The sequence below is a fragment of the Coregonus clupeaformis genome, unplaced genomic scaffold, assembly GCF_020615455.1.
Source record: "Coregonus clupeaformis isolate EN_2021a unplaced genomic scaffold, ASM2061545v1 scaf1774, whole genome shotgun sequence".
In the NCBI taxonomy this organism is placed as follows: Eukaryota; Metazoa; Chordata; class Actinopteri; order Salmoniformes; family Salmonidae; genus Coregonus; species Coregonus clupeaformis.
In genome coordinates, this window is record NW_025535228.1 from 1 (window position 1) to 111,178 (window position 111,178).

At 43.3% G+C, this 111,178-nt stretch overlaps 5 protein-coding genes and 2 long non-coding RNA genes across 7 annotated transcripts; 5 read left to right on the forward strand and 2 right to left on the reverse strand.

The window, feature by feature from the left end:
- Positions 1–1,702: 1,702 nt before the first annotated feature.
- LOC121535888 (broad substrate specificity ATP-binding cassette transporter ABCG2-like) lies at positions 1,703–28,592 on the reverse strand (the record flags this gene model as incomplete). Its single annotated transcript, XM_045218748.1, is given in 13 exon segments — positions 1,703–1,857; positions 2,168–2,292; positions 2,780–2,869; positions 4,531–4,613; positions 6,149–6,399; positions 6,996–7,094; positions 7,263–7,414; positions 7,842–7,999; positions 22,804–22,956; positions 23,212–23,326; positions 23,437–23,496; positions 26,078–26,325; positions 28,515–28,592. Coding segments are annotated over 12 exon segments (1,674 nt in total), but the record flags the coding sequence as incomplete, so codon positions are not given.
- Positions 28,593–33,260: 4,668 nt separating this feature from the next.
- On the reverse strand, positions 33,261–41,516 carry LOC121535977 (protein phosphatase 1K, mitochondrial). The gene is given in 9 exon segments (XM_041843225.2): positions 33,261–35,903; positions 36,340–36,474; positions 37,264–37,408; positions 37,635–37,794; positions 39,345–39,445; positions 39,680–39,971; positions 39,974–40,101; positions 40,103–40,241; positions 41,384–41,516. Coding segments are annotated over 8 exon segments (1,125 nt in total). The 5' UTR covers positions 40,135–40,241; positions 41,384–41,516; the 3' UTR covers positions 33,261–35,771.
- A 642-nt stretch (positions 41,517–42,158) lies between these two features.
- LOC121563992 (probable E3 ubiquitin-protein ligase HERC6) lies at positions 42,159–54,797 on the forward strand. The gene is made up of 23 exons (XM_045218747.1): positions 42,159–42,402; positions 43,253–43,409; positions 43,560–43,642; positions 44,028–44,255; positions 44,439–44,530; positions 45,355–45,482; positions 45,603–45,760; positions 45,931–45,980; positions 46,102–46,193; positions 46,349–46,408; positions 48,120–48,222; positions 48,355–48,538; positions 50,332–50,483; positions 50,657–50,773; positions 50,956–51,054; positions 51,384–51,563; positions 51,678–51,818; positions 52,256–52,422; positions 52,525–52,594; positions 52,688–52,758; positions 53,114–53,297; positions 53,605–53,707; positions 54,097–54,797. Exons 1-23 carry the CDS (start codon positions 42,183–42,185, stop codon positions 54,306–54,308), a joined length of 3,051 nt encoding a protein of 1,016 aa, XP_045074682.1. The 5' UTR covers positions 42,159–42,182; the 3' UTR covers positions 54,309–54,797.
- A 5,171-nt stretch (positions 54,798–59,968) lies between these two features.
- LOC121563993 lies at positions 59,969–60,690 on the forward strand. The gene is made up of 4 exons (XR_006000036.2): positions 59,969–60,026; positions 60,132–60,237; positions 60,371–60,563; positions 60,667–60,690. It is a non-coding gene; the product is annotated as an uncharacterized LOC121563993 (long non-coding RNA).
- Positions 60,691–80,962: 20,272 nt separating this feature from the next.
- Positions 80,963–91,789, forward strand: LOC121535979 (probable E3 ubiquitin-protein ligase HERC6). Its single transcript, XM_045218750.1, has 23 exons — positions 80,963–81,203; positions 81,787–81,943; positions 82,095–82,177; positions 82,626–82,853; positions 83,036–83,127; positions 83,902–84,029; positions 84,151–84,308; positions 84,479–84,528; positions 84,651–84,742; positions 84,931–84,990; positions 85,096–85,264; positions 85,331–85,514; positions 87,310–87,461; positions 87,635–87,757; positions 87,937–88,035; positions 88,364–88,543; positions 88,660–88,800; positions 89,263–89,429; positions 89,532–89,601; positions 89,695–89,765; positions 90,120–90,303; positions 90,609–90,711; positions 91,083–91,789. The coding sequence occupies exons 1-23, from the start codon at positions 80,984–80,986 to the stop codon at positions 91,292–91,294; spliced, it is 3,123 nt and encodes a 1,040-aa protein (XP_045074685.1). The 5' UTR covers positions 80,963–80,983; the 3' UTR covers positions 91,295–91,789.
- Positions 91,790–95,248: 3,459 nt separating this feature from the next.
- LOC121535980 (probable E3 ubiquitin-protein ligase HERC3) lies at positions 95,249–105,623 on the forward strand. The gene is made up of 16 exons (XM_045218751.1): positions 95,249–95,608; positions 95,947–96,061; positions 96,194–96,264; positions 96,662–96,883; positions 97,132–97,223; positions 97,415–97,545; positions 97,741–97,868; positions 98,007–98,083; positions 98,169–98,287; positions 101,954–102,013; positions 102,119–102,224; positions 102,376–102,568; positions 104,330–104,463; positions 105,307–105,381; positions 105,502–105,546; positions 105,585–105,623. Exons 1-16 carry the CDS (start codon positions 95,380–95,382, stop codon positions 105,621–105,623), a joined length of 1,836 nt encoding a protein of 611 aa, XP_045074686.1. The 5' UTR covers positions 95,249–95,379.
- A 21-nt stretch (positions 105,624–105,644) lies between these two features.
- On the forward strand, positions 105,645–106,969 carry LOC123487543. Its single transcript, XR_006659818.1, has 4 exons — positions 105,645–105,732; positions 105,856–105,972; positions 106,192–106,335; positions 106,530–106,969. It is a non-coding gene; the product is annotated as an uncharacterized LOC123487543 (long non-coding RNA).
- Positions 106,970–111,178: the final 4,209 nt, after the last annotated feature.

The following is a 111,178-nucleotide window of genomic DNA, read 5'->3' on the forward strand; positions in this document are numbered from 1 at the left end:
GTGTAGCTCAGTTGGTAGAGCATGGCGTTTGCAATGTAACTCCAAGTCAATCACACTTCTGTGAAATCAAACTGTCCACTTAGGAAGCAACACTGATTGACAATACATTACACATGCTGTCGTGCAAATGGAATAGACAACAGGTGGAAATTATAGGCAATTAGCAAGACACTACCAATAAAGGACTGCTTTTGCAGGTGGTGACCACAGACCACTTCTCAGTTCCTATGCTTCCTGGCTGATGTTTTGGTCACTTTTGAATGCTGGCGGTGCTTTCACTCTAGTGGTAGCATGAGACGGAGTCTACAACCCACACAAGTGGCTCAGGTAGTGCAGCTCATCCAGGATGGCACATCAATGCGAGCTGTGGCAAGAAGGTTTGCTGTGTCTGTCAGCGTAGTGTCCAGAGCATGGAGGCGCTACCAGGAGACAGGCCAGTACATCAGGAGACGTGGAGGAGGCCGTAGGAGGGCAACAACCCAGCAGCAGGACTGCTACCTCCGCCTTTGTGCAAGGAGGAGCAGGAGGAGCACTGCCAGAGCCCTGCAAAATGACCTCCAGCAGGCCACAAATGTGCATGTGTCTGCTCAAACGGTCAGAAACAGACTCCATGAGGGTGGTATGAGGGCCCGACGTCCACAGGTGGGGGTTGTGCTTACAGCCCAACACTGTGCAGGACGTTTGGCATTTGCCAGAGAACACCAAGATTGGCAAATTCGCCACTGACGCCCTGTGCTCTTCACAGATGAAAGCAGGTTCACACTGAGCACATGTGACAGAGTCTGGAGACGCCGTGGAGAACGTTCTGCTGCCTGCAACATCCTCCAGCATGACCGGTTTGGCGGTGGGTCAGTCATGGTGTGGGGTGGCATTTATTTGGGGGGCCGCACAGCCCTCCATGTGCTCGCCAGAGGTAGCCTGACTGCCATTAGGTACTGAGATGAGATCCTCAGACCCCTTGTGAGACCATATGCTGGTGCGGTTGGCCCTGGGTTCCTCCTAATGCAAGACAATGCTAGACCTCATGTGGCTGGAGTGTGTCAGCAGTTCCTGCAAGAGGAAGGCATTGATGCTATGAACTGGCCCGCCCGTTCCCCAGACCTGAATCCAATTGAGCACACCTGGGACATCATGTCTCGCTCCATCCACCAACGCCACGTTGCACCACAGACTGTCCAGGAGTTGGCGGATGCTTTAGTCCAGGTCTGGGAGGAGAACCCTCAGGAGACCATCCGCCACCTCATCAGGAGCATGCCCAGGCGTTGTAGGGAGGTCATACAGGCACGTGGAGGCCACACACACTACTGAGCCTCATTTTGACTTGTTTTAAGGACATTACATCAAAGTTGGATCAGCCTGTAGTGTGGTTTTCCACTTTAATTTTTAGGGTGACTCCAAATCCAGACCTCCATAGGTTGATAAATTTGATTTCCATTGATAATTTTTGTGTGATTTTGTTGTCAGCACATTCAACTATGTAAAGAAAAAAGTATTTAATAAGATTATTTCATTCATTCAGATCTAGGATGTGTTATTTTAGTGTTCCCTTAATTTTTTTGAGCAGTGTACTTATGTCTATACATAACTAGCAAATAATACTAATGAGACAGTGCTGAACTTGAACCATAACTGGCATTGCAATACAACTCACGTGCACCGCGCGCATGTGGCCACTGCATTACCCCCTCGTCCCTACACTCACCATCATGAAGACGAAGCTGATGGTCATGAAGATGTTGGCCAGTGCCACCACGCTCTGGTCGGCAGAGATGGCCATGGTCATGGCAGTGGCTGTGTAGGCCACCAGAGTCACAGTGAACATGAAGATGAAGAAGGCTGCCGGAGTGGCTTTGAAACCTGCAGGACAGACACACACTTCAATGTTAGGATCATTTCAGAGTCTGGTTTTGAGTGGTAGAGCCATCTTGACCTTTCTTGACCTTTTACGGTCTGTGCCATTACCGTCTCAAATTAAATCTAATGTTGTTCGTCACGTACACAGTTTACAGCAGGTATAAAAGGTGCAGCGATATGCTTGTGTGCTAGCTCCCTCAACATCTATGTCCCTCTCTACTTTTCTTCCATCTTAACAATTAAAATGTAATCTGATCTATTCACTTTTTCATAAATGCAAATGTCTCATTTCCATGTTGTGCATCCAACCCACCTATCATGAAGTAGACCACGCAGCTGAAGATGATGGCGGGGATGGTGCGCAGGGTGATGATGTCAGACAGGATCTTGGACAGGAAGTAGACTGAGACTCTGTAATACCCGCTGATGTACTCATGGCTGTTGGGGACAATGAAGACAAGACGTCTACATTATCTCATACTGAGTCTTTTCTTGTCGAACTTCCTTGGCTAGGGGCATTTGGAACTAATGCTTGCTTGCTGGGGTATTTCATACTGATAATGCTCATTTACAGAATAATTAGAAGTACAAAGGTCAAACAGTGAACTAAATGTAGCTGTAAACTAATGCTTGTTGGTCCATTTAATACTGATAAGTATTTAGGCAGAGACAGTGTCTTCATAGTTTATATATATATATATATATATGAGAGAGAGAGAGAGAGAGATTTGTTGTTGTTGTTTTATAATATATTTTCCCTTCATTTTTCCCCACTCCAGATACAAAATTATACGAACAACTTCCAGACACACACACAAACAATGACTACATCGCATCTGGCCAGACCCGCATGCTCACACCCCCATATTCTATACTTCAAAGAGACCAGGTTATAGTGGTGCCACTGGTCTACTACAATACGTACACAAACAGCTTCCTCTCTGTGATGAAGAGCTCGGCAGCGGACAGCGTGCTGAAACACTGGTTGGTGGTGATAAAGAACAGAGCACCGATCCTAAAAGAGGGGAAACATCACGTCACCTTCAGAATGCTAAACCAAAGACCCCAAAAGCTGACTGAAAAGACAAGGGTTGCGTATGAAATGGCTCCCTATTCCCTATCTAGTGCAGGGCCATAGTGCACTAGATGGAATAGGGTGCCATTTCAGAGACAAAAAAGGCCGCCTCATCCAACCCTTCATTTGATCCTTAACCCAATAACAGCCAAAGAGAGAGAAAGTCAGAGAAATACCTTGCCTACTTTTGGCCACCGGGACTATTTACATTGCCTGCCCCCCCCCTGTTTGTTTTTACACTGTATATAGCCTTGTTATTGTTATGTAATTTTATTGTGTTCATTTTTATTTTTTACTTTAGTTTATTTAGTAAATATTTTCTTAACGCTATTTCTTGAACTGCATTGTTGGTTAAGGGCTTGTAAGTAAGCATTTCACGGTAAGATCTACACCTGTTGTATTCGGCGCATGTGACAAATAACATTTGATTTGATTTGACCTAATACCTGACATAAACCATAATATATAGCTACACATATTGATCTCAACTATACCCCCAATACACTAACATTACATATAATGACATTAAATCCATATGTTCTGTCCAGTCATGGATGGAATGAAAGGGGGTCAAAGGGAAAGGGGATACCTAGTCAGTTGTACAACTGAATGCATTCAACTGAAATGTGTCTTCCGCATTTAACCCAAACCCTCTGAATCAGAAAACCCTATTGAAATGAATGCTAAATGTGTGTGTGCTCCATCGGGTTTCAGACTAAGGGGACCAAGGTAGTGGAGTTGTACTGTAGGTCTAATTGGACCCAGACCTGGGTTCAAATACTATTTTAAATATCTCAATTTACTTTCACATACATTCAAAGTAAGTATTCAGATATATTTTATTTGAAAAGACAAGTAGTTGAATATTTTAATGTATTTGGAAATACACTTGGAAAGTATTTGTCAGTATTTTCAAATACTTATTTCAAATACTATTTTCAAATACCTGGGCTAAATGCATGGGAGTGTATTTGAGTCAGTGTATTTGAGTATTTGAAATAGAATTTGGCAGACTATTTGGTTTTTACAAATAACGATTCAAATACTCAAATACTTGTGCTGTGTATTTGAAAATACTCAAAAAAAGTATTTTAAATTACAGATACTCAAATACACATGTATTTGAACCCAGGTCTGATTGGACCAATAAAATAATGGGCAAAATCCTGATTATTGTAAGCAGATTAATGTGGCTACATTATCCTGTTATAACATCTCTCTCCCAAAGCAGAGTCATTTACTAACCTAATCTTTACAGGCAGATGCTGCTGTTGTTCTGCCTCATGGGTTCTCATCAGTTTCAGTCTACAGATTAATCGAAATCAGATCACCTCGACAAGTTAAGTCCCTTATTCTTAATTTACTGTATAGTACCAGTGGGTGGATGGATGTATTGTGGCATTTACAGGAAATTTAGCCTGCAGGCGTAACCTTTTATGACATCAGAGATCCGGCTGAGTTGACACGAGCATCAATTGGTTGATGCCAAACTTTTTGCAAAAACGTCCCAGGATGAAGTTGAGGCTGATAATGGGCTGGAGATCCATTACATCCCATTCTGAGATGGATTTGAGGAGTTGTGATAATAATGCTTTCCCCACCTGTTCTGTATTCCACTCTGATCGTCCTTCACCCTGAAGAAAATGGCGCCCACAATAAGAGCCAGGAAAATGGTGACTCCCAGCTGCCCAACAGAAGAGAAACATGGTAAGTTTAGTAGCCAGGTCAAAGGTCAGCAAATCAGCCAATCATAACGGCATATTTTACATCATGACCCGCAATGCGCCGTGGCATTGGGGAGTAAACGATCTTAAATGTCTGACAATATGCCTTACACAACTGAGACTTCAGTCGCATGAGGGAGCCCATTTTGATCAAAGGTCCAGGCCCGTTTTAATCTAAACTAATCTCTGTTGGTCTATAGCAAAATGGGTTTTGCTCTCTTTCAGAGTATATATATATATTTTTTCTTAAAATACAGTGAGGTAAGATGCTATGACGAATACAAAGGCCAGGAGAAGTATCACTACTTCTCCTGGCCTTGCAGAGGCAAATGGTCTAACCCTGATAGAACCTGATTAGTCCATTAAGAATGTCGACATTCTTAAACCTAGGAATATTCCCACACAAACTACACCGAATCAGCGCTCTCCACACTCTCCCTCATCCATTCTCATCTACAGACCGGTAGTCCATGTTGGATAAGAAAGAGAGAAAGGGTCAAATCTCCAGAGCGACATTTATTTTAATCCTGACGATTTACATCTTATGACAGGGCTAACCGGCCCCATCGCAGTTCCCAGGGTGAGAGGATAAGCTAATAAGGTTGAACCTTTTTCACCTCATTCCCCAAGCCCCTCATGTGGAAGCCCAGCGCGGGTAATGGCGCAATCATGTGACAGCCGGCTGGGCCCTGGCCACCGGGACCCGAGACCGAGGGGGGGGGGATATGATATCACTTCAGTTCTAGGCAACACCAGGGTCACAACAGTCAGCAAAGCTGATTAGCTAGGAACTCCAGCCCTCTAGCCTTTAAAATCCAGACCCCAGCTTGGGATTATTGTCGATTTACTATGGGGCCAATTAGCTGTTAATAATTCTTAAAGTGAGATACTTCTGATGGGATGTTGTTGCCATGGATGACTAATGAGGGCATTAAGTCGTCAGAAGCTCCTCCCACCCTTTCAGCGCAAAAGAGCTTGTTGTGAAGTGGAGAAAAGTACAGGGGCCGCAATTAAAAATCACATTATTCTCAAGTCACTTGCTCGGAGGGTAAATCCGGTCATAAGGTCGTTAGTGATAGGAGCATAGCTAAATGTATTCTGAGAATCCTCTCCCTACTGGGGTGTGTTTGAAATGAGTTTAGGGGACATTGGTACAGCACCTCTTAAGCTTTTAACCCACAAATGGTCATCCACTCCTAAACATTGGGACCTTTGATGGATTTTCTCAACATCTTTGAGAGTCTTTGATTCGATTTATGACAACGGACAAAATACTTCTATGTCAGGAGTCTCAAACTGGTGGCCCGCGGGCAATGTGCGGTCCTTGAGCCGATTCAATGTGGTTTCATTAGACACCATGGAGGGAGGTACGTGTATGTTTGTGAGTCTGTATCGGTGTGTGTGTGTCTGTATCTGTATCGGTGTGTGTGTGTGAGTGTGAGTGTGAGTCTGTATCGGTGTGTGTGAGTCTGTATCGGTGTGTGTGTGTGCTAACCTGTGCCACAGAGGTCTGGGGGTTCAGCGCCAGGTTCCGGAAGGTTCTCCCTAGGACCCAGTGGAGCTGGGTGAAGAAGGAGCTGTTGTAGGTGATGGTACGGGACGTGGGCTTGGTGGTGTACTGCTTTCCCTGGGCGATCCTCTCCAGTTCGGCCTGTGTGTCTCTGAAGTAGGAGCAGTTCCTGTACTCCTCCACTAGACGCTCCTCGATGGTCTGCTTGGAGCCACTAAGCTCCTCAAAGTCAATGTCTAGGACGGGAAGGAAAGAGAGAACCCAAGAGTCAATACACTCTGTTAAAGGTTGGAGACCATCACCCCTTAATTCACCCATGACAACAACCAATTTATTAATCCAAAAGACCCAGATACAAATTCATTGAAGTCCAGTCCGAGAGCCGGTTGACTACTCCCATTGTACCAAAACGGTTCCTTCCACAATCCACACCAATAGTGTATGACTGTCGCTATTAGCATTAGCTGTAGCCTCTAAAAGGCCAACAAATCCTACTGTACCAGTACAGATCAGAGGGTTTTTCTCATTGAGCTGATACAATGAGGGCTGTGACCTCCAACCGCCTGGCCTCCAGCCTCAGGCCGTGGCTGCAGCACCAGCCACCGGCTCCCTCCAACCCCTGTCCCTGTCTGGGCAACGGCAAGCCTCCTGCACCCCTAATCTCACTGACCCAGGGTCAGATGTTGTTTGTGTTAGAGCGCTGGGTCCCTTGTTCTTTTACTATGGCGCCAGGACTCTAAGGCACCTTTCAGGTGCTTGCGAGACTTGGACTTATATACTGCACACTGTTTGTTAGTGTGTGTGTGTGTGTGTGTGTGTGTGAGAAAATGACCTTCTCCCTGAATCTTGTTCATAGCAGTGGCAGTAGAGTCTCCGTTGATGACGTCTAGGAAGAAGTCGGCTGGGTTGTTGTGGGCCTCGCAGGCGTAACCTAGGATACAACAACACATGTGAACATTAGTCTCCTCTATATCAATCTCTATTCTGCTCTGTCCCGTTCAGGACTTATTTTACATCAATCTAACTTCCTTTATCTCTAAAACAAGACAACAATGGTAGCTCCTTATACTTTGCGTGTAGTATTGATATTGAAGGTTACCTATGTTGGCGAAATAGTCCAGTGCATTCTGGGCCGGCCCATGGTACACCTGTTTGCCGCTGACTAGCAGGGTCAGGGAGTCGAACAGCCGGTAGATGGAGTAACGCGGTTGGTGGATGGACATGATGATGGTGCGTCCGTGATTGGCCATCCTAAAAGGAGATAAGACAATGAAAAAAGGGCTTGAGGTCTACATTTAACAGGGTAGCCAATAAGAAAGGCAGAACATTTAGAGGACAAATTTAGGAAACAGGAAACAGGAAGGGGAATAAGAAAAGCATCAAATATGAAACATAGGTTACCTCCCACTTAACCCACCCATTATGAATCAATCGAAATGTAGCTCAGTTGGTAGAGCATGGCGCTTGCAACGCCAGGGTTGTGGGTTCGTTTCCCACGGGGGGCCAGTATGAAAATGTATGCACTCACTAACTGTAAGTCGCTCTGGATAAGAGCGTCTGCTAAATGACTCAAATGTAAAATGTACTTCTTGGAATAGTAGTGCTATACCTTTTGAGGACAGAGTTAGCGGTGCTAGCGTCCAGGCCCGTTACAGTAACAGTTTAGAGCTATAGCTACCTTTTGAGCAGCAGTAGGACAGAGTTAGCGGTGCTAGCGTCCAGGCCCGTGGTGGGTTCATCCAAGAAGAGAACAGAGGGGTCGATGATGAGCTCCATGCCGATGTTGGTCCTCTTCCGCTCCCCTCCAGAGATCCCCCGGATCATCTGGGTACCAACCTGGGAAGAAACACAGTCACATCACATGATAGCCTTTGGACATCTTATGCTGTATAGCAGTGGTTCCCAACCTGGGGCCAGAGTTCACAGGGGGGGCCGTGAACTCATTTGCTTTGAGGTCAAACATGCATAAAATGTTCCACTATAATTTAATTGTAAAATTAATACATTTTAAAATATCATTAAAGATTATATGCTTGCAATGCCAAGGCCAATCTAAAAAAATAAGAATAATGGCAGAGAAATGTAAAAGCGGTAATTCCCCGGAAAAAAGTGTGCACCTTGTCGTAGTAAATATATTATGTTATAGCTTGGTCTGACTAAAATCTTGTGCATGACCCATCTTGTGTTGGGCCTTTGGATTTAATACAATGCACAAAGACTTCTATCTTGTCGGCCTTATCAGCAGGTGGCTATGGACAACACCCACGCCATAGGTCTCTCAGTTCTCCCAACTCACGAGTTATTGCTCTGAGGACATACACACACACACCCCCACACACACACACACACACACACACACACACACATCATCATTGTTAAACATACACACATACACACACACACACATACACACACATACACACACACACACACACACGCACACACACACACACACACACATCATCATTGTTAAGCACACACACACAAAAACCCCCTTCTCTTAGGCTGAACATCTGAAGACAGAGAACCCGACTCAGAGCCAATGCAATGGAAGTGACCTCGACCAACTCATCAGGACCAATCAGAAGATCAGAACTACTAGAATCAACCTACTTTATTTTATTGTATAAAATGTCAGCACACAATGTTTAGGGGCTCGCTCTCTCAGATATCTCCCTACGAGGTTGACGAACGGGTCCGTGCACGCTATTTACAGATATCTTTACCTCTGAATAAACTGCCTCATATTATACAATTATCCACCTTGTCCGAAAGTCTCTACTTGGTCTCCGTTCTCCAGTAAACTTGTGATCATCAACAAACTTGGTAGCAGAGGGTGGTTTTCTAACTCTGAATTCGGTCCATAAAAGTTGATAGAGACAGGAGACAAGTAAGAGACGGATCTGAAAGGACGGGTGACCTGTCCGCAGGAGCAGCCGGGAATCCAGCTCGCCTCAGGAAACTGATCTAGACGGCCGTCAATACAAAGGTAAGCAGAACCTGTTAAAACAAAATCTGCATATTGTATTGTAGGATAAACCCAAATTATGATCAGTAGTACTGGGCGTGAGTATGGATTACTGATAAATTTATAACATATCTATTATGACTCAAAAAGGCACATATGTAAAGATATCTGAATTCTTTAGGTTTTTACTGTTGAAATGTGACTCTCTAGGGGAGGAGTCTAGTTACAGAGGTTGTGGTTCACGAGAGACGGACCCTTTTATTTTTTGCTGTTGATATCTGAAATCTTAGGTTTTTACTGTTGAAATGTGACTCTAAGAGAAGAAGTCTAGTTACAGTGGTTTTATTTCCTGTTGAATTGCGGCTTTCTAGTGAGAAGCCTATTACAGTTTTTGGTTCACAAGCGATGGACCCTTTTATTTGATCCACAAGAGAAGGATCTGGTGACTTGATAAAAAGATTCAGATAGTCGGGTTGAGTTAATTCCGTGAGAATCCAAGTCCAGAAAAGGTTCTCCCGACTAGACGCCAGTTGAATGGTTTAAACGACTGGGAGTCTCCTTGAGGAGAATAAAAAAAATAATAAAAAAATACAAGTTCAGATAGTCGGGCAATTGGTTGACGTGGCACTCAACTATATGTACTGTGAGGAACTTAAACTGAATTTGTGTGTTGATGCTGATATGTAATGAAAATGTAATTGTTGAAATGATAACCTGAATGTTGTGTAAGATTGGCCGTTTCATGAGACTAACTAGTGGATAACTTTTAAGAGGACCACTGAGTCCTATTTTGCCTGTTATGTAGCCGCTGCGCTAAAAGCTGACTTGAACTTTTTCCCTCTTGTGGTGTTGGTATTTTCATAATTCCTAAAATTAGATTGATAATTATTTTGGGAGCGCTCGAGTTTGCTAATATATTGTTCCAAAAGGGCGATTCTGATACCTTTTGGGAAAATATATAATAACTCGAATACCTGAAAAACAATAATAACTTTTGCAAAATAATTCCCAAAATTAAATTGATAATTATTTTAGGAGCGCTCGAGTTTGCTAATATATTCTTCCAAAAGGGCGATTCTGATACCTTTTGGGAAAATATATAATAACTCGAATACCTGAAAAAACAATAATAACTTTTGCAAAATAATTCCCAAAATTAAATTGGTAATTATTTTAGGAGCGCTCGAGTTTGCTAATATATTCTTCCAAAAGGGCGATTCTGATACCTTTTGGGAAAATATATAATAACTCGAATACCTGAAAAAACAATAATAACTTTTGCAAAATAATTCCCAAAATTAAATTGATAATTATTTTAGGAGCGCTCGAGTTTGCTAATATATTCTTCCAAAAGGGCGATTCTGATACCTTTTGGGAAAATATATAATAACTCGAATACCTGAAAAACAATAATAACTTTTGCAAAATAATTCCCAAAATTAAATTGGCAATTATTTTAGGAGCGCTCGAGTTTGCTAATATATTCTTCCAAAAGGGCGATTCTGATACCTTTTGGGAAAATATATAATAACTCGAATACCTGAAAAACAATAATAACTTTTGCTAAATAAATCCCTAGAATTAGATTGATGATTGTTTTGGGAGCGCTCGGGTTTGTTAATATATTGTTCCAAAAGGGCGGTTCTGATACCTTTTGGGAAAATATATAATAATTCGAATAATTGAAAAACAATAATACCTTTTGCAAAATAATTCCTAATAATAAAGCATTGAACATTTTTTGTGTACGAGGGTGGGACATCAGAGATAAATCTCAGTCAGCGCCAAGAATACATTGCTGGATTCGGCCAGTGACGGGCTAAGAGCACCAAGATAGTCTAATAAACTGTATAACCATGGCAACCACTACCGTCCCAAAACTCAAATTTAATGAATATCTAGATCAAAAAATACAGGATAGAGCGGGAGGGAAAGAACAGTATAAGACAGTGAAGAAAGTGTGGGAGGGAGTGAAACTCAAATGGACACAGGCAGGTTACTTTAGCGGGGGTGCCCCGTCTAAAGGGCAACTCACCTCTATGGAGAAAGAGCTAGGGGAGGCAGTGAGGGAAGGAACAGAAAGTGAAGTGGAAAGGAATAAGTCTCACTTATTCAAGAAGGAAGGGACTAAACACAGAGAGAGAGCAGAGGCTGAGCTAAGGATAGGTACGTGGGCAATTGAGGAAACACGACGAGCACACCCATACAAGAAACCAGACATGATGGGTGTGGTGATTGAACCCACAACTGAGACAACACCAATAGAGGGGACACAGTCCATGAGTGACATACCAGCGCCCTCAGCACCACTGTATCCGACCCTGCCACAGGAAGCGAAGAGCACACCACCCGCATACACACCCACTCCTCCAACTAACCCTTATAACCCATTCCTAAGTCCTGCAGTGGTACAAGCGCCTGTGTTCGTGGTGCAAGGAGGACACCTAGAGGGGAACATGGCACTAAGACCATACCATTGCTCTTCCAATGGGGCCCTTCCAATTTGAAGCATCAATTCCTATATTGTCCCAACTGTCCAATCAACCTATTAGGAAGGGACCTATTGTGCAAACTGAAATGTTCAATCTACCTTACCGAAAAGGGTGTGGAGGTTTCCATTGATCCCATTACCTCCACACCAGTTCATCCAGTTAGGGTGCTGATGCTACCCATCATCCCAACCCCAGTCCTCTCCCTGACCCAAGAAATATACTGGTTGAAGTGCATCGAATCCGGCCAAGGAACCCCTGAGGTTCAATTCAAGTTCAACCAGCTGAGACAACTCATTTACACATTTCACCCATACAAGACTCCTCAAGCTGAAATCCACTGTACACTTAATGTGACTGATAATGATGTCAACCCATATACCGATGACTGGGATGAAAACATGATGCACCTGACACCAACAATCAGATGTTGTACCATAGTGTGTGGACAGGAAGGAGTGGCTGCTCCGGTTATCCTACCTTCCCATTTGAAATCCTGGTACCTACTGGGCGAAGAATCTGCTCCCCATGTTACACTGGCAGTTGGAAACGGTTTTGAAGCAAGGAGCCTTGGGCCTATGATCAGAAGAGCATCCAAACTCCAGTGGGAACCCACCCAAACTCCAGGAATAACCAAAGCCACCACTGAGAACATGTGGAGGTTTATGACAGTTGACACAGAGGAACATTGCCTTCCTGAACGTTTGACTCTCCCAAGACACCATGGTAAACCTTACACAGACCACCCCTCATCACAAGCACTGCTTTCCACCATTGATGAAGGCATATGGACACACACCCCATTTGATGTTGGACAACTACAGGTGGCACCAGTCACCATCACCTTACTCAACCCTGATCAAATTCCTATCTACCGAACACAGTACCGTCTGAAACCGGAACAGACCATGGGGATCAAACCAACCATAGATGGGTTGTTGGGAGCTCGTGTCATATATCGCACTGTGTCTCCATGGAACACACCAATCTTACCAGTCTTGAAAACAGGAGGTGAAACATACCGGATGGTACAAGACTTCCGAGCAGTGAACGACGTCACTGCACCCATTGACCTACCTGTCCCTGACCCTCACATTACACTGAGTAATCTCTCACCAGAACACCAATACTTCACCGTTGTGGATCTGGCTAATGCCTTCTTCAGCATTCCACTGGATGAGGCTTCACAGCCTCTCTTTGCCTTCACATATGAACATCAACAGTATACGTATTCGGTTCTTCCACAGGGTTACAGGTGTTCTCCCGGAATCTTCAATCATATCCTAAAGACACACCTGGCTGAATTGAAAATCCCTGAAGGAGTGATACTCATCCAATATGTAGATGACCTTTTGCTGGGGGCTCCCACATCTGATCTCTGTCTACAAATGACAAAAACCCTACTTGACTTCTTGGCTGTCAAAGGCTACAAGGTCAAAATGAGCAAAGTCCAGTCCTGTCGCAGAACTGTCCTTTTCCTTGGCAGAGAAATCTCAGGAGAAGGTGCTGGTCTCTCGAAATCCCACCGAGATTCCATACTCCATCATCCACGTCCCATCACAGTGTCAGGCATGTTGTCCTTCCTGGGGTTGACAGGGTACAGCCGTACCCACATCCCTGACTACACATCCAGGACTGAACCACTGAGAGAAATAGTGAGAGAAGCAGGACCAAGAAACTTACACTCCTCACTTACCTGGACACCTGAAGCATCAACAGCATTTGCTCTCCTAAAAACCGATCTCTCGGTGGCAGCAGCTCTGACAGCACCCGACTACAAAAACAAATTTCATCTTGATGTTTCTGAAAAGGAGGGGTTCACTTCTTCCATCCTTTTTCAGAAACAAGAGGGGGAGAGAAGAGTACTGATGTATCATTCCTCTAAGTTGGACCATATTGAAGCAGGTCAGACAACATGTTCCAGGTACGTGGCTGCAGTGGCAAAAGCTATTGAAAAAAACCGCCCACCTGGTAATGTGCCACAAATTGGAAATCCATACGCACCATGGGGTTGCAGCATATCTGATGAGTAAGGAATTCACGTTCAGCGCTGAAAGAAAGAACAAAATCCAGAATAAATGCACCCAATCACACATTACTTTTGTCAACACCGACAAAAACATGGCAGACGCACTCAATGCAGAAGAAGGGTTGGCACACTCCTGCGAAGAGAGAGCGGCACAGGAACTGAAACTGCGACCAGACTTGGGAAACGAACCCCTTACCAATCCTGATCTATGGTTGTACACCGATGGATGCTGCTATAGAGGAGAAGAAGGGAACATAGCAGCATATGCAGTGGTACAGCAGCTTCCAGACCGGGTCACACGTGACCCTGGAATCAGACATCATCCCACAACCTGCCTCAGCCCAACTAGCCGAGATCATTGGTTTGACTCAAGCCCTGGAAAAGGCTGAAGGAAAGACTGTGAACATCTACACTGACTCAGCATATGCTCATGGAGCAGTCCATACAGATGGACCACAATGGGTCAGACGTAACTTCACCACAACAGGAAACCTTCCGATCAAACACAAGGCACAAATGGAGAGACTGATAAAAGCAGTCTCACTACCTGAGCAGGTGGCCATCATGAAGTGCAAAGGACATCAGCAACTCAAGAACAAAGTCAGCGAGGAAATGACGCAGCTGACAAAGCAGCCAAGAAAGCTGGGGGCTACACTCCAAGACAGATGGTGCTGCAGACTCAACCAGCTAGAACAGAACTCACAGACCAACACATAAAGGAACTACAATTCACAGCGGGCCCGTATGAGCACTCGGTATGGGGACAGATGGGAGCCACCAAAGGACCTGATGAACTTTGGAGATGCCATGACGGCAGGTTGGTGGCCCCAGCTAATCTCTGTCCCGAGCTGATACGTGAGGCTCATGGGCCCACCCATGAAGGGAAACTCAAAACTTTACAGAAGGTTTCCCATATTTGGTGGCACCCACACATTAAGGACATGACAGACTTGTTTTGTGATGAGTGCAGCATTTGTGGCAGCCACAACCCAAAGAAACCTTTCCAAACACCCATGGGTTCATACCCAGTACCTAATGCATGTTTTCAGGACATTAGCATAGATTACACTGACATGGGGGGCTGATAATGTAACTAATGGGAAAAGGTACTTATTGGTAATGGTAGATCGATTCTCCAAATGGGTTGAGGCAATACCAACAGCACGTGAGGATGCTAGGTCAGTTATTAAGTGGCTGCAGACTGAACTCATACCAAGGTATGGGGTTCCAAGACAAATTCGATCCGACAACGGGTCCCATTTCAGTAACCAACACCTGAGACAGGTGGAGGAGAGGTTCGGCATTGTGCACAAGTTTGGGTCTGTGTACCGGCCGCAATCTCAGGGCCTCGTGGAACACGCCAATCAAACTTTGAAGGCTAAGATAGCCAAGGTATGTGCAGGTTCAAAGTTGACGTGGGTTGAAGCTCTGCCCCTGGCGTTGATGGCCATGAGAGCCTCTCCAGGAGCAGGCACCCATCTCTCTCCACATGAGATTATGACTGGTAGAGTCATGCCTGGTCCACCAAGGGAGGGAGGTCATATGCCCGCCCTTGATGTACAACAAATTGTAATGTCTGAATATGTGAGAAAACTAACGGAACTCTCTGCAGCTCTCTCCAGACAGATTCACAAGGTCCAAGAGGGGGAGCTGACGGGAGATCCGGCGCCGCTGAAGGTAAAGGTTGGCGACTGGGTAAGGATCAAGGTTCACAAAAGAAAGTGGCAAGATCCCAGGTGGACTGGACCGTGCGAAGTGAAGGAGGTTACTTCACACTCAGTCCAGGTCAAAGGTAAATCAGGCGCACCTTGGCACCACTTGACACATTGTACACCAGCACCAACTCCTTCCAGAACCCTGACTGAAGTCAGAAGTGATTTAATCACATTAAATTCGGATCAAATTCTTGACACCAACACTATCTGAATATGTGGAGGAGACTCCCATCTTCAGATACTGGAGGGGGAAAAACAAAGGAGGGACAGACCACCATGGGAGAGACTGGGGTGCTCTGCTCCACTCCTTGTTTTGCTGATTGTAACTATTGGGGTTACTCTAGGAATCATACTCTGGTCAGTACAGCACATGACACAGACACCCATTACACCCACTAGTAAACCTAACGACACATTCAATGCCACAACCATACGTCCGACCAACCTGCACTCCGACACATTGAGCCCAGATCAGAATGTAAGCCACAGCCACCACGTAAATAAACGACAAGTTGTCTCTAACACCCTTTCCTGTGGGCCCAGACAATTGTATAGAAGCACCACATTATGTATACCCTTTAATGTTACCACTACTGCGACAGTGCCGTGGGTAGACTTCAGAGACCTTACCTACTACCGTGACTGGGACTGGTATATGACAGTGGGGGTCACCCATAGCGATTGGACTTGGACAAACTTGGTATGTGAGACTAATTATGACTGGTCCAGTTGCACCTCTACTACATTAGGAAAACAATGGAGGAAACTCTTGACTTTGACAAAAAACTCTAAAGGACTCAAATTTACTATCTATCCTGGTATTGCATTAGGCTGCCAGGACTTTAGACTTGCTCCTTATGTAAGCTGTACCACTGCACCAGTCCATTGGAATGTTCGAATTTGTCATATTAATAACACAAAAGCACAGGCTATTAATGAAAATGGTAATAAGAATAATTCTATTATTTTACTTACCACTCCACCTACTTTGGATGATGCAATCCTGACCGCTACAGGTGTCTCCGGCCTTTCTAACAACTGGCTCTTGTTGACTGAGGAAGCGGCAAAGGTGACTCATCAGAGTTGTGTGGTTTGTATGGGGGGCACGGCCATTGCTTCGCATTATCCCTGCCGCCATTACGCCAGAATGCTTCCTGTCTGTCATGAAACATGACAACCCTTCCGCCAATTGTACACTATGGGACGTAGTTCATCCCTTGGTTACTAAAGCAACTAAGAAACCAATTTTTTCCTATCAGGTGGCTAGAGCTAACTTTACCTGTGTTAATCTCACGAAAGGTCTACCATTGTTGGGTATGGTACCTGTTGGATGGTGTCGGTTTATCTATACGCCTAATGCTGAGTTTAAACCTGTTTCCAGGGCTGATGTCTGGTGGTGGTGTGGAGGCGTTCATCTGTTTGATGGACTGCCTGGAAATGCCACAGGCACCTGTGCACTAGTCTCTCTTTTGCTACCAATTTCTGTGTATCCAACAGGTGTTCAGGAGCTGGTGACCCATGTGTCTGACTTAATTCCTACCAGGACCAGGCGCGCTGTGGGCCCTACTCATGGGGACCCAACCTACATTGATGCAATTGGGGTCCCTAGGGGGGTACCAGATGAGTATAAATTGATTGACCAAGTAGCCGCAGGTTTTGAATCTTCATTTTGCTGGTGGTGCACAATTAATAAAAATGTTGACAGAATCAATTATGTCCATTTTAATGTTCAAAAATTAGGCAATTGGACACAACAAGGTTTTGAGGCGGTGCATGGCCAGTTGGCTGCGACCTCTCTCATGGCTTTCCAAAATCGTATTGCTGTCGACATGCTCCTGGCTGAAAAAGGAGGAGTATGTGCTATGTTTGGTGAACAATGTTGTACCTTTATTCCCAACAATACAGCCACAGATGGCAGCTTGACTGTCGCCCTGGAAGGGTTACTGAACTCTTAATGGCAAAATGAAGAGCCACTCAGGGGTGGATACTTCAATGTGGGACTCTTGGATGGATGCGTTTGGTAAATATAAAACGCTTGTTTCTTCTATACTTGTATCCATCTCTGTTTTTGCTGCAATTCTAGTGCTTTGTGGATGCTGTTGCATTCCATGCATACGGACGCTGACAACCAGGATTATAACCACCGCTATTGATCCACATCCTGCAGATAACGGTCAGATGTTTCCTTTGCTTGCTATTGACGATGCTGACCAAGGATATCTGGATGATGAATAGCATTTAAGCTTTTGTCACGTCTCTTGTGAGACGTGAAGAGGGGGAATGTAAAACTTTATCCTCTGATAAAGTTTTCCCTATTTTGCCAATTGCAGCATTTAAGCTTTTTGTCACGTCTCTTGTGAGACGTGAAGAGGGGGAATTAAAACTTTATCTTCTGATAAAGTTTTCCCTATTTTGCCAAATTGCAGCATTTAAGCTTTATGTCACGTCTCTTGTGAGACGTGAAGAGGGGGAATGTAAAACTTTATCTTCTGATAAAGTTTTCCCTATTTTGCCAATTACACTGTTAGCTTGTGTCACGTCTTAAGTTTTCCTTCTTTACTGTTACTTGGTCACGTCTCTGGGGAGACGTGAAGAGAGGGATTTGTCGTAGTAAATATATTATGTTATAGCTTGGTCTGACTAAAATCTTGTGCATGACCCATCTTGTGTTGGGCCTTTGGATTTAATACAATGCACAAAGACTTCTATCTTGTCGGCCTTATCAGCAGGTGGCTATGGACAACACCCACGCCATAGGTCTCTCAGTTCTCCCAACTCACGAGTTATTGCTCTGAGGACATACACACACACACCCCCACACACACACACACATACACACACACACACACACACACATCATCATTGTTAAACATACACACATACACACACACACACATACACACACACACACACACATACACACACACACACACATACACACACACACACACACGCACACATCATCATTGTTAAGCACACACACACAAAAACCCCCTTCTCTTAGGCTGAACATCTGAAGACAGAGAACCCGACTCAGAGCCAATGCAATGGAAGTGACCTCGACCAACTCATCAGGACCAATCAGAAGATCAGAACTACTAGAATCAACCTACTTTATTTTATTGTATAAAATGTCAGCACACAATGTTTAGGGGCTCGCTCTCTCAGATATCTCCCTACGAGGTTGACGAACGGGTCCGTGCACGCTATTTACAGATATCTTTACCTCTGAATAAACTGCCTCATATTATACAATTATCCACCTTGTCCGAAAGTCTCTACTTGGTCTCCGTTCTCCAGTAAACTTGTGATCATCAACAACCTCAATGACCTGCGCTCAATCAGTTTCAGCTAGCAGCTCGTTTTTCCTGCAGTCAGAGCATCACTATTTTATGAATTAAACAACATGTCTAAGAAACGTAAAAGTGCTGATGACTCATCATCAAAAAAAAAAGTATGGCTATATCTCGAGAGTTATCTTAACTTCGGTTTTATTTAAGGACAGGACTCGGCCAGAATGTGTCATTTGTGGCGAGAAGCTAGCTAATGACAGCATGAAGCCAAGCAAAATGCAACGACACCAGGAAACAAAACACCAGGAGACTATTGGTGAAAGTCAGGATTTTTTTGAGAGGAAGAAGCAGTTGGCACTATCAAAAAGATCCACAGACATCAGAAAAGCATTTGAAAGAGCAGGCAGTGATTTACACAGACCCACGGAGGCGTCATTTGAGTGTTCGCTATTAATTGGCTGGAGATTGTCAAAACCAGCTGCACGAGAAGCTTAGGAATGTTCCCTTTGCCATTCAGTTGGATGAAACAACAACAGTGTCAGACAAATCCGTGCTCATCGTTTATGTGCAATATATTGACGGTGATGACTTGAAACAAGACATTCTTATGTCTACCAATCTAGCCACAACAACAAGAGGCCAATATATTTTTATAGCTATGGACTCATATCTCTCGTCCAACAATCTGCCCTAAGAGAATATTGTTGCATGCTGCACTGATGGGGCTGCAGCGTTGATGGGCAAAAACAAGGGATTTAATTGCGGATTGAAGGAAAAAGCCCCGGGATGCGCAATTTTCCACTGCATGCTACATCGCCAAGCATTGGGCAGTAAAACACTTTCGGAATACATTAGTAACACCCTGGCAACGGTTGTTAAAGTTGTAAACTTTATTCAGGCTCGCCCTACTAACAAGAGACTGTTTGCCCAGCTGTGTGAGGATGAAGCGCATCAAACACTGCTGTTATACACAGAGGTACGCTGGTTGTCACGTGGACAAGTGCTTGTGCGTTTTATAGAACTGCAGGAAAAAATTAAGGAATTCTTGCAAGATCACAATCGACCGCTGTGCGAACAGCTGACTGATGCGTTTTGGAACAAAATGGCATACCTAGCGGATACATTCACTCTCTACAATGAGACAAACAAGCGGATGCAGGGTCCTGAATCAAACGTCATGCAGTGCAAAGACTCTCTCGACGCTTTTGTGCGGAAACTGGAGTACAGAGTTGGAAAAATGTCAAAAGGGGCGCTACAACAATTTCCACTGCTGATGAAACAGTCTGGTGGTACTGTGCCTGCGTCTTTACGCACTGAGTTTACCAGGCACATGAACATGCTTCGGGAGGAAATTAAATCCAGTTTAGCCGATGTTGACGAATACTTATCAAAGGAATCGTGGGTGATGGACCCTTATATTTGCAGTCTCGAGGATGTGGAATACCTCGGCTGTGAAGATGAGCTTGCTGACCTTCAAGCCGATTCTATGTCAAATAAATATTTCCACGAGAACGGATACAAAACGTTTTGGATTGTCAAAGGACACGCTGTTGCACCCAGACTGGCCAAACACGCAGCTACAAGGGTTATTCTACCATTCAGCACTACGTACCTGTCTGAGACGGCCTTCAGCGCGCTTGGAACAATAAAAACAAAAGCCCGTAACAGGCTCGATGTCCACCAGGACTTTATGCTGGCTGTCACTAGCATCACACCTGACATCCCATCCCTGGTCAGAGGTATGCAGGCCCAAGGTGGCCATTCGTTTTTTAAGGAAGGAACAAGTTATTGATTGTAACGTACAGTTGATTATACACAAAGATAACCAGGGCAAACCAAAAAGAAAAGGAAATAAACTATAATTGATGTACATTTTTGCCAATAAAGATTTGGAATGAATCACTTTATTATTATTATTTTTTATTATTTTTTTGGGGGGGGCTCAGATTTTCCTAGATACAAGTAGGGGTGGCTCCAAGGGAAAAAGGTTGGTAACCACTGCTGTATGGTACCACAGCCTTGTACCACATGATAGCCCTCATATGGCCTGACACCTTCAAAATGTAATTTCAAAACATTGGTGAGAAGGAAGCAATTTTAGAGCACATCTACACTGGGTATACAAAACATTAAGAACACCTGCTCTTTCCATGACAAAGACTGACCAGGTGAATCCAGGTGAAAGCTATGATCCCTTATTGATGTCACTTGTTAAATCCACTTCAATCAGTGTAAATGAAGGGGAAGAGACAGGTTAAAGAAGAATGTATAGGCCTTGAGACAATTTGTCACACCCTGATCTGTTTCACCTGTCTTGTGATGGTCTCCAACCCCCACCAGGTGTCTCCCATTACCTCATGTGTATTTATACCTGCGTTTTCTGTTGCCAGTTTGTCTTGTACCGTCAAGTCCTACCAGCGTGTTCCTGTGCTCTAATTTTTGCTTTTTCTAGGCTTCCCAGTTCTGACCTTTCTGCCTGCCGTCCTGTACCTGCCTGACTGATTTGGATTATGACTCTTTGCCTGCCTTGACCTACCGATTGTCTGCCCCTTGTACTGTAATAAACTCTGAGACTCGTACTATCCACCTCCTGTGTCTGCATCTGGGTCTTAGCCTGAGCCGTGATAGTACCAACTGGCCATGACTGAACCAGCAGACTCGGACCAGCTCCGCAACACCGTCTCCTCCCAAGGAGCCACCATTGGAAGACACGAGGGGTTACTACAAAGCCTTATGGAGGGACTCCATACCCTGGCAGAACGCCATGACCATGCGTTCAATGCATTGCTGGAGCAATTCCGCGGATTCCCAACTAGGCAGCAAGCCACAACAGTAACCCCCCAGACTCTCAGCAACCCCGCCATCAGCAGCGCTCCTTCCCAGCCTACCCCGGTGTCCCGAGAACCTTGCTTACCTCCTCTGGAGCGCTACGCCGTTTGCCTCAGTCTGGAGGAGTTTGTGGCGGAGGTACGAAAAGTGTTTTGATTCTCCGTTGTCCGGGAGAGAGGCTGCTAGTAAGTTGCTCCAACTACGTCAAGACTCCCGTAGTGTGGCAGACTACGCGGTGGATATTCGCACGTTAGCGGCTGAGAGTGCCTGGAACCCGGAAGCCCTGTTCAACACGTTCCTTCACGGATTATCGGATGTGATTAAAGACGAGCTCGCAGCCCGGGAGCTGCCCATGGACCTCGACTCCCTCATAACCTTGACCATCCGGATCGATGGGCGGCTCCGGACCGTAGGAGGGAGAGGGGGTCTGTTCCCTCGCTCGTCCTCAAATTCAACCTCGCCTCCGAGGAATCCCGGAAATCCCGGAAATCATTTCAGAGAGAGTCCGGTGTCACCCGAGTTCTCCCGGAGATCACAGAGGGCTGCCGACTCGCCTCCTCCGGAGCCCATGCAACTGGGCAGGGCTAGATTGTCTCCTGCTGAGCGCTTCCACAGACGGAACACTAAGAGCTGTCTGTATTGGGGAGCTACGGGACATTTCTTATCAACCTGCCCAGTAAAAGACCAGGCTCATCAGTAGGTATGAGTACACTGGTGAGCTGTAAGGGGAGTTTCCAATCTCTCTCTACTTGTAACCCCCTCTATGCTACCCTGTTGTGGGGAGAACAGTCCAAATCCATCCGGGTGCTCATTGACTCTGGGGCCGACGAGAGAGGGTGAATGGGCAAGACAAAAGATTGAAGTGCCTTTGAACGGGGTACGGTAGTAGGTGCCAGGCGCACCAGTTTGAGTTTGTCAAGAACTGCAACGCTGCTGGGTTTTTCACGCTCAACAGATTCCCGTGTGTATCAAGAATTGTCCACAACCCTAAGGACATCCAGCCAACTTGACACAACTGTGGGAAGCATTGCAGTCAACATGGGCCAGCATCCCTGTGGAAGGCTTTCGACACCTTGTAGTCCATGCCCTGACGAATTTAGGTTGTTCTGAGGGCAAAAGGGAGGGGGGTGGTGCAACTCAATATTAGGAAGGTGTTCCTGATGTTTGGTATACTCAGTGTATATAGTGGAGGGAGAATACTGTGGATGGTTTGACCATAGAGATCATATTAAACTGCATTTAATCTCATAATACTATTATGAATGCAGTCCTGAACAGTTGTCTCAACATTTCCATTCTATCTATGTTCCAACATACCTTAGCGTCGGCCACCTTGGTGAGGCCTAGCTCAGTGATGAGGTTGTTGACCCTGGCCTCCTTCTCTTTCTGGGGCACGGAGCGGGGCAGACGCAGCGCTGCAGAGAATCGCAGGTTCTCCCTCACCGTCAGAGTCCCCATCACCACGTCGTCCTGGTGAGGTCACAGAGACAAGGGTCAAAGGTCACTGACTGGGGTGAAAAAAGACTGTAGCTAGACTGTTATTCTTCTGCTGTTTGACCCTAGAGTTTTGTTGTACATATCTCCTCCGAATATGCTCTTCTTACTGTGCCATGGTCTCGTTATGGACACAATACATCATCTATTTAGGTAAAGAAATGAGGAGAAACAGGGTATGATCACAATATGTCGTGATAGGGCAGTCCAACAGGTAGCCAATAGACTTACCTGGACAACATAGCCGGAGAGGCACTTGAAGTTGGGTGGTTGTGGTGCCCCGTCGATCAGCACCTCCCCTGAGAGACCAGAGGGGTCCTTCCTGGCTGCTAGAACGTCCAGGAACCTAACCATAACGTTAGATCAATGATCACTATGGCAACCTGTGGGACCTTTTTTTGTAACAAGCAACATAATGCCTTCAAGATAAACTGGTCTCATCAACAAAATACTCACGAGGACTTTCCACTTCCAGTGGGTCCTAGAATAGCATTTAGGCCTGGTCTCATGATGCCACTGCAAGACAACAAAACACATCAGATATTTTAAGATGCACTGAAGCCTTCCACATATTTAGCATAATAAGCTCACATTGTGTAACATCATTTTTTATACAAATGAGAAGTGTAGCACTGTATTCTAATGTATAGGGAAAAAATTATGAAAGAGTTACAAAAATCAAGAACAGTATAGGCCTTCAGTTCAGAGTTGCAAATCAGTAAAATGGATTTGGAAATTTGTACACACACAACTGAGTCATTCATATGCATTTCAAACTGTTGGACTAAGTTAATCAAACAAAGCTAGATGAACATAACATTAAATCAATAACAATAAAAAGGTCTGCACTCATGGAATTGTGGCTTTGAAAAGGAAATAAGTTGATTTCATCTTAACTTTGAAGTGTTTTGCTCCATAAATCACTTTCAGACTTGTGAAAAGCTGATTAAGGACCAATAATTATAGGATAGAATTTACAACATCAAACATAATGCTGGATTTATAGCACCTTATGACATGCTTATGAGAGGTTTATAGCACCCATTCAAGTAATTTTGTCATCTACTTTCTATACTCACAATGTTACACAAATGTCTTATCAAACCATTACATACGGTAAAAGTTATCAAGCCAGTCCAGCGCGTTTATCAAGTGTCAAGGGCTTGTGATTTTGATGTGTAAATATTGTCTCACATAGCTTAGTCATACATACGGATGAATCACAAGAGTGACAGTGTGAAAAGGAGGAGGTTTGGTTCTCTAATGAATAAAAGACTCACAAATATAACCGATTCAAACAGCACAATGAATACGGCGACCCCAAAGACCTCCAACAATCGGAGAAAATAATCTATAGCATTGTATAACGGTCCAAAACAAGAATCCAGGATCAAATCTTCTGATTCCACAAAGAACAGTTGCACAATTGGTATAAAAAAGCATCTGTAATATAAAAACTGAATTAAAACACTGAATTATAAAGGCTTGCAGGGTAGAATCACGTGACAGCATTTAATTTGGTTCCCTGGCAGCCTGCTCCACAGTGCATCAAAGAGATTATACGCAAGAAACCATGGTTAATATCATATAATTAACACTAGGGGAAACGGCCCAAAACTTGTGTGAAATTATGCATTCCTCCCTGGGAAATGTCAAGTACATTTAATGCCGTCAGAAAAAAATGACAGAATTTTCCGCTGAGCTATTGTTCATTGTGGTCTGAGCATGCTAACCCTAATCTCAAATGGAGAGGCCTGTATGTTTTGTCAATTTGTGTTAATGATCTCTCTCCCTCTTTTTGTCTCACTTCACTTTCACGCTTTCTCTGACACACACACACACACACACATCTAAAACCTCTTCATGAGCATTAGAGAGACAGCAAACTGAATTCCTATAATTGAGTTAGATCCATCAATAACACTCCCTTAATTCACTAGTAAAGGGGTGGGGTGGTGGGCAGGAATACACTGAGGCTGTACCAAGAAAGACATAAAAAAACAAGCTCAACACAGAGCGAGAATGAGGTGTATCTGCCAATAAATCCACATCGAATTAGCTAACTTCATAATCACCAAATGTAATTGGGTGGTCAAAGTGTATATTGACTTCAGGTCCACTAGCATTTTGGCGTGTGTGTGTTATTGTAGCTAGTTATTGAGTATGTTTACATGCACAGTAATAATTTGATATTAAACTGATTATGGCAGTAGGCAGATTATGAAATAGTCATGTAAACACCTTACTCTGCTTATCTTAAATCGGCGTAAGGTCAAAATCAAAGTAAGCATATGGCAATTAAAACACCTGGTTTTCTGAGCAATCTTTTGAATTATTAGGACATGTAAACACCTTCATCGGCGTTCCAGCGGTGTATTGGATCTGCGCATGTGCTAGCACCAGCCGAGCGAGCCTCCCTCTTTAGCGCCAGTGAAGTGAGTTTGGAACAACTGAATGTATAAGTCTTAGAAGTAGTTTTCACATACAAACTTTATATAACTCACAATAAAATATTATTCCAAAAAATAACATGGTCGCTGTGGTAGAACGTTTATTTTGATTGCCGATTTTCTGCATTTATCAGAGTGCCATCAGGTAGCCTGATTTCAGATGTGTCCATTTAACGAGGATTATTAGGGAAATCGTTCTTCTTGCAAAGCATTTTAATCAAACTATTATATTAGTCTGACTATCCACAATAATCACATTAATGTGTGCATGTAACCGTACTCAATGTATGCCATTTAGCAGACGCTTTTATCCAAAGGGACTTACACTTGTGCGTGTATACATTTTTCATATGGGTGGCCCCAGCGGGAATCAAACCCTTATCCTTGGCATTGCAAGCACCATGCTCTACCAACTGAGCCACACAGGACTGTGTGTGTAATGGTGCATGTGTGCATGGATGTGATCAAACTCACTTTAATCATCCACTAGTCAATTAGTATCACTAGAACTTGTGTGTTTGGGCATGTTTCAAGGTGGAAGCCTGTGTGTAGAATACATGCGAGTGTGTGTGCATCTTTGAAAGTGTGTGTCTGTCTGCTGTTGTCTGTGTGTACATGAGACCAAAGGATCCACCAACTCCACTCACTTGAGGTCCACCAGAATCTCCCTGCCAGTGTTCTTCCTCTTGCAGAGCGGTCCAGTCTTCAGCTTCACCTTGTACTGGATGCTGTGGAAGCTGACCGTGGAGCCCCGGGGCTGCAGCTTGTTCAGCTCCACCGTGGTGCTGCTGGTCATGACCTTGGTCCTAGGCGTCCCATTGGTGGACGTGAGGTCCTCAGTCATGGCAACGCTGATGTGATTGGCTCGATCGGTCATCATCTGCAGGGGTGAGACCTGTGGGGATTGGACAAGGGATAGGTCTGAAATTGATACACTATTTCCCTCATGTAGTGCACTACTCAAATCACATTTTATTGGTTGCGTACACATACTTTGCAGATGTTATCACAGGTGCAGTGAAATGCTATTTCTAGCTCCGACAGTAAAGTAATACCTAACAATGCACACAAATCCCCCAAAAAATGTAAAGAAAGGAATTAAGAAATATCGGCCAGTAACAGTGACTGAAGTTCAGGGCGGGGTACTGGGTGGAGGCCGGCTAGTGGTGACTATTTAATAGTCTGTTGGCATGGAGATAGAAGCTTTTTCAGTCTCTCGTCCCAGCTTTGATGCACCTGTACTGTCTCCGTCTTCTAGATGGTAGCGGTTGAACAGGTCGTGGCTCGGGTGTCTGAGGTCCTTGATGATCTTCTTGGCCTTCCTGTGACACCGGGTGCTGTAGATGTCCTGGAGGGCAGGCCGTCTGGAGAGCCCTGCGGTTGCGGATGGTGCAATTGCTGTACCAGGAGGTGATACAACCAGGAGGGGCCAAGCTGTTGGGTCTTAGGGGCCAAGCTGTTGGGTCTTAGGAGTCTTAAGGGCTGTTGCGCCTTCTTCACCACACTGTCTGTGTGGATGGACCATTTCAGGTTGTTAGTGATGTGCACGCCGAGGAACTTGAAGCTTTTCACCCTCTCCCCTGCGGCCCCGTCGATGTGGATGGGGGCGTGCTCTCTCTGCTGTCTCCTGAAGTCAACGATCAGCTCCTTGGTTTTGTTGACGTTGAGGGAGGGGCTATTTTCCTGGCACTACTCCGCCAGGGCCCTCACCTCCTCCCTACAGGCTGTCTCATCGTTGTTGGTAAATCAGGCCTACCACTGTTGTGGCGTCTGCAAACTTGATGATTGAGAACACTTCTGATCAAAGTGGTTCTGGTCTAAAGTAGTGCACTACTGTATGGGGAATAAATAGGGTGTCATTTGATTTGAGATTTAGAGTGGATAAATAGCAGGACTTTGAATGTGTTTTATTGATGCTTTTAGGACATACTTTGGTGTATGTATCTGAGACGCTTCAAGTAAGGGAGGGATATACTGTAGAGACAAACTTCAGACAAAGTTACCGAAGCACTTTTAGGAAGAGAGTGAGGATAAACATTATCATTACGCCATACATTTAGATGTGGAGAAGTGGAAACATTGGGCACATTGTCTGCATATCTGAGCACATTTAATTAGGATCAGTCCAAATGAGTGTCATGAGAACTTTGTGGTGGTCTGGTACATAGAGAGAGAGAGAAGCGAGAGACAGAGAGAGAAGCAATAGAGAGAAGCTAGAGAGAGAGGAGACACCCCATCGCTTTCAAATGCAGTTATAAATACATTAAACCACTCTAAATACCTCTGCTCTGGGATATGCTTGTTGAAGTCAAATTAAACCAATAATTGAATCTATTTAATCCAATAGGAATGTATAGGCACTGGAAAACAGTTCCTCCTCCAATGAGCAGACTTGCGTTGACAGTTAGTTAGTTGGACCACTTTCCATAGGTACATTCATTGTGGTTACTTTTTTACCACCCTCTCTTAGCATAATTGCTACAAATGTATATCATAGCCTAGGCTACTTGAATATTATATATTTCTGTTTTACCATGAATGAAGATACCCATGCACATTTATAAGCTTTTCTTACTGACTTTTCTAACAAGTGCTGTTATAACAAGAGTAAGCAAGACTTGACAGATTATATACGAGAAATACAGACACATTTTTCCTATGATGAGGAATACTCGTAGGCCTTCTTGGTAATGTGATTTCTGAATGGTTTGAATGGGTGACCATAATTGTTCAACTGGGAATGCAATGCATGGATGACTATGTAGGTTGTTTCTGCGTGAATTTTTTTTGTAGCCTTCATTTCCTAGACGTAAAGTAAACAACAATATTGAATTGTACAAAACTGGTCAAAGAAGTCAATGTTTTCTTTTACCAAACACGCATGCATTGCACTGGAGTGAGGTCATTTACAAAAACTTGAATCGGCGCCAGCTATATTTTTTATATAGAAGCAGGATGTTACAAAAGGATGCACGAGGAGGATCCCGTCAACGTTATGCATGGCATTTAGCCTACACATTTAGCAAATGTAGCCTAAAATGAAATATATCCAATCTGAAAATATCATGCAAAACGAATACATACCCTCCTGTAAACTTTGAAATTGCTACGGTCCTCTCCTGTCTTATACTCTGCAAGAACGGAGACAAGCCACGCGTGTAACCAAAGATCCGCTTTGGCCAATGAATTTATACTACCGGTGTTTTATAAAAAGAGTGGTTATGGACAAATCTCAATATATACTTTTCGCGTCCTCTCTCCTCAGCCTCCTTCTCAAAACCCATTGGAGGAGAAGGTCAGAGAGGCGGGATCTCTGGCTTTGTCATCCAATGGATTTTGAGAAGGAGGCGAGGAGAGAGGACGCGAAGATTATATAATTCAGATCTTCCCTATGACAGTATGCGCGCCTCCTTAACCGATTTCTCAAAGCCATGTGGTTAAATTGTGCAAAGTGTGTGCATGAATGGTTCAACAATGACATTGGCAAATAAGCATTGGCAAATAAACATTTCTTAAACATTTCTTAATTATTGCCACATTTTTCAATAGAACCCCCATCTCTTTCAATTGCCCTCACTCCTATCTAGAGCACAACCCCAATGACTGAGATCATATCTAAACTGATATTTCAGGACTGTGAATAACATTTAATTTAAGTGGATTTCAATAGAAAATAAAACAAATCGAAACGACTGTATACAAATTACTATATTTTATACTGTTTGTCACACTGTGTATTCATATAGACCTATTGTATTATTTCCATAGCTCATTCTAATATATCTACGCCTAATACTTTACATTGATTACATTTTGTTACACTGTTTATTATTTATACACTGGATTCTCGACATAGCTCACTGTAATAGATCTACTGCTGTCAGAGGTGGCACCACAGGTCCCAGAGTGGTGTGGCGAAAAAATCTGGGGCCCTTAGTTTCTCCTGATCTGGTAACCTAACAAGGTAAAACTCCGGACCTTATATTGTATGACGTGATTCATCTGTTGAAAAAAGGTTTAATATGGGCTATGATGGGACAATAGTTTTTCTAATCATGTCAAATGGTTTTTAAAAACTCCTGGAAAAACTTCTGGCCTTGGGAAGGAAGAAAACCCTGTCAAACTACAGCAACCTTGTACTTGTTCAAATTAATTATACATTAATTACATTTTAAAGAAGGACTAGTGGGGTTTCCTATACACAGACACAGAGAAAGCAACATGATTGGACAATAAAACTCACATGGCTGAGCTTGCTTTATGCAGGTTTGCATCGTGTAGTCCTGCCCAACGGTAGGCCTAATTAAACATGAATTCACAGTCTATGTCAGTTTATTAATTCATCATTTTGGATCGAAAAAGTCTAGATAGCCTAGTCACCCAGGTTTGAATAGCCTATAAACCAAATGTAATCCCATTCACATTTTCTCACAAACAGATGGGATATACATATACAACGTTTAATACCGCTTCGTTTACCTTGGCCAGAGGGACAGGGCGCATAGTAGACTAGACTATGCAGCTGTTGTTGTTAGTAGCCTAGTCTACAGTTGATAAGACTGAAAAATAGTCTCGTTTCCATGCAATACACCATGTCAGATCACTAATGTTTAGGTGTTTAGACTGCTACATTTATGTTATAGTTTTTGCTTGTGTCGGCATTTATGTAAGAGTTTTTGCTTGTGTAGGGAGTGATGTGTTATCACGCTTGCTAAATACCGGAGGAAAGTAGAGAGCGCGCCTTAAGATATATGCGTTGTGCCCCGCGCGCGCTACGTGCGATTTTCGTGAATCTGATTGGTCAAGACATGCAAAGCGCAGCAGCAGCACTCCGATATGAAGGACATAGAAACATTTTTTTTATTTTTAATGCTGTGCGTCGATATATTTTATTAAACTAAATCAGTTGCTGCCACACCTGATTGAAAAGTGCTGTGGCAAATGCCGCCTTGGCCTCGCCACACGTTTCCGGCCCTGACTGCTGTAGTTCTACATATTATTCTAAGGAGCCTAGGTCTATATATTTTTTGGGTATATACGCATAGATTGTATTTGGATTACTGATTCAGTGTTATTTGGATTGTCAACTGGATTCGTTCTGACATTCGTGATTTTTTGTTTTGGATTATTATTTGTGTAGGCCTACTTGTCAGACATTTTTGCTGCATTATTAGGCGCTATAGTAACACAAGAATTTCGCTGTACCCCCTAACATCTGCTACTGTGAAGCAATCGCTTCAAAACATTTCAGTAATCCCACATATTCATTTCTATCTTTCATAAAGACAAAACAACATTTTCCTATTCTACACTTCATAAACAAACACATCCAGAGTATCACACACCAATAAAGTAAGAGATGTCTGGAACGCAGTCCTTCACAGTCAACACCACAAACTAGTAATGGCAAAGGCCCAACTACGTTGACTCAGGGTAACACCTCATACTTTGCTCAGGAATGAGCTGTCTGTTTAGTGAAGAGGAAACGTGACTGATGACAATTCGTGCTAATAAACATGCAGAGAGAGCTGGAGCCACCAGTTTGTCTGCATTATGACAGCTCTCTCACGACATCACATATCTCAGACATGGAAAGGGACTATTTGTCATGCAACTTCTGTTGTACGGTGGAGAGAGCTGTTCTTATAATACAAGGAGGGACCAAGGGTGGATATTTGTCCCTGTGGTGTGTGTGTTTGTGTTTGTGACTTGGAGAGCTCTTATTTCTGGTTAGCCTTTTATGTGGTTGTGTAAACATGGGTTTAGCTGATACGAGGAAAGGGAGGGTAAGGTAAGGTATAAGAAAGTAAATACTTCCCAGTTACAGTCGGAAATCATCAATCAATTCATAGGCAGTTTCATAACGCCAGGTTATGAAAATTATGAAACAGTCTATCAGAATTTCATAACATTTTGAAAAAGGGCAAATGGAAAAATAACCAGTTTCCCCCATCAAATTGTTGTTGATATTTCAATTCAGAACAAATTCATCAAGTAAAAAAATATATATTTTACCGGAGACTATGAGGATGGAATCAAAATCTAATCAAAGTTGATTGGAGACAGGTGTAAACAGCAGTGAACCGCTTACTCGCTAACGCTCCTCGACAATTCAGTACAATATCAATATCAATCAAGAATCAACAATTCAGTACAATATCAATATCAATCAAGAATCAAATGCCAAATACAAAGTCCAAAATAACAAGTAGTAATAAAAAGTTTAAGGGGAAAAAATCAATAAAAACTTTATATGAGATGTATTATATACAGTAGGATTTATAAAAATGTGCTACGTCAAATTATGATGACTGTTATACAAGTAGTGAAGTGAGACGTGACTTGGTAAAGTAGCTTACATAAAGTTATAAAATAATAAAGGTAACACAACAAATAGCTTGAGGGGTCATAACATCTATTTCATTGACAAAAGGATATAGCAGTTGTATAAAACAAGTTGTTTAGTGGAGATATTCTATATTTGGTACAAAGTGCTAGGGATATGCAAGAGGCACTCCCTGACAAAACAAACCAGGATTTTCATGAGCATTCGTGCGACTAACTGATGCATGCGTGCATACATGAGGCGAGCCCGCACGCCAATGTACACCTTACCTAGAAGCGTTCCCACCCTCATCAACTTTGATACACATCTGACGACTGCATGAGGGCACAGGTGAATGTGAACTTCCATAACCTACAAATGTAGGATCTTAATTTGAACTATATTGGTCACAGCAAAAAATAATCCTACAGAAACAAGATTTGAACATTTATACCATGTTTCTTGATCTGTAGTTATTAGCTGGCCAGAAGTAAGCTACATGAAAAGGGCAATTCCGTTAATATAACTGTGGGTTAGTGTGGCTTTTCAGTGAATTTATGTAAATTACAAAGCTAATCTTCATTTCCTACAGTGCAGGAAAATTCTCAGCAACAAAAGTGATCAAATTAAGATACACCTGTAGGATGAGATTACTTAATAAAATGTCATAGAAGACTCCTGCTGAGAAACTGATGGGTTGTAGTTGCCGGATCATTTTTTCCAGGTACAGCAGTTGGGCTTGACTATTGATTACAACCTGCTCATTTCTCCCACCGCCCATAGTTTCTTGTCAAGAGATTCCAACCTCCCCAGTTTCAAAGGTTCCAATCGACACTCATGTCACCAGCTACAATAGTGACATCTACTGGAGAAGAACGTTGGAAAATGTAAACAAATTAAGAAGAAAAAAAAAATCATATTTTATTATTTATTTGGATAAATATTCAACTGTAGACCACATGGACATCATCGGCATGTGAGAATAGGAGTGACAGTCCATTAAGACAGTACAACATGTACTAGAACTAGACATGTCTAGTAGAAACAGAAGAGTTGAAAGGAACAGGCACAGAGCTTCAGATGAATATGGTTTCATACACTACAGCAGGGTTCCCCAACTGGCGGTGGTTATATTTGGCTACCCAAAGTTTTCTGGGCAAAAAAAATATATTTTTTATTTTATTCATTGTTGAACATAATAGTAAAACAGCTTCAAGTGATTTTAATTGAAGAAATCTGTTCCCAAGTATTCCCACGCATAATACAAAGACGTGATCGTATACAAATGTAAGCAAGGTTTGAGTCAAACATATCTGTTTGGGCTTCTTGCGGTCAATTTGCAGTCACCAAATTATTTGTAATTATGTTCAGGCCCCCCGACCATCCATTCACGAAAGAAATTGTCTCGCTGCTGAATCTAGTTGATGATCCCTGCACTACAGTATACAACATGAACAATCCGAAGTAAAATACATACATGATAAAACCAACAAACAAGTGTGAAGTCTGGTGAGAAACATAGCATGAGAGATTTTAATTATGAGAACTCAGAGGAAACAAATACTTATTACAAACAGAGGATAAATAGATGTTCACATCGTGAGAGAACAGACAATCATAAACAAACTGTGTACAAGGAAGACCTAAAATGGTGGATAGATACATTCATGGATTGTATATACTCACATTCACAGTAATATGTAACAGTATAGCTTAAGTATTCCTGACATGGAAAGAGAGCAAAAAATTACAACTGTGGTTTTAATGCACATCAACGCAGCGTTACATTATTTATAACAACCTGTAAGCACCATAAGGGAGATATCCATGTGAATTACAGTCAAGATGTGGATAGCTTCATCACATTAATTTCGATCACTGTTTGTGCTGTAATTTTAGATCAAGTTGTACTACAACTTTTTGCATTTGAGTCACTGGCGGCCTTTTAAAACAGACATTCACATATCAGATATTTGTTGGTTAGATGTCTGCTTTGTTCATTGTTGCATATAAGGTTCACTATGAAAAAGCATATTTGATTACAAGTGCAATACAAGTGATACTTTAGCCACTTCAATTGAACAACTAGAGCATAAGGAACAAACTAGTAGTAAACTTACTAGTAAGTAAGCAATTTTTAATATATTTGAATTGTAACACTTAAAAATATTACACTTTTGACGGTTTTCCTGCAATCAAAACATATACATAAATATAACTATGTACAAAACTCACAAAAAACAAATTACTTCTGTACCCAAGTTGAGAACATCTTAAATGCCAGTATGGTTATCAGATATACACCATTTTAAACTTTCTTCTGTTGTTCCAAGTCCCTATCACCAAAATCAACAAAAGCTCTCCCGCGTTAAGTTGTTTGACCTGTTTGTTGTCAATAAAGTTAATAATTTGGAATGCTATGGGTTGAAGTCGTTTTCAAGCCAAATGACCACGAACTGTGTTTACACTAAACTACTAAGTACCATTAGAACACAGCTCAATAGATATTCTCTATAGTTCTACCTTAAAATGATGCTCCAAAGGCTTTGTATAATTTCACCCAGTAGTTTTGAAAGTACTGGTCACGAGCCAAAACGGGTCACTGAAGACTGCACAATTGTGTACTACGTCATCGTACAATATGTTACACATTTATAAGTGCTTAAGATCTAGGACTGCATCTTTAAGGCTTGTGCAACTGGGGTATCAATGCATTCTGTGGCTCACAAGGGCCCAATATGATTGTAGAACAGGGAGAACTAACACATTCCATTCCATATGCCCATCTATTACAAGACTTTGGGCTTTTGCCATCATTTGTATGTATGAAAAAAAAAAATGTATGCACTCACTAACTGTAAGTCGCTCTGGATAAGAGCGTCTGCTAAATGACTAAAATGTTAAATTTGGCTGGCTCTCTTTCTCTGTGTATTACAGTATCTAAACTCACATCTTTTCCTTCTACCATGCTAAAATTATAGAAATGCAGAGATTCAAATGGTGTTTCTTTTAACACGTCTTGACTGCAGTGTGTGTGTGTGCGTTTTCCTATTAGATGGATAATATGAATTTGTACATATTGGTCAATGATAACCCTGTACTATAAGCAGTGCCTTACTGTACCCAAAATCCCCATTCTGAGAAGTTTGTCCTGAACTCAACACTGACAAGTGCTTCACGCGAAGAGACAACATACTTTAAAACGGTTGTTCAGAACAAAACAAAGAAGCACCTCAGCACAGAGATATCCACTAACAAGTACAACGGATGAATTACAGACGTATTGAAACAAATTAGTTAAATATCATCTGGAAATAAAAAAGTGCGTTGTTGATTTCTCAGAATAACTTCCTACCAAAAACATTCTCCATGACATGCAAGTAAGAAGCATTTCCCCCCAAGTCTTAACAGACAAAGCTAATAATGTCTGGTTTGCCTTACTTGGTACGATGCTAACTCACTTACACGCAATGAAGAACAACGTACAAAGTTCTTAGGCTTCAAGCTCCCACCAAGTCGATGGCTTTCTACTGCAACCTTGTTTGCGTCCGAAACGGCACCCTATTCCCTATGTAGTTTGGCGGTCAAAGGTAGTGCACTACATAGGGAATAGGCTGCGATTTTGGAGGATGTGAAAAGGACGTGTTCCTTGTTAAGTGTACATAATGAGTCAACAGCCTTTCTGTAGAACAGGCTCAAAACTAGGGTATTATTATCTGAACAATGACATGTCATTGTTCCTAAGGCATCGCTTCTCGGTTAGCTGTGCTTTTCCCCCTGCATGTCTTGAACGGTCCCTCCCTGTGTGGAGACTGTATTGCACATCGATAAGGTCCACAGGAATCTCCCTCCCCATTCCCCTTCCCTTCAGATCAAAGTTATCCATAAGCACAGAGCTCAGATCAGATTACACTCCCCAAGCCCCAACCTTCACCATTAGGGGTGTGAAACATAAACTGACACTAGATCAGTGTCTAGGGGCAACTTGGTCCTTCTGACGACCCGGGTCCACCTGTTTAGGCCCAGCGGCCGCTGGACACGAAGCTGCGGCTGAAGGAGTAGCTGGTCTCTGAGCTCTTCTGTTTCCCCCAGGCTCCGAAGGGAACCACGATGATGGTGCTGTTGTCCTCTGAGCCGTACTGGAGCGCCTGGGAGAGGAGAGACACCGCCACCAATAATTAACATTTGTCTCAATGTTTAATAGTTTCTTTGAACAGCCAGGAGACATTTATTTGACAATCCATAAAGATTATTATACAGTGCCATGGAGTTCCATTGAACTCATTCATTTGCTAGACTTACATTAAATATCTCTGCTTCAATAATTTCAAAGGCAGTGCAGCTGTTTGGATAGTCAGGGTTTCCCAAACTCGGTCCTCGGGACCCCAAGGGGTGCACATTTAGTTTTTTGCCCCAATACTACACAGCTGATACAAATAATAAACTCATCATCAAGCTTTGATCATTTGAATCAGCTGTGTAGTGCTAGGGCAAAAACCAAAACATGCACCCCTTGGGGTCCCGAGGACCGAGTTTGTGAAAAGCTGCCCTAGGTGCTGTGGTGGTTTAAAGTGACCACCCTACCTGCTCCGAGATCCTCTGGGCGGCCTCTTTGGGGTCGTGGCACTGGTTGATGACATCACAGATCTCCTGGCTGTTCATGATGAAGTTGATGCCATCTGTGGTCAGCGCCAGGAACGAGTCGTGAACGTGATGCAGCTAAAAAAACAGAATAAAAAATATAATATATATAAGGCAAAGTTAATACCTTATTGTCAGACATCTACAGACAGACCATGACACAAGCCAGAGACTAAGCCAGACAGGCTCCAGTGATAAAGAGGAAACACATTTGCCCTTCAGAGCTTAATCTGTCATTACAGAATCCCTCCATTGTTCTGAGCAAACATTTGTGGACTAAACGGGGAATCCTTTGAGAATCATTTCAGATTTTCCCAGTGACCGAAACACCTTGGGGGCTAGAGGTCAAACTGAGTGACAGACACTGGCTAAATCCAACCTATTCCCCATACAGTGGCCTACTTTTGTCCAGCCCTGTGTGGATCTGGTCAAAATGAATACACTATATAGGTTCTGGTAGAGCTGGACAATATGGACAACAATCCATATCTCAATAAATTGACTGAATTATCACGATAACAATAAATTGAATGATAAGTTTATAACAATTTGCACCAGTTACTTTTTTACATTACCCTTAAAACTACTGCTACTGCTACTTTCAGTGTTGTGGCCATCACTGTCCCGTTAGCAATAGCCCATATTAGCAGTTATTTTATTTCAAACGTCACATTCCTCTAGTAACGGCTTCTTATCGTTATTATGTCCTCCATAAATGGTCGGTTCGGTTGGTATCGATAATTGTCGTTTTTTCTAGGTCCAGGTCAAAAGCAGTGCACTACATAGGGAATAGGGTGTCATTTGAGATGTATACACTGACACTGCATGGTAGAGCATTTCTCTGAAGTGGTGACAGCAGCCACTCACTGATATTCGCTTGGTCTCTGGCTCAGCGATCACCCCGGTGCTCTTGAGGTCAAAGTCCCCGATGGCGCGTGTCATGGCTAGCCTGCCGTTGACGTGGGGCTGCCCCAGACTGTTCCAGGTCACCCAGCCACCGCTCTTCTTTATCCTGGAGGTACAGAGACAGACAGGGGGGTTTTAAAGCACGGGAGAGGGCTCTTAAATGACTTACGGATAATTGTTATAATTTATAGTACGATCTTAATCCAGATTAGCACATTTCTATTAGTGTCCAATTTGATGGATAAAGCATGCCTACTGTGACTACTAACTTTACAGCCCCCAACAAATGAATAACAGATCAAGTCTTTCTCGAGTCTGGATATCTGCCGTACCTCTCCTTCTCGTCCTTCCTCTCGGGGGTGTGGTCCGAGGTGAGTTTGAGGGCCTTGGCCTTGCGACAGAGCATGGCGCGGCTGTCCCCCACGCTGCCCACCACCAGCTCTATACCGTCCCTAAGCAGGGCCACCGTGGCCGTGGAGCCAGCGCTCACCACTACAACACCAGGAAGTAGAGGGAAACACGTCAGAGGGGGGGAAATGCATCTGAAGACCACACACACACACACCAACAACACACTGTACACAACCGTAAGACCAGACACACACAGCAAACAAGCAACACACAGAGCTGACAATTATCATATGGTAAACTTGTTTCTCAAAACGAATTATTCAAATACATGCTCAACATGTAGTCTCACACATTTACAGCATAGCAGGCACGTGACACACACACTCACGAGTCATACTCCACAACATGAGAACAGAAGGGAGGGGGAGGGGGTTACTAGTCTAAAAAAAGGGTGGCTGAAGAAGAGGTAGTGAGAGAGAGAGAGTCAGACAGACATGCATGTCACACTGTTTTAGGGTTACAGAAAAAGAATGAGAGCAACTACAATACAGTCAGTGGAACTTTGGATCTCTGACCAATTGATCTCTGACCAGTAGTGTCATACAAAAATGTCAGAGTTACAATGAGTGACATAATATACAGTCCGTAATCCAGTGTACTGGCCCATGGCAGAATACAGAAAGCAGCAGTGACAGACATGCATACTTTAGAATCAGATAGCGCTCATCAGGACTATCACCATGGGTGATCAAATCTATAGGTGAGAGCTCTAGGCTAATGCCTCTTTCCAATAACTAAGTGTATAACACTGTTGAAATATTCATGACTAAGTTTCTAAAGGAGAGAGAGAGAGAGAGAGAGAGAGGAAGAGGAAGAGAAAGATGAGGAACCTTCCAGTAGTCCAGGATAGGACCCGCTGGACTCTCCATTATCTAGCCCCCCTTCTCCTTCCAAAAAGGTGCCTGCTGCCTCCAGCTCTTAGCTGGCTCCGCTGCTGTCGTAAATAACATGCACACACACACACACAGGGCATATTGGGACATTTCATGCCGTGCGTGGCTGACATTTTGGCCACACACTCAAAAGCTAAACTGACTGCCTGTCACCATCTTGGCGGTTAAACTAGGCCTTTCTCAGAGAAAACGGTCGACATTCTATGATTGCTACCATCTGCTTCTTCAAGCGACCTTTACAAAAGAAAATGGCTGCCAAAGGAACTGAAGGTAAACTTGATCCAGTATCTTGTAAGGGTGCATGCACTACAAGAGGACAACCCTGTTTCTTATCTGCAGGGCATCCAGTGGAGTTATGTTTGTTTAGAATGATTGTCTGCCACATGCATGTCCTAACCTGTGCTTTGCAGTCTGAGAAAGGTGACCCTGGCTATTAATGTTTAGCTTTCACAGCACTGGAGGCACCGACTGAAAATTCACGTTAGCTCCATTTAGGATAGGTTAAGTCATCATAGCTCTTGGCAGAGCAGTCACATTAATAAGTTAGGCTATTAGGTCATTTTTCAACACTAGCAAATCTAAATACTCTAGCTACAAAACTAGGTTAAGTTTAACATAAAAACATGAACTCAGTGCAGTCTACCTACATTGTCAGTACAGAGACAGTCTACCTACATTGTCAGTACAGAGACAGTCTATCGACATTCCTTGACGTGTAACATCACAGACGGACCCTACCATGAGGGAAGAAGTGGAGGTGTCTTGCCAAGGCTTTGTCCAGTTCAAGGAATGCTTTATTAAGAACAACTTCCAGATTGTCCTCCTCTGCTACAAGATCCCTGAAATAACACCAAAACACATTCAATCAATCAATTTGATTCATTACCTGCCATCTCAATAGTCACAGTCAGACCTCTTACAGAGATTTTGCGAGTATAAAAAGGATAAAAACTCAATTCTAATTGAAGTGCATTTTTTCTCCAGTCCATTCAACAGACATTAGGCCCTAAACAGGTCCTACAGGCCAATGCCCTGACTAAACACAGATCCTAAAACCCAGCCAGATGACTTACTTAATGTACTTCTCCATGTACTTGTCGCAGAAGTCTGCCGCCTCAGGCCCTCCGTGACCGTCGAACACGGCAAAGTAGAGGATATTGTCGGTCATCTGGGAGACCTGGAAGCGGTCCTCGTTCTCCCTCCGCTGGCCGATGAGTGAGGCGCAGCCCACCTTGGACAGGCTGACCTTGGGGATGGGCTTGCCGTACTTGATGGAGGGCGATAGGTTGATGGGCTCGTCGATGCGGTTGTCCCAGATGCCGAACGAGTCCCAGGTGGTGGGCTTGCCGCTGCTGTCCGGGTCGAGCGCGTGTTGCTGGCCCGCAGCAGGCCCAGGTGGAAGGGCCGTTGGAGGGGGAGGTCATCCTGGTGGGGTAGGACACTAACTAGGGCTGTCTGGAGGAAACCCCTCTGTCGCATGGCCTGGGTCCCCCGACCGGGCCAGGTGGATGAGAGCGGAGGCTGACATGGTCACCAATCCAGCAACAGCAGCAGTAGACGACTCCTCGCGGGGAGAGACCCTCTGGCCAACGACACAGGTTAACCCGGAGCGGAGTCTTCTGGACTGCAAATAGGCTAACAATTGGGGAAGAAGAATAGATAGCTATTAGATTGACTGTCAAGTCAACAAGCGCTCCGAGATAGGTGCTGTAAATTGAATAGAAGAGTTGGACTAGGCCTTGGAAACATCAGCCAGCTTTCCTAGGCCTGCTGTGTTCTGCCAGCTACAGAGTGGCTGAGTTCCAATATATGTCGCTGTGAACAAGAGAATACACAAGTCCTCTGTGTGTCTACAGTTAATAACATAATAACAGCCTCGGGAATGGATGGTGGCTGGTTTGATATTTCTGTTTGTTGACGCAGGATACTCTCTCTCTGTCTATCTTCCTGTGTCTCTCGACTCCTTACAACAGAACATGCATGAAATAGCCTACTTAATTAAATCAAATGTTTTTCCTCTATTCCATATGTAGACCTAGCCACATTTGAAGATAGGTTACTTGGAACTTTAAGGTGCAGTTTTAAGACCTCAGTCATCATTGGTCTAACATGCCAAGCTGTAAGTGTCAGGATGCTTCAATTGCTGTGTAGCCTACATGTCTTCTTCGTCACCACTGTCCTGAAGCATTCTGAAAATTAGTCTGAATCAATGATACAATAATGCAGTTATCGCTTATTAGTAACTGGTGCAGATAAAGAGCATGAACACTAGACAGCAGTCAACAGCACTTGTTATTTTTGTTATCTAATTTGAGTAAATTTTTCAGAAGGCTCATTAACAGGCATGCACAAAAGTATACCTAGATTGTAAAAATAATAATGATTGACTATGTTAGTCCATTACTGCAGCAGATTTAGCTAATGTCAACACAAACTTGGCAAATGCGCATGACGCAACACCATATCCCATAATGAACAAGCTAGCTTGCTAACAAGCAACCAAACAAACCACTGCTTGGCTAGTTAGATAGCTGCAGTGCTGTGCATAATGTTAACCAATGGTTTCGCCAACGACCCCTGTTGATTTCATCACACTACATAGTAAGGATAGAAGATACAGTGTTCCTAATTTGACTGTATTTTTAGCTCCTTTGCTAGGTAGAGCTATGCTAACAGCAGCTAGCAAAAGAAGCCATGATTTGCGCAGCCTATCTCCCAGCCTTGGACAACAATCACATTTCTTCGGTATTTCTCTGCAGAAAATGTTGTATTCTTACCTTTAACTGTTTACAACGGATTCATATATGTTGCAAAAGCTGCACAGCGTACAGTTAAATGAATCAAAATTGTCCGTGTGTTGAGTGTCGAACGTTATCAAACAAGAAGAGGAACTGCGCCTGTCACCCGCGCCGCGCGAATCAGCATGCTGGAAACATCTACGCCTCCCTCGAACCCGGTTGTCACTAGTTAACACAGCCACAAAGTCAAAATGGGCTAAAATTCATGTAAACAAAAAATAGCTTTTTGGTCTTAATTTAAGGTTATGGTTTGGTATGAGGTTAGCAGTGTGTGTGGTTAAGGTTAGGGTAAGGTTTAAAGTCAGATTTTAAGAAGATAAATTGTAGAAATAGTTGGTGTTTAGACATAATTATGACTTTATGGATGTGGTAACTAGTGACGACCCTCGGAGGCTCGGACCCCTCGTTCTGTGCTGCTGATTGGCCAAAGAATGATAAACGAAATTATTGAAAGCCATTCATACTTTATCGATCAGATAGCTGAGCATTCCCCAGATAAGGTAATTGGGGCCAATCAACGCAAACTTTTTACATTTTCATTATGGGGGTCCAATCAATTATGCAATGCATACAATCTGGAAAATCAGTGACCACTGATGACTACTGGAAATCTGATTTAATCCCTGCTGATATTTTACTAAAAGTAGTTCACACACACAGGCACGCGCACACATGCGTGCGCGCGCGCACACACACACACACACACACATACACGCACACGTAGTGCCCTGTATAGCCTACCCAAGTAGACCACACTTCAGTCTTTCATCACATCATCATGTTCTGCTGGGGAGACGGTTCGAGTGGACAGTTTGGTCTACATTTTGAGAATGTGTCTGTTCCTATAGCAGGGAATATATTATCTGATAAAGTCACAGAAATTGCTTGTGGGGAGCAACACACTTTATTTCTCACGGTAGATGGCAGGATCCTATCATGCGGGCGCAACTCAAAGGGACAACTTGGCAGACAGAAGAACAGAGATTCAAAACTACCAGGTAAGACATCATTTAATGATATCTGAATATTTGGGTGCAAGGCTCGCTATGTAGGCTATTTACAGAATAGGTGCAAGGATCGCTATGTAGGCTATTTCGGATTAAAGTGCGGCTAAAAGGATGCTTGCTTCTGAATTATTTTATTCTTTATCGTTATGCAAACATTTTCTGTTCACGATATTGTTCATTATTACAGATGAAATTAAAATGTGTAGTAGCCTATATTGAGCCTAGTAAGCTTTACCACAACTTTCATAAATTGCTAAACTATCCCTCAATAAAACTACAACATAGGCTCACAGTTAGGTTTCAGTTTCGTTTCTCCATCCAAGTCAGAGGAACGAAAGTTAAGTGTTGCTATGTTCCCAGGAATACATCTAGGATCTAATTTACGTCATCCTCAAGATTATTAACTTTTATTTAATCAGGGGAGCCCAATTGAGACCAGCGTCTTATTTTCAATGGTGCCCTGAGGACATAAAATAAAATATATGAAACTATAAGATACAAGATAGAATAACAAGATACAATAACAAGTACATTACATTAGAACACCACAAACATCACAGGCATCATAAACAAATTATTAAAGTCAATCAAAACAATTGCCACCTCGGTGAAATCATTTATCATCAGGGTTTAAAACTGCCCTAGTGGCACCAGGGAGTCGGAAGCTTGTATAGTAGAGCTTTATAAACAAAAAGGAGCAATGAAGTGATCTACTGGACTCAGATAAATTGTTGATTAACTCCTTCATGCATTACATTAGGTCTTATCAATGTTCTGGCATTTAACCCTTTCCAAGACATAGGACTTCCAATTAAAACTGTGTGTGTTCTACCCGTTTCAGCGCCAGTGGAGGGTCTGGCGAGAGTGGTCTCTGTGGCTTGTGGTCAGGACCACTGTGTAGCTGTGTGTGCATCAGGACAGGTGTACTCCTGGGGGGCAGGGGGGGAGGGACAGCTGGGCATCGCCCCTACTACTGTCTCCAAAGTTCCCAGACCAAGGCAAGGAAACCTCAACTTCAACTTCAAATAGATCTTGAAAGTTAAATATCCTCCATGATTTACATTGTCAAGTAATGAGAGCCCTCTTGGATTCCACTGATCACTAACAAAGATAATATGTACTAGATGTCTCCTTTTTTTTCTCTACAGACCAGTTCCAATACCTTCGCCCTTGCCAATAACAGTGATACAGGTTGCTTGTGGAAATTCCCATTCTTTGGCCCTGACTAAAGGTATAACGTACTGTGCCTTTTGACATAGGCCTACTGATGTTTGTCTCACACAGACTACATTCCATCTAAATTATGATAACCACATGCATCAGTTAGACTACACTTTTAAAAAAAAGGTGCTGTCTAAAACCTAAAAGGGTTATTCAGCTGTCCCCATAGGAGAACCCTTTGGAGAACCCTTTCTGGAGCCACAAAGGGTTCTGCCTGGAACCAAAAAGGGTTATCCTATGGGGAAAGCTGAAGAACCCTTTTGGAACCTTTTTTTCTAAGTGTACCTCAAAATGACAGTGAGATGATATTTACACAATTGATTATGAAAGAATCTAACTCCGGAGTTATTGTTATGTCATTGTAATGTAATATGTGATTTCTTTGTCTTCTACAGGGGGACAGGTGTTCTCATGGGGTCTGAACAGCCATGGACAGCTGGGCCTGGGGAAGGGGGTGCCTCTGCAGCCCATACCTGCCCTGGTGCGCTCCCTCACTGGGGTCCCAGTGACCCAGGTAGCAGCCGGAGGAACCCACACTCTGGCCCTCACCCTCCCAGGCCTGGTCTACTGCTGTGGGGCGAACAGGGCTGGGCAGCTGGGACTCAACCGTGTGGATGAGAAAGGTACTACGGCACACTCTACTGCTCTTCATACACTACTTGTATAAAAAGCTAATCAGGCTTATCCACCAGCATTTTCTAATTTGAACTCGGATTCCTTTGTTATAACCACTAAGTCATTTTACAGATGTCTTATAATGAGTGGGAACATTGCACTGTAAGTATGATGCTTGTTCCCCCTGCCAGGCCGGTACAACATCTGTGCAGTGCCTGCTCTCAGAGTCTTGGGGGTTTCCTTCATCAGCTGTGGAGAGGCACATTCTGCTGTTCTCACCAAGGTATCATACTATTACTGTGGAGAGGGACACTGCTGTTCTCACCAAGGTATCATACTATTACTGTGGAGAGGGACACTGCTGTTCTCACCAAGGTATCATACTATTACTGTGGAGAGGGACACTGTTGTTCTCACCAAGGTATCATACTATTACTGTGGAGAGGGACACTGCTGTTCTCACCAAGGTATCAGACTATTACTGTGGAGAGGGACACTGCTGTTCTCACCAAGGTATCATACTATTACTGTGGAGAGGGACACTGCTGTTCTCACCAAGGTATCATACTATTACTGTCTTTTTACTGAAGGCTCCAAGGGAGATGTTGGTGTGAAAGGAGACAAATCTGACGGCAGGTCATTAAGTTGAGAAAAAGTATTTAATGTCCTGAACAGTGGGCCCACTGGGAGATAGTTCTGCACACAAAGTCAGCAACCTCTCAAAGATACAATTATCACATATTGGTAAATATAGACAGTTATACAAAATGACCTTGAACAGAGGTTAAAAACAAGTGAACAAGTGTCTGGGAGAGATAGGCTACACAATTAACCATACAAGTCATCTGAGAGCATGAATACAATCTCATACTAAATGTGAAGTTACAGTTAGGAATATCACAGGTTATACAGAATATGTCCTGATTATGGCTTTTAATACAGATCGAGCCTCAGGGCTACCAGGGTAAAGGTCAGTCCAGTGTGTCGACCCTTCAATACTATTATACTGTCTCTTTAAGAAGTGATTAGGGCCCTGACCTGACCACACCAGGAACAACTCTGGGCTTGACTTGTCAACAACTGGTTCTGGTTCTTTGTGGTCTTTAGGATGGACGGGTGTTCACCTTTGGAGAGGGAAGCCGAGGCCAGCTTGGGCACGACGCATCAGCTAACGAACTCATACCCAAACTGGTGGAGGGCCTGGATGGACTGGTCTCACAGATAGCATGTGGCAGGTAATGACCAACAGCATAATGTTACTTCTACGCATATATACACATATAATAAACAGATAGGAAACCAATCTTGAACATTCTCAGTCTGACTGTGTGTTTGTCTTACTGTAACTCTGCCAGCCATCACACCCTGGTGCTGGGATCCTCAGGTAAACTCTGGGCCTTTGGCAGTGGGGTCAAAGGTCAGCTAGGGACTGGCAACACAGAGGGCAGCTTGCGACCCACCTCAGTGCTGCTGAAAAGGGCTTCTGGTGGGGCAGCGACAGTCATACACAACGGTACCGGATACAATGTCTATTCTGTTCTCTTCTATCTTTTATTTGATTCTATTCAACTATATTATGCATCTACATACTGACTATGTAGTGTTTGGATGACTGAATAAGAACACATAACGAGACTTGATGTCCCTACAACCTCTTCTGTACATTTTTCTTTTTTTTATCAGACATGAAGATATCAGTGGGATGGAATTCAAACTTCATTTACACCGCTGAGGTAATGTTTCTGACCTTTTATACCTCAATAATAGGAAGACTGAAACAGTCTAAATGTCTTAAGCAGCTAGTTCATGTTTGAGATATGTTAATTTATTATATTGCTTTATCTGCCTTTGTAGAGTTCTGAAAGAGAACAGCCAATCGGGAGGTTAGATGAAGCCAAGCTGCAAAAATGGCTGACAATGGAGCAAGGAAATGCAGAGGCGCAAAGGTTCTTAACCCAAAAAAAATAGAATATTAAAACATACAATCTACCGTAGACAAAGATTCTTTGTTTTTTGTTTTTATTATCTAGCTAACTCAAAATGAAATAAACAAACATTTATTGTACTGAAACATAAAATGTGTCCACATTTGTTCCAACAGAGAAATATCCTTGATGTTCTCAACAAGTTCAAGTCTTGTGGCCAGTTTCACCAAAGTCAAGTAAGCGATTTTAAAATGGAAGGTTTGGATAGTTTAAAATAAACTGTGTGTGTACAGTATGTTGTGTCAATGATAATGCTATACACATGCTACAGTGGGGAAAAAAAGTATTTAGTCAGCCACCAATTGTGCAAGTTCTCCCACTTAAAAAGATGAGAGAGGCCTGTAATTTTCATCATAGGTACACGTCAACTATGACAGACAAAATGAGATTATTTTTTCCAGAAAATCACATTGTAGGATTTTTAATGAATTTATTTGCAAATTATGGTGGAAAATAAGTATTTGGTCAATAACAAAAGTTTCTCAATACTTTGTTATATTCCCTTTGTTGGCAATGACACAGGTCAAACGTTTTCTGTAAATCTTCACAAGGTTTTCACACACTGTTGCTGGTATTTTGGCCCATTCCTCCATGCAGATCTCCTCTAGAGCAGTGATGTTTTGGGGCTGTCGCTGGGCAACACGGACTTTCAACTCCCTCCAAATATTTTCTATGGGGTTGAGATCTGGAGACTGGCTAGGCCACTCCAGGACCTTGAAATGCTTCTTACGAAGCCACTCCTTCGTTGCCCGGGCGGTGTGTTTGGGATCATTGTCATGCTAAAAGACCCAGCCACGTTTCATCTTCAATGCCCTTGCTGATGGAAGTAGGTTTTCCCTCAAAATCTCACGATACATGGCCCCATTCATTCTTTCCTTTACACGGATCAGTCGTCCTGGTCCCTTTGCAGAAAAACAGCCCCAAAGCATGATGTTTCTACCCCCATGCTTCACAGTAGGTATGGTGTTCTTTGGATGCAACTCAGCATTCTTTGTCCTCCAAACACGACGAGTTGAGTTTTTACCAAAAGTTATATTTTGGTTTCATCTGACCATATCACATTCTCCCAATCCTCTTCTGGATCATCCAAATGCACTCTAGCAAACTTCAGACGGGCCTGGACATGTACTGGCTTAAGCAGGGGGGACACGTCTTGCACTGCAGGATTTGAGTCCCTGGTGGCGTAGTGTGTTACTGATGGTAGGCTTTGTTACTTTGGTCCCAGCTCTCTGCAGGTCATTCACTAGGTCCCCCCGTGTGGTTCTGGGATTTTCGCTCACCGTTCTTGTGATCATTTTGACCCCACGGGGTGAGATCTTGCGTGGAGCCCCAGATCGAGGGAGATTATCAGTGGTCTTGTATGTCTTCCATTTCCTAATAATTGCTCCCACAGTTGATTTCTTCAAACCAAGCTGCTTACCTATTGCAGATTCAGTCTTCCCAGCCTGGTGCAGGTCTACAATTTTGTTTCTGGTGTCCTTTGACAGCTCTTTGGTCTTGGCCATAGTGGAGTTTGGAGTGTGACTGTTTGAGGTTGTGGACAGGTGTCTTTTATACTGATAACAAGTTCAAACAGGTGCCATTAATACAGGTAACGAGTGGAGGACAGAGGAGACTCTTAAAGAAGAAGTTACAGGTCTGTGAGAGCCAGAAATCTTGCTTGTTTGTAGGTGACCAAATACTTATTTTCCACCATAATTTGCAAATAAATTCATTAAAAATCCTACAATGTGATTTTCTGGAGAAAAAAAATCTCAATTTGTCTGTCATAGTTGACGTGTACCTATAATGAAAATTACAGGCCTCTCTCATCTTTTTAAGTGGGAGAACTTGCACAATTGGTGGCTGACTAAATACTTTTTTCCCCCACTGTATACCCTCTACCAGTGAGTCTCCATCAACTAAAGCTGCAGGAGCTTTGACAGTGGACCTAGAGGCTGCTAGCCAGGCTTTTGATCAGCTCTTCAACATACCATGGATCAGGAAATCAGCTAAGATTAACTCACTCTTCAAAGACTTATACAAATATCAACAATCTATTAAATATCAATATTTATTTTGAATGGAGGATCATGATAGCATAATGTTACTCTCTTCATGTCTCTATATATTTTCCATATAGGTAAATATATTGCCACTGGTGGACACTCTTTGCGTTTCAGCAGCTGTCATCAAATCACCAGAGATCTTTATGATACTACCCACAATCCCTCTTCTCCACGATGACCAGAACGTCATGAACATGGTTATAGCTTTAGCAATAGTTATCGTTGAGGATCTGAGTGAGACAGCCAAGAAAACTTTAAGTAAATAACCTCTGACCTTGTCAGTTTATCAGCAGATTTGGCATCAGTATGATTTTACAGAATACTTTTATAATAGAAGCATGTCTGACACTGTGACATATAACTATACAGTGGGGGAAAAAAGTATTTAGTCAGCCACCAATTGTGCAAGTTCTCCCACTTAAAAAGATGAGAGAGGCCTGTAATTTTCATAGGTACACGTCAACTATGACAGACAAAATGAGATTTTTTCTCTCCAGAAAATCACATTGTAGGATTTTTAATGAATTTATTTGCAAATTATGGTGGAAAATAAGTATTTGGTCAATAACAAAAGTTTCTCAATACTTTGTTATATACCCTTTGTTGGCAATGACACAGGTCAAACGTTTTCTGTAAGTCTTCACAAGGTTTTCACACACTGTTGCTGGTATTGTGGCCCATTCCTCCATGCAGATCTCCTCTAGAGCAGTGATGTTTTGGGGCTGTCGCTGGGCAACACGGACTTTCAACTCCCTCCAAATATTTTCTATGGGGTTGAGATCTGGAGACTGGCTAGGCCACTCCAGGACCTTGAAATGCTTCTTACGAAGCCACTCCTTCGTTGCCCGGGCGGTGTGTTTGGGATCATTGTCATGCTGAAAGACCCAGCCACGTTTCATCTTCAATGCCCTTGCTGATGGAAGGAGGTTTTCACTCAAAATCTCACGATACATGGCCCCATTCATTCTTTCCTTTACACGGATCAGTCGTCCTGGTCCCTTTGCAGAAAAACAGCCCCAAAGCATGATGTTTCCACCCCCATGCTTCACAGTAGGTATGGTGTTCTTTGGATGCAACTCAGCATTCTTTGTCCTCCAAACATGACGAGTTGAGTTTTTACCAAAAAGTTCTATTTTGGTTTCATCTGACCATATGACATTCTCCCAATCCTCTTCTGGATCATCCAAATGCACTCTAGCAAACTTCAGACGGGCCTGGACATGTACTGGCTTAAGCAGGGGGACACGTCTGGCACTGCAGGATTTGAGTCCCTGGCGGCGTAGTGTGTTACTGATGGTAGGCTTTGTTACTTTGGTCCCAGCTCTCTGCAGGTCATTCACTAGGTCCCCCCGTGTGGTTCTGGGATTTTCGCTCACCGTTCTTGTGATCATTTTGACCCCACGGGGTGAGATCTTGCGTGGAGCCCCAGATCGAGGGAGATTATCAGTGGTCTTGTATGTCTTCCATTTCCTAATAATTGCTCCCACAGTTGATTTCTTCAAACCAAGCTGCTTACCTATTGCAGATTCAGTCTTCCCAGCCTGGTGCAGGTCTACAATTTTGTTTCTGGTGTCCTTTGACAGCTCTTTGGTCTTGGCCATAGTGGAGTTTGGAGTGTGACTGTTTGAGGTTGTGGACAGGTGTCTTTTATACTGATAACAAGTTCAAACAGGTGCCATTAATACAGGTAACGAGTGGAGGACAGAGGAGCCTCTTAAAGAAGAAGTTACAGGTCTGTGAGAGCCAGAAATCTTGCTTGTTTGTAGGTGACCAAATACTTATTTTCCACCATAATTTGCAAATAAATTCATTACAAATCCTACAATGTGATTTTCTGGATTTTTTTTCTCAATTTGTCTGTCATAGCTGATGTGTACCTATGATGAAAATTACAGGCCTCTCTCATCTTTTTAAGTGGGAGAACTTGCACAATTGGTGGCTGACTAAATACTTTTTTCCCCCACTGTATGTAGGCTACATAACCTATGTTATAAGATAATTGTTTTTTTGGTCAAGCAATATGATGGACATATTTTTGTACCATCTTATAGAAGAGTGGTGGTCCTCGATGGACACAAACATCATGACTAAGCACATTCTGATGTGGAAGAATGCCATGTCATTCATGCTGAGGAATGGTCTTCTGGTTACCCACAACCCCGGAGTCAAATTCCTGCTGGAAACCCTCAAGTACCTCCACAGAGTCAGTGTCTGTGTCAATCATTTTATAATGCTCCTGACCATTTTCTGTAGTTGCCGTCTATGTCATTATTGTTGATCATGCCCTAACATACTTCATATTGTGAACTGTTCACTCCTCATGTGCAAGGGACATGTGCAAATCTATTTTGATGCTGACATTATGTTATTTCAAAGGCAAACAAAAGGGTCGGAAGAACCCAGAAAGTTCCAGCCAGTACCTTTTATGTGGAAGAGATCAACAATATTCCTATGGAGGATGTGAAGCTTTGGCGTTTTTGGTCAAAAAGGGAGGTAATAAAATAACCAAATCATCTGTAAATTACAAAAATGTTAGAATGATATCAATATGGTGGATGTCAATCTGGTTTCACTTGTCCAGTTCTTTCAGTGCAGATTGAAGGAATGAGACAAAGAGAGGGAACCCATTTAGACTATTGAGATGCACCTTCAGTTTTCTTTTGTGTCACTTCTAGGACACGCAGTCAACACCTGTCATCTTTTGCCGTTACCCATTTGTGTTGAATCTGATCTGCAAGATGGACATTTTCATCAATAACGCACGTTTTACAAAGGTATACTGTATTATTCCACTGGCTTCTTTATATCCTTTTATTGAACCCTTGTTTTCAAGTATACAATAGCCTACACAGTGGTTTCCAAAGACCAGTCTGTATACCACTCTAAATAGACCCTGGAGCTGACCCTGTACATAGCTTACTTACTTTCTCGTGTTCTTATTTCTATTTCTTGTGTGTTTTTGTTCTACTTTACTTTTTTATTTATTTTTTACTGATATTGATTACTACATTGTTGGGAAAGTGCAAGCAGGAACTGCACTTCACTGTACTTGTGCACGGGGCATAAAACAAACTTGAAACTAGTGTATATTTATATATTGCAGGGGGTTCACAAACTCACCCACCGGCTGACAGTGATGTGTCCTTCTGGAACGTTCCGAGACAACCCAAACTCTCCCCCTGCTCCAGTCTTCCAGCTAAACCTAAGGCGCCTATCACTCATCGAAGACACCTTCAGACAACTGGGTGCTGCAGATCACGATTACTTCCAGAGAGAACTTGTGGTAAGATTATGACAACCAGAATTAGGAAGGACAAATGTTGAAAAAAGCTTTCGCAAGACTACAAGACGATGTTAGAACTCAACCTAAATGTACCTCTTATGCTTTATCCCTCAGGTGCAGTTTGTGGAGGACAGGAAGCTGTCGCTCGTCAACATAAGGGACTTCTTCCTCCATGTGTTTGAAGAGCTGTTGGCACCAGAGTCTGAGATGTTCATGTACAACGACACCAAGACACTGGTCTGGTTCCCTGCCAAGGTAAGAATTTGAATTAGGGAATTGCGATTTCATTACTGTAGAATAAATCACTGCACTCTCAAGCAAATTAAAATAGGTGAGTAATGGTATGGTGGAATATTCTAAAAACAAAAATCTTCCACAGAGATGCAACCACTACAGTAGTGCCACTATCTACACTCTATCAATCAATATAGCATTGTTTACAAGTATAATCACCATCACTCCCTACACTCCCCCTGATGTACCAAGGTTTTATTATTAGTTTGGCTGTCTTGTACTCATTCATAGCTAAAAGCTGAATTGCAGTATACAGACAAAAATAAATGTAAAAAAAGGATATAAAAGTTAGTTGACGAAGAAAGAAAAGTATCTAGTCTTGACAGCTTGGATGGTGCCTGCTCTGGTTTATTCTTGATCTCTGCCTTGGCTCATGTGCCACCTACCCTTACTACCAGCCCAGAGTGGAGGAGAAGAGCTACTTCCTGTTTGGTGTCTTGTGTGGCATGGCCCTGTACAACCACAACATTGTACACCTGCCCTTCCCTCTGGCCCTGTTCAAGAAGATGGTGGGGGTCAAGCCCTCACTGGAGGACCTGAGAGAGTTTGATCCTGTTTTAGGAAGGTAGGTTTTGTATTTTAGAATGTACATTTTAGCATTGAATTGGTATCCCTTAGAAATTGATTACAATTTTTCAACAACTATTTATTTTCATTGTAATTGAAGGAGTTTGCGGTACCTCTTGGAGGACTACACTGATGATGATGTTGAAGAAAACCTGGACATGACCTTCACCGTATGTATTGCATTCAAACTGTTTGATTGTTGAGCAATGAAATATCACTAGATACAGTATGTGAAAAGTTGTAAAACTGTTTATTTTCATCAGGTGATCTGGGATGACCTGAAGGTGGAGCTTGATCCCAAAGAAACAGGAAAACCAGTCACAAGTTCTAACAAGTAAGGTTACAGCAACATTTACTCCTACGGATGTAAAATCTGAATCTGATCACTCTGTTGCAGGAGAACTTTCCTGCAATGCAGAACATTTTAAAAGTGTAGTAAATATTTGAGGTTTAAAAAGGCTTCAGACTTGATTTTCCCTTACGAAAAATGTATTAACCCCTACAAAAATGTCCATTAATTATAATCCACATAATATAATTCACATTTCCTGTTGCTGCAGGATTATTTTCCGGCTGTAGCAAACTGGCTCACATTTTAGAAGTTAGAAGTTACAACAAGCATGCTTTCTGCTTGTTCTGTTTTCTGTGTTTACATTTTGTTATTAAAATACCATTCATTCTTTTGACAGGAAGCAGTTTGTTGATGCCTACGTGAACCTCGCCTTCAACCAATCAGCGGAGAAGGTGTTTGAAGAGTTCAGGAGAGGCTTCTTCAAGGTGTGTGACAGAGACGTGGTGGAGTTCTTCCAGCCTGACGAGCTCAGGGGAGTCATGGTGGGGAAAGAGGACTACGACTGGGACACGCTCAAACAGGTCTATAGAAATACAACCATCATTCATTTCTCAGTATGGGGCTGGGTGCTGACTTGAGAAATTAGGGCATAAATCAATCAATGTGTTGATGCATTTATATCAATGGGGGATTTGCTTTGATGTTCAAGTTATGGGTATGTATCTCAAATTAGGACTGGGACTAGGAGATAATGTGCTATACATTGCCTAGCTGTACATGGTGCTTTGTGACATACTGTATGACTTTGAGTGGTGAATCGTTTAAATGGAGTGCGAGTTTAATATTGTTTAATTATTGCTGCCATTTGTTTGTTTTTTATATATCCAGAACACTGTGTATGATGGAGAGTACCATGCCAGACATCCCAACATCGTCACATTCTGGGAGGCTTTTGAGGAACTGACAGATGACCAAAAGAAAGCTTTCCTCCGTAAGTATGGCACTAAATTGCTCTCGGGTTGAGTAAAACTGGAGGAACCAATCAGTCTTTCATAATGCTGGTTTAGGGTTTTGTCTGCATATTAGAACTTCCTGTTCTACAAGAGCATTTACAAAAAAAATGTGTCTGAACACATTTGACATTTTAGTAATTTAGCAGATGCTCTTATCTAGAGCGACTTACAGCAGCAATTAGGGTTTAGTGCCTTGCTCAAGGGCACAACAGCATATTTTTCACCTAGTCTGCTCAAAGATTTGAACCAGGAACCTTTCGGTGGCTGGCCCACTGCTCTTATTGGCTAGGCTACCTGCCGCACAACGACATTCACTATATTTCTTCCCATTCTGTCTACCTTTCACGATCTCCCCCCTCCTTCTCAGTGTTCCTGACGGGCTGTGATCGCACTCCCATCCTGGGCATGGACAAGATCCAGATGACTGTGGCAGTCCTGCAGAACTCTACTGAACTACATTTCCCAGAATCCCTTACCTGCTACTTCCTACTGTTTCTGCCCATCTACCCCTCCAAGGAGATGCTGCTGGCCAGGCTCAAAGAGGCGGTGGCCCACAACAGAGGCTTCTGGAAGGAGTAACGGACAGTATATATAGGCTACTGCTGTGTTCATCATTTCATTCAATGTGTTTCTTACATGTCAATACATCTCTTCAGTTTAGCATAGGATTTTGATTGTGTTGATATAGCCTTCATCTAGGTTCAGATTTTACACCTTTTTTTAAAAACGTTTAAACCTTGGCTTTTTCAAGTTAACATTTTAAAATTGCAAATGTATAGGCTATGTATAGGCTTACCGTGTTATTGGAAAAAACAATCCTTGACTTAGTCCCCTAATTTTGAATGTGAGTTATAAAAAAAACATTCTTATTCAGTAATAGACATTCAAGAGCCTACTTATGCATGTTGTCTCTATTGATTTATTTTTGAATTTTATGTAATTCTGCATGGGAACATCCTTTTTCCTGGACACATGTCTGCATCATCGTTTGACATTTATGTCTGTATCTTGTGTTTTATTGACAGAATAATGATTTATGTATCTAATGAATACAGATATTAGTTTCTCCTGTGTTTTCTTTTATCATTGAGTATTCCCGCCGATGCAGAGCAGTGGTGTGGTTTCTCCAACAACCTGCATAACCTTCCCAGCTAGCACATAATGTTCTGAGAACTATACGTTTCTTAGAGCATGGCGAGAGATAGCGTGGTTGTTTTTCCGCAGGCCTACAAAAGGGGGGCGGACAGCCAGTTTTCCATCCCTGATTTAAAGTCATGTTCTCAAAATATTAAGAAAACTTTCCATAAAAACCACAAGAAAACCTTAACGTTCAAAGAACGTTGTAAGAATGTTATTTAAAAACATATACATTTCTCTCTCAGCGTCATCAAAACTCTATCCTCTATCTTGTTAAGTTTTTCAGGTGTGTTGGCCGCACCCACTAATCTTAACAAGTGCTTGTTTCCTTTGAAGTAGGGTCTGTTTGAATAGACTAAAAGGAACAGCATTGTATGAGTTAAAAAAAACATGGCATGCTAGCTCCATCCTGGTGGTGCAGTGGACTAATTCCATGGGTAGAGAGCAGACGATCATCGGTTTGAATATCACTGACACCATGCCACATTAAAAAAAGAAATGTGTTTGCATGATTAATACCTAAGCAAATTAATTTCCATTTGTCCTATCTGTGCTTGGAGTTCAAAACAGTTAAACTAAGCTAGCAGTGTTATTAAAAGTCTTATTGAAACATGTTCTCAGAACGTTATTTAATTACCCTCAAATAACCTATAATTTATGTTCTCAGGACATGAATAAAACCTCCCAAGAAAACTTTCAGGGAACCATAGAAAAACGTTCTGAAAACTTCCCTGCAACCTAAACAAATTACGTTCCCAGAACAGGCGAAATTTTCACTTCCATTCTCCGAATGTTTAAAACACGTTCAGTTTTAACCGTCAGGAAACATATAGTTTCGTTCCCAGAACCAAAAGGCAAAGCAAAAATGTACATGCTCACAACTGCCAAGGAACCAAATGTGCTAGCTGGTGTTTGTTTGTTTAAAATATTTTATTTACCTAGCCGCTGTCCCACTGCAGATGTGCCAGCCTGATATTTTAGTTTACTCAGGCCATGCCCATTGTGAAGTTTCGTTTTCGTTTCTTGCTGTGTTGCTTTTACAGTTATGCCATATGGTGTCGTTCATCACTTTCAGAACGCACTGACTCCCAGGGCGCAGAATGACCGTCCTGTGTTCCATCAAGATTAGCTGATTATGGACACGTTTAGAAGGCGATAATAATAACACATTTATAATTTTTTCGTGGGGAGAGAATACCCGCGATGGCTTTGGTTTAGTGAAGTAGAATGGTTTGGTAAAGACGAACACTGACAGTTGCGTAAATTTCATACTCACGAAATCTCCAATTACGCATCTATCTGCAGGTAATAAAGTGGTCGTGTTTATCAGAAGTACAAAGATGGGAGAAGGGTCACATGGAAACTGAGTAAACACCTTTCCTATATGTTTTCCCGCAGGTAGAAAAAAGGGTTCCAAAGGGTTAATCGGCTGTCCCCATAGGATAACACTTTTGGGTTCCAGGTAGAACCCTCTGTGGAAAGGGTTCTACATAGAACCCAAAGGCGTTCTATCTGGAAACAAAATGTGCTTCTAGATACCACTTTTTTTCTAAGAGTGCAAATCCCACCTCTTTACTGAAGTGATAAAACATATAATTATATATTTTATGGCCCAGTGCAGTCAAAAACGTGATTTACTTGTGTTTTAAATATATTTCCACACTATGAGGTTGGAATGATATTGTGAAAATGATGAGAATTAGTTTGAAAAGACCTGAAATTTCTGCCTGTTTTGGTGGGATGCAGCATTGGCCTTTCCATCACCATGTGGTAAATTATTTAATAGACCAATAAGAAAGAGAGTTCCAAACCTCTTTGCCAATAACAGCTAGTTTTCAGTTTACCCCTCCCCACTCAGACCACTCCCAAACAGTCCTAGCCAAATTCTTGTTTGAGAAATTGCTCTTTGCTAAGAAGGAATTTGGTATAATTTTTTATTGAAAACATTCAGAGTAAGGTACTTAATTGTTACCCAGAAATGATTTGATATTGAGATAAAAATGACTGCATTGGACCTTTAATATATTTCATTAATATTTTGTGTGTAGAGGGTGTGGAGTGCGGGGAGAAGATGGTGGCTCTGAGTTGCGGAGATGCCCATGTTGTTTTACTGTCTGAAGAGGGAAGAGTTTTCTGTCTTACCTCTGCCTCCAATTTTCCCAGGTAGGCCTTGACAGAATGACACATCTCTATGTAGGCCTACTCACACAATGTTTTGATGCATCTGTCAATATTAGCAACTGAACATATTGAAATGGTCGCTTTTGGTCTGTCTGTTTCTCTTGTGTTTTCTCAGACCAGTGGGTAACTTGAATCAGGTAATTCAGGTTGCATGTGGAGACCAGCATTCAATTGCACTAACCCAACGTAAACATCAGTTTCTAAATTGCTCAATTTGATACGGGATATGATAGGAGGCTGTCTGTGCTCTATGAATGTCCTTTATACCAAATAGTGTCTGTTCCAGATACATAGATATCAACATGAGAATACTGGAAGAGATGGAGACCCGCACACAGTCCCCCCAAAAAAACGATGTATGATTGTGCAGAGATTCACGTGACTTACAGTACCTGTCAAAAGTTTGGACACACCTATCTTCTGTATACCACCCATACCTTGTCACAACACAACTGATTGGCTCAAACACATTAAGAAGCAAAGAAATTCCACAAATTAACTTTCAACAAAGTTAATTGAAATGCATTCCAGGTGACTACCTCATGACGTTGGTTGAGAGATACAAAGATCAATGGATGTAGCTTGTATGGTAAGATCAATCTTGGAGTGTCACTGGGTATGTTCTTGGATATATCCATTTTGGGGGTCATTCTTAGGGATCACAGTTGATTTGTGATTTTTCCTTTACCTACAATCCTGTTTGTCAAATTAGAAGCCACACATTAGTGTTTGTGGGCTCCTTCCAAAACATCTACTAATTTGGGCTTGGAGAGCAAGGGCAGCTGGGAAATGGAGTCAAGATGGACCAGTCTGTGCCTCTGCCAGTACAGCTATCACAGGGTAGTTAAATAATTTATTTTCCTCTGCCTAACGTGACCTATTTGAAACTCAATACAGTACTTAAGCAGAAATGTTAGTCTCTGAAATGATAAAATGACAGGTCTATAACATCATAACTGTTTTGGGTAACTTTCAGACCGCATTGATGACCAGCAAATTGAACAAACCTTTGCTGGAGGAAACCATTATTTGTCCTTGTACAGCTCTGCTCAGTTATTGCGTTTACAGTTAGTTTGTTCTGAGTTAGTCCTTAGTACTTAACATTGTTTTAATACAGTGCATCAAATTGTTATTACAGGAATCAGGAAAATTGTGGAATGACTTCCATGTTGAAAAAGTGACTCAGACATTAGACAATGACATCATTGACAGATGGATCTTGCAATGCGATTCAAAATCATGGAAGAAAATAAAGAAGTAAGTACCCTACATGACCAAAAGTATGTGGACACCTGCTCGTCGAACATCTCATTCCAAAATCATGGGCATTAATATGGAGTTGGTCCCCCCTTTGCTGCTATAACAGTCTCCACTCTTTTGGGAAGGCTTTCCACTAGATGTTGGAACATTGCTGCGGGGACTTACTTCCTTCAGTCACAAGAGCATTATTAAGGTCGGGCACTGATGTTGGGTGATTAGGCCTGGCTCGCAGTCGGCATTCCAATTCATCCCAAAGTTGTTCGTTGGGGTTGAGGGCAGGGCTCTGTGCAGGCCAGTCAAGTTCTTCCACACTGATCTTGACAAACCATTTCTGTATGGACCTCGCTTTGTGCATGGGGGCATTGTCATGCTGAAACAGGAAAGGGCCTTCCCCAAACTGCTGCCACAAAGTTGGAAGCACAGAATTGTCTACAATTTCATTGTATGCTGTAGCGTACTATGCATTCGGGCAGGTAGCGTTCTCCTGGCATCCGTCAAACCCAGATTCGTCCGTCGGACTGCCAGATGGTGAAGCGTGATTCATCACTCCAGAAAACGCTTTTCCACTGCTCCAGAGTCCAATGGCGGAGAGCTTTACACCACTCCAGCCAACGCTTGGCATTGTACATGGTGATCTTAGGCTTGTGTGCGGCTGCTCAGCCATGGAAACCCATTTCATGAAGCTCCCGACAAACAGTACTTGTGGTGACGTTGCTTCCAGAGGCAGTTTGGGACTCGGTAGAGAGTGTTGCAACCCGTTCTGTGAGCTTGTGTGGCCTACCACTTTGTGGCTGAGCCGTGGCTCCTAGACGTTTCCACTTCACAATAACATCATTTACAGTTGACCGGGGAAGCTCTAGCAGGGCAGAAATTTGACAAACTGACTTGTTGGAAAGGTGGCATTTTATGACAGTGCCATGTTGAAAGTCACTGAGCTCTTCAGGAAGGCCATTCTACTGCCAATGTTTGTCTATGGAGATTACATGGCTGTGCGCTCGATTTTATACACCTGTCAGCAACAAGTGTGGCTGAAATAGCCGAATCCACTAATTAGAAGGGGTCACTGTCACGGATTCTGCCGAGGCTGCTCCTCCTCCTTGCTCGGGCAGGCTTCGGCGTTCGCCGTCCCCGGAGTACTAGCTACCACCGTTAGATGTTTCGATGTTTGATTGCTTTTGTCTGTCTATTGCACCTGTGTCCGTTTGTGTCTGATTATGTGTCCTATAAGTTGCCTGTCTTGTGTTGGTTAGTTTGTGTGTTGTTATTCGCCTGTCCGTAGTGCTGCGTGTTTGCTCTGTTTGTTGTTTTTTTGTTTACGCACAGTTTGCGTAATTGCTCGCCTCTGTGTTTGTTGAGGCCGTTCATTGTATCTTTGCCTTGTGTTTTCACAAGTAAACTTTGTTGGACTAAGCTTCGGTGTCCTGCGCCTGACTCCCACACCACATTCACCTCAGCCTTGACAGTCACATACTTTTGTATATATAGTGTACATACTGTAGGTAGAGAAGGATACAAATAAACCTCGTCCCCAGGCTCAATACAAATAAGCAACTCATGATGGTTGATAATTGGACAAGGCAACACAAACATACATGAAAAGATGAAGGTCTCAGGAACTTACATAGTCTGAACTATAAGATTCTTCAGTTTTATTTTCAGGAAAATCACAAAAACATTATCTTCTGCGTCATGTTTAAATGGGAGCTTCCTGGACAAAAGGTAAAAACTCACTGCCTATCCATTAATGTTTTATCATCACATTATTGAATACTTTTTGTTTTATTGTTGGATATGTAATAGTATTTCTTGGTCTTATTACTCTAGTCGTGATAAACATTACCAAACCTCACTGAAGCACTCTGGCCTGGACTTGTCACTCGCCCGACTGGCTTTTCAAAAGCTTGCAGAAAAGGACAAAGTTCTGGCTGAGGTATTTTTTCATTTATTATCTTTATGATCAGATACTTATTTTCAATACTTCTGTTTGTTGTCCTTGATATTCAACTTGACCACTCAATAAGTCATTTAGTTGTGACCCACAAGCACTCCTTTCATGGTTCTAGGTTAAAGAAGTCGTCCAGCACATACTCCTTCCCTCCCTGAGTAAGGATCCCATTGGGGTGGAGGGTCTGAGGGTGTACCTCATCATCCCTGAGCTCCTGAGGGTTCTCCTAAAACAACAACGTGGCATAGACATTACTGAGGCCTTCGCTGCAGCCATCCTCAGACTGAACCCAGACAAGCTCCAGGTCCTTGGTAAAGTCACCATCCATCGATACACCTCTTGTCTTGTTTTTTTAGATACAGGAGGTCGTCTGTGTGCTCTTGTATCAACTGAACTCAAGGCTAATTCCAACAGAGGGCCTATGGTCGACACTGTCAGATTCCTTCTTCCGAACGGTGGTGAAATCATTCCACACAGTGTCAGCAGAGTACCTTCAGCAGATGGCAGTTAAACGATGTGATGGTGGCAAATCATTGAAGAAGACTTTTGGGGTTCTGCAAAGTCTTTATGATGTGGGTATTATTTGATAATTTAAAATATTGGTCATGGCCCCAAATCATTTTAAGTGTTCACAGCAAAAAAAAAAAAATCTAAGTACGAATCTCGGAGCATCGGAGCACCATTAGGTGCAAAAACTCGACATACCCAGTCGCTGCCCACTTTTTGGAAGCGAACCACTCGATTTCGTCCCTAGGTTATATCTGCATCGAACATGTCACCCTCCCTAGGAGAGGGGGTGACCTCGACAACTCATTGTTAAAATGAGAGGCTGCCTGGATCTTTAATTTAAAGACCCTTGCTCCCTTTGGTCTCAACGTAGACTTTGATTTGAAGCCATTCTTGTGATTATTGTGATTTTGCTATTCATTGTAAGTGTTTGTGGGCCTATGTAGCCAAGTTGTATCTATGATCGTATGCTATCCATGTTTTTTGTATGTTCTGTTTATCTGTGAATTAACCAATGCTATTAGGCCACACCCGGCCATGATTACAGACACCTGCATGTGTCCTTTGACACTATATAAACTAGTGACCCGCAGTGTTTGTCATTATACTCAGGGGTGCACATAACTTTTTCAGTGAGTTACTCAGGTGAGTACCAGCAGATGGTGTCTGGTACTCACCCCATATGTAGCGTGGTCTTAATAAGTGCAGTCTTCCTCACTGTCCTCCTCAGTGCCGCCACCACTGTCCTCTGCTTCAGCTTCCTGCATGGTAGATGATGAAGATGCTGCAGATGCACCTTCCTGTCCTTGGTTGAGCCTCCGATTAGCTGTCTCCATCCACAGGTCAACAGCAGGCTTTGGGTCAAATGTCTCTGTGGTCTGCTTTGACAGGTGAATGTGCATCAGTGCTGAGAGACGAGCATGTGACAGACGAGATCTGTACTTGGTTTTTATTATGTTGAGATGTGAGAATCCCCTCTCACAAGCTGCACTGCTTAAAGGCAGTGTAAGAGACAGCTTAACCACCTTGTTGATGTTGGAATAAGCATCTGGGTTACTTGTATTTACTATTTGGACCAAGTCATACACAGAAGAGGCTCCCAGGCGTTTTCCTGCCTGCTTTAAGCGCATCCATTCTGTCACAGTGGTATCTTTGTCAAGTTGCAAGGTAGCCTCATATTTCTTGAGAATGCTGCAAACTGTTGTGTTTCCAAAACTGTGGAGGTCTTGCATTTCCTGAGGCCATGTTGAAGGATCAAATACTAAGAAATGATCACATGACTTGAGGGGAGTCATATCTGATTTCAAACTCTTCAATTAACCCCCTGAGTATTGTCTCTGTCAGCATCAGCATTGGAAACAGTGTGTGCCCTGTGGCTTTCACCATCAAGCAGAAGTGTGAACTGTCCAATGGCCACCATGAGTTCATCCTTACATTCTCCAATGGTCAGATTTTCCTTCTGAAACCTAATGGATGTGGTGTTCAAAATGTTGCAAATGTCAAGCATGTTTGACAGAAAGCACTGAAAACGCTCTGTGCAGATATGCTGCAAGTCACTGTTATCACTCGTAACCAGTTGCATTTTAATGGCTGGCAATAGTCTTGATATTTTTAAGTGTTTCATGCCTCCATGCAGACCATCTGATATTATGAAACTTACCCAGTTTCACAAAGGAGATCCCATTTTCTTCACATAGCTTATTCAGTGCAGCAGTTTTTTTTGCTCCATCTTTTTGTAAATAAAACTGCAGCAGCTTGACCACAGAGCGATTAAATGTCTCACAGTAAGGAACGTTGCGATCAGCTGATTTCACGCAATTCTCCAGTGTGTGTGCGGTGCACAGAATGTGCACAAGGGAGTCTCCAACCGCAGCAAGTTGCCGGAGTTTTGGCACAACGCCGTTGTAGATACCTACGTTGACAGCAGCCCCGTCTGTGCACACAGCGACCAACTTTCTTGTCCAGTCATCCAAGCCTGTGTCCTGGAAAAGTCTCACAAGTCCGTCTGTTATGGCCTGCGCGGTTCGGTCAGCACCCAATTCAATCAGTCCAATAAAGTCTGAAGTAAACACTCCGTTGCTGGACACAGACACAATGTAAACGATTTCCTGCTCAGTTTTTGTGATGTCCTCAGATCCATCAAAAAGCAGCCCCCAAAATTCAGCAGACTGCAACTTGGCTCGTAACTCCCCGCTGATGGTGTGAGCGATGCTCTGCATGATCCGTGTGCCCCCTTCACGTGAATGATATGCACCTCCGACATTTACTCCTAGCCGCTTCAGTAAAGGAACATCCTCAGAATAGGAAAGACATGGGACGTGCGTGTTTAGCTTTATGGAAGGCGAGGAGAAAAATATTAAACAGAGCTTGCCACTGTTCTTCATTCAGCTTGTCTCGCCATCTGGCAAGTGGGCGACTGGACATTTCTTCTCGGCTAGCTTGTTTAGCAATGGCTTGCGCCACATTCGTGTGCTCCTTGTTCTTTTCATGTTTGTCAAATAAAGGATGGTTGAAATTCTTTGAGCCTTTATAAAATGCACCGGTTTTGTCTGCTAGATGTGGATTTGAGCTGCAAATCTTGCACCACATTTCAGTGCGCTCATTCTTAGCTTCAAGCCACTGCACATCTTGGAGCCACTTTTCCGAAAAAAGTATTTTCTTCGGCTCTGGCTCCAGTTGGCGTTTCTTTGTAGGTGGCGAAACGCCAAAGAAGCTGCTTAATGTCTGTTGCTTGTTGGACATCCCTGACAGTAGTTGACAAGCAACATGTCATGTGTAAGGTTAGATGAGAAGATCGGTCAAGTACGCAAAGGCGCGTAGTAACACAAGTGGCATTACGCATTCCTGATTTTTGTCGCGCTTGCGTACCTGCGTACCAGTTATGTGCACCCCTGATTATACTGTAGTGTATGAAGAATTATGACTTTGCTAATGTTTTCAAGTGGAATCTGAGAGGATGTTTATTCAGTTTCAGAGGGAGCCGTTTTAGAGTGACACCCCATAGAACAGAGGGAGTCTGTTTGTTGTAGACAGGGGATTGGTCAGTATGGGAAACCGCCCATATTTTGGTAAAGATTATAAGTACTGGGTTGGAACAAAGAAGATCAGAACAGACATATTCTTTTGGGACTCTGTTCTCCGGATGATCTTGACATCTGTAAACTTATGCTGAAATCTTGTGATATAAATAAAACTTATGATCAAAGCTCAGTATAAGCGGACTCCTTTGTGTCACAGCATAATTAGCAACATTAACTCGACACTACAATACCCTGATGACTTGTCTGTCGAAACGTTGGTTATTAGGATATTAAATTATTGCATTTGAGCTCCTAGAGTGTGCTGCTTTCCTTTTCAACTGTACATACTATATACATTTTATGGACACAGTATATTTTACATAAATTTTCTTTTGATTGTTTTTAGTCCCATCCTTCAGCTACCCTCAACCCCTCCTATCGATCTCTGAAGACCATCCAGTTTTGATTTCTATTTTCCATATATTTTTCAACTGTGCTGTGTATTTCACTGTAGAGCCCCCAGTCCCGCTCAACCTGCCTCAGATAGCTCCTTTGTTCCATCCCCCATACACGTGGAGACCGGCTCAATCGGTGCCTCCAGTGATGCTATCTCTTTCATTGTTACACAACGCTTAGGTTTATCTCCACTGTACTCATATCCTTCCATATCCTTGCCTGTACATAATGCCCTGAATCTATTCTACATCGCCCGGAAATCTGCCCCTTTTATTCTCTGTACCCAACGCACTAGAAGACCAGTTCTTATAGCCTTTAGCCATATCCTTATTCTATTCCTCCTCTGTTCCTCTGGTGATGTAGAGGTTAACCCAGGCCCTGTAGTCCCCAGTATCACTCCTACTCCCCAGGCGCTATCATTTGTTGACTTCTGTAACCGTAAAAGCCTTGGTTTTTTGCATGTTAACATCAGAAGCCTCCTCCCTAAGTTTGAGTTATTCACTGCGTTAGCACACTCCGCCAACCCTGATGTTCTAGCAGTGTCTGAATCCTGGCTTAGGAAGGCCACCAACAATTCAGAAATGTCCATCCCCAACTACAACATTTTTAGTCTAGATAGAACTGCCAAAGGGGCGGAGTTGCAATCTACTGTAGAGATAGCCTGCAGAGCTCTATCATACTATCCAGGTCTGTGCCCAAACAGTTTGAGCTTCTACTTCTAAAAATCCACCTTTCCAGAAGTAAGTCTCTCACTGTTGCCGCTTGCTACAGACCCCCCTCAGCCCCTAGCTGTGCCCTGGACACCATATGTGAATTGATTGCCCCCCATCTATCCTCAGAGTTCGTATTGCTTGGTGACCTAAACTGGGATATGCTTAACACCCCGGCCATCCTAAAATCTAAACTAGATGCCCTCAATCTCACACAAATTATCAAGGAACCTACCAGGTATAACCCTAAATCCGTAAACATGGGCACCCTCATAGATATCATCCTGACTAATTTACTCTCTAAATACACCTCCGCTGTCTTCAACCAGGATCTCAGCGATCACTGCCTCATTGCCTGCGTCCGTAATGGGTCCGTGGTCAAACGACCACCCCTCATCACTGTCAAACGTTCCCTGAAACACTTTAGCGAGCAGGCCTTTCTAATTGACCTGGCCCGGGTATCCTGGATGGATATTGACCTCCTTCCGTCAGTAGAGGATGCCTGGTTGTTCTTTAAAAGTGCTTTCCTCTCCATCTTAAATAAGCATGCCCTATTCAAAAAATTCAGAACTAAGAACAGATATAGCCCATGGTTCACCCCAGACTTGACTGCCCTTGACCAGCACAAAAACATCCTGTGGCGTACTGCATTAGCATCGAACAGCCCCCGCGATATGCAACTTTTCAGGGAAGTCAGGAACCAATATACACAATCAGTTAGGAAAGCAAAGGCTAGCTTTTACAAAGAGAAATTTGCATCCTGTAGCACTAACTCCAAAAAGTTTTGGGACACTGTAAAGTCCATGGAGAATAAGAGCCCCTCCTCCCAGCTGCCCACTGCACTGAGGCTAGGAAACACTGTCACCACCGATAAAGCTACGATAATCGAGCATTTCAACAAGCATTTTGCTACGGCTGGCCATGCTTTTCACCTGGCTACCCCGGCCACCAGCTCTGCACCCTCTGCTGCAACTTTCCCATGCCCCCACCCGCTATTCTTTCACTCAAATTCAGACAGCTGATGTTCTGAAAGAGTTGCAAAATCTGGACCCCTACAAATTAGCTGGGCTAGACAATCTGGACCCTTTCTTTCTAAAATTAGCCGCCGAAATTGTCGCAACCCCTATTACTAGCCTGTTCAACCTCTCTTTCGTATCGTCTGAGATCCCCAGAGATTGGAAAGCTGCCACGGTCCCCCCCCTCTTCAAAGGGGGTGACACTAGATTGAAACTGTTACAGACCTATATCCATCCTGCTCTGCCTTTCGAAAGTTTTTGAAAGCCAAGTTAACTAACAGATCACCGACCATTTCGAATCCCACCGTACCTTCTCCGCTATGCAATCTGGTTTCCGAGCTGGTCATGGGTGCACCTCAGCCACGCTCAAGGTCCTAAACGATATTATAACTGCGATCGATAAAAGACAGTACTGTGCAGCCGTCTTCATTGACCTGGCCAAGGCTTTCGACTCTGTCAATCACCGCATTCTTATTGGCAGACTAAATAGCCTTGGTTTCTCAAATAACTGCCTCGCCTGGTTCACCAACTACTTCTCAGATAGAGTTCAATGTGTCAAATCGGAGGGCCTGTTGTCTGGACCTATGGCAGTCTCTATGGGGGTGCCACAGGGTTCAATTCTCGGGCCGACTCTATTCTCTGTATATATCAATGATGTCACTCTTGCTGCTGGTGACTCTCAGATCCACCTCTACGCAGACAACACCATTTTGTATACATCTGGCCCTTCATTGGACACTGTGTTAACAAACCTCCAAACGAGCTTCAATGCCATACAACACTCCTTCTGTAGCCTCCAACTGCTCTTAAACGCTATTAAAACTAAATGCATGCTCTTCAATCGAACGCTGCTTGCACCCGCCCGCCCGACTAGAATCATTACTCTCGGCGGGTCTGACTTAGAATATGTGGACAACTACAAATACCTAGGTGTCTGGTTAGACCGTAAACTCTCCTTCCAGACTCACATTAAGCATCTCCAATCCAAAGTTAAATCTAGAATCGGCTTCCTATTTCGCAACAAAGCCTCCTTCACTCATGCTGCCAAACATGCCCTCGTAAAACTGACTATCCGACCGATCCTTGACTTCGGCGATGTCATTTACAAAATAGCCTCCAACACTCTACTCAGCAAATTGGATGTAGTCTATCACAGTGCCATCCATTTTGTCACCAAAGCCCCATATACTACCCACCATTGTGACCTATACGCTCTCGTTGGCTGGCCCTCACTACATATTCGTTGCCAAACCCACTGGCTCGAGGTCATCTATAAATCCCCGCCTTATCTTAGCTCATTGGTCACCATAGCAACACCCACCCGTAATATGCGCTCCAGCAGGTATATCTCACTGGTCATCCCCAAAGCCAACACCTCCTTTGGCCGCCATTCCTTCCAGTTCTCTGCTGCCAATGACTGGAACGAACTGCAAAAATCTCTGAAGTTGGAGACTCTTATCTCCCTCACTAACTTTAAGCATCAGTTGTCAGAGCAGCTTACCGATCACTGCCCCTGTGCACAGCCCATCTGTAATTAGCCCACCCAACTACCTCATCCCAATATTGTTATTTATTTTGCTCATTTGCACCCCAATATCTCTATTTGCACATCATCTTTTGCACATCTATCTCTCCAGTGTTAATACTAAATTGTAATTATTTTGCACTATGGCCTATTTATTGCCTTACCTCCATAACTTACTACATTTGCACACACTGTATATAGATTTTCTGTTGTATTTTTGACTTTATGTTTTGTTTTACCCCATATGTAACTCTGTGTTGTTGTTGTTTTTATCGCACTGCTTTGCTTTATCTTGGCCAGGTCACAGTTGTAAATGAGGCTTACCTGGTTAAATAAAGGTGAAAAAAACTAAAACTAAAACCAAAGTAAGGTCTCAACTCATTGTTGAAAGTTAGAATACATAAGGTGCAATTTCGAAACTTGTTTGTGCATTGGCAGTTTTCCTCTTGTTATATGTCACTCAATTAGCCCATGTCAGTTAACATTTTACAGATTGGTAAATTAGTCTAGCCAGCTATCTCAACTTGTACATTTTAGTAGACTCTCTCATCCAGAGCAATTAGAGTTAAGTAACTTGCTCAAGGGCACCAGCAGATTTTTCACCTAGTCGGCCCAGCGATTCGAACCAGCGACCTTTCAGTTTTTTTTTATTTATTTTTTATTTCACCTTTATTTAACCAGGTAAGCCAGTTGAGAACAGGTTCTCATTTACAACTGCGACCTGGCCAAGATAAAGCAAAGTAGTTACCGGCTCAATGCTCTTAACAGCTAGGCTACCTGCCACCATGTAGTAATCATGGCTGAATTACTAACCGGCCCCCATTGATTTTGTTAGTCGCTCTCACTCAGATATTATGATATCATGGCATAAGTCATGGTAAAATGTGTGGAATTGCAGAAAATTAGCTGTGAAACTGCGAAAAAATACAAGTTCTCTAAAGCACATTTATTTGTTTACCTTTTGTTAATAAATTACTTTTTCTGCTTACATATACCTCTGTACATATTCAACTATAGTTTTGAATCCCAGTGCTGAGTTAATGTGTAGCGGCTAATTTGTATAGCTAATAGGCTATTTGTTTATAGATTGACTGAGGTGAATGAAGCTACAGCAACCAATGTGATAATGGCTGGGGTCATTTTTGCTTTTAATTTTGTTTTTCAAATTTGAGTTTTTTAATTGTATAGAAATGCAGTATAGAAAGTCTATAGTGTGTTTGCGTCCACATGCCCCCCATAATGTTCCCTTACTTGGCAACTTGTGACCAAATAATCACGTCTCCCTCCTTCATCATCGTCTGGCTGTACGGTCTCATGTAGGAGTCCACACTCAGGAACACAGCCTTCAACAGCACCTGAGCAGGGGTGTATTCATTAGTGAACACCGTAGTGAAACGTTTTGCAACGGAATACATTTTGCAACAAAAATTAGTAATTTGTTCAAGGGTGTATTCATTAGTGCATATTGTTTCGGCCCAGATAACCTGTTTCAAATCCAAATGTATTAACGACAGGTTATCAAGTCATTTCACATACCATGGAACATGTTAAAATTGCAAAAGGAATGTGTTAATTTTGTGTGAAATTTCCGGTAGGGCTACTGTATGTGTCCAAGACAATTTTCCCCTCTGGGACATTAAAGGGTCATTTCAGCACTTTTCAACTTCATATTCATTATCTCCAGTACATACAGTGCCTTCGGAAAGTATTCAGACCCCTTGAATTTTTCCACATTTTGTTACGTTACAGCCTTATTCTAAAATGGATTAAAGAAAAAAAATCCTCATCAATCTACACACAATACCCCATAATGACAAAGCAAAAACATTTTAAAATCAAAAACACTAATACTTATTTACAAGTATTCAGGTGCATCCTGTTTCCATTGATCATCCTTGAGATGTTTCTACAACTTCATTGGAGTCCACCTGTGGTAAATTCAATTGATTGGACATGATTTGAAAATGCGCACACCTGTCTATATAAGGTCCAACAGTTGACAGTGCATATCAGAGCAAAAACCAAGCCATGAGGTCGAAGGAATTGTCCGTAGAGCTCTGTGTCACACCCTGATCGGTTTCACCTGTCTTTGTGCTTGTCTCCACCCCCCTCCAGGTGTCGCCCATCTTCCCCATTATCCCCAGTGCATTTATACCTGTGTTCTCAATTTGTCTGTTGCCAGTTTGTCTTGTCTTGTCAGGTCTTACCAGCGTGCTTTCCCGTTTTCCTGTTTCTCAAGTGTTTATTTCCTAGTTTTCCCGGTTCTGACCATTCTGCCTGCCATGACCCCGAGCCTGCCTGCCGTCCTGTACCTGCCTGACTCTGACCTGATTATGAACCTCTGCCTGCCCTGATCCCGGCCTGCCTGCCGTCCTGTACCTGCCTGACTCTGACCTGATTACGAACCTCTGCCTGCCCTGACCCCGAGCTTGCCTGCCGTTCTGTTCCTGCCTGACTCTGACCTGATTACGAACCTCTGCCTGTCCTCGACCTGCCCTTTGCCTGCCCCGTGTTCTAATAAATTATTATTGAGAACTGTACTATCCGCCTCCTGTGTCTGCAGCTGGGTCATATCCTGAGTCGTGATACTCTGAGACCGGATTGTGTTGAGGCACAGATCTGGGGAAGGGTACCAAACCATTTCTGCATCATTGAAGGTCCCCAAGAACACAGTGGCCTCCATCATTCTTAAATGGAAGAAGTTTGGAACCACCAAGACTCTTCCAAGAGCTGGCCGCCCGGCCAAACTGAGCAATCGGGGAGAAGGGCCTTGGTCAGGGAGGTGACCAAGAACCCGATGGTCACTCTGACAGAGCTCTAGAGTTCCTCTGTGGAGATGGGAGAACCTTCCAGAAGGACAACCATCTCTGCAGCACTCCACCAATCAGGCCTTTATGGTAGAGTGGCCAGACGGAAGCCACTCCTCAGTAAAAGGCACATGATAGCTCGCTTGGAGTTTGCCAAAAGGCACCTAAAGACTCTCAGACCATGAGAAACAAGATTCTCTGGTCTGATGAAATCAAGATTGAACTCTTTGGCCTGAATGCCAAGCGTCACGTCTGGAGGAAACCTGGCACCATCCCTACGGTGAAGCATGGTTGTGGCAGCAAGTTTCTGAATGTCCTTGAGTGGCCCAGCCAGAGCCCGGACTTGAACCCGATCGAACATCTCTGGAGAGACCTGAAAATAGCTGTGCAGCGACACTCCCCATCCAACCTGACAGAGCTTGAGAGGATCTGCAGAGAAGAATGGGAGAAACTCCCCAAATACAGGTGTGCCAAGTTTGTAGCGTCATACGCAAGAAGACTCAAGACTGTAATCACTGCCAAAGGTGCTTCAACAAAGTACTGAGTAAAGGGTCTGATATTTCCGTTTTTTATAAATCAGCAACATTTTCTAAAAACCTGTTTTTGCATTGTCATTATGGGGTATTGTGTGTAGATTGATGAGGGGAAAAAACAATTTAATACGTTTTAGAATAAGGCTGTAATCTAACAAAATGTGGAAAAAGTCAAGGGGTCGGAATACTTTCCAAAGGCACTGTATGTGAAAACAGTGTGTTTCTATGATCCGTCGTTAAAAAGATAAGAATGTCCTAAAAAATGCTTCTCTGTGACATAACAGGGTAGGATTAAAAGTTTAAAAACTGTGATTTTCAAAACCTGCAAAGAGGTTCTACCCAGAGGGAAGGTATTTTCTTGCTCCCCACATCACCGCGAATCTCAGTGTTGGAAAACCACTCTTTAAAATGTTTAAACTTTTTATGATGTCATCGGGTAGAACTTTTTAATGTTATGTTTTCTACAACACATAGAAATGCGCCTTTTCCACATACAGTGGGGAAAGAAAGTATTTAGTCAGCCACCAATTGTGCAAGTTCTCCCACTTAAAAAGATGAGAGAGGCCTGTAATTTTCATCATAGGTACACGTCAACTATGACAGACAAATTGAGGAAAAAAATCCAGAAAATCACATTGTAGGATTTTTAATGAATTTATTTGCAAATTATGGTGGAAAATAAGTATTTGGTCACGTACAAACAAGCAAGATTTCAGGCTCTCACAGACCTGTAACTTCTTCTTTAAGAGGCTCCTCTGTCCTCCACTCGTTACCTGTATTAATGGCACCTGTTTGAACTTGTTATCAGTATAAAAGACACCTGTCCACAACCTCAAACAGTCACACTCCAAACTCCACTATGGTCAAGACCAAAGAGCTGTCAAAGGACACCAGAAACAAAATTGTAGACCTGCACCAGGCTGGGGAAGACTGAATCTGCAATAGGTAAGCAGCTTGGTTTGAAGAAATCAACGGTGGGAGCAATTATTAGGAAATGGAAGACATACAAGACCACTGATAATCTCCCTCGATCTGGGGCTCCACGCAAGATCTCACCCCGTGGGGTCAAAATGATCACAAGAACGGTGAGCAAAAATCCCAGAACCACACGGGGGGACCTAGTGAATGACCTGCAGAGAGCTGGGACCAAAGTAACAAAGCCTACCATCAGTAACACACTACGCCGCCAGGGACTCAAATCCTGTAGTGCCATACGTGTCCCCCTGCTTAAGCCAGTACATGTCCAGGCCCGTCTGAAGTTTGCTAGAGTGCATTTTGATGATCCAGAAGAGGATTGGGAGAATGTCATATGGTCAGATGAAACCAAAATAGAACTTTTTGGTAAAAACTCAACTCGTCATGTTTGGAGGACAAAGAATGCTGAGTTGCATCCAAAGAACACCATACCTACTGTGAAGCATGGGGGTGGAAACATCATGCTTTGGGGCTGTTTTTCTGCAAAGGGACCAGGACGACTGATCCGTGTAAAGGAAAGAATGAATGGGGCCATGTATCGTGAGATTTTGAGTGAAAACCTCCTTCCATCAGCAAGGGCATTGAAGATGAAACGTGGCTGGGTCTTTCAGCATGACAATGATCCCAAACACACCGCCCGGGCAACGAAGGAGTGGCTTCGTAAGAAGCATTTCAAGGTCCTGGAGTGGCCTAGCCAGTCTCCAGATCTCAACCCCATAGAAAATCTTTGGAGGGAGTTGAAAGTCCGTGTTGCCCAGCGACAGCCCCAAAACATCACTGCTCTAGAGGAGATCTGCATGGAGGAATGGGCCAAAATACCAGCAACAGTGTGTGAAAACCTTGTGAAGACTTACAGAAAACGTTTGACCTGTGTCATTGACAACAAAGGGTATATAACAAAGTATTGAGAAACTTTTGTTATTGACCAAATACTTATTTTCCACCATAATTTGCAAATAAATTCATTAAAAATCCTACAATGTGATTTTCTGGATTATTTTTCCTCATTTTGTCTGTCATAGTTGACGTGTACCTATGATGAAAATTACAGGCCTCTCTCATCTTTTTAAGTGGGAGAACTTGCACAATTGGTGGCTGACTAAATACTTTTTTCCCTACTGTATGTAGACACTGGTATTGTGCTGCAGATAATGAAAAGTGGTGGAATTGCCCTTTAAAGTCTGTCCTATCCTATGCTCACCTGTCCATCCCTGGGCTGCGGCAGTGTCTCCTCCCTCAGATGGAAGTCACTAGCCTTGGGGAAACCCTGGAAGTCCTGTCGTAATGTCCAGGCCTTGGACACAACCATGGTGCTGTGCTCCTCTGGTCTAAAGCAGTAGATCTGTAGAGACTGGCTGGAGGGAAAAGGAGGAGGAGACAGGGGTTTGAGTGTATGAGAGAGACAGAGAGAGATATAGAACATGTGTTGTGTCTCTAGGGGGGAAATCACAGTGTACATATTTGCATTCCTTTGTGCATATCCTAATAAATCCTACCACAGCTGTACGGCTATGTTACTCAGGGCAGGTCATGAAAACTATTGTTTGCCTATGTTTACTCAGGGCAGGTCATGAAAACTATTGTTTGCCTATGTTTACTCAGGGCAGGTCATGAAAACTATTGTTTGCCTATGTTTACTCAGGGCAGGTCATGAAAACTATTGATATGACATAAAAACAGATTAAGCTACATTGGGTTGGGTGCAAAAAGACATTTTCATTTGCCATATATTTTTCAACTGTGCTGTGTAGGGTCTCAACTCATTGTTGAAAGTTAGATTACATAAGGTGCAATTTCGAAACGGTTGTGCATTGGCAATTTTCCTCTTGTTACATGTCACTCAAATGTCAGTTAACATTCTACAGATTGGTAAATCAGTCTAGCCTGCTTTCTAAACTTGTACATTTCAGCAGACACTCTTATCCAGAGCAATTAGAGTTAAGTAACTTGCTAAAGGGCACATTGACAGATTTTTCCCTTGGTCGGCTCAGGGATTCAAACCAGCGACCTTTCGGTTACCGGCTTAATGCTCTTAACAGCTAGGCTACCTGCCACCATGTAGTAATCATGGCTGAATTACTAACCGGGCCCCCATTGATTTTGTTAGTCGCTCTCACTCAGATATCACGTTAACATGGCATAAGTCATGGTAAAATGTGTAGAATTGCAGAAAATTAGCTGTGAAACTGCGAAAAAATACAAGTTCTGTAAAGCAAATGTATTTGTTTACATTTTGTTGATAAAATAATTGTTCTGCTTACAGATCCCTCTGTACATATTCAATTATAGTTTTGAATCCCAGTGCTGAGTTAATGTGTAGTGGCTAATTTGTATAGCTAATAGGCTATGTGAGGTGAATGAAGCTACTGCAACCAATGGCTGGGGTCATTTTTGCTTGTTTTTGCTTTTTTCCAAATAGCATTTTTGAGTTTTTAAATTGTATAGAAATGCAGTAAATGAGCTTCAACTTCAGACCCTGGATATGACCCTTAATAGCATAGTAGGCTTATAACGTTACTCTAAGACATAAAAACACTCGATTCGGGTCTTTAGCTTTGGGGAAGAAGGTTTCAGGTGGGCGGTTAACCCTTACGAAAAAAGATTGCAGTCAGAGTGCAGTATAACTGCAGTATACTGCAATTACTGCGTCCAAAGTACCACAGTTGACTGCAGTTACTGCACTTTACTGCAGTTTCAAAACTGCAATCTTTTTTTGTAAGGATTACCTTCTTATCCACAGCCTCGGCCATCTCTTTAAATGGTTATCCCGGCAGGCCAAACCCTCACCTAACCCGGACGACGCTGGGCCAATTGTGCGGCGTCCCATGGGTCTCCCGGTCACGGCCGGCTGTGACAGCCTGGGATCGATCCCGAGGCTGCAGTCGCGCCTCAGCACTCATTGTTGAATTTGTGATTTCCAACTTGTTGTGTAATGTTTATATCCAATGGCCGATGAGCACCGATACGTTTTATCTATAATTTATCTTCAAATAACAAGGATTGAAAAGGATTTGCCAGTAGATTGTCGACTTGATTCATGATGATGACTGCTTGTCTAGCTTGCTAGCTAAGATTTTGAAAGTATGATGTTGCCATGATCAGTCCAATCAAAGTTACGGTAGATATAACGTGATTTGACATCATTTTAATGTCCAATGATCTTGAGCCTTCTTGGATGGGCACTTCTAATGTAAGTCTATTGCAGCACCCAAGGGGATTGAATTTTCGAGCTCTACCTGTAGATTTTGTGGCGATGTAGTGTCTTTTTGGGCTACCTCATATCCACTGAGGGAGTGGAGATGGAGGAGCAACGCGTCAGCGCAGTCAGGTCATGGCCCACCCCCAACTCCATGAAAGCAGTCCAGCGATTCCTGGGGTTCACCAACTGTTTCCGGAGGTTCATCCGGGGCTTCAGCACGGTGGTCGCGCCTTTTACCTCCCTGCTGAGAGGAGGTCCCCAGCAGCATCGTTGGACGGCGGAGGCGGAGAGGGCGTTCGAGACGCTGAAGTCATACTTCCCCACTGCTCCCGTGCTGGCACATCCCGACCCCTGACTCCCCTTCATCGTCGAGGTGGATGCCTCCGAAGTAGGAGTCGGGGCAGTGCTGTCCCAGCGCACCGGAACCCCTCCAAAACTGCGGCCCTGCGCCTTCTACTCCAAGCAGCTGAGTCACGCCCAGAGGAACTATGACGTAGGGGACCGGGAACTCTTGGCGGTCAAGAAGGCTCTGAAGGCTTGGAGGGACTGGCTGGAGGGGTCCCTTAACACCCAGACACCTCCCTTATCGAAAGCTCCTTCCCCTGCTGGTTCCACAACAACCCTGGTCTCACCTCTAGGTGGACTTTGTCACTGACCTTCCCCCCCTCCCAGGGGAACACCACCGTTCTCGTCGTTGTGGACCGGTTTTCCAAAGCTTGTCGCCTCCTTCTTCTGCCTGGGCTCCCGTCGGCCATGTAAACTGCGGAAGACATTGTGTCCTCACACGTATGGAAAACGTTCATGGAACGCCTGGGGGTCACGGTCAGTCTCACCTCCGGGTACCTAATGGGCAGGTGGAGAGGGTCAATCAGGAAGTGTGCAGGTTCCTGAGGTGTTACTGTCAGGACCGGCCGTGGGAGTTGGTGGATTTTCTACCTTGGGCTGAGTACGCGCAGAATTCCCTCTGCCACTCCTCCACTAACCTCACTCATTTCCAGTGCGTGTTGGGGTAACAGCCGGCCCTGGCACCTTGGCATCTGAGCCAGACTGAGGCCCCTGCGGTGGACGAGTGGTTTCGGTACGCTGAGGAGATCTGGAACGCTGCACACACTGTCGCAGATCCCCCCGGTACTGCTGCTCATTCCGTTCACCAGTTCCGGAGGTCTACGTCACCGGCTTTCTAGGCATCACTGACATGGATTATTACCACCAAACCCGGACTGTCTTGTCTCATTACGCACACCTGGTTCCCATTCCCCCTGATTAGTATGTGTATATATGTGCCCTCTGTTCCCCAATGTCCTTGTCGATCGTTGTCCCATGTCCGTTGGTCTCGTGAGTACCGTGTATTGTGCTCTTGTTGTTTACGGGTCTCGTCCCGTGTATTGTGTAGAGGTTACACCTCGCTCTTTTGTTTGGGTTACATCCCTTTGGTATATATACATACGTGTTTGTTTTGGGCGTCATCCCCGTCGTTTTCCATGACGTACCTTGTGTTGGGTGGAGTAAATAAAACCCCTAATACGTATTCCTGCGTGACAAAAACAATATATATACACTACCAGTCAAAAGTTTGGACACACCTACTCATTCAAGGGTTTTTCTTTATTTTTACTATTTTTTACATTGTAGAATAATAGTGAAGACATCAAAACTATGAAATAACACATATGGAATCATGTAGTAACCAAAAAAGTGTTAAACAAATCAAAATATATGTTATATTTGAGATTATTTTAATAGCCACCCTTTGCCTTGATGACAGCTTTGCACACTCTTGGCATTCTCTCAACCAGCTTCATGAGATAGTCACCTGAAATGCATTTCAATTAACAGGTGTGCCTTCTTAAAAGTTAATTTGTAGAATTTCTTTCCTTCTTAATACGTTTGAGCCAATCAGTTGTGTTGTGACAAGGTAGGGGGGGTATACAGAAGATAGCCCTATTTGGTACATTTACATTTTAGTCATTTAGCAGACGCTCTTATCCAGAGCGACTTACAGGAGCAATTAGGGTTAAGTGCCTTGCTCAAGGGCACATTTACGTCATTTAGCAGACGCTCTTAACCAGAGCGACTCACAAAATGGTGCATTCACCCTATAGGCAGTGGGATAACCACTTTACAAATTTTTTTTTTGGGGGGGGGTAGAAGGATTACTTTATCCTATCCCAGGTATTCCTTAAAGAGGTGGGGTTTCAAATGTCTCCGGAAGGTGGTGAGTGACTCCGCTGTCCTGGCGTCGTGAGGGAGCTTGTTCCACCATTGGGGTGCCAGAGCAGCGAACAGTTTTGACTGGGCTGAGCGGGAACTATGCTTCCGCAGAAGAAGGGGAGCCAGCAGGCCAGAGGTGGATGAACGCAATGCCCTCGTTTGGGTGTAGGGACTGATCAAAGCCCGAAGGTACAGAGGTGCCGTTCCCCTCACTGCTCCATAGGCAAGCACCATGGTCTTGTAGCGGATGCGAGCTTCAACTGGAAGCCAGTGGAGTGTGTGGAGGAGGGGGGTGACGTGAGAAAACTTGGGAAGGTTGAACACCAGACGGGCTGCGGCATTCTGGATGAGTTGTAGGGGTTTAATGGCACAGGCAGGGAGGCCAGCCAACAGCGAGTTGCAGTAGTCCAGACGGGAGATGACAAGTGCCTGGATTAGGACCTGTGCCGCTTCCTGTGTAAGGCAGGGTCGTACTCTCCGAATGTTGTAGAGCATGAACCTGCAGGAGCGGGTCACCGCCTTGATGTTAGCGGAGAATGACAGGGTGTTGTCCAGGGTCACGCCAAGGCTCTTCGCACTCTGGGAGGAGGACACAACGGAGTTGTCAACCGTGATGGCGAGATCATGGAACGGGCAGTCCTTCCCCGGGAGGAAGAGCAGCTCCGTCTTGCCAGGGTTCAGCTTGAGGTGGTGATCCGTCATCCATACTGATATGTCTGCCAGACATGCAGAGATGCGATTCGCCACCTGGTTATCAGAAGGGGGAAAGGAGAAGATTAGTTGTGTATCATCAGCGTAGCAATGATAGGAGAGGCCATGTGAGGATATGACAGAGCCAAGTGACTTGGTGTATAGGGAGAAAAGGAGAGGGCCTAGAACTGAGCCCTGGGGACACCAGTGGTGGGAGCACGTGGTGCGGAGACAGCTTCTCGCCACGCCACTTGGTAGGAGCGACCGGTCAGGTAGGACGCAATCCAGGAGTGAGCCGCGCCGGAGATGCCCAGCTCGGAGAGGGTGGAGAGGAGGATCTGATGGTTCACAGTATCAAAGGCAGCAGACAGTTCTAGAAGGACAAGAGCAGAGGAGAGAGAGTTAGCTTTAGCAGTGCGGAGAGCCTCCGTGACACAGAGAAGAGCAGTCTCAGTTGAATGACCAGTCCTGAAACCTGACTGGTTTGGATCAAGAAGGTCATTCTGAGAGAGATAGCAAGAGAGTTGGCTAAAGACGGCACGCTCAATAGTTTTGGAAAGAAAAGAAAGAAGGGATACTGGTCTGTAGTTGTTGACATCAGTGGGATCGAGTGTTGGTTTTTTGAGAAGGGGAGCAACTCTCACTCTCTTGAAGACGGAAGGGACATGGCCAGCGGTCAAGGATGAGTTGATCAGCGAGGTGAGGTAGGGGAGAAGGTCACCGGAGATGGTCTGGAGAAGAGAGGAGGGGATGGGGTCAAGCGGGCAGGTTGTTGGGCGGCCTGCAGTCACAAGTCGCAGGATTTTATCTGGAGAGAGAGGGGAGAAAGAAGTCAAAGCATAGGGTAGGGCAGTGTGAGTAGGACCAGCAGTGTCATTAGACTTAACAAACGAGGATCGGATGTCGTCAACCTTCTTTTCAAAGTGGTTGACGAAGTCATCCACAGAGAGAGAGGAGGGGGGGGGGGGGGATTCAGCAGGGAGGAAAATGTGGCAAAGAGCTTCCTAGGGTTAGAGGCAGATGCTTGGAATTTAGAGTGGTAGAAAGTGGCCTTAGCAGCAGAAACAGATGAAGAAAATGTAGAGAGGAGGGAGTGAAAAGATGCCAGGTCGGCAGGGAGTTTAGTTTTCTTCCATTTCCGCTCCGCTGCCCGGAGCTCTGTTCTGTGAGCTCGCAATGAGTCATCAAGCCACGGAGCTGGAGGGGAGGACCGAGCCGGCCGGGAGGATAGGGGACACAGAGAGTCAAAGGATGCAGAAAGGGAGGAGAGGAGGGTTGAGGAGGCAGAATCAGGGGATTGGAGGGAGAAGGATTGAGCAGAGGGAAGAGATGATAGGATGGAAGAGGAGAGAGTAGTGGGAGAGAGAGAGCGAAGGTTGCGGCGGCGCATTACCATCTGTGTAGGGGCAGAGTGAGTAGTGTGGGAGGAGAGCGAGAGAGAAAAGGAAACAAAGTAGTGGTCGGAGACATGGAGGGGAGTTGCAGTGAGATTAGTAGAAGAGCAGCATCTAGTAAAGATGAGGTCAAGCGTATTGCCTGCCTTGTGAGTAGGGGGGGACGGTGAGAGGGTGAGGTCCAAAGAGGAGAGGAGTGGAAAGAAGGAGGCAGAGAGAAATGAGTCAAATGTGGACATAGGGAGGTTGAAATCCCCCAAAACTGTGAGGGGTGAGCCATCCTCAGGAAAGGAACTTATCAAGGTAAAAGGCCAAGTCCATATTATGGCAAGAACAGCTCATATATGCAAAGAGAAACGACAGTCCATCATTACTTTAAGACATGAAGATCAGTCAATACGGACAATTTCAAGAACTTTGAAAGTTTCTTCAAGTGCAGTCGCAAAAACCATCAAGCACTTTGATGAAACTGGCTCTCATGAGGACCGCCACAGGAATGGAAGATCCAGAGTTACCTCTGCTGTAGAGGATAGGTCCATTAGAGTTACCAGCCTCAGAAATTGCAGCCCAAATAAATGCTTCACAGAGTTCAAGTCACAGACACATCTCAACATCAACTGTTCAGAGGGGACTGTGTGAATCAGGCCTTCATGGTCGAATTGCTGCAAAGAAACCACTATTAAAGGACACCAATAAGAAGAAGAGACCTACTTGGGCCAAGAAACACGAGCAATGGATATTAAACCAGTGGAAATTTGTCCTTTGGTCTGAAGTCCAAATTGGAGATTTTTGGTTCCAACCGCCATGTCTTTGTGAGACGCGGTGTGGGTGAACGGAAGATCTCCGCATGTGTAGTTCCCACCGTAAAGCATGGAGGAGGAGGTGTTATGGTGTGGGGGTGCTTTGCTGTTGACACTGTCTGTGATTTATTTAGAATTCAAGGCACACTTAACCAGCATGGCTACCACAGCATTCTGCAGCGATACGCCATCCCATCTGGTTTGGGCTTAGTGGGACTATCATTTGTTTTTCAACAGGACAATGACCCAACACACCTCCAGGCTGTGTAAGGGCTATTTTACCAAGAAGGAGAGTGATGGAGTGCTGCATCAGATGACCTGGCCTCCACAATCCCCCGACCTCAACCCAATTGAGATGGTTTGGGATGAGTCGGACAGCAGAGTGAAGGAAAAGCAGCCAACAAGTGCTCAGCATATGTGGGAACTCCTTCAAGACTGTTGGAAATGCATTCCAGGTGAAGCTGGTTGAGAGAATGCCAAGCGTGTGCAAAGCTGTCATAAAGGCAAAGGGTGACTATTTGAAGAATCTAAAATCTAAAATACATTTTGATTTGTTTAACACTTCTTTGGTTACAACATGATTCGATATGTGTTATTTCATAGTTTTGATGTCTTCACTTTTATTCTACAATGTAGAAATAAAGAAAAACCCTTGAATGAGTAGGTGTGTACAAACTTTTGACTGGTACTGTATTTTTTTTTCAAGCTAAACAGGTGGGGCTCAAAACAGATGGTGTCCAATTCATTTTTTACATAAAACAATCTAGCTAATATGATCGCTGATGACTAATGTAAACCACACCCACGCGCAGTGTGGACTGCATCAGGGTGGACTGCATCATTACTAATTTAACCTCAGGCATCACCTTCATCTTCATTCACATCATCATGTTGTGCTGGGGAGACAGTTCGAGTGGACAGTTTGGTCTAAACTTTGAGAATGTGTCTGTTCCTATAGCAGGGAATATATTATCTGATAAAGTCACAGAAATTGCTTGCGGGGAGCAACACACTTTATTTCTCACGGTAGATGGCAGGATCCTATCATGCGGGCGCAACTCAAAGGGACAACTTGGCAGACAGAAGAACAGAGATTCAAAACTACCAGGTAAATCATAAATGAATGCTATCGGAATATGTAGGCAGAATTTGCAGAATAAGTGCAGATTATAATAAAAATCTTATGTAGGCTAATTTGAAAAAAGTGCTACTGGAAAAGTACGTTTGTTTGACTCTGAATCCGTTTATTCTTTTTCATCACTACTACAAATATTTTAGGGGTATTGTTCATAATGTCAGATGATAGAATGTTTAGTTTCTGCTGAGTTTAACGACAACTTTCAGAAACTGACATCCCTCAATAAAACTACTGCACAATAGGCGCTCATGGTTTGGTTCCAGTTTCGTTTCTCTCAAAATGTTGCAATGTTTCTAGAAATAGAAAAACTGGGATCGAACTTGACGTCATCCTCAAGATGACTCGGATAATGATTGATTAACTCCTTCATGCATTAAATTACATCGTATCAATGTTCTGGCATTTAACCCTTTGCAAGACAAAATATGACTTCCAAATGTAACGGTGTAAAATCAAATCAAATCAAACGTTATTCGTCACATGCGCCGAATACAACCTTACCGTGAAGTGCTTACTTACTTGTGTGTGCGTGTGTGTGTTCTACCCGTTTCAGCGCCAGTGGAGGGTCTGGCGAGAGTGGTCTCTGTGGCTTGTGGTCAGGACCACTGTGTAGCTGTGTGTGCATCAGGACAGGTGTACTCCTGGGGGGCAGGGGGGGAGGGACAGCTGGGCATCGCCCCTACTACTGTCTCCAAAGTCCCCAGACCAAGGCAAGGAAACCTCAACTTCAATTTCAAATAGATCTTGAAAGTTAAATATCCTCCATGATTTTCATTGTCAAGTAATGAGAGCCCTCTTGGATTCCACTGATCACTAACAAAGACAATATGTACTAGATATCTCCTTTTTTTTTTTTTACAGACCAGTTCCAATACCTTCGCCCTTGCCAATAACAGTGATACAGGTTGCTTGTGGAAATTCCCATTCTTTGGCCCTGACTAAAGGTATAACGTACTGTGCCTTTTGACGTAGGCCTACTGATGTTTGTCTCACACAGACTACATTCCATCTAAATTATGATAACCACATTGCATCAGTTAGACTACACTTCAAACCTAAAAGGATTATTCAGCTGTCCCCATAGGAGAACCCTTTGGAGAACCCTTTTTGGTTCAAGGTAGAACGCTTGTGGGTCCCATGTAGAACCCTTTTCTCAGAGGGTTCTACATGGAACCCAAAATGGTTCTACCTGGAGCCACAAAGGGTTCTGCCTGGAACCAAAAAGGGTTATCCTATGGGGACAGCCGAAGAACCCTTTTGGAACCCTTTTTTCTAAGTGTACCTCAAAAGGACAGTGAGATGATATTTACACAGTTGATTGTGAAAGAATCTAACTCCAGAGTTATTGTTATGTCTTTGTAATGTAATATGTGATTTCTTTGTCTTCTACAGGGGGACAGGTGTTCTCATGGGGTCTGAACAGCCATGGACAGCTGGGCCTGGGGAAGGAGGTGCCTCTGCAGCCCATACCTGCCCTGGTGCGCTCCCTCACTGGGGTCCCAGTGACCCAGGTAGCAGCCGGAGGAACCCACACTCTGGCCCTCACCCTCCCAGGCCTGGTCTACTGCTGTGGGGCAAACGGGGCTGGGCAGCTGGGACTCAACCGTGTGGATGAGAAAGGTACTACGGCACACTCTACTTCTCTTCGTACGCTACTTGTATAAAAAGCTAATCAGGCTTATCCACCAGCATTTTCTAATTTGAACTTGATTCCTTTGTTATAACCACTAAGTCATTTTACAGATGTCTGATAATGAGTGGGAACATTGCACTGTAAGTATGATGCTTGTTCCCCCTGCCAGGCCGGTACAACATCTGTGCAGTGCCTGAACTCAGAGTCTTGGGGGTTTCCTTCATCAGCTGTGGAGAGGCACATACTGCTGTTCTCACCAAGGTATCATACTATTACTGTGGAGAGGGACACTGCTGTTCTCACCAAGGTATCATACTATTACTGTGGAGAGGGACACTGCTGTTCTCACCAAGGTATCATACTATTACTGTGGAGAGGGACACTGTTGTTCTCACCAAGGTATCATACTATTACTGTGGAGAGGGACACTGTTGTTCTCACCAAGGTATCATACTATTACTGTGGAGAGGGACACTGCTGTTCTCACCAAGGTATCATACAATTACTGTCGTTTTACTGAAGGCTCCAAGGGAGATGTTGGTGTGAAAGGAGACAAATCTGACGGCAGGTCATTAAGTTGAGAAAAAGTACAGTGGGCCCACTGGGAGATAGTTCTGCACACAAAGTCAGCAACCTCTCAAAGATACAATTATCACATATTGGTAAATATAGCCAGTTATACAAAATGACCTTGAACAGAGGTCAAAAACAAGTCATCAAGTGTCTGGCGGGTGTCTGGGAGAGAGGCTACACATTTAACCATACAAGTCATCTGAGAGCATGAATACAATCTCATACTAAATGTGAAGTTACAGTTAGGAATATCACAGGTTATACAGAATATGTCCTGATTATGGCTTTTAATACAGATCGAGCCTCAGGGCTACCAGGGGTAAAGGTCAGTCCAGTGTGTCGACCCTTCAATACTATTATACTGTCTCTTTAAGAAGTGATTAGGGCCCTGACCTGACCACACCAGGAACAACTCTGGGCTTGACTTGTCAACAACTGGTTCTGGTTCTTTGTGGTCTTTAGGATGGACAGGTGTTCACCTTTGGAGAGGGAAGCCGAGGCCAGCTTGGGCACGACGCATCAGCTAACGAACTCATACCCAAACTGGTGGAGGGCCTGGATGGACTGGTCTCACAGATAGCATGTGGCAGGTAATGACCAACAGCATAATGTTACTTCTACACATATATACACATATAATAAACAGATAGGAAACCAATCTTGAACATTCTCAGTCTGACTGTGTTTTTTGTCTTACTGTAACTCTGCCAGCCATCACACCCTGGTGCTGGGGTCCTCAGGTCAACTCTGGGCCTTTGGCAGTGGGGTCAAAGGTCAGCTAGGGACTGGCAACACAGAGGGCAGCTTGCGACCCACCTCAGTGCTGCTGAAAAGGGCTTCTGGTGGGGCAGCGACAGTCATACACAACGGTACCGGATACAATGTCTATTCTATTCTCTTCTATCTTTTATTTGATTCTATTCAATTCTATTATGCATCTACATACTGACTATGTAGTGTTTGGATGACTGAATAAGAACACATAACGAGACTTGATGTCCCTACAACCTCTTCTGTACATTTGTCTTTTTTTTATCAGACATGAAGATATCAGTGGGATGGAATTCAAACTTCATTTACACTGCTGAGGTAATGTTTCTGACCTTTTTATACCTCAATAATAGGGAGACTGAAACATTCTAAATGTCTCAAGCAGCTAGTTCATGTTTGAGATATGTTAATTTATTATATTGCTTTATCTGCCTTTGTAGAGTTCTGAAAGAGAACAGCCAATCGGGAGGTTAGATGAAGCCAAGCTGAAAAAATGGCTGACGATGGAGCAAGGAAATGCAGAGGCGCAAAGGTTCTAAAATATATATATTTTTAAAGAATATTAAAACATACAATCTACCGTAGACAAAGATTCTTTGTTCGTTTTTTAAAATGTTCTAGCTAACTCAAAATGAAATAAACAAACATTTATTGTACAGTTGTATTTCTTATAGTATAATTGTACTGAAACATAAAATGTGTCCACATTTGTTCCAACAGAGAAATATCCTTGATGTTCTCAACAAGTTCAAGTCTTGTGGCCAGTTTCACCAAAGTCAAGTAAGCGATTTTAAAATGGAAGGTTTGGATAGTTTAAAATAAACTGTGTGTGTACAGTATGTTGTGTCAATGATAATGCTATACACATGCTATACCCTCTACCAGTGAGTCTCCATCAACTAAAGCTGCAGGAGCTTTGACAGTGGACCTAGAGGCTGCTAGCCAGGCTTTTGATCAGCTCTTCAACATACCATGGATCAGGAAATCAGCTAAGATTAACTCACTCTTCAAAGACTTATACAAATATCAACAATCTATTAAATATCAATATTTATTTTGAATGGAGGATCATGATAGCATAATGTTACTCTCTTCATGTCTCTATATATTTTCCATATAGGTAAATATATTGCCACTGGTGGACACTCTTCGCGTTTCAGCAGCTGTCATCAAATCACCAGAGATCTTTATGATACTACCCACAATCCCTCTTCTCCACGATGACCAGAACGTCATGAACATGGTTATAGCTTTAGCAATAGTTATCGTTGAGGATCTGAGTGAGACAGCCATGAAAACTTTAAGTAAATAACCTCTGACCTTGTCAGTTTATCAGCAGATTTGGCATCAGTATGATTTTACAGAATACTTTTATAATAGAAGCATGTCTGACACTGTGAAATATAACTATACAGTGGGGAAAAAAAGTATTTAGTCAGCCACCAATTGTGCAAGTTCTCCCACTTAAAAAGATGAGAGAGGCCTGTAATTTTCATCATAGGTACACGTCAACTATGACAGACAAAATGAGATTTATTTTCCAGAAAATCACATTGTAGGATTTTTAATGAATTTATTTGCAAATTATGGTGGAAAATAAGTATTTGGTCAATAACAAAAGTTTCTCAATACTTTGTTATATACCCTTTGTTGGCAATGACACAGGTCAAACGTTTTCTGTAAGTCTTCACAAGGTTTTCACACACTGTTGCTGGTATTGTGGCCCATTCCTCCATGCAGATCTCCTCTAGAGCAGTGATGTTTTGGGGGCTGTCGCTGGGCAACACGGACTTTCAACTCCCTCCAAGATTTTCTATGGGGTTGAGATCTGGAGACTGGCTAGGCCACTCCAGGACCTTGAAATGCTTCTTACGAAGCCACTCCTTCGTTGCCCGGGCGGTGTGTTTGGGATCATTGTCATGCTGAAAGACCCAGCCACGTTTCATCTTCAATGCCCTTGCTGATGGAAGGAGGTTTTCACTCAAAATCTCACGATACATGGCCCCATTCATTCTTTCCTTTACACGGATCAGTCGTCCTGGTCCCTTTGCAGAAAAACAGCCCCAAAGCATGATGTTTCCACCCCCATGCTTCACAGTAGGTATGGTGTTCTTTGGATGCCACTCAGCATTCTTTGTCCTCCAAACATGACGAGTTGAGTTTTTACCAAAAAGTTCTATTTTGGTTTCATCTGACCATATGACATTCTCCCAATCCTCTTCTGGATCATCCAAATGCACTCTAGCAAACTTCAGACGGGCCTGGACATGTACTGGCTTAAGCAGGGGGACACGTCTGGCACTGCAGGATTTGAGTCCCTGGCGGCGTAGTGTGTTACTGATGGTAGGCTTTGTTACTTTTGTCCCAGCTCTCTGCAGGTCATTCACTAGGTTCCCCCGTGTGGTTCTGGGATTTTTGCTCACCGTTCTTGTGATCATTTTGACCCCACGGGGTGAGATCTTGCGTGGAGCCCCAGATCGAGGGGAGATTATCAGTGGTCTTGTATGTCTTCCATTTCCTAATAATTGCTCCCACAGTTGATTTCTTCAAACCAAGCTACTTACCTATTGCAGATTCAGTCTTCCCAGCCTGGTGCAGGTCTACAATTTTGTTTCTGGTGTCCTTTGACAGCTCTTTGGTCTTGGCCATAGTGGAGTTTGGAGTGTGACTGTTTGAGGTTGTGGACAGGTGTCTTTTATACTGATAATAAGTTCAAACAGGTGCCATTAAAACAGGTAACGAGTGGAGGACAGAGGAGCCTCTTAAAGAAGAAGTTACAGGTCTGTGAGAGCCAGAAATCTTGCTTGTTTGTAGGTGACCAAATACTTATTTTCCACCATAATTTGCAAATAAATTCATTACAAATCCTACAATGTGATTTTCTGGATTTTTTTTTCTCAATTTGTCTGTCATAGCTGACGTGTACCTATGATGAAAATTACAGGCCTCTCTCATCTTTTTAAGTGGGAGAACTTGCACAATTGGTGGCTGATTAAATACTTTTTTCCCCCACTGTATGTAGGCTACATAACCTATGTTATAAGATAATTGTTTTTTGGTCAAGCAATATGATGGACATATTTTTGTACCATCTTATAGAAGAGTGGTGGTCCTCGATGGAGACAAACATCATGACTAAGCACATTCTGATGTGGAAGAATGCCTTGTCATTCATGCTGAGGAACGGTCTTCTGGTTACCCACAACCCCGGAGTCAAATTCCTGCTGGAAACCCTCAAGTACCTCAACAGAGTCAGTGTCTGTGTCAATCATTTTATAATGCTCCTGACCATTTTCTGTAGTTGCCGTCTATGTCATTATTGTTGATCATGCCCTAACATACTTCATATTGTGAACTGTTCACTCCTCATGTGCAAGGGACATGTGCAAATCTATTTTGATGCTGACATTATGTTATTTCAAAGGCAAACAAAAGGGTCAGAAGAACCCAGAAAGTTCCAGCCAGTACCTTTTATGTGGAAGAGATCATTGATAGGGTCCTTCCTATGGAGGATGTGAAGCTTTGGCGTTTTTGGTCAAAAAGGGAGGTAATAAAATAACCAAATCATCTGTAAATTACAAAAATGTTAGAATGATAATGTGGTGGATACGGATCTGGTTTCACTTGTCCAGTTCTTTCAGTGCAGATTGAAGGAATGAGACAAAGAGAGGGAACCCATTTAGACTATTGAGATGCACCTTCAGTTTTCTTTTGTGTCACTTCTAGGACACGCAGTCAACACCTGTCATCTTTTGCCGTTACCCATTTGTGTTGAATCTGATCTGCAAGATGGCAATTTTCAACAATAACGCACATTTTACAAAGGTATACTGTATTATTCCACTGGCTTCTTTATATCCTTTTATTGAACCCATGTTTTCAAGTATACAATAGCCTACACAGTGGTTTCCAAAGACCAGTCTGTATACCACTCTAAATAGACCCTGGAGCTGACCCTGTACATAGCTTACTTACTTTCTCGTGTTCTTATTTCTATTTCTTGTGTGTTTTTGTTCTACTTTACTTTTTTAAATGTTTTTTACTGATATTGATTACTACATTGTTGGGAAAGTGCAAGCAGGAACTGCACTTCACTGTACTTGTGCACGGGGCATAAAAAAACTTGAAACTAGTGTATATTTATATATTGCAGGAGGTTCACAAACTCACCCACCTGCTGACAGTGATGTGTCCTTCTGGAACGTCCCGAGACAACCCAAACTCAACCCCTGCTCCAGTCTTCCAGCTAAACCTAAGGCGCCTATCACTCATCGAAGACACCTTCAGACAACTGGGTGCTGCAGATCACGATTACTTCCAGAGAGAACTTGTGGTAAAATTATGACAACCAGAATTAGGAAGGACAAATGTTGGAAAAAGCTTTTCGCAAAGACTACAAGACGATGTTAGAACTCAACCTAAATGTACCTCTTATGCTTTATCCCTCAGGTGCAGTTTGTGGAGGACATGAAGCTGTCGCTCGTCAACATAAGGGACTTCTTCCTCCATGTGTTTGATGAGCTGTTGGCACCAGAGTCTGAGATGTTCATGTACAACGACACCAAGACACTGGTCTGGTTCCCTGCCAAGGTAAGAATTTGAATTAGGGAATTGCGATTTCATTACTGTAGAATAAATCACTGCACTCTCAAGCAAATTAAAATAGATGAGTAATGGTATGGTGGAATATTCTAAAAACAATCAAAATACATTTAGTAAGTCCATACCAAAAATCTTCCACAGAGATGCAACCACTAAAGTAGTGCCACTATCTACACTCTATCAATCAATATAGCATTGTGTACGTGTATAATCACCATCACTCCCTACACTCCCCCTGATGTACCAAGGTTTTATTATTAGTTTGGCTGTCTTGTACACATTCATAGCTAAAAGCTGAATTGCAGTATACAGACAAAAAAAAATACAAAAAAAGGATATAAAAGTTAGTTGACGAAGAAAAAAATTAGTCTTGACAGCTTGGGATGGTGCCTGCTCTGGTTTATTCTTGATCTCTGCCTTGGCTCATGTGCCACCTACCCTTACTACCAGCCCAGAGTGGAGGAGAAGAGCTACTTCCTGTTTGGTGTCTTGTGTGGCATGGCCCTGTACAACCACAACATTGTACACCTGCCCTTCCCTTTGGCCCTGTTCAAGAAGATGGTGGGGGTCAAGCCCTCACTGGAGGACCTGAGAGAGTTTGATCCTGTTTTAGGAAAGTAGGTTTTGTATTTTAGAATGTGCATTTTAGCATTGAATTGGTATCCCTTAGAAATTGATTAAAATTTTTCAACAACTATTTATTTTCATTGTAATTGAAGGAGTTTGCGGTACCTCTTGGAGGACTACACTGACGATGATGTTGAAGAAAACCTGGACATGACCTTCACCGTATGTATTGCATTCAAACTGTTTGATTGTTGAGCAATGAAATATCACTAGGTACAGTATGTGAAAAGTTGTAAAACTGTTTATTTTCATCAGGTGATCTGGGATGACTTGAAGGTGGAGCTTGATCCCAAAGAAACAGGAAAACCAGTCACAAGTTCTAACAAGTAAGGTTACAGCAACATTTAATCCTACGGATGTAAGATCTGAATCTGATCACTCTGTTGCAGGAGAACTTTCCTGCAATGCAGAACATTTTAAAAGTGTAGTAAATATTTGAGGTTTAAAAAGGCTTCAGACTTGATTTTCCCTTACGAAAAATGTATTAACCCCTACAAAAATGTCCATTAATTATAATCCACATAATATAATTCACATTTCCTGTTGCTGCAGGATTATTTTCCGGCTGTAGCAAACTGGCTCACATTTTAGAAGTTAGAAGTTACAACAAGCATGCTTTCTGCTTGTTCTGTTTTCTGTGTTTACATTTTTTTATTAAAATACCATTCATTCTTTGACAGGAAGCAGTTTGTTGATGCCTACGTGAACCTCGCCTTCAACCAATCAGCGGAGAAGGTGTTTGAAGAGTTCAGGAGAGGCTTCTTCAAGGTGTGTGACAGAGACGTGGTGGAGTTCTTCCAGCCTGAGGAGCTCAGGGGAGTCATGGTGGGGAAAGAGGACTACGACTGGGACACGCTCAAACAGGTCTATAGAAATACAACCATCATTCATTTCTCAGTATGGGGCTGGGTGCTGACTTGAGAAATGAGGGCATAAATCAATCAATGTGTTGATGCATTTATATCAATGGGGGATTTGCTTTGATGTTCAAGTTATGGGTATGTATCTCAATTTAGGACTGGGACTAGGAGATAATGTGCTATACATTGCCTAGCTGTACATGGTGCTTTGTGACATACTGTATGACTTTGAGTGGTGAATCGTTTAAATGGAGTGCGAGTTTAATATTGTTGAATTATTGCTGCCATTTGTTTTTTTTGTATATCCAGAACACTGTGTATGATGGAGAGTACCATGCCAGACATCCCAACATCGTCACATTCTGGGAGGCTTTTGAGGAACTGACAGATGACCAAAAGAAAGCTTTCCTCCGTAAGTATGGCACTAAATTGTTGAGTAAAACTGGAGGAACCATACAGTCTTTCATAATGCTGGTTTAGGGTTTTGTCTGCATATTTGATCTTCCTGTTCTACAAGAGCATTTACAAAAAAAATGTGTCTGAACACGTTTGAGTGATTAGCAGACACTTATCCAGAGTAACTTACAGGAGCAATTAGGGTTTAGTGCCTTGCTCAAGGGCACAACAGCATATTTTTAACCTATTCTGCTCTAGGATTTGAACCAGGAACTTTTCGGTTGCTGGCCTACTGCTCTTAATCGCTAGGCTACCTGCCGCACAACGACATTCACTATATTTCTTCCCATTCTGTCTACCTTTCACGATCTCTCCCCTCCTTCTCAGTGTTCCTGACGGGCTGTGATCGCGCTCCCATCCTGGGCATGGACAACATCCAGATGAAGATAGCAGTCCTGCAGAACTCTACTGAACTACATTTCCCAGAATCCCTTACCTGCCACTTCCTCCTGCTGCTGCCCATCTACCCCTCCAAGGAGATGCTGCTGGCCAGGCTCAAAGAGGCGGTGGCCCACAACAGAGGCTTCTGGAAGGAGTAACGGACAGTATATATAGGCTACTGCTGTGTTCATCATTTCATTCAATGTGTTTCTTACATGTTCAGTTTAGCATAGGATTTTGATTGTGTTGATATAGCCTTCATCTAGGTTCAGATTTTACACTTTCTTTTAAAAACTTGTAAATCTTGGCTTTTTCTTGACTTTTTCAAGTGAAAATGTGAAAATTGCAAATGTAGGATATGTAGGCCTACCCTATTACAGAAAATAACATTCCTTGACTTAATGTTCATTCATTCTGATTGTGATATATACAAATTATTATTATTCAGTAATACACATTCAATAAAAGACATTCAGTAATAGACATTCAGTAATATATACATTCAGTAATAGACATTCAAGAGCCTACTTATGCATGTTTTCTTTATTGATATGGTGTGGCATTTTCTGTCATTCTATTTGGGAACATCCTTTTTTTCTGAACACGTCTGCATCATCTTTTGACATTTATGTCTGTATCTTGTGTTTTATTGACAGAATAATTATTCATGTATCTAATAAATAGAGATGATTACTTTCACCTTAAAGTGTTTTCTTTTATCAATGGGTACTGCTTTCAGCACTCCGATGCAGAGCAGTGGTGTGGTTTCTCCAACAACGTGCATAACCTTCCCAGCTAGCACATAACGTTCTGAGAACCATATGTTTCTTAGAGCGTGGTTGTCCTATGGTTATTTTGCATACAACCTTCCCATATCGTTTCCTCATGGTTCTATTTAAAGTAATGTTCTCAAATTGTTCAGAGAACGTTAAAAAACAACGTTCTTCTATGGGAATTTCAGTACAGCATAACCTTTCCTACAGGTTTCATCATGGTTTTATTTAAAGTCATGTTCTCAGAACGTTCAGAGAACATTAAGAAACAATGTTTTTCTATGGGAATTCCAGTACTTCAGCATAACATTTTCTGCAGGGCTCCTGGTTCTATTTAAAGTAATGTTCTCAGAACGTTTAGAGAACATTTAGAAACAACGTTTTTCTATGGGAATTCCAGTACTTCAGCATAACATTTTCTGCAGGAATCCTGGTTCTATTTAAGATAATGTTCTCAGAGCATTAAGAAAACTTTCCAGAAAAACCACAAGAAAACATTAGTAACATTCAAAGAATGTTGGAAGAATGTTATTTAAAAACATATACATTCCGTTCCCAGCATCAACAAAATTCTCTCTATCCTGTTAAGTTTTTCAGGTGTGTTGGCCTTGCCCACTAATTGGCAACACCTGATCTTAATGAATGCTTGTTTCCTTTGAAATAGGGTCTGTTTGAATAGACTAAAATGAACAGATTTCTATGAGTTAAAAAAAACATGGCATGCTAGCTCCATTCTAGCAGCGCAGTGGACTAATTCCAAGGCTAGAGAGCAGAAGATCATAGGTTTGAATCTCACTGACACCATGCCACATTAAAAAAGAAATGGGTTTACATAATTAATGCCTAAGCAAATTAATTTCCATATGTCCTATCTGTGCTTGGAGTTCAAACAGTTAACCTAAGCTAGCAGTGTTATTAAAAGTCTTCTTGAAACTTGTTCTTAGAACATTATTTAATTACCCTCAACCTATAATTTATGTTCTTAGAATGGTAATAAAACCTCACAGGAAAACTTTCAGGGAACCATAGAAGAACCTCCCTGCAACCTAAAAGTTAAAGTTCCCAGAACAGGCAACATTTTCACTTCCATTCTCAGAATGTTTAAAAAACTTTCAGTTTTAACCATCAGGAAACTTATGGCTTCGTCCCCAGAACCAATGGGAAACCAAAAACGTATGTTCCCACAACTTCCAAGGAACCAAATGTGCTAGCTGGTGTGTTTGTTTAAAATACTTTATTTACCTGGCCCCTGTCCAGGGACGGCCTGTTCAATAGGGCGATATGGGCGACGCACTGCCAAACGGGAAAAGGAAGGGATTTTTTTTCTAATCAATTATATCACGGCAACAGTAGTTATCAGTGTTCACGTCTGATCTGCCAGCCACTAAATGTCAAATCAGGCTAAAGTCGTGCTTCAAATGGCCCCGCCCGTTTTTGGGGCGATTTCAGTCAAGTTGAAAATCGCCCAGAAGTCTCTCATAGCCTGTCATGTAAAATCTATTTTTTCAAATTTCAAAGCTTTCAATACATTCTCTATGGGTGTCTGTGGGCTTGCACTTACGCGCTTTCGTCATACGTGACGTAACCATGAACGTAACTAAGACAATAGCGGCTAGCAGCGTCTCTGTTGCGACCTGCAGTGTGGCGTTATTTTATGTTTTTAATTTGTAGACTTAGTTTACAAACATTCTGCCAACCATGGATTTCCAGTGGTTGGTTTTGGACTGATCTTGTTGATCGTGTACATACCCGCTACGAACGGACTAAATAATGAAAACGCTGCTGGCAGCGGAATCCCAATACAGCTGGTAGACTTGGCTGGATGACAGAGTCCCGGACAGAGAAGTGGAGCCGGCCGGCTTCACCCTGGTCAGAGCGGACCGCGATCCTGGTAAGAGAGCGACTCTGTACCCCGACATTGAACTGCTTTCTGTGTCATTGCGACCTTACTATCTGCCCCGTGAGTTCCCCCAATTGTTTGTTACCGTTGTGTACTGTTGATAATCACAAGTTTACTGGAGAACTGAGACCAAGTAGAGACTTTGGACAGGGTGGATATGGTATAATAAAGGCAGTTTATTCAGAGGTAAAGATATCTGGAATCGCGTGCACGGACTCGTTCGTCAAACTCTTAGGGAGAAGAGAGCCCCGAAAACATTGTGTGCAGACATTTTATACAATAAATGATGTAGGTTGAATCTAGTAGTTCTGATCTTCTGATTGGTCCTGATGAGTTGGGCGAGGTCCCCTCCACTGTTGCATTGGCTCTGAGTCGGGTTCTCTGTCTTCAAATGTTCAGCCTAAAGAGAGGGGATTTTTGTGTGTGTGTGTGTGTGTGTTTAACAGTGATGATGTGTGTGTGTGTGTGTGTTTAACAGTGATGATGTGTGTGTGTGTGTGTTATCAGTGATGATGTGTGTGTGTGTGTGTGTGTGTGTCCTCAGAGCAAGAACTCGTGAGTTGGAAGAACTGAGAGACCTATGGCGTGGGTGTTGTCCTTGGCCACCTGCTGACAAGGCTGACAAGATAGGACTCTTTTGTCCATTGTTATAGGATAGGAACAGCATTGATTGAAAACAAACGCCCAACACAAAATGGGTCATGCACAAGATTTTAGTCAGACCAAGCTATAACATTATATATTTACTACGACAGTACATTCAACCAAAAGCTAATATAACAAAGGCATCAGAGATTATTTATAATCTGTCACAGAAACTGGAATCCATCTCCCCAGATCAGTCAATAAATGCTTCTGGTATTGACTTATATGCTGCCCCTGTCTTCATGTTGTTGCTGGACATATCTTTTTTAAAATGTGTGTAGGTCACCTAAATCATCAGAAAAATTGCCCCTCCTGAGAATTTTTTCAGGAGCCGCCACTGCGCCCAACACAAAATGGGTCATGCACAAGATTTTAGTCAGACCAAGCTATAACATTATATATTTACTACGACAGTACATTCAACCAAAAGCTAATATAACAAAGGCATCAGAGATTATTTATAATCTGTCACAGAAACTGGAATCCATCTCCCCAGATCAGTCAATAAATGCTTCTGGTATTGACTTATATGCTGCCCCTGTCTTCATGTTGTTGCTGGACATATCTTTTTTAAAATGTGTGTAGGTCACCTAAATCATCAGAAAAATTGCCCCTCCTGAGAATTTTTTCAGGAGCCGCCACTGCCCCTGTCCCACTGCATATGTGCCAACCTGATACTTTCGTTTACTCAGGCCATGCCCATTGTGACATAAGTTTCTGTTTGGAGGAAAACGTCAACTCAAGTATCGTTTTCGTTTCTTGCGGTGTTTCTTTTACAGATATGTCATATGGTGGTGTTCATGACTTTCAGAACGCACTGACTCCCAGGGTGCTGAATGACGGTCCTCTGTTCCATCAAGATTAGCTGATCATGGTTAGCTGATTATGGATACGTTTAGGACGCGATAATAACAACACATTGACAATGTTTTCGTGGGGAGAGAATACCCGTTATGGCTTTGGTTTAGTGAAGTCGAATGATTTGGTAAAGACGAACACGGACAGTTGCGTAAATTTCATAGGCATGAAATCTCCAATTACGCATCTATCTGCAGGTAATACAGTAGTCGCGTTCATCAGAAAGAATGGGGAACAAGTGTCTGTCGCTCGAATGCAAGAGGACAAAGATGGGAGAAGGATCACAGGAAAACTGAGTAAGCACCTTTCCTATATGTTTTTTTTCCACCACCAGAGCCCGCTTCTTTACTGAACTCCTTAAACATAATATTTAAAGGGACAATCAGCTGTTGAAGCGGCTATACAGTGTTAGTTTACATTTACTTTGTTTGCAAATATTGTAGTAAAACAAGCTTATATTTTGGGTTCTGATGGTTACGACAATTGAACTAAGCTAATGAGGCATTTATAAGTTATATTCTTCAAGAATCAATGGGTACATAGCATTCATTTTTAAGTCAAAAAATGGATGTAGCAACTGCCAATTGCCCCTTTAAGCTATAGGATACATTTAATGTATATTTCATGTGTGTAGAGAATGTGGAGTGCAGGGAGAAGATGGTGGCTCTGAGTTGCGGAGATGCCCATGTTGTTTTACTGTCTGAAGAGGGAAGAGTTTTCTGCCTCGCCCAATTTTCCAATGTTCCCAGGTGGGTGCTTGACAGAAATGACACATCTCTAGGCTTAGGCCTACTCACATTTGAGTTGCTTCTGTCAAGTTTAGTGATTGATCGTATTGTAATGGTCACTTTTGGTTGTCTGTTTCTCTTGTGTTTTCTCAGACGAGTGGGTAACTTGAATCAGGTAATTCAAGTTGCATGTGGAGACCAGCATTCAATTGCACTAACCCAAGGTAAACAATCACATTCTAAATCGCTCAGTTTGAGAAGGGATATGATAGGAGGCTGTCTGTGCTCTTTGAATGTCCTTTTTACCAAATAGTGTCTGTTCCAGGTACATAGATATCAACATGAGAATACTGGAAGAGATGGAGACCCGCATACTGTCAAAAAAAAACAAATGAGGCTTTAATGCTAAAATAGAGATGCTTTATTGGGACATCATCATGCCCAAAAGTTCATAGCGCAGAAATAAAGGGTGAAAAAAACTACATCAGTTTTAGAAGGTTCACAATAGACATTTAAAATAAAACTACATTTCTCACATACCAAGAGAAACTAACAATGCAGCACGTGTCCTGTGAGATTTTCCAATGTACAGATATTATTTGACCTTCCATTGTTGTCTAGATGGTAACGTGTTCACGTGGGGCCAGAACTCCAGCGGACAGCTGGGTTTGGGGAAGGGCAAGCCCATCACCTTTTCTCCTCAGCCCGTCATGTCTCTGTCAGGGATCCCCCTGGCTCAGATCACCGCTGGGGGAGACCACAGCTTCGCCTTGTCCTTCTCTGGAGCCGTGTTCGGCTGGGGCAAGAACAATGCCGGACAGCTGGGACTGGGGGACACAATAGGTACTGTATACACAAAGATTAGTATGTTAATGTGTTTGGTTATCTCTTTCATTAATAGTTGGTATCTTTTAAAGAAAAGTAGTACATTTGATATGTTTGAAGCAGACAGTATGAGTAGATCTGATCATTTAATGTCAAATCATATATATATCTTTTTTTATATATATCTTTTTTACAATAGTCAAAAAAGAAAAAGATGAGCAAAAGAAAAAAAATAGAAAATATTCTGTGAAATCTATTTTCTACAGACAGACCTGCTCCAGCTCCTGTTGATTGCCTGAATCTAAAGAAGACCATTGCTGTTTCCTGTGGAGTGGAGCATACTGCCGTTCTGACAAAGGTTCAGAAATTTTTTACGCAACAATATTTCCAACTGACACTATATGTTTTTTTCTTCCAGTACCATTAAGATCTAAAGAAGGTTTGGACCAATGATGTCTTACTAGTTGCCATCACATACAGTATAAACATGAATATCAACAACAAGAGCCCAACACATCATGATAACTGTGTGAATGGGTTTTGTTCTAGGGAGGTATAGTGTTCACATTTGGCTCGGGTCGATATGGACAGCTTGGACACAACTCTTTCAGAGATGAACTACGACCTCGACTGGTGGGCGAACTATGGGGGGCAAAGGTGACCCAGATCGCCTGTGGAAGGTATGTAGTTACTAGATTGATTGATATAAGTCATGTGAATCTCCGCACAATCATACATTGTCACACAAAGATCAATGGATGTAGCTTGGATGGTAAGATCAATCTTGGAGTGTTACTGGGTATATTCTTGGATATATCCATTTTGGGGGGCATTCTTAGGGATTACAGTTGATTTGTGATTTTTCCTTTACCTAGAAACCACACATTAGCGTTTGTGGGCTCCTTCAAAAAGATCTACTCATTTGGGCTTGGAGAGCAAGGGCAGCTGGGAAATGGAGTCAAGATGGATCAGTCTGTGCCTCTGCCAGTACAGCTATCACAGGGTAGTTAAATAATTTATTTTCCTCTGCCTAACGTGACCTATTTGAAACTCAATACAGTACTTAGGCAGAAATTTTGGTCTTTCTGAAATGATAAAATGACAGGTTTATAACATCATAACTGTTTTGGGTAACTTTCAGACCGCATTGATGACCAGCAAATTGAACAAACCTTTGCTGGAGGAAACCATTCTTTTGCCTTGTGCAGCTCTGCTCAGGTATTGCGTTTACAGTTAGTTTGTTCTGAGTTAGTCCTTAGTACTTAACATTGTTTTAATACAGTGCATCAAATTGTTATTACAGGAATCAGGAAAAGGTTTGAATGACTCCCGTCTTGAAAAAGTGACTCAGACATTAGGCAATGACATCATTGACAGATGGATATTGCAATGTGACTCAAAATCATGGACGGAAATACAGAAGTAAGTATCCTACATGACCAAAAGTATGTGGACACCTGCTCGTCGAACATCTCATTCCAAAATCATGGGCATTAATATGGAGTTGGTCCCCCCTTTGCTGCTATAACAGCTTCCACTCTTCTGGGAAGGCTTTCCACTAGATGTTGGAACATTGCTGCGGGGACTTGCTTCCTTCAGCCACAAGAGCATTAGTGAGGTCGGGCACTGATGTTGGGCGATTATGCCTGGCTCGCAGTCAGCGTTACAATTCATCCCAAAGTTGTTTGATGGGGTTGAGGTCAGGGCTCTGTGCAGGCCAGTCAAATTCTTCCACACTGATCTCGACAAACCATTTCTGTATGGACCTCGCTTTGTGCACGGGGGCATTGTCATGCTGAAACAGGAAAGGGCCTTTCCCAAACTGTTGCCACAAAGTTGGAAGCACAGAATCATCTAGAATGTCATTGTATGCTTTAGTGTTAAGATTTCCCTTCACTGGTACTAAGGGGCCTAGCCTGAACCATGAAAAAACATCCCCAGACCATTATTCCCCCTCCACCAAACTTTACAGTTGGCACTATGCATTCGGCAGGTAGCGTTCTCCTGGCATCCGCCAAACCCAGATTTGTCCGTCGGACTGCCAGATGGTGAAGCATAATTCATCACTCCAGAGAACACGTTTCCACTGCTCCAGAGTCCAATGGCGGCGAGCTTTTGTGGTAGAAATTCTATAGGAAGAGAGACTGCAGATTCTTTCAAACAACAACTTTATTATAAGATTTGCAAAAATGAAGAAATCAACCATCCACTCAACAGTGCATTGTTGAAAGCCCAACGAACAGTTGTCTCTCTCCTTTTATAGAAAGTACATCCTTTTATCTATGTGACAGTTAGCAGATGTGCAGAAACAGGCCCTGGGAACAGAGTTGTAAATAGGAATTTAGCTCATCTGTATAGATCAAGATAGCTGAAATCGCCGCCATTCTCTGTTCCTCCCTGCACTTCCCAAATAGCTACATTCCTGCCGATTGTAAACACAGGAGGTCACATACTGCGGTCAACCCAAACGGCTCATAAATCTGTACACTCAGATTTATGACTAAGTCATACAAGACAAGTTTGCATCAGTAAAATATACTAGCATATAACAATGGACAATTCTTTAAGTAAAAAACATTATAGTATGTCTAATTAAACAGTATAGTATGTAATGAATATTAATTTCCTCCACACTTTAAACCACTCCAGCCGACGCTTGGCTTTGTACATTTTTTATTGATTTATTTCACCTTTATTTAACCAGGTAAGCCAGTTGAGAACAAGTTCTCATTAACAACTGCGACCTGGCCAAGATAAAGCAAAGCAGTGCGATAAAAACAACAACACAGAGTTACATATGGGGTAAAACAAAACATAAAGTAAAAAATACCACAGAAAATATATATACAGTGTGTGATCTTAGGCTTGTGTGCGGCTGCTCAGCCATGGAAACCCATTTCATGAAGCTCCCGATGCACAGTTATTGTGCTGACGTTGCTTCCAGAGGCAGTTTGGAACTTGGTAGTGAGTGTTGCAACTGAGGACAGATGATTTTTACACGCTACGCGCTTCAGAACTCGGCAGTCTTGTTCTGTGAGCTTGTGTTGCCTACCACTTCGCAGCTGAGCCGTTGTTGCTCCTAGACGTTTCCACTTTACAATAACAGCACTTACAGTTGACCGGGACAGCTCTAGCAGGGCAGAAATTTGACGAACTGACTTGTTGGAAAGGTGGCATCCTATGATGGTGCCACGTTGAAAGACACTGAGCTCTTCAGTAAATTCATTCTACTGCCAATGTTCGTCTATAGAGATTGCATGTCTGTGTGCTTGCATGACTGTTAGAAATTTGATCATATTACTCCAGTGCTAGCTTCCCTACACTTCATATTACTCCAGTGCTAGCTTCCCTACACTGGCTTCCTGTTAAGGCAAGGGCTGATTTCAAGGTTTTACTGTTAACCTATAAAGCGTTACATGGGCTTGCTCCTACCTATCTTTCCGAGTTGGTCCTGCCGTACATACCAATACGTACGCTACGGTCACAAGACGCAGGCCTCCTAATTGTCCCTAGAATTTCTAAGCAAACAGCGGGAGGCAGGGCTTTCTCCTATAGATCTCCATTTTTATGGAACAGTCTGCCTACCCATGTGAGAGACGCAGACTCGGTCTCAACCTTTAAGTCTTTACTGAAGACTTATCTCTTCAGTAGGTCATATGATTGAGTGTAGTCTGGCCCAGGAGTGTGAAGGTGAACGGAAAGGCTGGAGCAACGAACAGCCCTTGCTGTCTCTGCCAGGCCGGTTCCCCTCTCCACTGGGGTTCTCTGCCTCTAACCCTGTTGCAGGGGCTGAGTCACTGGCTTGCTGGTGCTCTTTCATGCCGTCCCTGGGAGGGGTGCGTCACTTGAGTGGGTTGAGTTACTGACGTGATCTTCCTGTCTGGGTTGGCGCCCCCCTTGGTTGTGCTGTGGTGGAGACCTCTGTGGGCTATACTCGGCCTTGTCTCAGGATTGTAAGTTGGTGGTTGGGGATATCCCTCTAGTGGTGCGGGGGCTGTGCTTTGGCGGAGTGGGTGGGGTTATATCCTTCCTGTTTGGCCCTGTCCGGGGTTTCTTCGGATGGGGCCACAGTGTCTCCGGACCGCTCCTGTCTCAGCCTCCAGTATTTATGCTGCAGTAGTTTATGTGTCGGGGGCTGGGGTTAGTTGGTTATACCTGGAGTACTTCTCCTGTCTTATCCAGTGTCCTGTGTGAATTTAAGTATGCTCTCTCTAATTCTCTCGTTCTCTCTTTCTCTCTGAGAACCTGAGCCCTAGGACCATACGTCAGGACTACCGGGCATGATGACACCTTGCTGTCCCCAGTCCGCCTGGCCTTGCTGCTATTCCAGTTTCAACTGTTCTGCCTGCGGCTACGAAACCCCTACCTGTCCCAGACCTGCTGTTTTCAACTCTTAATGATCGGCTATGAAAAGCCAACTGAGAGACCTGAGCCCTAGGACCATACGTCGGGACTACCGGCCGTGGTGACTCCTTGCTGTCCCCAGTCCGCCTGGCCTTGCTGCTATTCCAGTTTCAACTGTTCTGCCTGCGGTTATGGAACCCCTACCTGTCCCAGACCTGCTGTTTTCAACTCTTAATGATCGGCTATGAAAAGCCAACTGAGATTTATTCCTGATTATTATTTGACCATGCTTGTCACTTATGAACATTTTTGAACATCTTGGCATGGTTCTGTTATAATCTCCACCCGGCACAGCCAGAAGAGGACTGGCCACCCCTCATAGCCTGGTTCCTCTCTAGGTTTCTTCCTAGGTTTTGCCTTTCTAGGGAGTTTTTCCTAGCCACCGTGCTTCTACACCTGCATTACTAGCTGTTTGGGGTTTTAGGCTGGGTTTCTGTACAGCACTTCGAGATATTAGCTGATGTAAGAAGGGCTATATAAAATAAAATTGATTGAATTGATTGTTATACACCTGTCATCAACAGGTGTGGCTGAAATAGCCGAATCCACTAATTTGAAGGGGTGTCCACATACTTTTGTATATATAGTGTATGATACAAATAAACCTCATCCCCAGGCTCAATACAAAAAGGTCCCAGGAAATTACATACACTGAACTATAAGATTTTTCCCATTTATTTTCAGGGAAATCACAAAAACATTCTCTTCTGCGTCACGTTTAAATGGGAGCTTCCTGGACAAAAGGTAAAAACTCACTGCCTATCCATTAATGTTTTATCATCACATTATTGAATACTTTTTGTTTTATTGTTGGATATGTAATAGTATTTCTTGGTCTTATTACTCTAGTCGTGATAAACATTACCAAACCTCACTGAAGCACTCTGGCCTGGACTTGTCACTCGCCCGACTGGTTTTTCAAAAGCTTGCAGAAAAGGACAAAGTTCTGGCTGAGGTATCATTTCATTTATTATCTTTATGATGAAATACTTATTTTCAATACTTGTGTTTGTTGTCCTTGATATTCAATTTGACCAGTCATTGATACTGTAAGCCACGATAAGTCATTTAGTTGTGACCCACAAGCACTCCTTTCATGGTTCTAGGTTAAAGAAGTCGTCCAGCACATACTCCTTCCCTCCCTGAGTAAGGATCCCATTGGGGTGGAGGGTCTGAGGGTGTACCTCATCATCCCTGAGCTCCTGAGGGTTCTCCTAAAACAACAACGTGGCATAGACATTACTGAGGCCTTCGCTGCAGCCATCCTCAGACTGAACCCAGACAAGCTCCAGGTCCTTGGTAAAGTCACCATCCATCAACTCTTCTCTTCTCTTCTCTTCTCTTCTCTTCTCTTCTCTTCTCTTCTCTTCTCTTCTCTTCTCTTCCTCTCTTTTTTAGATACAGTGGGGGAAAAAAGTATTTAGTCAGCCACCAATTGTGCAAGTTCTCCCACTTAAAAAGATGAGAGAGGCCTGTAATTTTCATCAAAGGTACACGTCAACTATGACAGACAAATTGAGGGAAAAAAATCCAGAAAATCACATTGTAGGATTTTTAATGAATTTATTTGCAAATTATGGTGGAAAATAAGTATTTGGTCACCTACAAACAAGCAGGATTTCTGGCTCTCACAGACCTGTAACTTCTTCTTTAAGAGGCTCCTCTGTCCTCCACTCATTACCTGTATTAATGGCACCTGTTTGAACTTGTTATCAGTATAAAAGACACCTGTACACAACCTCAAACAGTCACACTCCAAACTCCACTATGGCCAAGACCAAAGAGCTGTCAAAGGACACCAGAAACAAAATTGTAGACCTGCACCAGGCTGGGAAGACTGAATCTGCAATAGGAAAGCAGCTTGGTTTGAAGAAATCAACTGTGGGAGCAATTATTAGGAAATGGAAGACATACAAGACCACTGATAATCTCCCTCGATCTGGGGCTCCACGCAAGATCTCACCCCGTGGGGTCAAAATTATCACAAGAATGGTGAGCAAAAATCCCAGAACCACACGGGGGGACCTAGTGAATGACCTGCAGAGAGCTGGGACCAAAGTAACAAAGCCTACCATCTGTAACACACTACGCCGCCAGGGACTCAAATCCTGCAGTGCCAGACGTGTCCCCCTGCTTAAGCCAGTACATGTCCAGGCCCGTCTGAAGTTTGCTAGAGTGCATTTGGATGATCCAGAAGAGGATTGGGAGAATGTCATATGGTCAGATGAAACCAAAATATAACTTTTTGGTAAAAACTCAACTCGTCGTGTTTGGAGGACAAAGAATGCTGAGTTGCATCCAAAGAACACCATACCTACTGTGAAGCATGGGGGTGGAAACATCATGCTTTGGGGCTGTTTTTCTGCAAAGGGACCAGGACGACTGATCCGTGTAAAGGAAAGAATGAATGGGGCCATGTATCGTGAGATTTTGAGTGAAAACCTCCTTCCATCAGCAAGGGCATTGAAGATGAAACGTGGCTGGGTCTTTCAGCATGACAATGATCCCAAACACACCGCCCGGGCAACGAAGGAGTGGCTTCGTAAGAAGCATTTCAAGGTCCTGGAGTGGCCTAGCCAGTCTCCAGATCTCAACCCCATAGAAAATCTTTGGAGGGGAGTTGAAAGTCTGTGTTGCCCAGCGACAGCCCCAAAACATCACTGCTCTAGAGGAGATCTGCATGGAGGAATGGGCCAAAATACCAGCAACAGTGTGTGAAAACCTTGTGAAGACTTACAGAAAACGTTTGACCTGTGTCATTGCCAACAAAGGGTATATAACAAAGTATTGAGAAACTTTTGTTATTGACCAAATACTTATTTTCCACCATAATTTGCAAATAAATTCATTAAAAATCCTACAATGTGATTTTCAGGATTTCTTTTTCTCATTTTGTCTGTCATAGTTGACGTGTACCTATGATGAAAATTACAGGCCTCTCTCATCTTTTTATGTGGGAGAACTTGCACAATTGGTGGCTGACTAAATAGTTTTTTCCCCCACTGTATAACAGGTTCTGTGTGCTGTTGTATTAACTAAAGTCTTGTCTAATTCCAACAGAGGGCCTATGGTCGACACTTCCAGACACCTTCTTCAGAACTCTGGTGAAAACATTCCACTCTGCGTCAGCAGAGGGCTATGCTGTTATTAAACAATTTAAAGGGACTTTAAAGGTTATGGAGAGGCTGTATGAAGTAAATATCCATTGCCATAATTGGGTGCCTTCAGGAAATATTCATACCTCTTGACTTATTCCATATTTTGTTGTGTACAGCCTGAATTCAAAATTGATTAAATATATTTTTTCCCCTCAACCATCTACACACAATACCCCATAATGACAAAGTGAAAATACCCCATAAGGCCTCATGGTGAAATCCCTGAGTGGTTTCCTTCCTCTCCGGCAACTGAGTTAGGAAGGACGCATGTACTGTATCTTTATAGTGACTAGGTGTATTGATACACCATCCAAAGTGTAATTAATAACTTCACCATGCTCAAAGAGATATTAATTGTCTGTTATTTGAAAAAAATGTTTTACCCTTCTTCGCGAGGCATTGGAAAACCTCCCTGGTCTTTGTGCTTTAATCTGTGTTTGAAATTCACTGCTCGACTGAGGGACCTTACAGATAATTGTATGTGTGGGGTACAGAGATGAGGTAGTCATTCAAAAATCATGTTAAACACTATTATTACACACAGTGAGTCCACACAACTTATGTGACTTGTTCAGCAAATGTTTACTCCTGAACTTATTTAGGCCATAACAAAGGGGTTGAATACTTATTGACTCAAGACATTTCAGCTTACATTTTATTAATTTTTTGTAAAGATTTCCTAAAACACTTCTTTGACATTATGGGGTATTGTATGTAGGCTAGTAACAAAAAATCTCAATTTTATCCATTTGAAATTCAGGCTGTAACACAACAAAATGTGGAAAAAGTCAACGGGGTGTGAATACCTTCTGAAGGCACTATATATAATGTATGAAAAATAGCAATGTTGTATGCTCCAGTAACCTCTGTTTTGTGCAGGTCAATTGCAACAGACGCATCAAAATTGCGGCAAGCAATTTCCACATCAACAGAGCCAATAGCTTGCTTCAGAATGTGAGTAGCCTATCTCATAAAATGACTGCAGGTTGGTATCAAAATGGGTAATTATGGGCATGATGTCACTGCAATCTACAAAGAGTGGAAAAAGATTTAGTAATTTCTAATCCTCTTTAGATGCTCAACACATCTGGAGATATTGACTACCTAATTCTTTCCGAGGTAAGCAATGAAAGTCAACACCAATCAATTCAATTCAGGATAGATTGTTTGACATATTCATTGACATTGTCGATTAACTCATTTATTTCTTATGCCAGGGGTTTATTTGATTCATTTCACCAGCAATCCTGCATCTTCAACACAGAGGCTAAATGTATAGTTTATCAATTGGAACTCCGTTACAGAGTAAGTTGTTTACAAAATGGGGTGTTTATAAAAAAAAGGTACCACATTCATTTACTACACTGCTATCAGATGTGAAAAATGAAGACTGAATGTTGCCATATCTCAAATGTGCTCCTTTTTTAGTTTGCCCTCCATGGACACTTTTGGGACCCTATACTACATGTGAGCAGAGAGACAGCACTGGAAGATGCTTTCCAGCACATTCGACAAAGTGGGCACGACTTCACAATGCCTTTGGAGGTTGTTGTTAGCTAGGTTTTATTGTTTTTTTGTTTGTAAAATATTTCTTTTTTACTTTGTAGCTATAAATGAGAACTGAACTGAACTTTGAAAAGAGTAGAGTGATTAAACAAATAATACAAACACAAGGAGTACTTTAACATCTACCTCTGTATTAGGCAAAGTATTTTCATTTCCTAATCCTTATTTAGGAGTAAATAGCGTGGTTTTTGTGTCCAGGTGAAGTTTCAAGCAGAGCATGGTGTAGATGAAGGTGGCGTTTCACTGGAATTCTTCAGCCTCCTGGGGAGGGAAATTCTCACAATGGAACCAAAGACACTGGAGGTTTACGAGGACTCTGGACTAGTGTGGTTCACGACAGATGTACGTTCCATATTCAATTACATATTGTTCCCAGATTGAACTCAATCATTCCCCCAGTATTTTTTTGTTTTATTTACTAACGTAGAAATATCAATTATTAGAAATGTATATTATTATCTGTTATACTGTTATTATACTGTTAAATATTGAAAGTATTGACTAGCTTATGGCATTCTGTTTTTTTCAATCCATAGGACAGCGGTATTACTGATGAATTCTACTTACTTGGGCTGCTCTGTGGGATGGCACTGTATAATCAGTGTGTTCTGAACCTCTGCTTCCCTCTGGCTCTCTTCAAGAAGCTTCTGGGTCTGACGACAACATTTGATGACCTTAAAGAGATCTCTTTCACTGAAGCAAGGTACAATTATTCCATGGAAAAATATATACAGGTAACTGCCAAAATAAAGGAAACACCAACATAAAGTGTCTTAAAGTTCCAATGCAACCATTTTTATCTCACTATCAAATCATATCTGGGTAACAATTAAGCACCTTACTGTGATTGTTTTCAATTAAAATGGTCAAAAGAAAGAGAAATTGCTTCGCAAAGGACAATTTCTCAAGCAAGAATTTTGCAAGGACTGTATAGGAATGCTCTTAGTGGGGAACGGAAAACTGAAAATATGCTGTTATTGGCAGGGAGGTATTTTTTGGTATTTTATTAGGATCCCCATTAGCTGTTGTGAAAGCAGCAGCTACTCTTCCTGGGGTCCACACAAAACATGACATAATACAGAACATTAATAGACAAGAACAGCTCAAGGACAGAACTACATAAAACATTTTTTAAAGGCACACGTAGCCTACATATCAATACATACACACAAACGATCTAGGTAAAATAGGGGAGAGGCGTTGTGCCGTGAGGTGTTGCTTTATCTGTTTTTTGAAACCAGGTTTGCATTTTATTTGAGCAATATGAGATGGAACGGAGTTCCATGCAATAATGGCTCCATATAATACTGTACGCTTTCTTGAAATTGTTCTGGATTTGGGGACTGTGAAAAGACCCCTGGTGGCATGTCTGGTGGGGTAAGTGTGTGTGTCAGAGCTGTGTGTAAGTAGACTATGCAAACAATTTGGGATTTTCAACACATTAATGTTTCTTTAAAAAATAAGTGATGCAGTCAGTCTCTCCTCAACTCTTAGCCAAGAGAGACTGGCATGCAAATATTTATATCAGCCCTCTGATTACAATGAAGAGCAAGACGTGCCGCTCTGTTTTGGGCTAGCTTTAGCTTAACTCTCTTTCTTATTGGTCTATTAACTAATATGCTTCATGGTAATGTCTGATCATCTGATGGAGTTTTTGAAGGCCAAAACTCCATCGCACCAAAACAGGCTGAAATTTCAGGCAGCCCTTACACTAAAAGTGTATTATGATAATTTCACAATATTGTTCCAACTTCATAGTGTGGAAATATATATAAAACATAGGAAAATCATGTTTTTGACTGCACTGGGCCTCTAAGCCACCAGAACAGCTTCAATGCACTTTGGCATAGATTCTACAAGTGTCTGGAACTCTATTTGAGGGATGCGATACCATTCTTTCACGAGAAATTCCATAATTTGGTGTTTTGTTGATGGTGGAAGAAAAAACGGCGCCGCTCCAGAATCTCCCATAAGTGTTCAATTGGGTTGAGATTTAGTGACTGAGACACACAAACACACACACACAGTAAACCTCCTATGCTCCTTTGAGACCCCTCTTTCAATGTCACTGAGATCTCTTCTTCTAGCCATGGTAGGCAAAATATTGGGCAACTGGGCATTTTTATACATGACCCTAAGCATGAGGGATGTTATCGAGGGATGTAATTACTTAATTAACTCAGGAACCACACGTGTAAAAGCACCTGCGTTCAATATACTTTGTATCCCTCATTTGCTTAAGTGTTTCCATTCTTTTGGCAGTGACCTGTATATGTTCATGTCTTCAACTTCTGTCTGTTGATTTATAGACTCCCTACTACTGTATCTCAAAACATTTCAGGATTGATGTGTTTCAATACTCCAGCTGTGACACTCTGGCTCCGGGACTTTTGTATTTGAGCCAGGGTGTATTTTGTTTTGTTGGGTTTTGGGTGTATTTCTATGTTTGCAGTTCTGTGGGGTTTATTTCTAGGTTTGGTCAATGACTCCCAATCGGAGGTAACGAGTGTCAGCTGTCGGCTCGTTATCTCTGATTGGGAGCCATATTTATCTGTATGTTTTCCTGTGGGAGTGGTGGGTTTTTGTTCCATGTACAGTCATTGGTCACTGTGTACTTCACTATCGTCATTCGTTTATTTGTTTTCGTGGTTGCTTGATTAAATAAAGTCATCATGTTCACTCAACGCGCTGCGTATTGGTCCGCTTCCTCAGACGATCGTGACAGAAAAACCCACCATAAAAGGACCAAGCGGCGTGTCAAGCGGCAACAGGATCCACCTACACAGGATTTATATCCACCCATAAAGGATTCATGGACATGGGAGGAGATTCTGGATGGTAAGGGGCCTTGGGCACAACCGGGAGAATATCGCCGTCCTCGTGAAGAGCTGGAGGCAGCTAAAGCCGAGAGGCGGCGATATGAGGAGGCAGCACGGAGGCAAGACTGGAAGCCTGTGGGTACTACCCAAGAATTTCTTGGGGGGGGGCTAAGAGGGAGTATGGCGAAGTCAGGTAGGAGACCTGCGCCTACTCCCTGGACTGACCGTGGAGAGCGAGAGTACGGGCAGACACCGTGTTACGCAGTTGAGCGCATGGTGTCTCCTGTACGCAGGCATAGCCCGGTTCGGTACAGTCCAGCTCCACGTATCGGCCGGGCTAGATTGAGTGTTGAGCCGGATGTCATGAAGCCGGTCCCACGCAGCTGGTCACCAGTGCGTCTCCTCGGGCCGGGCGTACATGGCACCAGCCTTGCGCATGGTGTTCCCGGTTCGCCCACATAGGCCGGGTGCGGGTTATTACACCTCCCCGTACTGGTCGGGCGACGGGGAGCATCAACCCAGGGAAGGTTGGGCAGGCTCAGTGCTTAAGGGAGCCAGTACGCCTGCACGGTCCGGTATTTCCGGTACCACCTCCTCGCTCCAGCCCAGTACCACCAGTACCTACACCACGCACCAGGTTTCCAGTGCGTCTTCAGAGCCCTGTGTCTCCTCCACGCACTGGCTCTATGGTGCGTGTCTCCAGCCTTTTACCACCAGTGCAGACACCACGCACCAAGCCTCCTGTGTGTCCCCAGAGTCCTGTGCGTCCTGTTGTTGCTCTCCGCACTAGCCCTGAGATGCGTGTCCTCAGCCCGGGACCACCAGTTCCGGCACCACGCACCAGGCCTATAGTGCGTCTCGGCCGGCCAGAGTCTGCCGTCTGCCCAACGGCGCCTGAACTGCCCGTCTGCCCAACGGCGCCTGAACTGCCCGTCTGCCCAACGGCGCTTTAACTGCCCGTCTGCCCAACGGCGCTTGAACTGCCCGTCTGCCCAACGGCGCCTGAACTGCCTGTCTGCCCAACGCCGTCTGAACTGTCCGTCTGCCAAGCGCTGCATGAACTGCCCGTCTGTACTGAGCCTGCAAAGCCGCCCGTCTGCCATGAGCCTTCAGAGCCGTCCGCCAGACCGGAGCCGCTAAAGCCTTCCGCCAGACAGGAGCCGCTAGAGCCTTCCGCCAGACAGGATCAGCCAGAGCCTTCCGCCAGACAGGATCAGCCAAAGCCTTCCGCCAGACAGGATCAGCCAGAGCCTTCCGCCAGACAGGATCAGCCAGAGCCTTCCGCCAGACAGGATCAGCCAGAGCCTTCCGCCAGACAGGATCAGCCAGAGCCTTCCGCCAGACAGGATCAGCCAGAGCCTTCCGCCAGCCATGAGCAGCCAGATCCGTCAGCCTGCCATGAGCAGCCAGATTCGTCAGCCAGCCATGAGCAGCCAGGTCCGTCAGCCTGCCATGAGCAGCCAGATCCGTCAGCCAGCCATGAGCAGCCAGATCCGTCAGCCAGCCATGAGCAGCCAGATCCGTCAGCCAGCCATGAGCAGCCAGATCCGTCAGCCAGCCATGAGCCGTCCAGCCAGGATCCGCCAGAGCCGTCCAGCCGGGGTCCGCCAGCCAGCCAGGATCCGCCAGAGCCGTCCAGCCAGGATCCGCCAGAGCCGTCCAGCCAGGATCCGCCAGAGCCAGCCAGCCAGGATCCGCCATTGAGTCCGGTGCTGTCCCTTAGCCCGGTGCTGCCCCTTATCCTGGTGCTGCCCCTTAGTCCGGTACTGCCCCTTAGTCCGGTGCTGCCCCTTAGTCCGGTGCTGCCCTTTAGTCCGGTGCCGCCCCCTTAATCCAGTGGGGTTTAGTTGGGGGTGGTCATGTGGAGGAGGCTACGGAGCGGATAGTGACTAAGGTGGGGTGGGGACCACGACCAGGGCCAGAACCGCCACCGTGGACAGACGCCCACCCAGACCCTCCCCTAGACGGTATGCTGGTGCGCCCGGAGTTCGCACCTTTAGGGGGGGGTACTGTGACACTGGCTCCGGGACTTTTGTATTTGAGCCAGGGTGTATTTTGTTTTGTTGGGTTTTGGGTGTATTTCTATGTTTGCAGTTCTGTGGGGTTTATTTCTAGGTTTGGTCAATGACTCCCAATCGGAGGTAACGAGTGTCAGCTGTCGGCTCGTTATCTCTGATTGGGAGCCATATTTATCTGTATGTTTTCCTGTGGGAGTGGTGGGTTTTTGTTCCATGTACAGTCATTGGTCACTGTGGACTTCACTATCGTCATTCGTTTATTTGTTTTCGTGGTTGCTTGATTAAATAAAGTCATCATGTTCACTCAACGCGCTGCGTATTGGTCCGCTTCCTCAGACGATCGTGACA

What these genes read in the sequence shown, in the direction of transcription:
- LOC121563992 (XM_045218747.1), top strand. Translation starts at nt 42,183, where the DNA reads ATGTTCTGCTGGGGAGACGGTTCGAGTGGACAGTTTGGTCTACATTTT. An exon ending in ACTTCCAGAGAGAACTTGTG is followed by an intron (nt 51,564 to 51,677) that starts GTAAGATTATGA and finishes TTTATCCCTCAG; the next exon opens with GTGCAGTTTGTGGAGGACAG. An exon ending in CCAAAAGAAAGCTTTCCTCC is followed by an intron (nt 53,708 to 54,096) that starts GTAAGTATGGCA and finishes CCTCCTTCTCAG; the next exon opens with TGTTCCTGACGGGCTGTGAT.
- LOC121535979 (XM_045218750.1), top strand. Translation starts at nt 80,984, where the DNA reads ATGTTGTGCTGGGGAGACAGTTCGAGTGGACAGTTTGGTCTAAACTTT. An exon ending in CAACCGTGTGGATGAGAAAG is followed by an intron (nt 82,854 to 83,035) that starts GTACTACGGCAC and finishes TCCCCCTGCCAG; the next exon opens with GCCGGTACAACATCTGTGCA. An exon ending in ATACTGCTGTTCTCACCAAG is followed by an intron (nt 83,128 to 83,901) that starts GTATCATACTAT and finishes TGTGGTCTTTAG; the next exon opens with GATGGACAGGTGTTCACCTT.
- LOC121535980 (XM_045218751.1), top strand. Translation starts at nt 95,380, where the DNA reads ATGTTTTCGTGGGGAGAGAATACCCGTTATGGCTTTGGTTTAGTGAAG. An exon ending in ACCCAGATCGCCTGTGGAAG is followed by an intron (nt 97,546 to 97,740) that starts GTATGTAGTTAC and finishes TCCTTTACCTAG; the next exon opens with AAACCACACATTAGCGTTTG. An exon ending in AGGACAAAGTTCTGGCTGAG is followed by an intron (nt 102,225 to 102,375) that starts GTATCATTTCAT and finishes TCATGGTTCTAG; the next exon opens with GTTAAAGAAGTCGTCCAGCA.